This window comes from Molossus molossus, unplaced genomic scaffold (genome assembly GCF_014108415.1).
Source record: "Molossus molossus isolate mMolMol1 unplaced genomic scaffold, mMolMol1.p scaffold_m16_p_5, whole genome shotgun sequence".
Classification (NCBI taxonomy): Eukaryota; Metazoa; Chordata; class Mammalia; order Chiroptera; family Molossidae; genus Molossus; species Molossus molossus.
The window spans coordinates 6,669,109-6,808,522 of NW_023425388.1; the positions used below are offsets into that span (position 1 = coordinate 6,669,109).

General features: G+C 52.6%; 5 protein-coding genes and 1 pseudogene across 11 annotated transcripts in view; 4 read left to right on the top strand and 2 right to left on the bottom strand.

Annotated features, from left to right (window-relative positions):
• Positions 1-14,103: 14,103 nt before the first annotated feature.
• Positions 14,104-29,251, top strand: RSPH1 (radial spoke head component 1). 2 transcript variants are annotated; one of them, XM_036243773.1, is made up of 9 exons: positions 14,104-14,157; positions 15,403-15,516; positions 15,619-15,724; positions 19,651-19,741; positions 20,241-20,376; positions 22,774-22,845; positions 25,856-26,015; positions 27,181-27,324; positions 29,199-29,251. In XM_036243773.1, the coding sequence occupies exons 1-9, from the start codon at positions 14,104-14,106 to the stop codon at positions 29,249-29,251; spliced, it is 930 nt and encodes a 309-aa protein (XP_036099666.1). The 2 variants fall into 2 exon arrangements, with proteins under 2 accessions (XP_036099666.1, XP_036099667.1); XM_036243774.1 differs by lacking the exon at positions 15,403-15,516.
• Positions 29,252-35,358: 6,107 nt separating this feature from the next.
• Positions 35,359-74,752, bottom strand: UBASH3A (ubiquitin associated and SH3 domain containing A). Of its 5 annotated transcripts, none has more exons than XM_036243441.1 (14): positions 74,609-74,752; positions 72,739-72,792; positions 69,900-70,086; positions 67,508-67,706; positions 64,330-64,499; positions 62,632-62,840; positions 54,925-55,051; positions 52,883-52,982; positions 49,835-49,957; positions 47,628-47,720; positions 42,686-42,830; positions 41,940-42,046; positions 37,621-37,727; positions 35,359-36,018 (listed from the first exon to the last, which is right to left on the bottom strand). In XM_036243441.1, the coding sequence occupies exons 1-14, from the start codon at positions 74,719-74,721 to the stop codon at positions 35,821-35,823; spliced, it is 1,932 nt and encodes a 643-aa protein (XP_036099334.1). In that variant the 5' UTR covers positions 74,722-74,752; the 3' UTR covers positions 35,359-35,820. The 5 variants fall into 5 exon arrangements, with proteins under 5 accessions (XP_036099334.1, XP_036099336.1, XP_036099335.1 ...); XM_036243442.1 differs by having other exon boundaries at positions 35,914-36,134; XM_036243443.1 differs by lacking the exon at positions 41,940-42,046.
• On the bottom strand, positions 50,962-52,664 carry LOC118617543 (annotated as a pseudogene).
• Positions 74,753-83,979: 9,227 nt separating the features above from the next.
• Positions 83,980-110,072, top strand: TMPRSS3 (transmembrane serine protease 3). Of its 2 annotated transcripts, XM_036243237.1 has the most exons (13): positions 83,980-84,158; positions 89,893-90,003; positions 90,806-90,922; positions 91,317-91,440; positions 94,982-95,107; positions 96,224-96,267; positions 96,880-97,045; positions 97,621-97,790; positions 100,070-100,165; positions 100,408-100,410; positions 102,755-102,897; positions 106,188-106,340; positions 109,435-110,072. In XM_036243237.1, the coding sequence occupies exons 1-13, from the start codon at positions 84,065-84,067 to the stop codon at positions 109,450-109,452; spliced, it is 1,365 nt and encodes a 454-aa protein (XP_036099130.1). In that variant the 5' UTR covers positions 83,980-84,064; the 3' UTR covers positions 109,453-110,072. The 2 variants fall into 2 exon arrangements, with proteins under 2 accessions (XP_036099130.1, XP_036099129.1); XM_036243236.1 differs by lacking the exon at positions 100,408-100,410.
• A 13,580-nt stretch (positions 110,073-123,652) lies between these two features.
• Positions 123,653-126,217, top strand: TFF1 (trefoil factor 1). Its single transcript, XM_036243776.1, has 3 exons — positions 123,653-123,764; positions 125,516-125,668; positions 126,020-126,217. The coding sequence occupies exons 1-3, from the start codon at positions 123,680-123,682 to the stop codon at positions 126,034-126,036; spliced, it is 255 nt and encodes an 84-aa protein (XP_036099669.1). The 5' UTR covers positions 123,653-123,679; the 3' UTR covers positions 126,037-126,217.
• A 13,040-nt stretch (positions 126,218-139,257) lies between these two features.
• Positions 139,258-139,414, top strand: part of TFF2 (trefoil factor 2) — a 3,169-nt gene continuing 3,012 nt past the window's right edge. Inside the window, exon 1 of the mRNA XM_036243610.1 lies at positions 139,258-139,330. Within this exon, the coding sequence (XP_036099503.1) occupies positions 139,258-139,330 (73 nt within the window). The remainder of the gene's footprint in view (positions 139,331-139,414) is intronic.

Genomic DNA, 139,414 nt, shown 5'->3' on the forward strand with positions numbered 1-139,414 from the left:
AGGAAGGCCGCGTCTGCAGAGTGGGGTGCTGCCCAGAAGTCAGGGTCTGCTGGCTTCACCCAGGAGATCATGCTGCCACTTGCACAAAGGTGGGGTGGGGTGGGTGGCAGACGGCTGTGGGGACTGAGTGGGGAGTGAGGAAGAAGAGACAGCGTGGAGCAGACACACTTTCAGGAAGGGAGGAGGACGAAGGGCGCAGAGCTGGAGCGGGGCTGGGGAAGGAGGAGGGATATTTTGAAACGTATGGACATTTTCAAGCATAAACAGGAGTCGAGAGAACACTGCAGTGAAGCCCAGGCACCGATTCCCCAGCTGCATCAAGTATCAGCACACGGCGGGTTGTGTTTCCTTTCTGTCTCCACTTACGTCCTTCCCCCAGGATTATTTTGCAGCAAATTCCAGCCCTTGTAGCACTTCATTGGTAAAGTTTCAGCATGCTTCTTTGAAAGACTTGGTTTTAAATGTAACCACAATACCATCACCATGGCTCTCCTAACAAGGACAGTTCCCGGAGAGCATCCGATCCCCAGCCCGTGTTCTCACTTCCGTGACTGTCCTGCAAGTGTTCTGGCTCTCAGTTTAGTCTGTCTCCAGTGGGGATCCAAAGAGTCCTCACACATAGAGCTTGGTGTGTCTCCTAGGTCTCCCTCTGCAGACTTGCCCGCACCCCTCCCTCTCTGCCCCACGAATGTGTTGCGGTGGCTGTTCCAAAGGCCAGGACATCTGCTGTTCAGGTTCCTTCACTCTGTGCTGTGCTCTGTCTTCAGGATGCGGTCTAACATGTTCTTCCATCCCCCGTTTTTCCTGAATTGACAGCGATGTCTAGAGGCTTGATCAGATTTGGGCAGATTCGAAGCAAGCACACAGCGTCTGGTCAGCTCTTTCTGAAGTCTTAGGTGTTCCTCATCGAAGTTCCTTAGTTCATTAGAAGTCGGAATTCACAGAAGTGGATTGGGCTAAACTATTTTCAGTCTCTCTTTCTCGTAGCACACTTCTGTAAGGAGGACTTCTCCCCATCAGGGATTTACTTCAGTTAGTTAGCTCTGAGATGCAGTTAATATAGGAAAGGCAGGATGAATGCAGGCTCCCTCTTTTGTCACTTTTCAAAACAACGCTTTGGTTTTCTAGTATTCTTCAAATGTTCTCAATGCGTTTTCTTTTGCGTTTTACTGGACGAACTAGTAGACCGAGTCGCAGTCGGTGTGCTCTGATCCACTGCAGCGACACTTCTGACAGAACGTTGTCTGCTCATCTTTGGCCCGGGGGACCCTCTTCTAACCATCTGGAGTCCTTCTGACATGACCCTGGTATCTTGGACAGTTCCCCTGCTTCCTACCACGACAAGATGTTCTGAACCCATCTCCTACAATTTCTGCCTCAGACTTGGAATCTGCCATTTCTCCTAGGAGGCCGGGTCCTCACGAAGTCGGGAGAGAGGACGGGAGTAGGTACGCACAGGAGAGAAGTCTACGCGCTCAGTGACACATGTCCCTTCAAAGGCAGAAAGAGAAGGACTTCAAAACATGTGCGGAGCAATGAGCCTTAGGATGGAGACGGTACAATCTGCAGACAGAACATTTTGTGGGCGGGGAGACAGAAGTTGAGAGTTCTTACATAGTTTTCCTTTGTTGCAGAAGACAAAGTCAGTTGCTGAAAGTGCAGAGGGAGGAGGTGGTCTGTAGTGTTTGAGGAAAACGGAGAGGATTTAGGGTGACAAGGGGGAAGAACTTAGGGTGACGAGTGACTGGAGGACAGCTGGAGGGCAAGGGGATCGTTTCCACTGGCGCCGATCTGTGTGGCGGGGTGACTGTCAGTGAGCCCAGAGACAACAGGTGGACCCGGAGGGAGAGCTTTTGCCACCCCCAACCTGCAGTGAAGTGTCTCTCCTTTCCCCTGGTCTTCAGAGGGGCAACTCTGACACCTGCTGGAGAGTCTGGTCATTCCAGCGAGAGGCACCAGAATGAGCATTGAAAGCGCAAAGCAAGCCCTGCATGGAGCTGGGTTGCAATGAGAAGCATGATTTTGTAAAAGGACCTTCTGTCCAGGAGCTCGGGCTCTCCAGGAAGGGGGGTCCAGGTGAGGAGCAGATGCTCCCCAGGAAGGCCAAGGTGGCCCGAGGGCAGGCCCTGCCTATCTGGGTGCTGTCTAACTGAAGGGCTTTGAGGATACTAGATTTCACTCAGAGCTCAAGAAAATGCCTCAGTCTTGGAAAGCACAAAAGCATTAGCCATTATTTGAGAGATAAGGAAAGATAAAATCAGAACCGGTTTACTTAAGACAGAGAAGAGAAGCTTCATTTTATCTCCACTGATCAAAAAGCAAGAATTCTAGCAGTGTGGGGGCTACGGGTGAACAGGGAAGATCTCTGTTTAATGACTAATGTTGATGATGAACAGAATGGAGAGCTTCCCACTATGAGGCACAGCCTGTGCTGCAGGTAGACAACAGTCCATGTGCCAAGGAGGGGTGGGAGCCCCATCATGCGCGGAGGAGCAGGCCTGCCCGGAACCAGGAGCCCAGAGAGGAGCAGTCCAGGCCCCTGGCTCCTCGTATGAAAGCTCATCAGCCCCAGAAGTTCCTGTCCTGCATGGGAAGGCCCAGCAGCAGCCCTGAGGTCCCGTCCTGCATAGGAAGGCCCAGCAGCAGCCCTGAGGTCCTGTCCTGCATGGGAAGGCCCAGCAGCAGCTCTGAGGTCCCGTCCTGCATGGGGAGGCCCAGCAGCGGCCCTGAGGTCCTGTCCTGGATGGGGAGGCCCAGCAGCAGCCCTGAGGTCCCGTCCTGCATGGGAAGGCCCAGCAGCAGCCCTGAGGTCCTGTCCTGCATGGGAAGGCCCAGCAGCAGCCCTGAGGTCCTGTCCTGGATGGGAAGGCCCAGCAGCAGCCCTGAGGTCCCGTCCTGCATGGGGAGGCCCAGCAGCGGCCCTGAGGTCCTGTCCTGGATGGGAAGGCCCAGCAGTGGCCCTGAGGTCCTGTCCTGCATGGGAAGGCCCAGCAGCAGCCCTGAGGTCCCGTCCTGCATGGGAAGGCCCAGCAGCAGCCCTGAGGTCCTGTCCTGCATGGGAAGGCCCAGCCTCAGCCCTGAGGTCCTGTCCTGCATGGGAAGATCCAGCCTCAGCCCTGAGGTCCCGTCCTGCATGGGAAGGCCCAGCAGCAGCCCTGAGGTCTGTCCTGCATGGGAAGATCCAGCCTCAGCCCTGAGGTCCCCTCCTGCATGGGAAGGCCCAGCAGCAGCCCTGAGGTCTGTCCTGCATGGGAAGATCCAGCCTCAGCCCTGAGGTCCCGTCCTGCATGGGAAGGCCCAGCAGCAGCCCTGAGGTCCCCTCCTGCATGGGAAGGCCCAGCAGCAGCCCTGAGGTCTGTCCTGCATGGGAAGGCCCAGCAGCAGCCCTGAGGTCCTGTCCTGCATGGGAAGGCCCAGCAGCAGCCCTGAGGTCCCCTCCTGCATGGGGAGGCCCAGCAGCAGCCCTGAGGTCCCGTCCTGCATGGGAAGGCCCAGCAGCAGCCCTGAGGTCCTGTCCTGGATGGGAAGGCCCAGCAGTAGCCCTGAGGTCCCGTCCTGCATGGGGAGGCCCAGCAGCAGCCCTGAGGTCCTGTCCTGGATGGGAAGGCCCAGCAGTAGCCCTGAGGTCCCGTCCTGCATGGGAAGGCCCAGCAGCAGCCCTGAGGTCCCGTCCTGCATGGGAAGGCCCAGCAGCAGCCCTGAGGTCCTGTCCTGGATGGAAGGCCCAGCAGTAGCCCTGAGGTCCTGTCCTGCATGGGAAGGCCCAGCAGCAGCCCTGAAGTCCCGTCCTGCATGGGAAGGCCCAGCAGCAGCCCTGAGGTCCTGTCCTGCATGGGAAGGCCCAGCAGCAGCTCTGAGGTCCTGTCCTGCATGGGAAGGCCCAGCAGCAGCCCTGAGGTCCTGTCCTGGATGGGAAGGCCCAGCAGCAGCCCTGAGGTCCTGTCCTGCATGGGGAGGCCCAGGCAGTAGCCTTGAACAGCAGTGACAGAGTTGCTCTCGGGGGCTGTGTCTGTTGGTCCCACTGGGTCAGGGGGAGTGGGAGGGGATGCCAGAGCTAGATCTAATCTCCAAAACAAGAGGTCCCAACCAGACTGAAAGTCAGGGTACTCGGTCTTGGGAATATGGAGGGTAGCCAGGAGAAAGGCCGAGCGGGAAGCAGTCGCCTCTGGGCTGTAACAGGGGGACCCGAAGGAACGAAGCTGCGCTCTCAGTACCACCGACTTAAACTACAGGTATGCGTTTTCAAGTAAAGTGCAAACGCATGTACAAATGGAAGGCTATGCTTTGCTTAGGCAGTGGCTTGTTAGTGGGAGAATTTAGACCGTGTAACACCTGAGTTGTGGACACATCTTGGGGAGGAGCTTTTGCAAGTGTCATGATATCATCTGGAGGTAACTGTCCATTTACAAGGGTGGCAAACTACCTGTATGGGACAGGGTGAGGGAGTGTCCTTGCTCTGTTCCTGGTAGAGAGCTTTCCTGTGGTTGCATAAGGGCCGGGCGTGGTGGCTGAGCAGGGCCCGAGCGCCCTGGGGAGGAGCTGGCGTCCGAGCTGGCGTCCAACCTCCCGTCCAACCGCAGGGGCTGCCGGAGGGCTGCAGCCCCGAGCTCCCCTCAGGCCCCGAGTGTTGCCAGAGCCTGTCATTTTCAGTTCCCAGCTAGTATCTGCTCAGGAATGTGGAAGTAGGAAGCGGACCCGTCACTAAGGAGGCACTCCCTGGGCTGAGCTGGTGCGGATGCCAGTGGTAAGCAAGTGGGACATGTTTACAGGGTGAGCTGTCCCGAGGCTCACCACCCGCCACCCGGGTGCGGTCCACGTGGCTCGGACCCAGGGCTGTACTCTGAGGCTCCGTCTGGGCTGGCACTGAGGATTTCCGAGGAGAAGGTACTTCTGCTTTATTTATCTATATTTTTTAAACATATATATATATACACACACACATATATATACACACATATATAGAAAGAGAGAGACTTTTTAGAGAGAGAGGAACGGAGGGAGAGATAGAAACATCCATGTGAGAGAGAGACATCGATGGCCGCCTCCTGCACGCCCCCTACTGGAGATCAAGCCCACGACCTGGGCATGTGCCCTGAGCAGGAATCTACCCAGGACCTCTCAGTCCATGGATGGCACTCAGTGCACTGAGCCACACGGCCCGGGCACGTGCTCTGCCTTAAACAATTCGCCAGCTGCCTGGTGGCCGGTGACAGCAGCCGCGCGGTGCTCTTCACCGGACCGCAGCGGTCTTGCTTACCAGGGTGCCCCTCTTCCCAGCCAACAGGGCGTCTGGGGAAGTCCGGCCTTGCAGTTACTGAGTAGTGTAAAATTTTTAATGAATCAAACAATCTTTTGACGGTACTAAGGGAACCAATCTAAAGAATGAACCAGGGAAGCGAGGTGACGTCCGCCTAACCGGTCTGGCTTAGAGAGGCACATTTTCACATTCCCATTCTTGTTCAGTGGGAGCGTTCAGGGTCCCTGCACGAGACCCTGCACCTAGTGCCACAGGTGACTCGGCTGATGAGCACCAGCACTGCCTGGAGGTGGCTGCCAGGGGCTAGCGTGTCCCGAAGTGGGTCCCAGCCTGGCGCTTCTCAGGGCTGCCGGGCCCCAGTGCGCAGAGGGCGAGGATGCCAGTGCCGGGAACCTAGCACCACCGCCTGGCTCAGATCTCCCAGGCTCGTGTCTTTGTAGAGGGGGAGGGGACGACTTATTCCGCTCTCCTGACTGCCGTATTTGGTCCACAACTGCTCAGAGGCTTGTTGCTGGAGCCAGATCCTCTTGGGGACGAGAGAGAGAGAGAAGCAAGCAGGCTTGTTGGAGCCATATGAGAGGAGGCCAAACTCAGCGCTGAGGAGGGCTTTTGATAGTCATTCCTACTCCAGGGTAGGAATGATGAGGTGCCCAGAAAAGACGCCTGAAATGTTTTTTTTTTTTAATCCTCACCTGAGGACATTGTTCGATATTTTGTTCAGATAGAGTGGGAGGGAGAGAGCGAGAGCGAAACATCGACGTGAAAGGGACACATCGAGTGGTGCCACCCACACGACCCAACCAGGGCCAGGGACAAACTGCAACCGAGGTACGTGCCCTTAGCGGGAACTGAACCTGGGTCTCTCCGGACCGCAGGCCAACGCTCTAACCGCTGAGCCAAACCGGCCAGGGCTGAAATGGTATTTTCTTAGTAACATAAAGGAACACAATATCTCTAAGTAACACCCTTACCTCCTTCAAACTTGTATTAAACATTTCTGTTTATTCCTCACCTGAGAATATTTTTCTATCATCAGATAGAGTGGGAGGGAGGGAGGGAGAGAGAGAGAGAGAGAGATAGAGAGAAACATTGATGTGATAGAGCCACATCAACTGGTTGCCTCCTGTGCGACCCCACCAGGGCCAGGGATGAACCACAACAGAGGTATGTGCCCCTGACTGGGATCGAACCCGAGACCCATTGGCCCACGGGCTGACACTTTCACTACTGAGTCAAACCGGCCAGGGCTATTTCTGTTTATTTTATCAAACCTTGACTGAGTCAAGATAATTCTGATATATCCTTAAGGTGAGATTATTTTAGTCTTTTAAAACACTTTTGAAGAAGTTTTGACATCTTCACCACCATAATGGTTCACGATCATGGCCAGTGATAAATGAAATGAAGTACAAATATATATGCAGTTAAAGAGCTTGGAGGAATTCACACCACAAGCCAGGAGTGGCTGTCTCTGGGAGGTGAGCTTATTGGTCAACTTCACTTTCTTCATTGTACTTCACTGTGTTTTCCTGATTTGCCAAAGGCATTTAGTATTTTTAATAATCTGAGCCTAGACTACGTGTCCGGCTCTGTGCCAGACTGGGGGCTCAAGGCCCTGGGGAACCTTGGGGAGCTGGCCTGGAAACCTGTCGCCACTGCGGGGAGTATGGCAGAAGCACAGCAGGCGAGGCTCAGAGGGGCTGGGAGCAGTTAGGAAGGGCATCTCCAAGGAGGTTACATCGGGGCACGGCAGTCAAGTCGAAGAATTGTTTACCAGGTAGTGAAACATGGGAAGCACATTTCAGGAAGAAGGAACAATGTACCCAGATAGATGAGGGTGTCCTGTAGAAAAATGATCCAAATAACGAAAAGAGTTAAGGGAGATGAAGAACAAGCCTTTGGGGGCAAAGGGCTTATCCTCACAAATAACCAAGGAAACACAAAGTAAAGGCACATGAGACGCTGTTCTGCCCATCAAATTAGCAAAGAAAAATTACTTACAGCAGGCGAGGGAGCAGCAGGGATCACTCACTCTGCTGGAGAGGGGGCTGGGCCCGTTCTAGGAGGCAATGTGGTAGAATATATTTAAACGTAACGCTCGTCCCCACTGGCCCAGTAACTCTGCAATCTATGTAACTGAATCCTAGAGTTGGATTTGAGATCTATGCACTCAGATGTTCACAGTGATTCTAGTCATTCATTCACTTCTTTATTTTGAGGAGTGGTTTTCACAGGTGTTCCACTGCATTACTTTGCTACATTTCTAACATAAGTGAGTGCATATTCTTCTGTATGCACCAGATACCATATAATCAATGATTTAAAACCCCAAGTTAAATATACACGTTACAGTTATATGCCATCTGGTGTTTCCGGAGCATTTTCACCCTCATTATCTTATATGATCCTCAGGACCTTCCTGCATGTTGGACAGGGCAGCCTTATTCTGAAAGGACAGTGCACGCCCCTCAGCTGGCAGCCTCGTCCCCTGCCCCTTCCTACGGCCCTGGCAGGTGCAGCCCCTGTACCATGGGGCCTCCTACCACCACCACTGGCCAGAGCAAGGTCATCTGTAGTATCAAAAGTAGAACCAACTTTACATATCTACTAGTAGGGAAGAGTGACATGCACTTTAGAATAAGGGACTAACATGTAGCCATAAGGTATCACAATTTGGCTAACTTTTGTGTGTGTGGTTTTTTGTTTTGTTTTTGGTATGTGCCCCTAGCAGGAACTGAACCTGGGACTCTCTGGTCTGCAGGCCGACACTCCAACTGCTGAGCCAAACCGGCCAGGGCTTGGCTAATTTTTTTTAACAGCATGGATTAATGTGAATTTGCCTCAAACGGGTCTGTAATTCTTTTTCCTCATTTCTTCATAACCTTCCCTAGAATATGACCTAGGGACACAGCACATCAGCTGTAGCTATTGAACTGGTGTATTGTGAGAGCCCCTGGAAAATGGAATCTGATTTAACAAGAATAAAAAAAACAAGATCATAAAAAAAAAATTGATGTACTTTATTATTGTTTTTCTTTCCCAAGTGTTTCAGCAAGTATAGCTCTGTGGCAAAATGGTAACTAACATTCAATTTGATAAGCATATGTTGATTGAGCACTTACTGTATGCTGGGCACTGTGCTATGTGGTGGGGGAGGGAGCAGAGATGAATCACGGTCTCTCCCCTTGACTTGCTGCCCAACACGAAATTCAAGTCTGCCAGATTTCTTGACATCTTATCTCCACCCTGGCTGACTCCACTAACCCGTCTGCCCCACTGGTTCTGGTGCATTACTGAATAATCTGGGTGGAAAAGAATTTGTTTTCCTCTCTTGATGACTTTTTTCAATGGTATTTTTCAATATCCTTCCATTAAACTGCATAATTCATAAGGTGTGTACGTATCGTTATTTCCTCCTTGCTGGTTGCCATTTTTACAAGAGACATAACCTCAAATAGTTAAAATACTTACTAACACTTAAGAATCTACAAGTTGATATATTTCTAGAAACTCCAGTCTTTCCCCACGCACATGTACATTAATGCTAATGCTGAATGTGTATACGTTAAATGTCATCTGTGCATCACAGACTAACTTCTGATGGTCACAGCTACTGGGCTGAAACATCTTCAGCAGTTTGATCCATTTCAGGAAGAAATAATGATTGAAAACGAGTCAAAATTTGTCCAAAGTTCCCCAAAGACCCACTGATACACAAAAGGTGCTTAGCTTACGCTGAGTGACAGCAGTATAATTAACAATGACAATAGCTAACATTTACTAAGTGCTTTACTGTGTGCTAGGCACTGTGCTAAGCTCATTACAAACATTTTAGACTTCACAACGACCCTATGGGGTCAGTTGACTACAATCTCCATTTTACAGATGGGTAAGTTGGTTTCAGAAAGAAGTAAACAGAGCTAGGATTCCAAGCCTGGGTCTGACTCCTCCCCACCAAATGCCAATAAAAACTCTATTAAAAAAAAATAAGTTGCAATTTCTGTCTTTTGGATATCTATCTCTATATAAACCTGTATCTGTATGTGTATGTTTATATATGTGCATATATAATAGTTAAATTTGCAAGAATACAAACATTTTAATAACCTCTCATTTTCATAGTTAAGATGGTATGGCCGGCCTCTGTGGCTCGGTGGTTGAGCGACAACCCATGCACCAAGAGGTTGCTGGTTCAATTCCGGTCAGGGCACATGCTGTGGTTGTGGGCTGATCCCCAGCAGGGGGCCTGGAGGAGGCAGCTGATGGATGTTTCTCTCTCACTGATGTTTCTCTCTCTCTCCCCCTCTCCCTCCCTCTCTCTAGAATCAATAAAAACATATTTAAAACACACACAAAAAGATGGGCGTGAATCCATTTTGTTGAAAGTCTCCTCTTTCTACCTGAGTTAGACACTTAAACGAAAATCAAAGCACCTTGTTTGCATTTCTCTGGTCCCCCTCCGTTCTTAGGGCCTTTTCTCTACGTTGCTCTGGGTGGCCCAGAAGAAAGGCTCAGGGCCTCAGCCAGTCACCATGGCAACTGCCTGGCTGCCTGGCCCTGGGCTCGGAGGAGGGTCACAACGGTGTGGAAGATAGGAGGGGGACCCTCACGAGGGCTTCCAGCACTCTCTCCCCCCGCCCAATCCCACGTGGAAGCAGAAGGCAGCTCAGCACCGCCTCCGTGCCCACGGGCCATGGCCCCCAGCACCCAGTTTTCCTTACTCCTTTTTCCTGCCAGGTGGAGAGAGGTGGGCACGTGTCATGTACAGGTAAGAACGGCGAGAAGACTATTTCTCACTGGGAAACGGAGCCCGAGGAACCTGGGCCCTCTTCCTCTCCTCTCAGCGGAGGTCCAGCTGCCCCACCTGCCCTCCCCCGAGGGGCTGCATCTGCGCGGGAGCCCTGCTGGGCACGATGGGAAATTCCTCCTGGGGGATGACGGGAGAGCCCCCTGCTGGTGGGTTACGGGAAGTGTCTCCTGACAAGGTTTTTAAGAGGTAGAAAAGGTCGTTCTTACCTTTTTGCCTCTCATTCCCCGTTAGGAAGGAGGAAGATGAGTCAAGCAAGTCTTTTGAGGGCCTTCAGAATTGGGAAGAGTTGCTTCTGTGATCACCAAGCACTTCCGAGGCACCCACGGGTTGAGGGACGGCGAGTATGGGGTACCAGGAATCAACTTGGCCTGATCTTCCTAGGACTCCCCAGGTCTCCAGAGGATGAGAGCAGGTGAGGCTCTGTGCCTGCGCGGAGCTGGGGGCCGCCTCTTCCTGGAAGGAGGAGCTTGGGTTTTGTCCAGCTGAGGCTGCTGGGAGCTGTGGGGCAGTCCTGATGCTGACTCCTCTCGCCTTGTTTGGACAACTGCTAAACCTGTGTGCAATGAAATGACTGTATTGAAAGATGTTTGGGGGAGAAATGCTAATTTGCATGCATGGGACATAAATCAAATTGTAAATTTTAGGGTGCTCTAGCGCTATGGCGAGGCACCCAGCTGTGATCTAGAACAGGGTTTGCTTGAGCCACTTTCTGCTTTGTCGGCCTAAGACTTACTGAGCCAGTGCTTCTCTGCTGGGTAGATGGGTTAAGCTCATTCCAGAAAAGCAGAGTTATTCCTTTAAATCAGAGATCTGGGAGGCAGTAGAACGTAGTTATTAACATTAATGGCTTTTGTGTCAGAAGACTTGGTTTGAACCCCACTGGCCGTATGGTCTTTTTTTTGTTGTTGTTAATCCTCACCCGAGGATATTTTCCCCATTGGCTTTTATTTATTTATTTATTTTTTAATCCTCACCCGAGGACATTTTTCCATATTTTGTTCAGATAGAGTGGGAGGGGCAGAGAGAGAGAGAGAGAGAGAGAGCGAGAAACATCGACGTGAAAGGGACACATCGAGTGGTTGCCACCCGCACAACCCAACCAGGGCCGGGGACAAACTGCAACCGAGGTACATGCCCTTAGCGGGAACCGAACCCGGGTCTCTCAGGACCGCAGGCCGACGCTCTAACCACTGAGCAAAACCAGCCAGGGCTCCCCATTAGCTTTTAGAGAGAGTGGAAGGCGGGGAGAGAGAGGACAGGGGAGAGAAAGAGAGAAACATGGATGCCAGAGAGATGCCTCCTGCAGGGCCCCCCACTGGGGTAGGGGATCAGGGATTGAACCTGCAACCCAGGTACCTGCCCATGCCCTTGACCAGGAATCTGGAACATGCAACCCTTCCGTGTGCAGTCAATGCTCTAACCACTGAACCACGCCGGCCAGGGCTGGGCACCCTATTTCTAGTTAGCTTCCTGCTGCTCCCCCACGCCAACAGCCTCCAATCAGGGCACACCAGGCCTCCCCTTTTCTCTGCTGTAAAGTTTCCCACTTCTCTGCCTACTTTTGAGTCTGTTGAATGTGAATGAAAGTGGTTGACTCCCTTGCTGTAGTAAGCTCTGAATAAATACAGGTATCCCCCCCAAATGCATAGAGGGTGTCTGTAGATTCTATTACATTTTGAAAATGGATTTAAAAAAAATCTTCACCTGAGGATATTATCTTCAGATAGAGTGTGAGGGAGAGAGAGAGAAAGACACATTGATTGGTTGCCTCCAACACAACCCCGACCAGGGCTGGGGACCGAACTGCAATGGAGGTACGTGCTTTTGACCGAAATCAAACCCGCAACTCTTTGGTCTGCAGGCCGATGCTCTAACTGCTGAACCAAACCAGCCAAGGCGAAAATGAAATGTATTTTAATAAATACATTTAATAAATACAAACTTAATATTTATTCAGAGTTGTGTATACATTTTTGGGGGGCACCCTATTGTCATTGCTTGTTTTAATTTAAATGGTCTTCATTTATTTCCATACACAAAAAGATTCTTTTAAGTAAAACAGATTTTAAAAAAAGACCCTCAACCATATTTCCATCTCACTATGGATCTAAAGGCCCATATGAACTGGATTTCATTGACTTGGCTGAGCATGTACTGTGTGAAAACACTTTTCTAGGTGCTATGGGTAAACAAAAATAAGGGTGACATGGCTTCTGAGTATCCAGAAATCAGATAACCACCCAGATGACTATTACATGAGGCAGATCTTGTCTTGTGTGTGATAAAGCTGATTCGAGGTACTATGGGAGTTAAGAGAGATAGTAAGCACATTTTTTTTTTTTTTTTATCCTCACTCGAGGATATTTTTCCATTTTTTGTACAGATAGAGTGGGAGGGAGAGAGAGGAAGGGAGATAGAGAGAGAAACATCGACGTGAAGGGACACATCGAGTGGCTGCCACCCACACGACCAACCAGGGCCGGGGACAAACTGCAACCGAAGTACGTGCCCTTAGCGGGAACCGAACCCGGGTCTCTCCGGACCGCAGGCCGACGCTCTAACCGCTGAGCCAAACCGGCCAGGGCGATAGTAAGCACATTTAACTCGAAGGATCTATAGAAGCTGCAGAGAGGTTTCACATATTTAAAATAAAAAAAATAAACATATGGAGAAATATGCTTAATATATACTAACACACTCACCACATAGATTTAAATTTGCATTTTGTCACGCTCAGACCTTTAAAATAGGTAAATGGATGGACGATAGATAGATAGATAGATAGATGATTCACAGAGTTGAAATCCTCCCTCCTTCTTCAAGTCTCATTCTCCTCTTTCTCCCTGAGGGCGCCCTTATGAATTTGGAGCTTTTTTGGAAAGTGACCCCTTCTCTAAAAGCTAGTCTGAAGAATGGCTGTTTTCTGATAGACAGAACCGGGGGAAAGAAGGCATTCCAGGGATAGGGTATGGCACAGGCAAAGCATAGAAGCGGGCAGTGAAGGATGTATCTGGGGGAATTGCCTGGGTTTGGTTTTGTGTGAAGCATGTAACAAGTATAGGAAGGGGATGGTAAGCCATGAGGCTAAGAAGGTGGCTTGGGCCTTGAACATGGAGATACTGAATTCCAGAGAGTGAGACGGGTCTGCATTTGGGTTTCTGGGTTGAGGAGGAGTGTGGGGTGGCTAACAGGGCCAGAGAGACTAAATTAGAGGCGATTGCCACAGTTATTCCAGGGCGAGTAAGAAGGCCTGGATCCCGTGATTGCAGAGGAATTGGGAAAGAGATCATGAGGGCCCCGCAGGCGGAGTGTCAGCTGTCTGGAGGAGACGTCAGATGACAGGAAGAGGAGACCACTGGCCAGGAGAAGTGAGTGTGAATGTGCACGTGTGTCTGTGCGAGCGCACGTGTGTATGCTTGTGGACGCGCATGTGCTAAGAGGTCAGAACTGCCTCCTAGAGTCAGCAGATCTTTACCAACACGAGGAAAGATCCCAGGGGACCCATCTCTGGATTGGCAACACCGCAGGGCCAGAAGAGCCCAGAAAGGTAGGGAGCAGCGCACAAACCCGCAGGGGCCCAGCAACCGAGGGGCGGGGTGGGCAGGGGCAGTACCCAGCACCGGGCAGGGATGAAGCCCTCTGGAGGTGGCCCGACGCGCCTCCTGCGCCCCTCCTCTTTAGACGCCAGATTCAAAGGTGACTCCTCCTTGCTGCATCACGCAGTAGCAGACGAAAGGGATTCCCGGGGTCAGCTACCCCGCGTCCGGTTAGACAGCGCGCGGGTACCAAGTCTGCCCCAGGCCCCGCCTCCTCCGCCGTCCCGGGCGGCGATTGGCCGCTGTGTCCCGTTGCTATGACAGCATTCGAAGGCTGCCAGAGGCCCCTCCACGCGCCTTCCCATCCCTCTGCCAGCTCCGGGAGGGAGGCGGGGCTGGACGCGTCTCTATGGCGACGGCGGACGCGGCGGTGCAGGCTGCTGGTACTTACCGACTAGAGACGCACCGGCTGCGGCGGGGATCGAGGTGGAGGCTAGGCCATGTCGGACTTGGGCTCGGAGGAGTTGGAGGAGGAGGGAGAAAATGATCTTGGGGTGAGAGCTCCGGGTGAGGGAGGCGCTTGCCGGGGTGCGCGGTGGCGGGCGGACCCCAGGAGGCCGGGTTCGCCCAATAAGGAGGTCTGGAGGCCAATTAGTGCCCCGGGGAGTCCCAGCCGGGGGGGCGAAGACCACGCCGGCCACGGCGGGCGTTGCGTCCTGGAAGCTGGTGGTGAAAGGTGAAACGTTATGACGTCTGCTCGCCACAGCCCTCCTGGCTCTGCTCCCCTCCCCACCCCTCCTTCCATTAAAGGCAAAGGTGTCCAAGTCAAAGGCCCGAGCATCCTCCCCCTCGCTGTTACTCTTCATCCGTCGGTTTTCTTGGATGGCTGGGTTCTGCCAAGGTGCCTTACTATTCTTGAGTTTCCGCAGTGGAGCCCGGCTCCTCAGGGTTAGGCGGATGCCCAGGGGTCTCAGGCTCAGCAAAGGTTTCCTGAAGATATTACCATCGGTCTATGACACATGTGCTTTCTCCGCTCTGGGAGCTGACCCGGGTCGTTGGAATTATTCCCTGGTTTAGGAAGCAGAGAGGGGTAAGGGATGCACAACTAGTGAGGTGAGCTGGGCTCTGTGTGAGCATATATGTGCTGTCCGGAGATGAACCTCGCTAAAGCAGAGGATGGCCATTTCCTAGCTCCAGCCTCTGTGTGTGTGCCCAGTATAGGCTGAGACAGCCTGGCATTGACAGAAAAATCTAGCACCTCTGCTGTGGCTACTCAGACCCTTTGACTAGCTCTGTACATCCATCTCCCAGCTTCTTTCTGCCTGCTTTGCTGCTTGAGGAGCACCTCAGTGCATTGGAGCCACCTGGCCAGTAGGGGGAGCCAGAAGTGCCTGGGAGCCGCCCCTGCGCCCCTGCAGCTGGTGCTAACACCCAGGACAAGCTGCAGTGAGGTGCACTCCAGAATCCCCTGTGTGATGAGGCTGAGTCTTGTTCCCCGACCCCTTACTGGTTTTCCGGGGGAACAGTTAAAACAACAAAAAAAGACATTTGCTCAGGGTCTGCTTCTGGGTGAACCTGACCTGCAACACCTGCTCGGTCGGCTTTCTAGTTTCTCTCCTCGAATGGCCTCACTGGGTTTGTACCTTTTCAGTGCCCAGGCATGCTTACCTACCTCACCTGGAAAACTGGGCCCAGGGTTGGGAGGATTTGACGCAATACTATTTATAAAACGCTTAGCACATGGTTGGCACTTACAAAGGGGCAGCTGTCATTATGCTGATTTTTGTCATTGTTGCCAGGAATATGAGGGGGACCGAAACGAGGCAGGCGAAAGGCACGGCCACGGGAGAGCCAGACTGCCCAACGGGGACACGTATGAGGGCAGCTATGAACACGGGAAACGACACGGCCAGGTCAGAATCCATGACTCGAGTGGGTAATTTGCTATATTTAATACTCTATTAGTGAGTATTTAATTCAGGAATGATATGAATTCTATCATCAATATGTTTCAGGGGATCTACAAATTTAAAAATGGTGCTCGATACATTGGAGAATATGTTAACAATAAAAAGCATGGTCAAGGCATTTTTATATACCCAGATGGATCCAAATATGAAGGTAAAATGTTCTCACAAAGCAGTTCTTTGTGTTACAGAGGTCTTCTTTTGAGATTGAACTTGTCTGTGACTCTTGAGATAAATGAAAAAGTTTAAGGTTCTCCAGATTAGTCAGTCATTCAACAAACACAAACTGTGTTTCTGTGTTCACAAGCTGATGCAGAAACTGGAAGTCCTTGTAACTGTGGGACATGTGGCTGTCCCTGTGACCAGCGCATTCTCTCCTGTGAGCCTGTGTACTGGGGAGCAAACGCAAGGGGGGCTGCTGGCAAGCACAAACTGTGGGGCGTGGGATGCACCCGTGACGTTAGATGCTCGGTAGCATTTTTCTCTTTGAAGTTGTTTGTGCTGTTTCCATCTCTGGTGGAGCCCCCTTCTGATGAACACACTTTTTGTTTAGACCTGGTGCTGCCTTCACGGATGGCTTCTTGTCAGAGAGGCATTCTGCCTTGTTAAACTGGTGTTCTCATCTCTGCCACGGTTCTTTACATGCCAATGTCGTGTTTCAGGAAGATTCTCGTTCCCTTATTTCCAAGAACCCCACTGCTGCCCCAGGCACCATTGTCACCCGACGTGCCTACAGTGTTAGTCTAATCCCAACAAGGGATGAAGGAAGTTTTGAACCTGGGAAGAGAGACACGTGGGGAATGAGCGAGAGCCTCCAGAGACTGTGTGCAAAATGCTGTGTTCTGGGCTTGTTTCCTGGGCAGAAGTTATGTCGTTTCACCATTTCCCGAAAGATCTGTGACCCCATCCCTGGAACTGTGGTGACAATAGGTGTGACCTTGTACAGGGGACCTCATTCCTCCCTGCCTCAGTTTCCTCATCTGCAGTGAATTAATACTTGTGGAACACTCAGAATCCTGCCTGCTGGATGGGCAGCACTCAGTAAATGTTGGCGGGGTGACCAGGTGCCTGTGTGATATCATCATCTCTTAATGAAGGTGACATACCCTTAGAGCAAGCTAGGGTTGCCTGTCTTGTGGCCAGATGAAACCAGAAGCCAGGAATTCTAGAAGAGAGGTTGCGGCAGAACCTCGGGCCAAGCTGCAGAGTGCAAAGCTCCTCCCGTCAGAGGTGGGATCTGTTTCGTTTCCCAGATCTTAGAAGGCTTTCTCCAGAGGAAACACCTGCTGCTTTATAAATCAACTTTAAACAATTTCATTTCGGGTTTAATTTAGTTCTTTCCAAATCCTTAGGAACCTAATCTCATGGTTGTCATCTTTTATTTCAGTGTAGGTTTTAAAACAGTTTAAACAACATATAGTATATATTAAAAAAAGATGCTTAGGAAAAGGGATTAAATAATCTTTAATATGACGGTTAGCTAACGTCAGAACATCTTTGGGAACAGTTGTAAAATTGTGTTTCCATGTGGTTCCACAGCGTGCAGTGACTACTCAGTTTCTTCTCTTAGGTCAGAAGCCACAATATTACTTTTATGTCAGTGAGGGGCCCTCCAGTCACAAAGGCTAAAGGAGCAGGTGGCTGAATTCTTCCTAACTGCTTTGGCTGACTGCCATGGGAAGGGCATAGAATGGTTTTCTGCAGTAGCACGCGTGCTCAGACTGCGCCCGAGGACAGGGCATGAGACAGCCTCCCAGTCGCTGAGCCACCTCTCATGAGGGAGCCCAGGAATGAGCAGAGGCTGCAGTGGCGTGAGGGGCATTCCTAGGTGCGTGGGTGACTTGACCAGGGGCAGGGAAGCAAGTGTGCTTCGGGCGCAGGGGATGAGGTTGGAGGGGGGAGAGGGTGTCAGAGTCAGAGGGTCAGTGAGGTTGGGAAAGGAGAGGACGGGAGCGTACTGTCCATGCTGGTCCTGTGGCCTGCCACAGGGAACCAATACAAATGAAGACGTTTAACAATGAAACTTTGCAGAAACAAGCTGGTACGACCGAAGTTGTCTTTTCTGGAAGCTCGCAGATGGCAGGAGTGGGAGGAAGAAATGAGTGCCTGGCTCTTGGGGTGCTGTGGAGAAGAGAACATGACACGGTGGAGCCAAACAAACGCCGATCTCCTTTATAGTTCCACTGTGTGACCTTGGGCCACATGCACGGCCTCGCTGGTTCTCAGAGCTTCATCTGCGAACCGTGTTGTGGCTATTACACACTCCAGATGAGGTGGCGAGTGCAAGACCCTAGCTGGTGGGTCTCCACTAACGCTCTCTCCCTGTCTTCTGTGTTTCCCTGAGCCAGCAGGGTCGGTGGTGGTGGTGGTGGTGGGGAGCAGCAGGGCAAATCAGGGACTACTTGTGTTTCGGATGGGGGAGAGCATCTTGTTCTCCTTTATTTTGTGAGGGCTTTACATTTTAAATGGTCTTTAGTCCCAGAGCACCAGATCCAGAGGGAGCCACGGGGAAGATGGCAGGATGGAGAGGTTTTTAACCGATAGGCACTTTTCCAGAGAATAAAACAGTCCAATCCAGCAACCAACCAACCAACCAACCAACCAACCAACCAACCAACTGTAGAGGTTTCTCCAGAAAAGAAATGTAGTTGAAAAAAAACTTCAGCGGACATGATCAAGAATGATGAGAAAGTAAGGGATTAGGGGAAGAAAGATTTAAAAAATAAAATTAATTTTAAATTTAAAGCAACAGTAATACACTTTTAGCATGGCACTCACTTCCAAGGGGGAACAGCTGTTAAAGACCAGCTCCAGGAGATGCCCTTCCCCTCAGCTACCTTCCTCAGCTCTGCACAGCTCACTGGATACAATCCAGTTCGGAGTATGATAACGATTCTTATCAGTGGGTTGTAGTCTGCTGGGCAGAGTCTCTAGCAAGCTGTTAGGTAAACTGGGACTTTTTAAAAAGTTTGCTCACAGTCCTCCCTGGCTTTAAATTTAGTATCTTTTGCAATTTAATTTTTTTCTTTCATTTTTGAAAAATTTCTGCAAAAGACTGAATATATTTTTCTACCCTGGAGGTCAGTTCTCATGTTCGTTTTAGGGGAGTTGTGTACTTTGGGAACTTCTATTAAGGTTCTTTCATGTGTGAGCTGCAAGGCTTGAGGACATTGTGAGTTTCCAGTGAAAGAATACCTTCAGTGCTTAAAGTTCTTTATTGATTTTAGAGGGGGGTGGGGAGAGAGAGAGACATCAATGTGAGAAGCATCAATTGATTGGTTGCCTCCTGAATGCGTCTCCCACATACGTCTCGCCCAGGGATCAAACCTGCTACCGGGGCACGTGCCCTGACTGGGAATCGAACCCACCACCTTTTGGTGCACAGGACAATACTTTAATCCACCGAGCCACAGTGGCCAGGGCTTTAGTACCTTTCACTTGACGACATTCATCAACTAGTTAGCTGTTGTCCTAATGGCAGGGGTGTGTTATGAATTTTATGATCACTTTGCCAGTTTCAGTATTTCCTGTCAAGTCAGCAAGAAATTAGCAGGACCCTACACGGGGATGAGGAGGCCAGGCCGCTCAGGCGAGGGAGGAGTCCGCACAGAGGCCTGGTTGGCAAAGGCGCGGTGCCCACTGGCACGAGCTGGGTGCAGGCGGGGCTGCCCTGGGCGGCTGGGCTGGAAAGGTACCTCGGAACCGGGTAGTGAGGTGTGGAAGGGAGTGAAGTGCTGGCACGTGGCTGAGTATCAGGCCTTGAATTGGTTGCTAGATCACTAAACACACGAAAGGCAGGGGAGGGTGGTGTTGGAGCCTCTGGCAATAGGGCAAACGCCCTGGTTTGAATCCTCGCGGTGCTGCTGGCCGCCTGCTGGCTGCACACGTGACTGTGGCCCCCATACATACCCCTGCCCAGGCCCGTGCTCAGTGATCCTCTGACTTGGCCTCCCTTAGCCAGCTCCCCACTCCATGCCATCCGGCGAGGCAGGGGGCGGGGAGGGAAGCCAGAGAGGAGAGGCAGTGAGGGGCAGGCTCCCTGCTTCTCCCCAGGGCTTGATTCTGTGTCCTCTCTTCCAGGGGAGTGGGCGGATGACCTCAGGCATGGCCACGGCATCTACTACTACGTCAACAACGACACCTACACCGGAGACTGGTTTGCTCACCAAAGGTTCGGTTCTCTCTTTAGTTCTGTAGATTGATTCATGTAATGAGAATATGATGATGTCTTATTAAGAAAAAGAATCATGTTAAAAGTCCACGAACCAACTCTGCCAGGCAGTTCAAACCCTTCTGACTTTAAGCTGAGGCTGCTGGATGATACATGATGGGGCAGGTGCAGGGTTGCAGAGCAGAGCGTGTGGGTCCTTCACCCGAGAGCCCCGGGGTGTGAGGGCACAGAAGAAGAAACTTCTGGGAACCAAGTCTCAGCTCCCAGGAGTGCTGCCTCTTAGCATGAGAGCCAGCCGACCTGCAGGAAAGTCCCTGCTGTCCTGCAGGTGATGCCTGCCCCATGCTTGGGCACAGTGAGCAGGAGGCTTGCTCCGATGGGGCAGGTGGCTTGTGATCCTGCGTCTACCGAGCCACCCTCAGCTGAAATGCCGTCTTATACACCTGGAAGGTTTTCAGTGCTTTGGAACAAAAGGCTTTGTGCTCCCTGTCTGCACCAGGCACGGGCAGGGCACCTACGTCTACATGGAGACCGGCAGCAAGTACGTGGGGACCTGGGTGAATGGACAGCAGGAGGGCGCGGCCGAGCTCATTCACCTGAACCACAGGTACCAGGGCAAGTTCTTCAACAAAAACGTAAGTCAGCGGCAAGTGATGCTTGTCAGTGAAATACGCAGTTCCCTCCTCCCCAGTCTGTGTATCCGTGGAACGGAAAATTCAAAAATCTCAGAAAAATCCTCCCATTCCTGCGAATATGAGCAATGGGCAGCTGTGCCTCCCTCCAAGTGTCCTGACACCCACAGAGGGCACGTGGATGGGGAGGCGTGGCCATTTCTCTGCATCTCAGTGAATCCCAGTCTCTTCTAGCAGTGGTCTGTCACATTCTTGTAACACAGGGCACGTTGACCGCCTGTCGTGTCGGTCCCAGGGGTGAATCAGACGTGAGATCCTTATTTGTCAGGACGACTGAACACATTCCGATTTGAGCAGGGGGCGGTTTTGACTCTCTTTCCCCTGGGGGGGGGGGCGTGAGGCTGGAGCTGGGGAGGAAGACCACGAGCCCTTCCTCGCCAGCGGGCGGGGGGACCGAGAACCCGAGGACCGCCCTGAATGTGCGGGTCTGAGGCCTCCCACTCACAGCACCCACGCCGGTCACCTCTGTTGGGGGGACTCTGCCTTTCTGTCCGAGCCCTAGTGGGATGCAGAGAAACCCTGACTGACGCGGACCCACCAGCCTGGCATTCACCACGGCTCGGATCAGGGCCAGGCAGACACTTTCCCTGAAGAAAGGGTTTGCTGAGCACATCAAAGGGGACAGAAGTTGACACAGGGACACTTAGCTGGTTGAATGAAGTAGCTTCAGACTCCGTTAAAACTCTGATCTCAGTTACATATAATCCATGCCCTAATTACAGATTCTCCTGCTAGTCTTCGTAAAACAGCACATTCTCCTCAAATCCACACATTGTACGTGTGATTCCCAGCAGAACTCTCCTGGGTGTTTACTAGGGTAGAGATATCAGCGGAGCAGAAAGTCTAGAGACAGAAACAAGTATGGATAATAATTTAGTGTGTGATAAGGAATTCGTTTCGAATTAATAAAGAAATGATGGGAGAAGTCAAGAAATGGTACTGGGACAGCTAGGTAACCATTTAGGAGAAAAATAAAATCAGAGTTTGTCCTCCAGTTTATAGATAAATAGATAAAGATACTTTCTAGAAGAAATCAAGACTTAAATGTAAACAAGAAAATCACAGCGAGAAAAATAGATGAGTATTTATTAACTTTAAAATGAGGACAGCTTTCTAAACAAAAATATAAACAACAAACCGGGAGATTTTGCCTAATAAAAACAGTCCCTTATAGATTAGAAAATGCTATAAAGAAAATTTAAGAGTTATATGATAAGTGGGGTTAGGATATTTGTAACCTTTAATATATAAAGCACTTATGTCAATCAATGTGATTTAAATGGCCACAATGTTGAAAAAAATTCAACCTTACTAATAAAACTTAATATGGCTTGAAGTAATTTTAAAAAATATTTTTATTTATTTATTTTTTTGAGAGAGAGAGGAAGGGGGAGAGAGAGAGAGAGAAACATCTATGTGAGAGAGAAACATCGATCGGCTGCCTCCTGCACGCCCCCTACTGGGGATAGTGCCGGCAACCGGGGCATGTGCCCTGATAGAATTGAACTGGGACCTCTCAGTCCTTGGGACAACACTCAATCCACTGAGCCACACAGGCTGGGCCAAGTGATGTTTTATGTATTAAAAAAATTTAAAGATAGAGCAAACTGTTAAGGTCCAGAAAAAGAACAAGGTTTGAGGACAAAGAAGCTCTTCACGCTGCTGTGGGGACCTCATTCTCGTGTGTACAAACTGTACGTGCTTCCGTCCAGAAATGTGACTTCTGAACATTTACCCTGAGGAAACTCTCAAAAGTGTACACCGCGACTGAACCCAGAATCTGTTTACTGCAGCGGACTTCGTCAAATAAACGCATCAGCAGACCAAGCGGCAGCAGTAGGCACGAGTAGCCGACAGTTCTCAGGTGGGATGCAATAGCAGGTTGGCAGAGGGTGCTGTGGCAGAATCTCCGTCCACGTGGGGAGCCACCCGTGCCGTAGTTCTCGTGAAAACAGAGCAGGAGTCGGTATACGTAATTATGATCAGATTTTTAATAAAACAAACCTCTGTCCTAGAAACAAGGTTACAGAGATCACATCGAAGTATTTTAGCATAGTTTGCCTGTGGCTATTGACTTAGTAACCCTTGTGTAATGAGTACATGACTTTTATAAAGAGATAAAAGGTCGTTACAATTTCAAACCCAAACCAAACAGGCCCCATACTGTGCAATTCCGTTAGCCATTAGTTCTTAAAAGCATCCTTTGACCGATACTGGGCTTCCCTCATCACGTGATGTTGGTAGGTTTCATGGGGGTGACAATTTCTAAAGCATGTTGGACTGTCTTTTGGGTGCTGACTCTCAAGAGTGAGGTACCTGTTGGCTTCTCTCTGCTTGTAGCCCGTCGGCCCTGGGAAGTACGTGTTTGACATTGGGTGTGAGCAGCATGGGGAGTACCGGCTCACAGACGCGGTGAGTGGCGGAGGTCTGTCGTCGTCGGTCCCTACCCCCGTGGGCGGGGGAGCTGCTCAGAGACCCTGGCCCCGTGAGGGAGGGGTGAGAAGTTGTGCCAGCTCGCAGGGGACCTGCATGTGTCCACGCTCCTTCTCCCCGTGCGCGAGTCCGTCTACAACGGAATTGCCAGAGCTAAACGGTATCATCTCACAGTTATCACTGAAATCTAGACTTAGTTTCCCTGCAGAGGAACCAGCTAGTTCTGGGCCAGCCAGAGGGCTCTGGACAGTTAGGTCCCAGAAACGATGACTGACATCTGTCCCCGTGACATCACCAAATTCGTGCAAAAACTCAGCGTTTCAGGTGTGTTCAGATGCTGCGCACCACTTACAGTGTTCGCTTTTTGTTCCTCTCCGACACTCCACATTAATATTAATATTCGAATTGATATTCGGTGGTTCATAGTAAAATTAACCAGCTAATTTGTCATTATTCAGTATCCAAATGTGTGTGTGTGTGTGTTGAGGGAAGGGATGTCCGTGTTTATATTTCTGTTGCTATTGTCTGGCCAAGGCCTGTAGATAACAGGCAACTTAGTAAAACACCTCGGGCATCCCCCGGCACCCCACAGCTCCAGGGCATGCCTAGGGCACCCCCACCACCCAGGCAGGCCCTTGCGCCCCCTTTCCTGGTTCCTCTCCTATGGTGTTCTACTTCCTTTGTATCACCCCGCCACAGCCCCTTCGCTCCCCAAACAGCCCATGGTTCCCCAGGTTCTGCGAGTCAGTGTCCACTTTCTTTGCTGTGACCAGAATCTCGACGACCTGTCCCTTGGCCATTCCCCTTGCTTGGCTCCGCAGCCCCTTTGCTGCAGCTGACGGGAGCCAGGGCCAGGGTCATTTCCCGGTTAACTACACAACCCGAAATGGCCAAAATGCTTGCTTTTGTTGCTAAAACTGAGGCCCCCGACACCCCTGAGCATCCGTCTTCTTGGTTCCCAGGACATCTGGTCTGCGTGTCAGGAGGGTGCCCAGCGGTCTTCAGGGACAGGTCACCCTCTCACATGGTTCTAGTCTGAGCGCGTTTGTCTGTATGTAGCCCGTACGCCAGTCAAGAGCTTAACACACGCTCACCCGGCTTTGTTGTTAGCCCGTGGCAGTGACCGTTCATTGCTTCGCGCTCCCTGGGGTGGGACACCTCTTGCCTGGGCCCTGAAGGAACCTGTCGGCTAAATCCACTGTGCTGCCCCTGGTCACAAATCTAGCCTCTGTAGTCTTACTTGTGACGGAGCAGTTACTTTAACTTGTGAGGTGATAAAAATAAAACACACATTCTTTTTCCGTTTCATGCCCTCCAGGCAGGAGTTAAGTTAGAAGTCGGTGTTTCAGGATGATGAGAAGAAAGTAGGCAGAACATCAGTAACATCTAAGTGGGGAAATACTGATATAAGCCCCCCTCCCCCAGTTCCCATCAGGAATAAGCCCGTGAACTTAGGCGCACGACTCGAGCGGCTTTGTCCACGGCCACCACTGTGCTCTGGTGATGATCAGACTGGGGTAAAAGAGAAAAGCCTGAATTTTTACTTCTGGCCCCCAAAGAGGACCGCATTCCCTTAGAGAAGGGGTGGTGTCCTGCAGCCCATGGCCCTGTGGGCAGCCTGTTTTCATTTTTTCCAGTGTGGTAAAATATGTATATTTGTCCTTCTAACCACATTAAGGGTACAATCCAGCGGCGCTGAGCACATTCCCATTGCTGTGCGACCATCCCCACGGCCCTCCCTAAAACCCATCTCGCCTTCCCACACTCCCCCCCCCCCCAGCCCCCGGTGACTGCTGATTTACTTTCTCTCTACGAATTTGCCTGTTCTAGAGTGTTCACCTAAGTGGAGTCATACAGCATGTGTCCTTCCGTGTCCGGATCATTTCACTTAGTATAATGTTCACAGGGTTTGTCCACGTTGTAACAGGTGTCAGAATTTCCTTCTTTTTATGGCTGAAGAAGAGTCCAGGGACGGACACTTGGGTTGTTTCTACCTCCTGGCTACCCTGAATAATGCTGCGACAGATGTTAGTGTATAAATACCTGTCCGGGCCTCTATTTTCGATCCTTCTGTATACCTATGGGTGACGTGGTGGGTCATACGGTAATTCCGTGGTTAGGTTTATGAGGGACCTCCAACAGCTTTCCGCGGTGGCCGCACCACTGTACAGTCCCCCGAGCAGTGCACTGGGTCCGCACCCTGTTCTGTTTTGTTTATGTGCCATTTGTGGCTGTTTTGAGCTATAGTGGCAGGGTTAGTGGTGGCCACAGACACCAGGTGGCCAGCAGAGCCCAGAATAGTTGATAGAAAAGTTTACTGACTCTCGTCCTAGAACGATGTTTTTCAAAGTACACGTTGCCACCTGTTCCTGAGTCATGATGTCAATTCAGTTGATTGTAACATTCAAAAAAACGGAAATGGAACAAAAGTGGGTGTTGGGAATAGAGACACGCATGCGGACGTCGCTTCAGGTTTATATTCCGTGGTATGGGTCGTGGCATGACGTGGATGGCCTCCTGTGGGCCGAGTGATGGAAAGCAGAAGCTCTGGGATTCTCTTTTCCCTCCGGAATCCGTGAGACCAGAGCTGTAGCGTGTATCCCCTCCGACGGCACTGCACGGTCGTCCGTGGTGTTCGCGTCATTACGCGGAAGGACGCTGGAGGGAGAATGTGGCCGAGCCGCTGCACGGCGCATTCCGCCTTGGTCACGTCTTCCCGCCCCGGCGCCGGGAGCGGGTGCCCGCGGGCTCTCCCGGCGTCGCCAGGGGAGGAGGTACAGGCCCCACTGCACCGCCCTTCTCTTCCTAGTTCCTTCCAGAGCCGCGTTCGACCCTCAGACGGCACCCAGATGGTCGGCAACGGGTCTGATCACTGAATCGTGCCGTACAACCGCTCGAATGCAATCACAAACCTACCCTTTCTCCCCTTCCTTTAAGTAGCTCACACCGAGTTTACACACGCGTTGGCCAATTCACACTTTCGATGCAGGAACGAGTGGAAGAAGAAGAGGAGGAGGAGTCATTGACAACTGTCATTCCCAAATGGAAAGCGACCAAAATCACAGAACTGGCCCTGTGGACACCGACCCTCGTGGAGGAGCAGTCCCCGGTGGATGTACCTGGCCAGGAGGAGGCCCTGGCAGCCGAGGGTACGGCGCCTGCAGGGGTGCGGTGGGCTGAGCGCGGCCTCTGCGCAGGCCAGGCTCCTGGGGGCCCACGCCTGGTCCCTCCTGTGCGCAGGGGGTTCTAGGGAGAGGCTTTGGGACCACAGCGTCAGGGCGTGGGAGGGCTGTCACCAGCAGTATTGATTGGATAGAGTCATGGCCTGGCCCAAGCCCTCAACAACCTTGGTTGATTCCATGGGAAACCCTGGAACTAAAATGTCCCTTGGAACATTTATCCCCTCACCTTGGTCAATGATGGGCTGTGGGCATGACCTCAGGAAGGTCAGCTGACAGCAGCTGGATGACAAGCCCTTCCCTGAAGAAGTGTGGGCCCTACTGTTCCTTGTTCATCACAATGGGCTTCCTGAGAAGTAGTTAGACTGCCTGGGATGCTGAGGAATTGCAAGTGATTAGAAGCCAAGTCAGCCCTGGCCGGCTTGGCTCAGCGGTTAGAGCCTCCACCTGCGGTCCAGAGAGACCCGGGTTCGGTTCCCGCTAAGGGCGCGTACCTCGGTTGCAGTTTGTCCCCGGCCCTGGTTGGGTCGTGCGGGTGGCAACCACTCTGTGTGTCCCTTTCATGTCGATGTTTCTCTCTCTCTCTCTCCCTCCCACTCTATCTGAACAAAAAATGGAAAAATGTCCTCAGGTGAGGATTAAAAAAGAAGCCAAGTCAAAGTGGCCTAAGAGAAATTATAGTAATTTATTGGTTCATACAACTTGAGAGTCAGGGTAGAGCCAGCCTCAGGCATGGCTGGATCAGGCCTCAGCTGTCTGGTCTCTGCTCTCATAGGCATTGGCTCTGCTCTCTTCCCTTTGGAGACTAATCCTCATTGACGTTATCAGATTGCCACCCAATCAGCTCAAGAACCTTGGGGAACAGAGAGTTTCTCTTCTCAATATGGTCATCAAAGCCTGTGGGAACTAGAATCATCATCCCTGAACCGGTCACTGTGACTCAAGGGGACAGGCTGCTTTGTTGGACAGGCCTGGGCTGGAGCTGGGTGACTTCCACTGGGGAGGCATGGTCCCCTGAGGGAAAAGTGGGGTGATGCTCTCAGCAGGAGGGACCGTGGGTACCCCAAAGGGGAGGAAGCGGCCACCCCTGCACAGGCCTGCGCGCTGCTGGACACCGTTTCCCATTTCATCGCAGGTGGGGGGGAGGCTGTGGACGAGACCCAGCCTCTAACAGATGGTTCAGATGGGGAGGTTGATTTCATGAGGCCTGGAGAGGAAGACACTGATGCCTTCAGGGAGGAGAATGGGGAGGACTTCCGCTTTGACACCACAGACCAGGGTGAGTTGGAGATCTGGGGGAGCAGGAGGGAAGTGAGGCCACACACATGCTGGGATGGGCTGCGGGGTTCTCCTCCTCTGACCATGGCGTCCCTGAGCCAGGCCTGAGGGGCTGGGAGAAGATCTCTGGACTCACGTCGGACCCTCCTAGGTACTCCTGCGACCCTCCCACGGCGGCAGGGACAGCGGGCACCTCCTGTGCTCTCTGCTCTTTGCTAATGTCCGTCTCCACCTGGAGAGCAGACCTCAGGCTGCAGAGGGCCGTTAGAAATGTGTAGCATGGCTGGGTGTCATGACACCATGTCCCAGGGCCGAGGCACAGGAGCTGGCAGTGTTGGGAGCCAGGCCTTTTTAAGTGGGTTTGAATGTACTATTAATCTAGAAGCTTCTGCCTCAGCAGATCCTGGGGCAGGAATGACCTTGAGTCTGCTCGGGGCTTCAGGTTCCTGGGATCTTTATAAATCTCTCCCGGAGTGCCGAGGGCATGTCCAGAAAGCGCAGGGAGGGGCCTCTGCTTTCACAACAATCTCCTGTGTCTGATGTAAAGCGGGGGTCCTGGAGGACAGGCCACCGCTGCTCCGGGAACAGCCCGGCACACGCGGTCCCTGGGCCTGGGGTCCCTGCAACTTAGTTAGTCTCTGCTCTAAATTAAGAGCAAATGTATTTCCCTTTCTTTTGAAAATCACATCTGAAATGATTAAGTCACGTAAAGCTGTTTTCTCTCTAAATGCTGTAAACACACAGGTTTGCACTTTGTCGGCAGCAGGTCCCCATGCTGCAGTAGTGCCCCAAAGACCTGTGTGCCTCGTGGCTGAGGCCGGGGCCTGGAAACCTGGCTGCACCAGTTAGTGCTGCGACGGTTTGTCCCAGCCTCCCTGCGTCCCTCGTTTGCCTCATGCAGAGGAGAATGACCCCTCAGAGGCACAGTGCCCCGCGACCTGTGAGGCTGGAGTGGGCTCATGTCCATACAGCGTCTAAATAGCGCAGAGACGGGCGTGTGAGAGGGTCCCGGGCAGGTACCGAGCACCTCCCATGGGAGACGCCGTGCTTGCTCAGCCCCTGTGGGGTGGACCGAAAGCTTGCAGGACAGCAGGGACTTGGCACCTTTACGACCTCAGTGTGACCGCTGTGGGACTGCTGGGTACAGGACAGGTGCATGCCTCACCTGGAGTAGCATTAGGGAGCACTTCTGAGAGAGGGGTGCCTCCAGGTGGGTGGAGAGGGCTGGAGGTGGCGGCAACGATGAAACCGAGAAGAAAATACTGCCCGGGCAGAGACAGCAGAGCCTGGGTGGGGAGAGGGCAGGGTCCCTTTCTCATGGCCTTTCCTTGAGCTTGAGGTGGCATTTACACCTGATCCTGAGCACAGGGGGAGGGAGCCTCTAAGAGGGAGCTCCTCTGAGGAGGTGGGGGGTGGGTGCCAGGCCAGAGGCAGGAGGCAGGGTCCACTGGGAGGAAGGCCTTCCCCACGCAGAAGCCACAGTTGGGGAGCAAAAGGAGGGGCTGCATGAGCAGCACTCAGGACGAGGCGTCTGAGAGCCCGGCTGGGAAAGGTCAGGCCGCGTCCAGGACATCAGGAGTGGCTGGGTCTGAGACCGGGTTCCAGGTGCCTGGACAGAAGGAGCGTCACCTTAGCTCGGGGTTTTGGCCTCCGGGGACACTGGCCATGCTGGAGACTTGGAGGGCCGGGCAGGGTCGGGCAGTGCTACTGGTGTCTTCTGGGGGAGAGGACAGAGATGCTTCTAAATGTTCTCCGACACACAGGACAGCCCCCACGACAGAGTCATCCAGTCCGAAATGCCAACTTAGCAAACAAAGAATCTTAACCCAGAAAAGGTCAATGTCAAACATGCTCACGTTTCCCTTTTCTTTCCAGGAAATGTGAATTTTGAGGAAGACGACACCCGACAGTCCGACCCTCTGGACTAAGACGGCGTCTGGAATGAGGGCTGCGCCGTGCGCGGGCCGGTCTCTCGGGCCCTTAGCACTAACAGTTACGACTCTTTCTTACTTAGTTGTTTGTGCAAATGGGTTACAGTTGCAAATAAAGTTTTCATTCTCCTTTGTTGATGACACCGCCTGTGCTTCGAGGTCTTGAAGCTAAAAGTCACCGGTGATTTCCCCCGGTTTGCAGTGGTGTCTTCTGGGGTAAAGAATGGCCACGCCACTGTTCTCTACGGAAGACGGTGCTGGAGTGGACGCCGGGCAGTCGTTACCCTGGACTTCCTCTCTCAAATGTCCCCAAGAGCTAGGAAAATGCCTGGCTAGTAAGAATGCCTGTGCATGATTCTCATAGAACACAACACCGTAAGCATATTTCAGGCTCAGGTGAGAACACAGAAGCTGCCATTGGAGGGTCTGCTTCTGCCCTTCCCAAGGCTTCAGCATGTCAGCATGGATTTGGGGGCTCCCTGATGGGGATCCCTGCCGATGGCCGAGGGCAGGACAGTCCACAGGCATGGCTTTGGCCTGAGTGCACACTCTCCAGGTCTCCTAGAGGGCAGGAGGCTAACACCCAGGCCACCTCCAGATTTCCTGAGTATTGGCCCCTCCTGGCCCCTCCTTTCTGCCCCAGCCCCAGCTCAGGCCCCAGCCTTGTAGTCACAAACTGGAGGAGCCCCTGCCTCCTATCTCGTCAGCTCCCTGTCACCCATCCTCTGTCCCCAGAGTCCCTCAGAGGGCAAGTGTCTTCTGTGCCCCCTGAATGTCCTTCGCAGTTGGTCTGCCCAACGCCAGGCCGTGCCCTGCATCTGGTCTTTATGTCCCTAAACACAAGGCCTCTTCAAGAACAATACATTATGAACACAGTATCCGGGCCTCTTGAAGAGAAAACCCACAGCATTATGAATATACAATTACATGAAAACAAACATTTACATAGAATAGACAAGTTTCAAAAAAATTACCAACTAAAAAGTTGACGAATTCACAGACAGCCCATGTAGAAAACCATCATGATGGCTGTTCATTCCCTGCCTGATCCAACTCTCTCTCACCTCTTTTCCCACGGTTGTTTCTGCCGGCACACTCTGCCACTGCCTACTCTGCTGACAATAGTTTCGAACTGTTTGCTACAGGGAGATCCGCAAGACCATGACGGTTGTTCCCTTAGTGTGGTTCATGAGCTACTGGGAGATCAGGGCATGAAGCGTGTGGTGCACAGCCCGACGCTCACTGCTCCCCCGTCTGCCACGGGACTGCACCGCCACAGGCGCTACGCCTCACTGCTGGAGACCCCACCAAAAACTGCAGGTGTTACATCCTCAGGTTCCTGGCCCGAGCTGTTCTGTTTGATGGGGCACCAGTGAGTAGCTGCCCCACAACCGTGCACGGCTGAGCACGCAGGCAGTTCCCGCCACAAGCGCCTGGCTCCGTCCCTTTCCAACCCGGTTCTTCTCCACCCCCGCCCAGCGATCACAGGCCCCTGCAGCTGTTGCTGGATCTGCAGGCGAGGGCGGGAGGCGACCCATGGAGGATTCTCCCCCCAACCCCCTCTCTACAAAGTATCAATGGAAAAAATATCCTCAGGGGAGGATTAACAACAGCAAAATGTCTTAGTAGAATGTATCTATCTCTCCTTTGATGTTCGGTCTGTCATGCTTACAAAGAACTTCCCACTCAGATAAGTTTTTGAAATTCTTACATGATGAATACTAGTAGTTTCACAATTTCATTTTTTTTTTATGTAACTCTTTGATTGTGTGTGTGTGTGTGTGTGTGTGTTTAATGAGTGAGCAATGATTCCAACCTTCTTTTCCCCAGTTGGTGGCCCTACTGTCCCAACACCATTGACTTAATCATCTGACTCCCCAAGCCCCCCCATCATCTGATTTACCACGTGTGAACACCCCCACATTTTAGGACCAGTTCCTGGGTGTTTTTATTTAAACCCTTGACCTCTCTCTAAAATCCAGGGCTACTGCCACACTTTTAATTATTGTAGCTCTAGAATATGTTCTAATTCCATTACTATTTTTGGATTTTGTTAGTTATTCCTGGATGATTGTTTTCCCATACGAACTTCTCTCCTCCAAAATATCCTTTTCATGTTCAATGGGCCTGTGATCGCTTTGTGGATTAATTTAGAGAGAGGTCTTCTTGATGACATTTATCCTTCCATGGGGTGACATGGCACACCTTTCTTCGGCCTCCGCGGGGTGGGGAAGTTCCCACGAGTTCCCGTCAGTGTGTTTGCTTTGTTGTCGTAGCCACGCAAATGGGACATGTTCTGTCATCATAGTTTCTAATGGTGTGGCATAAACAAAAGCTATTGATGTCCAACCCTAATCTTTGAGGCGAGCCACCTGGCTGAATCCTCTTGTCACGGTGAAGCTTCAGCTGACTTTCTTGGGTTCCAGGTTTGTGGTGCTGGCATCTGCAAATGTAACAGGCCTTCAGCGTGTGACTGGAGAGATGGAGGTTCTGCACGCGGGTGGGAAGAGGCACCTCTATTCTCCACCCTTACCCTCTGTCGCTCCTTGGGCTGATTTGGGGTCTGAAGAAGTGGGAGGGAAGCAGTTAGGCTGTTTGTGGGACTTTGTGGCCCCTGAGACCAGGCGACAACATGGCTCAGAGTGGAGGTGACCTCCTCCAGCTCCACGCCACATCAGGAGCACTGGGCAGTGACCCCAGCTGGGTGCCTGGCTTCCTCCCAGTGGCAGGTTGGCGAAGCCCCCAGAGGCCTCCGGAGTAAGGGGCTGAGAAGGGCAGCGGGCTCTGGAGGAAGCTCAGAGGCTGTGCGTTCGATGGGCTCCTTCTTGAGCACCCATGAGCTCCCAGGGGCTCCCAGAAGTACGTGGAGGTGGGAGAGAGGAGCTCGCGTTCGGCAGATAACGGCAGCAGACCTGCTTATGCCCAGGGCTGGGGGAAGGGCGTTTGGGCGACTGTGTTCTTGCCTTTACTCCTCCCAAAACTGCTTGCAAGGAGTCACATACTTTTTGTTTTATGTTTAAGGTTGGAAAATAAGTGCAGCCCTGGCCAGTGTGGCTCAGTTGTTTGGGGACCTGAAGGACACCAGATGGATTCCAGTCGGGCACCTGCCGGGGGTGTGTGGGAGGCAGCCGATCAATGTTTCTCTCTCATATCGATGTCTCTCTCTCTCTCTCCCTCCCTTTCCCTTCCTCTCTCTGTAAAAAAAGAAAGTAAGTGCAACGAATGTCAGGGGAGGCAGTGTATGGGTCTGGGTACTTCCAAGGTTCACAAGAGGGCGCCAGTTATCAGATGCCTGTGCTGAGCCGCACCACCGGACCGAGAGTTAGCCCTCCAGGTACACAATGTTTTCCATGTGTTAGTGTCCTGGAGCTGCTGTGATGAAGTACCACAGACCAGGCAGCTGCAATAACAGATGCTGATGTTCTCACCATTCTGGAGGCTGGAAGCCCGGGGTGAAGGTGTCGCAGGGCTGGTTTCGCCAGAGGCTTCTCATTGGCGTGTGGATGACCATCTTCTCCCTGCGTGGTCACGTGGTCGTCCCTCTGTGTGTCTGTGTCCCAATCTCCTCTTCCCATAAGGACACCAGTCAGACAGGATCAGGACCCACCCTCGGGACCTCATTTTACTTTAATTACCTTTTTAAAGGCACATTCTGAGGTTAGGACTTCAACTTATCAATTTGATGGGGGACACACAATTCAGCTCATAACATTCATCAACATGACTCATATCCAAAACACTTAAAATTATTCTAACATAAGACTGAGTTCAGGGGGAATTATGAGGACCCTTCTCAGATGAACATAGGAGAGTGTTAGCCGGTAGCAGTGGCCCCCAGACCTGTCCCTAAGCGCTTCACCACCACAGGCACAGAGTTAGGGTCCTCCATGCCTTGGCTGCCCAGCCCCAGGCCGGCTCCCCTCCCATTTCCACCACCTTCCAGCCTCTGAACGAATGGAGTTCTGGGGTGTGAAGAACCCCATTGTTGTGCTGCAAGGTGTATGAGCATCGTGGACGTCCGCCGAGTGAGGGGGACGCAAGCGAAACCCGGAGGGTTCCTTTCCAGATTGGTGCGCCCCAGCCCTAGGTGAGGAGACCCAGGTGATGACGCCGCGGGCGGGCGGGAGGTGGGAGTCCCTGGTGACAGGACGTCCATTTCCAGATGACGTCAGCAGGGGTCAGGCTTGTAAACACCAAGGACCAGCACAGACAGGGACAGGAACGAAGAAAGAGGAGAGTGGTCAGAAATCTCTTTCTTTCTTTAATGTTTGGTTTCTCGTGAGCTCAGTGAGTTGGAAACTTAATCAAATAGTGATGCACGTCCATAGACACTTCCATCACTGCGACGTCCAGCACTGCCCCCAGGACTCAGTCCTCACGGCGATGTTCGTTCTGGAACCTGACTGACCCAGCTGGGCTTCCCTGTCATTGCCACAGAACGGTGGGGGCGGGGCGCTCTGGCCAGAGCCAGAATTATAAAATATAAACGAAGTGGTGTCTTTTGCACACTTAACCTTGAGATCAAGATTCAGGCACATCTCGGTGTCCCTTGCAAGAGACACGTGCCCCTCTCTTTACCCAGGGGCACGAGACCCAGAAGCCTCGCCCCTGAGAGGGTGAATCCAGACATCTGTGGACCACCCCAAATTCCATTGGCTTGACTTGCAAAGTTTTTCTGTTGGCTTGTTTGTTAATCCTCAGCCATGGACTTTTAGATAGAGCGGAAGAGAGAGAGGGAGAGAGAGAGAAACATCGACGTGAGAGAGACATCCATTGGTTACCTATTGCACCACCCCGACCAGGGCCAGAGATTGAATCTGTAACTGAGGTATGTGCCCTTGACCAGGAGTTGAACCCGAGACCCTTCAGCCCACGGGCCGATGCTCTAACTGCTGAGCCAAACCGGCCAGGTGCAGAGCTCTCCCTCCCACTGTGATTAGTGAGGCCGTGTGGCCCCGGAGAGTGGGCAGAGGAGTGAGGGCAGGCAGTGACCCTGCGGTGACCCTGCGGTGATCCTGCTGTGACCCTGCCGTGACCCTGCCGGCTCTGAGACTTGGACATTTCCTTCTGCTTCAGCAGGGCTGGGGTAAGAGGACACCACGGGGGAGACCCCATCGACCACCTGGACCAGCTTCTCAAGCTCAGAGGCACCACTTTACCCCCACGGGCAGCTTTCGTTGTGCTGGTGGGTCCCTGTCCGGCTTGTCTTACCTGTTAGTCTGGGCAGGACCCACTCCCATTTCCAAAGACCACCTCTCCTCTCTGCTTGATCAAAAGAGACAAAGGAGAAGCTGAAAACGACCTCCACCGGGGGGTGGGGCTCACATCCCCACTCCTGGGCCCCCAAAGTATCAGCTCCGGGTGCTGGGTGAGCTGTGCTCACAAGGGCCCCGGAGACGCCCGCATCCGGACCCCAGACCTGCGGTGTGTCCCTTGCAGTGGTCCTCAAGCTTCCTGATGCCGCGACCCTTTAATACAGCTCCTCGTGCTGTGGTGACCCCAACCATAAAATTATTTTCCTTGTTACTTCATAATTGTAATTTTGCTACTGTTATGTCTTAGGCGACTCCTGTGAAAGGGTCATTCAACCTCCAAAGGGTCTCGACCCACAGGTTGAGAACTGTGCTCAGGAAAAGGGGCCCCCGCAGAGGGGATTACGTCAGATCGTGGATGGGGACATTAGCCCGGACCCAATGTCATCACAAAAGGGGCAGGAGCATCAGAAGCAGGAGGCAAGGAGACGCTGGAGCAAGGGATGAGGAGGAGAGTTGACCATGTGACACCACCGTCTTTGAAGATAGAGGAAGGTTACAGGGCAAGACCGGGCACCTCTAAACGCTGGAAAACGCAATGAAATGAATCCTCCCCCAGGGCCCCCTGAAGGAATGTAACCTGTCAACCTAAGAACGTGGGACCTCCAGAACTGCAACAGAATAATTGTGTGTGGGTTTTATATGTTTTTGCTATTGATTTTTCATTCTTTAGAGAGAGAGATAGAAACATCGATGTAAGAAACATCCATCGCTGCCTCCTGCACGCCCCCTACTGGGAATCAAGCCAGCAGCCCAGGCATGGGCCCTGAGCAGGAATCGAATCAGGACCACTCAGTCCATGGGAGGATGTTCAATCCACTGAGCCACACGGCCGGACTCCTGTGTGGGTTTTAAGACCGTGTTGTCCTTACCACTCTGTGGTGGTGACTTGAGACAGCAGCCACAGGAAGCTACTACCCGTAGGGGTGTGGTCACCAAACAGCAGTTTCTTGGTTTTGTCTGAGAGATAATTTCTCATTTCATTGAACATTCTACCTCTTTCTGCCCGACATAGCCAAAGAGTGATGATAATAGAAAAGGGGAAAACGGTTGGGAAGTTGGCAAATAGGAACATATGAAATAAAGTGGACATCTCCTTGTGGGTGTGGCTGGTGGGTCTTTACTTCCTGGAAACTGCAGTCACAGTTCTCATTTCCCTCCAGGCCACAGGGCAGACACGTTCCCAGGTGGCATCACAAAGCTGCGCCCGTGAGCCGCAGGGTCACAGAGCCGCAGGGTCACAGAGCCGCAGGGTCACAGAGCCACAGGTGGCGGCAAGAAACACGAGCATGGCAGGCTTCCCAGAGCCCGAAAGTGCCTTTTGTGCTGCAGATCACGTTGGGCGAGGCTGAGACCCCCGCGCCACAGCGTCTTGCAGCCTCTGCGCTCCGTGTCCTCGTTGTGAAGCGGTGCACACAGCATGGTGGCTCCTAGCTGTCCAGGATCCAGCTCCTGCAGTGAAAGGCGAAGTTGGAGCCGTGGGTCAGCGTCTTCACGGGAGGGGCCACCAGCTCCCACTTCCCTTCCTCCTTATTTTCTTCGCAGAAGCACATTCCCAGGGACGGGATCTAGAACAGAGTTGGATCACTTCTGAATAGTTTATACCAGCGCCATCGACGCTAAGCTTGTTCCAAAGCCAACAGGCAGGCACGCCTGGGAGGCTGGCACGATGTGCCCAGACAGGCACTGCTGTCGTGGTACCTGACATGGCAGCTCCCAGAACAGTGGGAAAGGCCTGGACACGTTATTTTGGTCACACTGGGGGGGGGGGGATGCTATCCAGTGAGTGGAGGCCAGGGGTGCTGCTAACATACCACAAAGCACAGGACGCCCCCAAACGCAGAGTCAGCCTGCCCCCGTGTCTACAGCGCCGAGCTGAGAACCCTGTCTACTGTTTGAAGACTGGCGTATGTCCCCAAATTTAGCATCAAGGAAAGATCCAGGTGTCATGTTCCAGACCCCAGAGAACAACGACACAGTGGAACTTGAGACAATTCCCTCAGCTGTAAGATGAATGTGATGGAATAGATCTTTGTTTTTAAGGCCTTTCTGGTTACATGTTTGCTTTCCTTTTCCTCCTCTCTCTATTGAATGTCTAGAAACTCCCTGGTCAGAAAGAATTTGCAAAAATTCCACCTCTTGGGGGTGGGGGATCCCAGTGAAGGTGACTGTGGACTCAGGGATGACTCCCTCTGTCTGCTTAGAGAGACTGGGGGAGGGGGTGGAGGATGTTTCCAGCTGCCCCTGTGATGGAACCATGTTGGGGACCCATCTTCTATCATACCTGTTGTCTACACCACTGGACTCCCAGTCTCAAGGCCATTGGTCAATTTGATAAAAACAAAAACAAAAACAAAAAACAAGGGCAGAGGGCACGTCCAGCCCTGAGTAGATTTTGGGGGCAGGGGCAGAGGGTGGGGGTGGGGTGGGTCTCAGTTTCTGAGCCTGCCAGCCTAGATTCAGCTCATTAACTGGATAAAAGCCACCTTTGTTTTGTTGGTGATGTTCCACAAGTCGGTCCAAGCACCTGTTCGATTATTCTGTAATTGTTGATACAGCCCAGCCCAGCCCCGGGCACTTGGGCATCTACAACAAGCTCTTGAGTGTCCCACGGCTGGATGGCTACCAAGGCAAGAGGGGCAGGGCTCCTTCCTGTCTCCCTGGGTCCCCAGACAAGCCAGCCCAGCCAGTGTCCCTTCACTTGGATTCCAAACCGTCCGCTCTTTTGTGGACCATCTGCTCCACGACTGAACTTGCAAGGAGTTATCATGGGAACTGACCTGTGACAAGTCCCGGGTCTTGTTTTCTATGTTACCTTGGCAGCAAATGGCCCAAGTTGCCACACTGATGATCAAGAGGAGGAAGCTCTCCCGCCAGCCCCCTGCCCAAGGCTGCCCTTTGCATAAGCGCAGGGGGGCATATTCTTAGGGCACAGGTGGGTCCCCGCTGCCCTGGGCTGTCAGGACACTTGTTTTCATTCTGAGAAGGGAGTGTGATGACCCTGTGTCCTTGGGCTGCGACTCTGTGGTCCAAGGAGGAGGTGTGGGCACGCACCTTTTTCACCAGCTGGGCGAAGTCTGCGCAGTTGTGGGGCGGCAGCCCGAGGAGAGGGCGCATGCAGGAGCCCAGCGTCGAGCCATGGCCCACGATCAGGATGACGCCTGTTGTAGAATAAAGAACGGCTCAAGGTCCAAGACGGCACAGAGAGCACCTTTTATTAGATCGGGGGTCCCCAAAGTTCTTGGGGTGAAACTGCCTCATGGTGCCCTAAAGCCTTGAGAGACTCCGTGGTTAGTAATTGTTCAGTGGGAAGATTCCAAACGGCGGCGGAGCGAATGGGAGCTACACAGACCGTCTCCCAGGACCAAACTGCAATTACAACTAAAATAACCACAAATCGTTGGGAAAAAGCAACAGAAAAGCAGTTTGTAAGGACCATGTAACCAGGGACACTGAACCGATCCTGGTAGGATTACGGAGGCGCGAGATGGGGTCTGGGAGCCCACAGACAGCAGCGGCCTTAGCTGTGAGCAGCGCCCTCGGGTTACACTCCCAGGCGGCTCCACAGTGCAGAGCTGGGACAGAGGCTAAAATAGCCACAGCCACTCGCCTTGGGCTCTGGCAGAGGGAGGGCAGACTGGACTGGAACTGTGTGGGGACACTCAGAAATTGGAGGGCGCTCAGAGCTTTTGCTGAGTTGTGGCCACACAGGACTGTAGCCATCTTACTCCTTCCCAGGGCTCTGGGGAGAGGCTGTGGCCCCTCCCTCGGAGATTCAACCCCACCTGGGGGCCATTGAAATGTAAATTGAGGCCCATTAACACCCAGCATCTGCCCCATCCTTGGGAAATCCCCTTACACTGAGCACCTGAGGGAGTTTTTCATTCAACTGAGAACCCAACGCTCTTCAAGTAACAGTGACTAATAGCCGGACTAATAGCCTCCAGGCAAAAAGCTAGAGGATAACTGTACCTTTCCTGGCTTGCAACTCTATCCAGGAAAGTAAGACTTGACAGTGGTGTTTAACGTGGGACCGCCCATGCTCATCCAAACCCAGGAGAGGGAGCCACAAACAGCAGAACACTAACATCTACAGGGAAAATTTGGCAGGCTCCAAAGCCCACTGAGATAGCCAAAATGGTGAAACAAAGAAACAAATCCCAAATGAAAGAACAAGAGACCTCTACCGAAGATGAGATAAATGAAATGCAGTTAAGCAAGTTAACAGAGCTAGAATTCAGAGCCATGATCTTAAGGAAGCTCAACAGCATGTGTAAGTACATGAGCACCATGAGTAAAGACATAGAAGCATTGAAAATCAACCAATTGGAAATTAAAAACCACCAAGAAGAAATAAAGAATGACATAGTAGAAATAAAGAACACATTGGAAGGTCTAAACAGCAGAGTAGAGGAAGCTGAGGACCGGATCAGTGAATTAGAAGATAGGGTAGAAAAAATCAACCAATCAGAAAAACAAAAGGAAAAAACAATTAAAAAACAGGAAGACAGCTTAAGAGAACTGTGGGACAACCGGAAACATAATAATATTCGCATCATAGGAGTCCCCGAAGAAGAAGAAAATGAGCAAGGGTTAGAGAATATATTTGAAGAAATAGTGACAGAAAACTTCCCTAATTTGGTGAAGGAAGAAGGCATTCAAGTTCAAGAAGCACAGAGAGCTCCAAGTAAGAAGAACCCAAACAGGCCCATACCAAGACACATAGTAATTAAACTGCCAAAAATTAAAGACAAAGAGAGAATCCTAAAAGCAGCAAGAGATAAGCAACAGGTTACCTACAAAGGAAACCCCATAAGGCTGTCAGCTGACTTCTCAACAGAAACCCTACAGGCCAGAAGGGAATGGCATGGGGTAATCAAGGTCATGAAAAACAATGATCTGAATCCAAGACTACTCTACCCAGCAAGGCTATCATTCAAAATAGAAGGTCAAATAAAGAGCTTCCCAGACAAAAAAAATCTAAGAGAATACATGAGCACCAAACCAGCACTGCAAGAAATGTTAAAAGGACTGCTGTAATTAGCAGGAGAAATAGGACGAAAAATAGAGCCACACTAAAGTGATTGTTCAGTAACGCAGTCCCGCCTCTCATTGCATGCGGTTGGTTCTTCAGGGTGTATCTCATCCCCAGGCAGGGTCTGGGGCGGCAGCTCCTGCCCCTGAGCTTCAGGGACAGGACCTGGCCTTCATCTGAGCCACCAGCTGTGATCTGAGTCTCCACCTCTCAGGGGATGTAGTGGTGGCTGCCGCCCAGGCCTGATCCAATTAGCTTGAGAATTATCAGCCAGTTGATCACAATAAGCCTGCTGATGAGTCACTTTGGATAAGGACATCCAGAGTCCACTGGCTGAGTGAGTCTCCCTCAGGTGACAGGGCAAAGCAGAACTGGGGAGGTTCACCCACTGGGGAGTCGGGGGCGCCTTGGCCGGACTCACCGGCTCCACCTAGAGGAGGAAATCAGACCGAGCGCTTCCTTTTGAAGGCCAGGCTGACACGGAACATCCGTTCACATCCCCTCCTAGTGTGACTACACATTCTCCAATGCTGAAGCTCCCATCCATTTTCCCTGTGACATTTCCTACTCATTTCAAACTCATCTCTTTGGCTTCCACACTGGTGGCTGGTTGTCAGGATGCTGTTCTGGGGGCAGAGACACAGGTTTGACTCCTGGCCTGTGCTCTCCAGCACCCAAACCTCTCGGCCCCTCTGAGCTTCTACGTCACCAGGTACAAATGGAGGTGGTCTCTCAGACCCCACACGAAGGCGAGGGGTTAACGGGTATTGTCTGTGAAGGGCCCACCCCTGCCAGGGCATCGCTAGGTATCAGCGTTTACCCTCTGGCCCAGCTGGACTGTCCCTCCCCGCTCGCCCCCCTGCCTGGCTCATGTGCTCCTCCTCCTCCTAGGGCACGTCTGCCTTCCCCCAATCCTGCTCGTTCTGCTCCCCAGTGCTGCCTGCTCAGAGCCTCGGCCACTTGCCACCGGCTTGGACTGAGGAGCTGTACTCCCCGCGGAGAGCAGCACACGGTGTCCAGCAGACACCGGGGTCACTGGAGAAAGGATCACCCCTGGACATTGACATTCAGCTAGTGGTGGAGGCTTGAAATGAAACAGCCAGAGAGGGGCCAGCTGAGGTGGGGCCCGAAAGCTCAGTGAAAGGCTCTAATGTCACTATCCGTCCTCTGATGTCCCGTGGCAATAACTGTAACCACAGGTGTTTGATAGTTAATCAAGTGTCACTAAGGTGTAGTTTCCAAAAGTGTGTTCCCACATTCAGATCAGTCAAAACAGGCACTAGAACCATCCTCGGGGCCAGATGTGTTGGGGCACTGGGTTCGGCAAGGTTTGGGTCTCTTCCTGTAGGGTTTCTCGGAGCATGTGCCCCAGGTGCACTGGGGACTCTCTGGGAGGGGCCAGGTGCTCAGCTCCTCCCCGTGTTCCTTGTCAGCAGAATTCTTCATCCCTGGAGCATCTCTGGGGTGAGGGTCAGGGACGGAGAGAACACAGGTGGGGAAGAAGACCAGGTGGTCTCTTACCGACTCTGAGACTCTTCTTCATGTTATTAATGTCCCTAATATTCCAGGTGTTTGTGCCCCTTTCCACAACAATATTCCAATTCCATGAGGGTAGAGTGTGACTTCTCCACTCAGACCTCCTCCCTGGGATGTTTTGTTTAATGCCTGACACATCGCTGGTGTTCAGTACACATTTGCTAACTTACATTTTTATAAAACTGACTCCTAAGTTTCACTATGGACATTTCCAATATACACCAAGGAAGGGTCTGATGGAACCGCACATACGGAACCCATCACGGAGCGCCCACATTTAGCCCACTTTGTATCATCTGCTCTCTACCCCCCGGTTTTATCTTAGAGCTTATGGCAAGCACCGCGCCCTCCCCGAGTACGGCTCAGTTTGCACCCCCGAAGGACAAGGGCTTTGCATTTGCACCCAACACAGCCATCCTGCTGTTACCACACCTAACAAGCCTCCTCAGTATTTCCACACTCCAATTCCATAGTCCAACTTCTCCAAAGGTCTCCACGATCTACTTATACTCATGTTCTTCTCACTGTCATTCAAACATGTCTTGACGTTTGGTGGTTCGGTTCCTAGTCTGTGGTTTGTGTTGCCGCTGCTGTCCTGGGTCCCCCGGGCTCTCCGCAATGGAATGGGGGTCCCAGGGCCTGAGTGGCCAAGGAGTGTTTCTCTGTGCTCGGTTAAAGCAGATGTACCACTCTGGCTGGGAGGTTGGGGAATGATCAAGTTCAAGAAACGGTCTGGTTTCCATCCCAGAGGTGAGAGGCCAGCCCCGGGGGCTGCTCACCCGGGCACAGGGCAGGCACTCACCGTCCTGTGGGCAGCTGCTGAGCATCTGCTTCACGCTGGCCACACACCTGTCCACGTACTCGCTGTAGCTCTCAGCCGGCAGGAGGGAGGCGCAGGGGAACGCAGGCCTGAGGGAGGAGAGGGACGGCTGCCACCGGCCTGCGGGAGGACTAGGGCTGCGCCGTGGTCAGCTGGAGAAGGACGCGTTCTCCAGGGCGGCCCTGCCAGAGCAGGGCTCCCGCCAGCCGTGCGGCTCCAGGTTTGCACTCAAAACTGGCAAAGGGCTGACGCTCCGTCCCGGCAGCGTCGCTGAACACCCCCCGGGCTTGGGGGGGCAGTCAGCCACGGGCAGAGAACGACACAGATGCTCTCTGACCGAGCTCTTGTCCTCTCCCCCACAGGCCCGAACTCTGGGCTTTGGTGCTTGTCCGGGTAGAGTCCATTTTAGCAAGAATCCTGCCAAGTCAGTTTAGCAAGAATTCCCCACCCTGGATCTCTGATCCCTCTTCCTGATATCTGAGCACCCCCTCCCTTCTGATATCCTGGTTTGCCTTTAGAAAGAATCCTGCTAGGTCAGTTTAGCAAGAATGACCCTACTCTCTTAAAATGTTTTGCCATCCGCCAACCCCGCACCCTGCTCCTCAGCTACACGCCCCGTGTGTCCTAATCGCGATCAGAGTCCGTCCAGTCTCCCTGCCCCAAACGACCCCACTGCAGCCGTCCCTCCTCACCGGGAGCCCCGCTGCAGGTCCGGGAGGACCGCCTACCTGTACTCAGTGCTGACATTGAAACTCGCCTCCTTCAGCTCGTCCAGCGTCATGAAGGTTGGGGCGGTTTTGCCGGTCTCCCATCTCGTCCACTCAAATATTCCGGGTTCCACTCTCATCTTCAACTTTCTCTCCAGTCTGAGCTCTGCATTCAACAAAATACAACTGTTTATTGTTTCCAGTGTCCATTTTGGCTTTCTGTAAAGAGGTCTCTTCCTAGGTCTCAATAATACTTTTCAAAAATGTGATTTTTTTCCCTTGGCCAACATTGTTTTGTGATCACCGACGGCTGTACTATTTCTGAGACAAAAGCTGTGAGGAAGTCGGAAGGTATCCGAGGAGTGATGACCGTCTGTCCATCAGTAAGGACAGTCTCCCACTGTCCCTGCACTACCAGTAGCAGGCCCAGCCTGGTACTCATCCTGGTTGCCCGGTCAACTCTACAACCAGACCAGTAGTGGGTCTCGCCATGCGTCAAAAATGAGAGCGCACCAATAAGGGCTCAGCAGTCCAATGATCCACGGGAAATAAGCAGTTAATCTTGGAGGGTGTTAGTCACATGAAAGTGACATCCTGACAAACAGACCACACTGAGCAAAAGCTGCCAGGCGGCAGGGAGCTGTCTTCGGGGACACTCACCCTTCCCCAGCACTTCATCCCTTGCCCAAGAGACCCGGACAGTAAGACCACCTCTTTGTGAGTGGAAGAAAAATAGACCTTAATGTTTTTATTTGAAACGGAGAAAACGACATAGACTCAAATGTTGGCAATAAAATCAGCTTCCAAACTGTACCCCGAGTGATGAGAAGGGCTCCCTTGCGTGTTTAGAAAAGAGTGGAACAGGCTGTTGGGGCCCCCAAGCTCTGCCCAGCCCGTGAGGGGCTCGTGTCTCTGCACGGATCACACGCAGGAGCAGCCTGGAGAGTCTGCCAAACGGAGTTGGCCCCGCTCCCGCTCGAAGACCTCTTGTCAGCCACTGCTCTGTGATCGCACTTCGAGAGACGGTCCATCAGCACGTTCAAGGACACAGCACAGAGATCAAGTTCAGCACGTGAGTGTCCCGATGCTAGTCTGAAAAACCTATAAAGAAGGCTCGGTACCTTTGTTTTTCTGAATTAGCAAGGGATGTATCAACTGGTGCTCTTTCTTTTCCTTTATTGATTAGAGAGAGAGAGGAAGGATAAGAGAGAGAGAAACATTGATGAGAGAGAACATCGATTGGCCGCCTCCTGCACGCCCCCCACTGGGGATCGGGCCCACAACCCGGGCACGTGTCCTGACCGGGAATTGAACCGATGACCTCTTGGTGCCTGGGTCGACACTCAGCCACTGAGCCACACCACCTGGGCTCCACTGATGCTCTTTAACAGGCCTACTATTAATAAAGATAATAATAAATAATCTACATGTAGGGTGAAAGTCAATGAGAGGCCACGTTAAAGACATTGACCTTGCCCTTGACAGAAAACACTTTTGAGAACTTTTTATTGTATATGCAAGAGACCTAAATAGTAAAAAAATATTCACAAAAATTGGAACAAATATGTTGATAATGAAGAACCATGAATGATGGCCAAAGAGGGATAAAGTTATGAAAAATGCTTTTGAAGCTCTGTCAGCCTCTTATTAAGGAAACTGGCCAAAAGAGTTCCTATTTTCTTAAAAAAAAATTATTTTTTCTTATTGATTTTTAGAGAGAGATAGAAACATCAATGAGAGAGAACATCGATTGGCCGCCTCCTGCAAGCCCCCCACGGGGGATCTGGCCCACAACCTGGGCACGTGCCCTGAATGGGAAGCAAACCAGCGACCTCTCGGTGCCGGGGCCAACACTCAACCACTGAGCCCCACTGGCCGGGTGAAGATCCTGTCTTCTTATTCCTATGTCGTCACCATGGTGAGAGAGATTGGGTAGGGAAGCAAAGATTAAGATCATTACTAGAAAAGAACCTTAGGACGCAAGAGGAAATCATCATTGCACTGACATTCAAGGGCTGGCCTGGGGGTCTGCACTGCCCCCCCCCCCAGCTCATTGCAGGGCAGCTGGCCAACCATGGAAACGAGTGGCTTTGAAGGTTCGTGGAAAAGTGGCAGCATCTTGGGTGGGTTCAAACAAAGTAAGCTCATTAAATGGCAGGAATAAAGGGGGGAGGGGTACTTTAGGGACCAGTCTGCCACCTTTCACCACGTGTTTGCGTGCCTTTCTTCATTCACATCTGATTACTGTCGCTGTTGGGCTAATTAGAAATACACCGATCCTAAGCAAAACAGAAGGAAAAGTCCTTCATATCTGTTTTGCTTTATTTCATCATATGTATTAAGAGTTATCCTCGAATTGAAAGCTCAGAATAAATACAGCCGAGAAGGGCTTACTGAGCTATGAGGGGAACCCCCCGCCTTCACGTGGCCATTTCCGCTGTCCCCACTGTCCTCTGGCAACGGCAGCACCGAGGGACCACTTCTCATTTCTTCCTCCTTCCTGAACACTTGAGGGGGTGGGGCGATCGGATCTGACACAGAAATAGGGAGTCTGACATCATGGGACCATGTTTCCTGGGTGGGAGGAGGGTCACCGCTCTGAAAAAGTCTTCTTCTCTTAGTCTCTGTCCCCTCAACACTAGTGTATGACTCTGGAGCTGAGTGAAACGTAAGGGGAGTGTGTGCATCAGTGTGTGTGTGTGTGTGTGTGTGTGTGTGAGTGTGTGCTTGTGTAGGCAGAGAGGGGGCAGGTGTGTAAGGAAGCCATGTTAATGGTCAGGGCCAGGCCACATTTTCCAATGTACATTAGAGCCATAGGTTTGGGGATTATTGGGCCCTGCCTGGTTTTCCCAGAGAGCTGACATTGCTGTGTAACCTGCATCAGGGCCAGTCAGCCGCGAGTCCAGGTGCTGAGAGCCATGTCAGGGACGTGCGAGCCTCCCCCAGCGGGCCGGGCGAATCCCGTGCCCCAGACTTAGCGACCTGAAAGGGGTGTTGGGCGTGTGCTGTCATGCTCAGGTGAGAAATGACAAATTAGGGATGGCTGCAAGGCCGAGGACACGTGGATCCTGTCCCTGAGGTGTCAGTGTGGAAGGTGGATGTGGATGCTCCTTGCTGGTAAAATGGGTTCTCCCATCGCAAACTTGCAGACGGGCTGTGACACAGTGAGTTGAGGAGAGCACAGGAGCGGGCGGCGGCGGCCAAGTGCCTGCGCAGGCCCCGCAGAATCAGTCTGATTCCCGGCAGGGACCCTGATCGTGCACAGACTTGGGCAGGTGCTTTGTCAGAACTTCTCCCACGCGGGTACGGGAGGTGGAGAAGACATGGGAGCTGGGGGGCCCCTGTGCTGGGTTTCGACAGCTTCCCCAGCTCCCTGCCCTCTTGGACACGGCTGCAGGTGCAATGCTTGGTGACACTGTTGTCTGCAAGATGACTCACCCAGCCCCTTGGCTCCTTGTCCCCTCCTCCAGTGATGACCCTTCCTCCCTGACCTTGATCTTGTCATTAGCAGCTACTGCAACCATTTTCTAAGCTCCTGGTCAAACTCTGTCTCCAACCAGCCCTCCTTTCTGTGCAGCTTCCTCTCTCTCGTCCTCCAACTCCAGCAGTCTCACCAAAATGTTACTCCACTGAGCTCACCCCTTTTCTCTACCATTCACCTCCTGCAGCCTCTAACTCCCCACCTCCCCCAGCTTCTGATCTACGCTCAGTGCCCCCCCTCTGCGTGCACCCCCAGCTCTGCTCACCTTCTCTTGCTTCGCTGTGCTCACTTCTTTTTTTTTTTTTTATCCTCACCCGAGGACATTTTTCCATTTTTTGTTCAGATAGAGCGGGAGGGAGAGAGAGGGAGAGAGAGAGAGAGAGAAACATCGACGTGAAGGGACACATCGAGTGGCTGCCACCCGCACGACCCAACCAGGGCCGGGGACAAACTGCAACCAAGGTACATGCCCTTAGTGGGAACCGAACCTGGGTCTCTCTGTACCGCAGGCCGACGCTCCAACCGCTGAGCCAAACCGGCCAGGGCTGTGCTCACTTCTTGAACCCACCCGGAGTTAGATGCAGCTCCGCCTGCTGGCCATGTCAGCGCCCCGGGGAAGCCCTATGCCCAGCTAACGGCTCTCGGCATGCAGTCGTGCTCACTGACCTCAGAGGGCTCGCTGTGCTGCCCAGTGGCGCCCTCTGCTGTCCGGGCCATGTCCTGGCCCCTCTCCCTGATAAGCATTTCCTACCTCCAGAGCCCCTGCATCCTGCAGCAGTCCTCCCCTTTCCATGGCAGCTGGGGACCTGACCCGTGTCCTTGAGAAGTAGAGGTGAGCCCCTCCTCACATCTGCCCAACTGCTGCATGTGTGTCCCCATGCTCCCCCTCCCTCTGTCCTGTCACCGTGGAAGGCTGGCCGCACTCCTGCATGGTGAATTACATCACGCCCCTCTTCCTCACACAAGAAGGGTGGGGGGGTCCTGCAGGAGGAGTAGAACTGAGCCCCCAGAACAGGCTGCCCTTCCCTGGCAGGAACTTCCTTCCTCCTGCAGGAGGGAGCTCCAGAAGCTGGGCCAGTGGCTCCCTGATGCACATCAGCCTTCGATGGTGCTGGACAGCTCCCCGCAGCTGCGTCCCTGGGAGTCACGCATTTTGGACTTGGAAGGACCACAGCAGTTCCCAGCTCTTTGGCTTTCTGAATGCCCCTCCCCAGAAGTTTTTCTAAAAAACACATAGCAGAAGCCGCCAAAGGTGGACAGCGTGATGACAGGTCCCAGCACTCGGTGACAAGCCTGGCATCCCGGAAATGTTAAGGGGCTCAGTGCCCGCGAACAGTTCTGGGAGGGCTGGTCCGTAACTGTCTATGACTCGTGTGGCCGTTCATCGCCACGCATCCAGTGCTCACCTCTGCTCACGTCCCTCTTCCCTTGGAGCATAAGCACGAGTCAAGGCAGCCCGAGGAGCTCACTGAGGTCACTCACCTTCCAGGATGTGTTTGGCTGTCTGCACACAGCGGAGGGCTGGAGAGGTGAAGACGGAGGTGATCTGAATGCCGCTGTCCAGCAGCGCTTCTCCTGGAAGAAAGCAGGTGGAAAATGCACCTGTGCAATCATACCCTCCCATGGTGGCAGCTCCGATGGAAGGCGTACCACCTGTAGCTTCAAGATTTTCACCCCCTGCCATGCACACCCTGTGTAACCCCCTGGGGTACGTGGAGCCTGCAAATAGGGTGAGATGGTACTCCTGTGACCATGTGATGTTCTGTGGGAGAAAGGAGATCGCTGCAGGTGGCCCGAGCCATTCAGGTGAGCCCATTCACAGCAGAGATTTTCTCCAGCTGACACAGGAGTCAGAGATTCAAAGGCTCAGGGATTCCCCATGTAAGAAGACTGCTGCCTTCCCCAGGGCGAGAAATGTGGGTGGTCTCTCAGAACTGAGTGTGGCCCTGTGCTGACAGTGGCAAGGGAAGGAGGACTTCAGTCCTACAACCACAAGGAACTGACTTTTCCCACATCCTGATGAGTTTGAAACTGCTTCCAAGTCAGCCCAGCAACACCGTGATTTCAGCAACACCTTGATGCGCCGAGCAGAGAACCCAGCCACGCTGTGTCTGCGTGTCTGATCCACAGAACTGTGAGCCCAGTGGCTTCTGCGTTGAGTTCCTGCTAGTTTGTTCTGAAGCAAAGGAAACCTGAGGCTCCTGGAAGCACACGCCTGTGACCCAGCCTTCCTCGTGCAACCTTCGAGGACCTCATCTTTGGTAAAGAAAGAGATCTCTTCAGTAGAAGAACTGCAGTGCCAAAGTCAGGAGGTCGTAGTGGATGCTGTCCTGGGCTGAACTGTGTCCCTCCCAAATTCATATGTTGGAGTCCTAACCCCTAGCTCCTCAGAATGTGACCTTCTTTGGGGATGGGGTCTTTACAGGTGATCAGGTTAAGAGGAGGTTATGAGGGAGGCTCCAATCTGATCTGATTGCTCTCCTTATAAACAGGGAAAACTGGACACAGACAGACACACAGAAAGGGAGACGACGTGAAGACACAGGGAGAAGGCGGCCGTCGACAAGCCATGGAGAGTGGCCTGGGGCAGATCCTCCCTCACAGCCTCACCCTGACCTCTCCGGCACTGTGAGAAACACGTGTCTGTCGATGTGGCCACCCGAGTTCGTGGAGCTTGGTTACGGCAGTCCCAGGACACAGAGGTTGACAGCTGCCCATTCACCATTCGCAGGTACTCCCAGCACACACATGGCGACAGTGCAAACATCCAGGTGAGGATTTAGGCGTGAAACACAGAGCTGCCAAGACTTTCCCGAAGGGACATGCATACCAGCACACACATACACACACAATACATACATGTACTCACACACCGAAACACACACACACATGCACACATGACACCCCTCCCCCCACAGTGTGCGGCAGGAGAAAGAGCCAGGCATGGCTGTGAAGAGCAGGTCACACTGACCTGTGGGAGTCCCAACCGTGTCATATCCCCTACCTCCACGTCAAGTGGCCTCTCGTCGGTGACACCGACACCACCCTTAGGGTGAGCACACCATTCACCACTGAAGTCAGCAAATGCTGCAGAGCTGTCCCACCTGCCCAGATCGCTGGGGACTAAATGTTTATGTCACACCGGCGAGGAGCCAGGGACGCCAGGTTCCGGGGCGTTCCTTCTCCTCACCGGCTGCCTTCCTGGTTCTCGGTTGGAGTTTTTAATTCATAAAACGAAGGCCAGAGGAACTCAATGGCCTCTTCTTTTCCAGAAAGTCAATCACGTGGAACCAGAACCTCAGACATAAAACAAGAGCCTGAAGTGACAGATTTCGAAATAAAATCAAGGAGGGGATGTATGTTTCATTTTATTTTAATTTTCAATGACATCCTTAGTGCACACAGTGGTCATTCTGTTTTTTTCTATACCTTTCCTTCCCCGTGACCTCCCCAACTATCCATTCCTGTGTCAAATCTCTGCGCTTCCACTTACTAGCTGTGTGACCTCGGCTGACTCACTTAACCTCTCTGTGCCCAGCTTTCTCATCAGCAGAGTGGGCATCATGCTAATACTGACCTCAAAGGGCCTGTAGCAAGGGCTCAATACACACTAGTGGTAACTACTGCCGACACATATTGCTGATAACCATGCTTGTTGTTATTCCTAACAGAGTGACATTCCAACATACCTGCCGTCCTGGACTGGAAACTTCCGCAGGAGGATAAAGGTGGATCGTTTTCGAAGCCTTTGATGCCATTACTCCGTCGGGGCAGGCTGCAAGGGAAGTTCAGGTCTGGCCGGTAGTACTTCCCTAGGGCACAGCACACACCAGGCGGTCAGCTCCCGTGTTTGCCCCACAGCACGCCCAGGGTCAAGACCACAGTAGCAGCACGGTTAGCATTGTCGCCAGTGTGGTCTGTGTTCTGTGGTGTGGACTCAGTCTGAGGAGAAAATGCTGTTTTACTGTGCACATTTCCTCAAATACAGAAAACTTGGGTTTCAGCCCCAGGAATCCCCAGACCCTCGCTGTCTACTCCTGACCCCTCCTGAAGGGTCGCTCACACAGTTCTTGATTGAGAACCAGGTGTCTCCATGACTGGCCGAGCTTAATTTGACAAGAATCTCAAGTTGGCATTAATTACTTAGGTGAATTTGACCCATTCCCAGAGCCCAAGTGTGTCATACTGCCTACGGGGCAGAGTCCACATGGCCGGAGGTGCCCCTGCACTGTGCATCGTTCAATTGCTTGAGGTGGGACTGGAGTTTGGAGGACTCCCTGGGTGCTCCCCCACCCGTGGCTCACCTTGAGTTTGACCCTGAGCTTTAATCTGACTGCTGCGAATCCTGGTACCACCCGTTACTGGCTGGGTGATTGGAAGCAAATTACTTAATCTTTCCTGTCATTAAAGGGGAATGTGATGAGTCATGGAGATAATGCCCAGGACCTGGCCCCAGTGGGAGGTCAGTAAGTGGCAGGTCTCATCTCATGATCAAATTATCGATTACGGTGCAGAGGACACCACTCCACACCAAGACCTCACCTCCTCCCAAGTCACCCCAAACCTCCTGGTACGACAGGTCCTAGAAGCTCAGCTGCCTTTCCTGCCACCTGTGTACCCCACATGCCAGGTGCTGAACACCCCACACCAGCTGCCTCCAGCCTCCCAGCCCTGCACCAACGCAGAGGGAGGCAGCGGCTGGTTTGCGGACCGTGATTTTTAGTTTCCGTGCGTGATTTTTCTGGAAGCTCCCTCCCGGAAATTCCATTGGCAGAGACTTCGTCTAAACCATCAGCTTTGAAGGCCTGTGTGATCACTATCGGCTACTTGGGGGTGATGAAGCGGAGGAGTGGGTGGCCCCTGGGGCGGCTGGGCTTCCCCCGCCTGTAGGTGATGGAGAAGTTGCCCAGGTAGCGGCCAATCGTCTCAGGCTTGATGTCCACCTGGATGAAGGACTCGCCATCCTACACGCCCATCAAGCTGCCCATCACCTCCCGCAGGATGATTATGCCCCTCGGGTGCGTCTTCACCACCTCGGGCTTCTCCGTGGGCGGGGCCTCCTTCTGGGCCTCGGGCAGGTGCGTAGCAGGTGGCGAGTGCGGCTTCCTCTGCCACTGCCACCGGGCGCTGTGCAGCCGCCCCAGCCGCTCACAGGACGCGTCCAGCCGCTGATCAAGATCCACAACGCGGTAGGTGAACTTGCGGAAGGTCCACCTCTTCTTTTCCACGACTGCTGTCTTGTCGATTCTTCAGAAAGGACCACCCACTCCTAGAGGCCTTTATTAAATGCCAACGTTTGAGCTGTGTTTGCTGGGAAAGGGTGTGTGTGTGTGTGTGTGTGTGTGTGTGTGTGTAAGAGAAGGTCCATCATTTCGGTCCTATTCTCAAAGGCATCTGTGATTCAAAAGAGGTCAACCTGCTCCATTTGGATGTGTTGCCTTCAGTGACACGTTGTGGCTCTGTGAGGGGCAGAGGGCAGAGCTCAGACCAGGCTTGGGGCAAGGTCAGGTTCTGAGCGGAGCAGAGTCTACAGAATAGCGGTGCCTGGGCCAGCACCACTGGGAAGTCAGGGGCCATGTGAGGGGTGGGTGCTTGGGCCAGAAGTGAGCAGAAATCAGGAGGAGCTGGAATCAGAGGAGAGGCCAGCAGCACCCCAAGTCCCCAGTTGTAACTGATTAAACAGTGTGTCTGTGAAATGCAGAATTAGGCTGTCAATACTCATCCTATCAAGGGATTCTTTACCCTGTAGAAAGACCCACTGAGAGGTTCCTTTAAGCTGGTAATTTCCGGTGCCATAAAACATTTTCCCTAACAGGTGACTTGATCTCTGGTCTAGATGATCAAATACTGTTCCTCATATCCACTTGCTCCTATTGTTTCTTTCCTGACTCTTTGTGTCTCTACTTGACCTTGTTTCGTAGAGACAAGCATAGCACTACCTCCGTGGGTTATTGGACGTATTTGGTCATGATGTCATCTGCTCAGACTTTTTCTGGTCATCTGCCAGTGGTTTTCCCATTCATTCCCCCCTCTCTTGGCCCGCTGGGCTCCCAAAGGTCTGGATTAGCCCACCTCCTGTGAACGGATTGTATCGTGTTCATTCAATACCTTCATGCATACAATTAGCCTCGGCTTAGACATTGTGGCTGATGTGTAGATGTGGACCCTCAGTACAGAGACTGGCTCGTGGGCATGTTGTGTTTCCAAGCACTGTCCTTAGTTCTTGGCATCCAGAGAGGTAAAGTTGGGGTGAGCAAGAGGCATGTTCAACAATACGTCGTTCAGTTGAGAACGACAGGCAAGCATGGGGGAAGTGAGCACTGTGGGGAAGGTTGGCTGGGAGACAGAGCGATGCCATCACCAGATGGGCTGTGCGCCAGCCGCTGAGGGCTCGGACCCAGGCCAGGGTGACATGCTTGGAAGTGAGTGCCGTACTCACGACCAGATCCCGGCGGAGCTGCTGGAGCAGGCGGACGGGGCACGTGTCACACCAGCAGACTTGCTTTCTGTTGAAACCATCCCTCCATGTTCCACAAACACACTTGACCTGATACTCGTGGACAAACACACTCAACTGCTTCCATGTGATGCCTAGAGGGGACGATGTGGCACGTATCCATCCCACGTGTACAATCTCCACGGCGTCATGCTCAGGGTGGTGCCCTGGGGAATCTGGCTCAGACACTCGGGACGGGTCTGATTTGTTTGTGTGGAGAGACGGCCGGGACTTTGCCTACCGTCAGGACTGGTACACTGCTGCAGCCACGTCTTCCCGAAGACCTGGTCCACTCTCTCCCCGTGGCGCACCACCAGCACGCTCCTCCTCACGATGGCCGCCTACCATCAGGAAGGGAAGAAAAGTTGCGGTGAGTGACAGGCATGTTAAAAAATACGTCCATCAGCTGAGTCGCATAGCCAAACATTGTTAACATGTGCAATCTAACATCGGCATTATTAGACTTCTTCAAAAAAAGCACCTGCCCGTCATCTAGCAGCTAGCCTGGAAGTGGGTCCCTTCCGACCTCATTCCAGACCTACCTCCCGTTTCACCAGTGTCGTGACAGTGGGAGAGGACCAGGGACTGCAGGGGGATCCCTTTAATGTCTTGCAGTGTTTTATCTCCTGGGCATTATGACATTATAGAGGAAGTGAAAAGAAACGGGCATGTCCTTGTCCCTTGTCTCAGTCCATTTCGGATGCTCTAACCGAATGCCACACGCTGGGGGCCTCATGAACAACAGACGTTTGTTCTCCCAGTTCTGGAAGTGCCAGAGGTCAGGGTGCCGGCTTGGTTGGGTGAGGGCCCTCGTCTTAGCTGCAGGCTTCCCGCTGCGTCCCCACATGGCGGAAGGGCGCGGCGGGGTCTCCTTTATGAGGGCACTAGTCCCACTCATGAGGGTTCTACCCTCAGGACAGAAGCATCTCCCAAAGCCCCACCTCTTAATGCCACCAGGCTGGGCACAGGGACAAGGAAAAGCAAGGCTCACGACCGTCTCTTCCTGGAGCGCGCCTCTCTTCGGTTCTGGGTGCAGACTCCCCCTCTCGGGGCAGAACTCCAGGTGGAAGGCTGTCTCCTTGTCTTAGTTTTGAAAGATGATGGCTCAGGGATTGCCTGTGTGGGCACCAGGATGCCGTTCCCCTCCGAGGATGAGTATTAAAACAGGCCGCCCCATCCCCGTGCCCCTGCTTGATCTGCAAGCGGGTTGCAAGGCCCGCGTGCCCCCCACCACCTGTGTGCCAGCCTTCTCAAAGTGCTCGTCATGCCTTGGGCTGAGGTTTCGGATTGGGGGCGTTTCTCCCCGGGAAGAGCCTGGAGCATTTCAACTTGGAAAAGCAGAGTTGGCGACAAGGATAGTGAGACACAGTGAGAGGCCCCGGGAAGGGGCTGCACTGAGCCCTGGGGTCCAGAGAACATCAGGGTTGTGTGACTGTTTAGTCGCGAGGTGCTGTATGTGTCTTCGTGCTCCCCGCAAGCTCCCCAGGCTTCAGGTTTGTAACTGGAGACGGAGTGGCACTAACTAATGCCACCCGTGCTGGTTGGGGGGCGGTTTGGCGGGAACGAAAGCCTGATGTAATGTGTGTGGCACAGAGCGGGCCTGGAGGGGCTGCACACGGGCATTTCCGCTGAAGAGGGAACGGGCCAGGGCCAGGGCCAGGGGCGGCCCGCCCTCCGGTTCCGGGAAAGGCTCCGCCCTCCACTCCGACGGCGGCAGGGCTCTGTGTTACCTGTTTGTTTGCGGGGAGAGGCTACGTGCTCCTTGGGGGCCTGCCTGTAGTCTTCACCCCTGGCTGTGCCCCATGCAGGTAGTGGGCTCAGATGCTCCTGCTGTGTCCCCGACCCTGGTCCTGAAGCGGCTGTCACCCCCTGTTACCAAGCCTGAGCTTCCTCATCTCTCCCAGCCTGACTTGAAAGCTCAGAAGCTCCATCTTTCAGCGCCAAGGGGGAGGGGACCCCATCAGGGTCACCCCGCTTGGTAATGAGAGGATCGGGTGAGAGCTCTGGATCCCGGGTGGGGCTGTGTCCCTGTCCCTTCCCTGCCTGTGTCCCAGCACCGTGCCCGAGTTACAGCCGTGTTCTTGGAGACTGGCAGGCGCCTCTGGAGAGAGGGGCCGGCTCCCAGCTCGGGGGTTCGCCCTGTGCCCAGGTGGACGGGGCAGCCGGTGCCTCCTGCCAACCCGCCAGGTCTGCGCTTCGCTCCGGCGCAGCATCTGTGTCCCCCCAGAGTGAACACGAAGGGTGATGTCAGTGACTCGCTTCACAAAACAGGGGCTCGGTCACCTGCATAGCCTGAGGGCTGCCCGTGCTCCTCGGCCTTGGCAGAGGGTGCGGTTCCCCATTTCGTCTGCTGCTGGTTTCTCCGTCCTTTCTGGAGTTCAGGTCCACGGCCAGACTGAAGGTGTATGTCCTGTGGGAGCAGAGACGAGAGGCTGTGTCCGGGTGACAGTGGGAGGCACACGGTCCTGCCCGAGCTCGAGAGTGTACGTGTCAAGACAAGGTCATCGTGAGGATGAAGGAAACGATGCGTTCAGAGCTCAGTGCTCAGCACAGAGAAAGTCCTGAGTGATGGTGGCTGTTTGTCACCATATCACCACCCAAACTGTGTCCCCCCCCAATCCATGCATTGAAGTCCTGAACCTTTGGGACCTCAGAATGTGTCTGTATTTGGAGATGGGGGTCTTTAAAGAAGTAATTAAGGTAACATGAGGTTATTAGCACGGGCCTTAATCCAGCGTGACTAGTGTCCTTATTAGAAGGAGATTGGGATACAGACCAGCACAGGGGGACGACCACGTGAGCACACAGGGAGGCAGCCCTCGGCAGGCCCCGGGGAGAAGCCTCAGGAAAAACCAGCCCTGGAGGCACCTTGGTCTTGGGCTGCCAGACTCCGGACAGCGAAGGAGTAGATTTCTACTATCACCCACCCAGCCTGTGGCATCTTGTTACACAAACTGAGCAGACTGATACGATAATCTCTCTCTCTCTCTCTCTCTCTCTCTCTCTTTTTTTTATCCTCATTCGAGGACATTTTTCCATTTTTTGTACAGACAGAGTGGGAGGGAGAGAGAGGAAGAGAGAGAGGGAAACATCGATGTGAAAGGGACACATCGAGTGGCTGCCACCCGCACGACCAACCAGGGCCGGGGACAAACTGCAACTGAGGTACATGCCCTTAGCGGGAACCGAACCCGGTCTCTCCGGACCGCAGGCGGATGCTCTAACCACTGAGCCAAACCGGCCAGGCCTCTCTCTCTCTTTTTTTTTTATCCTCACCAAGGACATTTTGCATTCATCTTCAGATAGAGTGGGAGGGAGAGAGGGAGGAAGAGAGAGAGAGAGAAACATCAGTGCGAGAGGGACACATCGACTGGCTGCCACCCACACAACCCCAACCAGGGTGGGGACAAACTGTAACCAAGGTACGTGCCCTTAGTGGGAACCGAACCCGGGACTCGCTGGTCCACAGGCCGATGTTCTAACCACTAAGCCGAACCAGCCAGGGCAATGCAACCATCTCTTAGAGTCACCTGCTGCAGGGGCCACAGCTGTCAAGGTAGACGTGGCTGGGGCGCAGGAAGGAACGAGCAGGGAACATACACATCAGGGGCTGTGGCAGCACACAGGAAAGGGGGGGGTGCTCCGGGGAGGGTGGGTGAAGACAGCTCCCGGATGGCGCAGGCCACGGGCAAGCTGCTACCTGTCCCGCGAGTCGAGAAAGGTGCAGGTGGCGGGATTCAAGGAGCTCTGGGATGACTGAGAGGAATGGTCCCGGCAAACCATCGGATAGGAGGGGGTGCGGGTGGGGGTGCCCTGAGTGAGCGTGTTGGGAAGGAATGGGGAGAGGCCGGAGGGAGAGATTGAAAGAGGAACAAGGAACCTATGGTCAATGGTCGCACGTCCTCCCAGAGCAAGCAAATGACCATGTCCCCCAGGGGAAAACTCATGTTGTAAAAGGAAAGGTCATCTTTATAAACTCAATTGAAAAATGACCTACCGTCAGAGCAGAGAAGTGGGTCAGTAGCTAGAGAGGGAAATGAGAAAAAGCAAATTGTGCTTGATTTTGTTTTTTCAGATAACGGCATGTTTGTTTGCTGGTGGGAATGATCGGGAAGGTCTCAGGTGGCACCCTTGGAGATGCCCTTGGAGAGATGGCTTCCCGGAGGGATGGGATGTAGGCACCCCAGGCCATGCCCTGAGCTAGTAAAGTGCACCGTGCATCACAGTCTGCTGGGGGAGAAGGGCACCTGGTGCAGAGACTGCAGGTGGGTGGCAACAGCGTCTGACTGTTCGCCTGGCATGGGGGGCAGGAATGAAGGATACCGTACATGCCTCCTGGTTAAATGGAAAAGTTAGACACCAATCAACCGAAGGGCTGAGTGTCCATGACGCCTGGGCCACAGAGGGTGCGACTTACAAAGGAAGGGAAGGAGGCAGGTAATCTGGTCATGCAGGTGACTGGTAGGGGGCATCGCCTTGGTTACTATTTTCCTAAAAGCATCGTTCTCATCTGGTTCTTTGGATTGTTATGTTCTTTATGTTTTTAAACACAGAGAAACCTTAAATTTTAAGCATTTAATAACATTATTAAAGACGGAGCTAAGTGTTTCTTTACGATTCCTTCTATTGCTTTTATGCTTTCAAAGCTCTCCCCAGAGAGTCCAGAAATCAGAAATACATTCATTTAAACTGCCTTCTCTTTTCAGAGAATTTCCTTTTTCTGTTTAATTCTTGGCTTTGCCAGGCATTGATTGCGGTGTGTGATGTGAGGTCATGTAAGACGCCATTGATTTTATACCCGTTTCTTCCCTCTTTCTGATGCAGCTTTTAGATGTGAGCTTCCCAGTGTGGCAGGTGCCTGCTCTATTAGCTGTTCCGTCCCACCGATACCATCTTACAGCGTTGTCACACGTTTCTAGCATCTCGTAGGGTTACTCTCTACTTGGATTGTTTTCATTTTCCCAAGTTTCCTCAGCTTATCTCTCCTGTCTCTTCTTCCAGAGGAACTTTTCACTCATTCCAGACAACGATGCCCCTGGGACTTTTCCTGGAATGTTTTTAAACCTGGAGATGACTCCAGGAGGCATCCCTATATTCCTATTTCATTTTTCAGTCATGAATGTGGTGTGTTTCTACTTATTAGCCCATTTGTACATTTTGCATTTCTCGTATAGAGGCCTCAGGACCCCAAATTCTCATTAAACTGATAGCTCCCTGGCCTCCACCCTGAGACCCTCAGGAGGAACAGAGTGGTGAGCACCTCCCGCACCTGTCCTGTACTCAGTCACCTGGAGCCTCGGGTCGCTTGCTTTCGCCACCACCGCCATGGGCCCTATGCCACTCATTGCCCTCACGGTGTTTGGCTTCCGCTAATTCATTTCTTAGATGGTCTGAAACTCGTACTTTCTCTTTCCGTGTTGTTGCCTGTCTGGTCATGAGCTGCAAACTCCTATTGCTAATAACCATGTCAAATAGACTCACTTTGCCCAGATGAAATGTGAGCCTCGGTTGGTCATGGACCCAGAACACTGTTTTCAGTTCGAACCACCGACAGTCCCTCTTCATGTGAACTCGCTCTTGTGGCGAAGTTCTCTGTTCGTTGAGTCTCACGTTGACACAGGAAATGTTGGTTGGTTTCTCCTTCCTGCAGGCGAGGCTGGGACACCCGCCCCTGCTTGTGGCTCACCGGGTACGGCCAAGTCTCGTTGTCTATAAATAACGCCTGTGAAGTGTACAGCTGGAGACAGAATGGACGTTTTGGGCTAGTCTTTCAATCGCAATACAATGAAGATGACGGAATGTTGGCCAGGAGAGGAGAAAGGCAAACCTCACAATTTAATATTTCTGCTTTTCTCTTTAACCTAAAAGAAACACTTGATGGTTAACTTACACCACAGATGTGTTTACATTCTCGCTGGCTTTTTAAAGGGCAGAGCTGCAGTCTGGGGGTCGTATGGATGGCGTCCCCGTGTTAGTTGTTAAAGCCACCGTAACGAGGTACCGCAGATGGGCAGCTAAACATCAGACATGTCTTCTCGCACAGTCTGGAGGCTGAAAGTCCCAGCTCCAGGTGTCAGCAGGGCTGCTTCCTCCCGAGGCCTCTCTCCATCACCAGCTTCTCCCTGTGCCCTCACCGGGTCGTCCCTCTGTGTGTGTCTATGTCCTGATCTCCTCATGAGGACACCAGTCGCATTGGACGAGGGCCCACACTAACAGCCTCGTTTTAACCAAATCTCCTGGGTAAAGACCCCATCTGCAAACACGGCCACATCCTGAGGTGCTGGGAGTCGGGGCTTCGCCATACGGATTTGGGGAGGGCACGAGCCAGCCTAGAACAACACCATTGTTACTTCAGAGCCCTTGCCACCAGCTCATGCAGTGGCTTTGCAAAGTGGCTTGCGTGGCTTCGGTGTTGGAAGCCTCCTCCCCGCTGGAAGATGACAGCGTGTCCTCCACGCCCACCATTCAGGCCGCTCTGGCTCCTCGTGCAGAGCTGAAAACTGCTGATTCAAGACTACGCTTTTCCATCCCCTCTGATGCTTTTCTTCACAGTAACAAACACATTGTGTGAATAGTTGCTGAGGAAATCCAGACTCCTGAACCATCAACATAGAGGCTGAGGTGGTTGTACCAGTGATGGGTGACTGCTGTTTTAGTTGCCAAGCAATGAGCGTTGTAGCTGCAGACTCATACCTAGAAGTGTGTCCCCCGAGGCAGGTAGGGGACTCCTCCTCGTAGACTTGTACCTCTGCTCTCTGGCGCTCACCAGTTCTTGCAGCTGAGACTGCACAAGCCACGGGTAAGCCCTGCAGCTGATGCCGTGGGGGATCCACGTCTGCCCACAGCGCTGGCCTCTGGACAGCGCCCTCTGACCACACGTCCACTATGCAACCGATAAGTGATGTCAAGACGCGCAAGGACCATTTTCTAATTTAAAAAGCTCTCAGCCTTTAATAAAGCACATCTTTGGCAGTTTCGAAAGTCTTAGTCAGCACCCCCGAGTCTGACAGCAGACTGGTTTTCTGCCATTGTGGCCAAGAATCATGTCACAGGCTGTCTCCCTGCTCCCCCAGACACCCCACAGCCTCGCCTGGTACTTACTTTTCTCTCCTTCTGTTGTAGTTTTGTCAACACATATTCATTCCCAAGAGAAACTTGTCTCTGAGAAGAGCAGTCCCAGAATGTCAGGCTGAAAGCCTAGAGCGATCATTTTGGTGGCAGGTGACCAACAGATTAACTGTGAAGCAAAAACGATTCCAGCCACAAACTCTTCTACAGCGTCTTCCCTGCCTAGTTCTAGAGACATCCAGGTCTGCCAGTTGCCTGGTGACGGTGAGGCCCTCCGGCACTGAGCAGGCAGGTCAGTTAGGGTGGAACCAGCACCTCCTCTTCGACGTTCCTTACACGATATCTTGGGTCCAATGAGGATGGAGTTGGTACTAAAAGGAAACAAGCGCTTCCTTCACCGCGTGACATCAGCCAGCCTCTCCACACCCTGGGTCTGAGGGTGTTCAGCCCTCCAGAGGGAGGGAGGCATTTGATTATCTTTGCAGTCCCTGGTGGCACCAACATCCTGTGATTTTCTGGTAGCTCATGGGATTCATGACTTGCAGAAATATGCTTCTTCCGGACAACTGGTCTACCTGCATCTGGGAGGGCTGTGATGGTTTGGTAGAAGCTGCAGCCCTGCTTGCATTGGGTGTGGGAAAGTTTGGAACTGGCCCCTTACAACATGCACCTGGTGTACACACCTCAGCCCTGGATCATCTGACTTCTCTCCCTTTGACCCAATTTCCTTATAATCTTTTCTTGACATTAAAAATTAATTCCCATACTGAATGAGTAATACCTTTATATGGTTCAAAATCTTAAGATATGGACTGGTACTAAAAAGTCTACCTCCCATTTCTGTGCTACTCTCCCAGCTTCAGCCCCAACCCCCACTGGTAACCGCTGTTAGAAGTTCCTGGAGAATCTTTTTCCAGGGAACTTTTAGGCATCGACTTGCATTTAAACACTTATCATGTATATATATGCACAGACACGTCTGTTCAACTTCATCCTTTCTCCACAAACAGTACTATACACACTGTTCTGCAGCTCCCCTAGGATTTTTTCATACCAGTACATAAAAGACTTCCTCATGACCATTTCAAAAAATTGCCAGTATTCTATTGTGTGGATGTACCCAATTTGTTTCACTGGCGTATTTTTAAATGTAGTGATCTCTTTTATAGGCAGATAGCTCTAACTATATTGGTGGTTGAAAGCATACACACACCTTTTCCCAGTTCTCCAATCAAATGCCACCTAGGTGCTGCTGTGAAGAGGTTTTGCAGATATGATTAAAGTCCTTAATCAGCTTACTTTTAAGTTAATCAAAAAGGAGAGTGTCCTGGCTGGGCCTGACTGACTCAGTGGGAAGGTCTTTAAAACAGGCTTACGGTTACCCGAAGCTCAGAGATTCCAAGTAGCAGCTGTAGCTGTAACTGCTCATCCACCTGCCGGTGGGCCTTCCTGGCTGCCACACCTGGGCCATGAGCTTCTGATGCCCATGGTTTCCAGCCTGCTGTGGGCTCCTTCCCTTCCTTCTAGCTGGCCCCTGCTAGCCAGCCCCAACAACTGCACATAGAAATTCCCCGCAATAAACTCATATGAATGTGTAGACACATGGTGTGCAATGTAAGTATGTATTATAATACCAATAACAGCAAAATATAAATTATATTATAAATAATTCTATATTGCATATAGAATAATATAAAATATATTTATGTATACATAATTATAAATACATACACATATATACTATACACACACACACGCACACACAAGGTGAGACAAAAGTAGGTTTACAGTATGGAAAATAATACAATAGTTAATAAAGAATACTCTAAGAATAACCTGTTATGTGAACTACTTTTGCCCCACAGTGTATAATCTAACAATTACTGGCTCCATTTCTCTGGTTAAACCTTTACTGATACTACACTTGGTGTGAAGAGTGGGGTGCTGCTGTAATAAATACCTGAGACTGAGCGGGGTGGAGGCTGGGAGGGTTTTGAGAAGCATGATGAATTCTCAGTGACCTGGGGCAGACTGTTAACAGAGAGATGGTGTTAGAGGTGTTGCTGGGGAAGACTCGGAGGGAGTGAGCCACAGTATAGGGCCTGGGGGAAGGGGAGTCCTTACTCTGCAGTGGGGAAAAGTTTGATGAAACTGTCCGTGGAGAGCAGAACTTGTAAGTGAGGAAGTTTTTCTGTAGCTAAGGACATTGCCATGCAATGTGTTTACAGGGGTGAGGAGAGAGAGAAATTGAGGGAAGAATTGTTAAATAAAAGGAGCCAGTGCTCAGTGGTTTAGAAAATCCTATCTCTGTAGGTGACGCTAAAACTGCTAAAAGTAAGAAATTCCAGCCGAACATGAAGCCACCAGGAACCCGATAGCTTCAAGGAAATGAGTTCTGTCAACAACCATGTGTGCTTGTGGGAGGACCCCCAACCTCAGATAAGCCCCCAGCCTCAGCCTTGGGAGCCCCTGAGCGGAGCCATGCACAGACTCCTGACCCACAGAAATCGTGAGACAATAAATAGATATGGTCTTGGCTGTGAAGAATATCTGCTATACAGTGACAGAAAACTAATACTGTACCACGGGACTCTACAGTTTATACACGAGGTGGAAGGGTAAGCAAAACCAAGCACAGGACCTCTGATTGTAATTTATGTCCATAATCAGGAAGTGGTATTACGCAGTCTTTTGGGATCACGAGATCAGAAGCCATACAGAGTAATTCATATCTTCTGCATGTTATCAGCAGAAAACAATGAATCGGCCAAGATACTTACTGTACCCCTGGACGGAGAAGGCAATTTTTAGCAATGATGAAGCGGTCTAGAAGGATGCAAACACCGTGATCACTATTTTCAGGTGGACACTCTCAAACACGGACTCAGGGCTCTTTGGGCCGCCGCTGGAGGCGACACTCACCTGTGCTTCACCCAGGTGTCACACTCGCTGGCTCGCTCGGTGTAGTTCTCCGGCAGGAAGCCCCGGCAGCCCGTCCGCTGCGAGATCCCAATCACCCAGCCCTCGCTGGCTTCCTCCTGCTGCGTGGGGTCCACGAAGATGAGCTCGCCGGGACTTAGTGTCAGCTCGTCCACGTTCTGGGGTTTGTACTGAAACAGGGCCCGCAGGGTCTGGAAGAGAGGCGAGTGTTTTCATGCCTCCAGCAAGGATTTGACTGGGAAAGACAGCAGAAGGAGGGTTATTGTCTGCTGACCTGCAGGCTGCCTGATGGGCTGTATGTCCCCAAGACACTACCCAAGCCTTTGTCTCATGATAGTGTAGAATATAACAAAATACAGTAGCAAATTCTTTGGATAGATTTCGAAATGAATTTTGGTGTCTATCATCTGTCTATGCATGTATATATCTATCATCAATCTCTCTCTCTGTCATCTCTCCATCATGTCTATCATCTCTCTGACTATGTCTCCATCATCTATCTATCTATCTATCTATCTATCTATCTATCTATCTATCTATCTATCTATCATCTATTTATTATCTATCTATCTATCACCTATTATTCATCTATCTATCTATCATCTATTTATTATCTATCTATCTATCTATCTATCTATCACCTATCATTCATCTATCTATCTATCTATCGTCTATCATTCATCTATTTATCATCTATCTATCTATCTATCTATCTATCTATCTATCTATCTATCATCATTCATCTATCATCTATCATCTATCATTCATCTATCTATCATCTATCATTTATCTATCATCTATCTATCTATCTATCTATCAATCATCTGTACTAATTTCTTATATGAAAGATCTCAGTCTGGCCGGTGAGGCTCAGAGGTTGAGTATTGACCCTGCACCAAGAGGTCATCTGTTGAATTCCCGGTCAGGGCACCTGCCCAGGTTGTGGGCCTGATCCCCAGTGGGGGGCGTGCAGGAGGTGGCCAATTGATGTTCCCTCTCATCGATGTTTCTATCTCTCTCTCCCCCTCACTTCCTCTCTCTTTAAAACAAAATTTAAAAAAAGATCTCAAAGCACAACCAGACTTTGGCTTTTCCCTTCCTTGCGGCGAAGTTTTATAGCTTCTCAGCAGCAGGGAGCGGTGGGTTCACTCCTACGTTTCCTGTGGGTCTGGGAGGAGCCCTGCATAGTTTCTACCTGAACGAATCAATTTAGTGAGAGAAAATCTTGGAAGGAGGCTTCGCCCAAATCATTGTCTAAACAAATGAATAAGCAACACAATACACTGATGAATCTTTGCAGTAGCCCACTTTTTATTACCAGAAATGCTTTCTTTCTTTTTTTCAAATTTGTGTGTCTGTAACTCATACAGGGTGGGGCAAAAGTAGGTTTACAGTTGTTTGTATGGAAAATAATACAACACTTAATAAATAACAATACAAGAATAAACTGCTTTGTGTACTTGCAACTGTAAACCTACATTTGCCCGGCTATGTACATATAAAAGAATGCTAGTTGCAAATTGCACAAAAAAGGAAATAATTTTAGAGGAAGACTAGAAGTTCTTCCTTCTACTAAACACCTCAAGCAGAGGGCGCTGGGGCAGGTGCTTGGCCAGCGGCGGGCCTTCGTGCGTGCGTCCCCGTGGGAGCGTCAGTCCTCCCGCCCGGCCCGGCGCTCACCTGGTAGTGCACGAAGCGCATGTCCCGCGAGTACAGCGCCGCGGTCCACTGGCAGCTGTGGCCCGGGTGCACGGCTCTGGCCAGCTGCTCCAGCGTCCTCTGGTGGTGGGGGTAGAACTTGTGGGCCAGCGTCAGGTGCAGCTGCTTGGTGCAAGGCTTCACTGTGCAGTCTGCAAAACCGAGCAAACACAGGGATGTCCCCCATCAGCACTGCGCGCCCAGGGTGGCTGCACCCCCAGGCTCAGCACCATGAGCCTTTATACATCACCGGAGCCTCCTCGGCCAGGCAAGAACTCCACCCAGACTCTGCCGTCTCGCCGAGTTCACCTTATGTAGCAGCTGGTTGGGCACCTGCAGACTCTATAAGGAGCTATAAAGGAGGGGGATGTAGAGATGTGGATTTTGAGGGTGCCTGGGGCCTATCAATTGGCAAGCTAGTTGCCCACGCAGTTGGTCAACATGTTTGAAGCAGACGCTTTGTTCCCTGGGTGTGTACCTGGTCAGTGGTCTGGGCTGGTGGCCTCCCCCGCCAGGTCCAGGACTTTTGCTAAGCTGCGGTCTCAGGGAGAAACGGCCCGAGCCAACGCACTGTCAAACAGGACAGTCTCCCTGGCATCCGGCTGGCTCGGACCAGCCCTGGTCTTTCTGGGGGTCTCTGCCCTGGTGGCTCCAGCACTCGGGGGCTCACTCCGGGGCTCTCGGGCCCGACAGGGTCCGATTTCCGCTGGGCCACAAAGCACTTCGTGTTCTGGGCAGGTGGGATCGACAGAAACAGTCCAGAGTCTGGTGTCCGGTGGACCCGGCTTTGGGCCCTTCTGCCCCTGTGGGTGGGGCCGCCTTAGCCTGACTCAGTTTCCCCGCGACAGCAGCCTGCTGGGGCCGCCGTGGAAACCAGGCTCTGAACCCAGTCTCTAGGAGTCTTTCGTAAAGATCAGTCCCCGCCTCCTCGCCACGGGCAGCCCACACCAACACACAGGCTCCGTCTCCCCTGGAAATGTCAGGGTGCTGTGAACACAGACTTGGCAGCCCCACCCCGCTTCACCCACCGTCAGTGGCAAACGAGACACTGTGGAGGTGAGAAGCCTGCAGGGAGGGAGTGGGTGTCAGGGAAATTCCTTCTCTTGGGTGTCTCGGCGGTGGGGGCAGGGCAGTCTCGCCACGTGATCCGTGTGGCCGAGAAAGACCCACCGCTCATCCTCGGAGCCATCGGTGAGTCACCCGACTTCTGAATGGGCCCTTGTCTTTTCTTTTGTCTGTGTCCCATGCCCGTGGGGACGTTTCGGTAGGGAGGGACCCAAGAGACACCAGAGTCGTGGCTGGCCCCTCCTGGGCCCTCAGGGTCGGGTGCAGGGCACAGGCAGCGGAAGGGCAGGGTGGCATGTGCTCAGCCAGGTGATGGACATGAGGTCAAAGCCGATCTCTCAGGACCAGGGCTGCTCAGAGTAAACCCAGCTGGTGTGGGGTGAGACAGAGCAGGATTCGAGGTCCAGTTTGCCACCCCTGGGAAGGAAACCAATAGTTTCCTGGGCTGTTGTCACAAATGGCCACAAACTGGGTGGCTTAAAACAGAAACCTGTCCCCTCACCGTTCTGAAGAAAAGAAGTCTGAATCCAGGTGTGGGCAGGGCTTGCTCCCTTGGGCCGCTAGGGGAGGGCTCCAGGTGTTCCTTGGCTGTGGCCACACCCCCAGTCTCTGCCGCCGTCTTCACCTGACCTCCTCCCTGTGCCTCTGTGTCCTTCTCTCTTCTTACAAGGACATCAGTCATTGAATTTAGGGCCCACCCTGCTCCAGTGTGACCTCATTTGAATGATCTCTGCAAAGACCTTATTTCCAAACAGATGCTTTTCTGAGGTTGTGGGTTGACATGAATTTTAGGGGGTAATGACAGTGACCTTGGGCAGACATATTCCCCTTCAGAACCTCAGCCTCCCCATCGATGAAGTGGGCAGTGAGACCCACTTTCTGGGGAGACGTGGAAAGCACCTGAGGCACCGAGCCAGCTCCAAGGCAAGTGGCTGACACACTGCACTAGGACAAGGACCACACTGTCTTTTCAGAGGCAGGAGGTGAAAGAGCCACCCTTTGAACCCGTGTTGACACAGAGATGGGAGCAGGTGCATCATTACCCAGCAATGAGGATCCCCAGATGCAACAAGCCAGCCTCCAGGCAGAAACCTGGGATTCGGGGATCTGGGTTCATTCACAAACAGGACAGCTGCAGAGGGCTGGGGGGAGGGGTCTCCCCACCAGGCTGTGGCCTCTGACTTTCAGTGTTAGCAAATCACAACCATACTGAGCAGCACCAGAACCACAGGGAGTTCCCACCAATCAGGCTGCTTTGTTCGAAGAGCGCTTGCCACTTTGCAGAGAAAGCAAAAGGACTCAGGGAGTCGAGGTGACCTGGTGAAGGCACACCACTAGCCAGACACGCGGAAGGATTTACCTCTGGGGAGGTCAAGTCTGGAATTCTTCCCACTGACGCCAGCCAGAGCCTCAGGCTCAGACCTGGCTGGTGTTTGGAGGAAAGGGAATTTTGTTGATTCTCAAAGTGAGTCTAGGTAATCTTCCCCCAAGAAGCCACGGAGAGAGGACTAAGCACACACCTGAGAATGAAAATAAGTCAGCTGGGACTTGTGTTTCACACACAGCACTGACCTAGTGAGGAGAGCTGCCCAAGGTGGGCACGGGGCTGGGGCAGGCCCCGGCCCCCCGTACATGCACCAGCCTACAGTCCCTGTCATTCCATAGCTATAAAACGTCCCCACCTGGGACAGTTTCCCCAGCAGCTGAATATGGCAAGTGTCCGCAGAGTCACTTTGAACTCAACGCAAGTAAGTCTATTCCCACTTGGAGGCAAGACCACCCTGGTTCTCAGAATCTGGTTGTTTACCTGCAAGGACTCATTAGGGAGGACCCAGTGGAATTGTTCGGCCTTGGGTTAAGGCCGTATTAAAGAAGTTGCTTGGTGAGGGAGAAGTGGGAATGGATATGGCCTGGACCGGGGCAGGTGCACCCCTGAGCCCAGCCCAGCTGGACCAGCTGGCCCTAAGGACCGGCCTGCTTGCTTCCTGCCCCGGGATCTGCCCACTGCGTCCAAGTGGGGAGAGCACAGCCCCCCACACAGGGGTCACTTCCTATTAACCAGGCCGCGTCTGTGTGACTGGCCGGGGCTGCCTACCTGCTAACACGGCTGCTTCTGTGGCGAACGTCATGGCGAATTCCCGGATGACATCGGCGGGGCTGTCATTCACGAAGAAGCCAAGGTAGCTGATGGAAGAATGCAGAGCCAGAGGGACCACCGGGGGGAAGGAGCCCAGCATCCGGTCTCCTGCTCTCTTCAGAGCCTCGTACAGACACTCCACCTTCTGGTCTTCACACTGTGGGGAGAGACAGCTGTCTGCTTTCCCAGCTCGTGTTACGTCGCCACGTGGACCTAACACACAGGCCTCCCACAGTGACAGGCAGCCTCTGCCAGCGATCGAAGAAAAGAATGGCATTTGGGGAGCCGTGACTCAGGCAGAAGCCCAAGTGTTGCTGCGATTTGCAGACAAAGGCCAGGGCTATCGATGAGAAAGGGAAGGGAACAGTCCCGCCCACAGGAGGGAGCCGGTCCTGCTGGTGCAGATACGCTGACACAGCGACGCTGATTCTCCGTGTTTCACGTGTTCAGCCCAGTGGTCATCACATCTGCTTTCTTGTTATCCCTGCAGATGTTCATGGGAGACAGGGCGGCTTGGCCCCAGTCAAAGGTTCTCCTGCCCTGCTCTGACATTCCAAGGCCTGAGGCGTAGGGCGCGCAGGGCAGGGCCTCTGGGACCGCAGCTCCGGCTCCATCTCATTTCATTTATTTATTATTTATTTATCCTCACCCGAGGACATTTTTTTTGCATTCATCTTCAAATAGAGCGGGAGGGAGAGAGGGGGGAAGAGAGAGAGACACACACACCAACTGGTTGCCACTCACACAACCCCAACCAGGGCCAGGGCCAGGGACAAGCCGCAACCGAGGTACGTGCTCTTCGCGGGAACCGAACCCGGCCTCTCCTGTCCGTGGGCCGACACTCTCACCTCTGAGCCAAACCGGCCAGGGCTCCAGCTCCATTTTAAAGGGGCTCGTTTATTATTATTTTTTAACACCGGTGAATGTTATTCATAAACGTTAGGCAGCCTAGCAGGCCGCTTTTCTGCTCGCGACGCTGTTCGTAGTTGAGCTGGTTCATGTGTTTGGGGTCATGGGTTTGTTCTGTACCTGGTCCTCAGTTCTCAGAGGTGTCAGTTGAGAGTCTTTGGGAATGGAGTGTTCTGTCAATGCCCGGGTTGGAAGTCCCTTGTCACTGAACCTGCAGCCCTCCCGCCCCCGCCGTGTTGACTCAGCCTGCGCCCCACATCCTGAGCCAGCACCCTTTCCGTTCCGGCCCAGAGCTGCTCAGCATGGCACCGGCGGCTTCCGGAGGCTTCCGCAGACTCCGAGGCAGCCGCAGGTGCACCGCTCAGAGCCTGCAGCGAGGGCGGAGCCCGTGCCTCCGGGGGCGCCCCGGGGAGGTCTCGGCCCTCAGCTCCCCATCTTTCCGGAGCAGCCAATGCAGGGACGGCTCTGGTGCCCAGTCCCCCTCCCCTCCTCCATGGGTGTCAGACCTACGAGGCCCGCCCTGCCCATCCTTCCGTCTCCTTCACCCCTCAAGGCTTTCTCCCACGGAGATCTCCTGAAGTTCTAATTCTGGGGTCTGCTTCCTGGAGGACCCCGTCTTCCTGCTGTCCCCCGTTCACTGCACTCAGTCTGTCCGAATAATCTGCCTAGGGGCGCCACGCCACACCCCACCCCAAAGCTGCAGGCGCCCCCCTCAGTCACCTGGAGACTCCTGTCTACACTGCCCACCTGCCCGCGGGGTGGAGCCCACAGAGTTTGCTGACGCCAGGGCCGGGCTAGGTGTGCCCTCTCCAGGTTCCTGGTGGGAACCACAGAGGAAGTGGTGTCTGCCCCTCCTCATGCCCACACCTCCCTCTTCTCTTTCCAGGGGCCCGGGTCCTGCTCACCTTCCCGGGAACCCTAGAGAGCTGCCTATTTGACCATTTCCCAAGTCAGGGCTGGTCCCCCAGGCAGGAACAGTCCTGCATTTGTGACCGGCCTGAACCCACCCATTCCTCAGTTGATCCATCACACATTTCTGAAGCACCTCCTCTGTTTCAGGCACTGTGCTAATCTCTGGGGGTGCAAAGATGAGGGGTTAGTCTGCTGAGGGATGCAGAGATGCCCAGACAGTGTCATACAACAGGGAAAGTGGAGCACAAAGGGCAGCAATCCATGCTGCCTGGGAAGCTGGGAAGGACTTAAAAAAAGGAGGGGATAAATGAATTGGGTTCTGAGGGATGAATAGGAGTGGACCAGATAAAGACGAGGAGGAAAGTAAAGGATATCTCCCACAGAGGCCAGCTAACACTAGTTGTGGACCGCCCCATAAAAGTAAATCACGTGGTGGTCCTGAATTTTGTCCCATCACTGCCTAGTTATTGCAGAAAATGACTTAGCTGCTGTGCTAACGAGCATTAAAGGCATGTTGGGGCCGACTCACCGTGAAGAAGTCACAGAGCGTTATGTGAGGGAAGACCTCATGAGCTCTGTTCTTGGTGCACTGACGCCTGCTCTCTCTCCAGAACTCTTGAAGTTTTTCCAGCAGGGACCCCGTGGGACAGAGGAAAAGGGCATACTCCTGGGGGATGGGGTCATCTAGGGAAGGGTCATTGCAGTGACATTGCAACCTGCAACAGAGAATAGGCCACTGTCACCTGGTGTCGTGACAAAGGAGAATCTTTCCCCTTGGAGGACAGATACCACGGCTGTAACTCCGAATAACAGGAACACGGGTTACCCTGCAGCCACCTCCCGGTGACAGGCACCAAGCATGTGGCTTTGTGAGGCCACGGAGTGGTCAGTGTGCATGCAGGTCTCACACCCAGGTTCGTCTGATTCCCAGGTCCCAAGACATTGAGAGAAAGGTGACAGCGAGCCTCAGAGCCTGGTCCCAAATGCCCGCTGTGGTCCCATCTCCTTTGCGTTGAAAAATTTTGTGGAAAAACATTCACATTTTTATTTTCTCTCACACTTCACATTAATTGTCCAAATCAAAACCACAAAGAGCTAGACATTTAGGTGGCTATGATAACTTCTTTCAGCTCAGAAAAAGTTAAGTTAGAACAAGGGAAAAGAATATACCATCCCAAATTCAAGTTCACTCTCACTAATCATAAAAATGAGAATTAAAACGAGCATTTTGCTCATCTGTCAAATGAACGAGATGTTTTTCAAAGGATGAAAGTTATGCTCAACTGGGTCAAAGGCGCGTGGGGACTTAGGGGTGAATTTGTGCATTCTTGACATAAGGCACTTATAATTCTAGAGATTATTGAACGGAATCATCTTCCGGAGACTTAACCAAAGCAAAAGACAAACAGTATAGAAAATCTGCATGTATAAAATATTTATCGTAGGGTTATTTATAATAGGAAAGAAGGAAAAACCTGATAAATAATGTAAATTTACTTGTCTGTTCATTAGAAATTGTGGTTTTGAAGAATTTCTAATGTCTCAGGGACGTTTGGGATCATCTTCAGTGTAGAAAGCAGTATGCGCCGACTGGGAAGACATTACTTACACGCACGTACATATTCCCGAGAGTAATAAAAGCACCCAGAGGCAGCCAGCCCCTCACCCTGGCTCGTCCCCATTCCAGAGGCAGCCCCAGTGGTTACTCTGCTTTGTTTTCTTCTAGCCATTTAAGTCACACATTCATAGGTAGCTCTTGGGTGTGTTTTCTATAAATCATAAGCCATGTTCGAAGTATTCTGCAACTTGCATTTTTTTACTCAACCATGTTTTCTCGATTTCCCCAAGTTGCTACATCAATACCCGATGACGCGGGCAACTTCTCGGGGCTACATGATATCACGTTATGTACATATGTGATCTTCCATCCATCCATTCCATTGGTGTGTGTTTACAATGCCTCTGTTTAATGCTGTAATTACGGTTTTTGTACATATTTTTTAGCCCCTTTGCATTTCTCCAGAGGATGTCCTTAGACTTGGAACTGCTTGTTTGGGCCGCTACACACACTAATTTATCTTATCTTATCTTATCTTATCTTATCTTATCTTATCTTATCTTATCTTATCTTATCTTATCTTATCTTATTGGTTTGCTTATTTTTTATCCTCACCCGAGGACATTTTTGCGTTTATCCTCAGATAGAGCGGGAGGGAAAGAGGAAGGAAGAGAGAGAGAGAAACATCGATGTGAGAGAGACACATCGAGTGGTTGCCACCCACACAAACCCAACCAGGGTTAGGGACAAACTACAACTGAGGTACATGCCCTTAGCGGAAACCGAACTCGGGACTCTCTGGTCCATAGGCTGATGCTCTAACCATTGAGAAACCAGCCAGGGCAGCTACACACACTTTTGGTGCTGATAGACACCCCAGACTGCAACCAAGGAAGTCAGAAACCCCGTCCGTCCCCCTCACCAGCGCTGGAAGGTGCCTGTTACCTTTCATGGTATCTTAGTTTGCACGTCCCTGGTTATTAGTGACGTTGGGCCCACTGTAGGCTGAGACCAGGGATCCTACTGTCTCCCAGTTCCTTGGGAGGACTTCTGTCTCGGTGGCTGAGGGACCAGCCAGAGCCCTGGTGTGTCTCTCTGTCCTGTGGAGGGACATGCTTCGCCCTTGGCCTAGAGTTCCTGGAGGAGGAAGGTCTCCTACTGAGGACATGCTGGACACTGAGGGACCCAGTGTCCGTGTCTGTCTTCTGCTCTGCGGAGGACACCTCCACCTTGCGGGACTGGATTTTTATTGTTTGACTTTCCCTGTGGCTGTTTCGGAGCAGAGCGAGAAGGGACTTCCTGTCTAGGGGCAGAATGGGGGCATCACGGCACGTTCAGGCAGGACGTGGTTCTGGAGAACGGGGTGCCCTCTCTGGATTCCAGGAGCCGACCGCTGAGCCCGTGGCCGGTGTGAGGTCACCTAGCTGGTGGGTGGTGGAGCTGCCTGGCACCAGAGCCTGGCGCCCCTCACGATGCAGTGTGCGTGCTGATGCCTTAGGGGACATCTGGGACCCCAGTAAGTCCTCTTCCAGGCAGAGGCACGAGAGGCAGCCTCTGTGTTGTATCAGCAGAGGGGCTCTCCCCATGCCTTCAACAGACCACGTGAATCTTTTCCTTTGACAGAACATTTGGATTAAACCAGATTTTTAAGTGACGAAAGCCTTGTTTGAAGTTCTCTCTCTTTTGTTTTCTGTTTTACACGTGGGCTCTTTATCCTGTTCCTTCAGTGCCGGGTGGGCTGGCACGGAGGTGGCCCCCCCGCCGCGGCCCCAGCCCGCACACTCACCAACGTGCAGACAGCCCCACTCACCAGTCGGCCGCCTCCTCCGCCGTCTTTCTCCCCGTAGCTGCCAAGGCCTTCAGCCTGCAGGAAGCAGACGAGGGAGCATTCAGAGCCCGGCTTCATTTGTTTGGATGAGAGGCAGGGCAGCCCCGCCACCCGTCGGGCCTTCAGGCGGACACCCCGCCACCCCAGGGGTGACTGCTACCTTCACAGCCGAGCCAAGCACCAGGCCTCTGTCCGAGTGCTCTCACTGTGGTTTGTGGAAATGCACCTGCTCCCATACCCCTGCCCGTGTTCCTTCCAGGACGCCCACCTCCAGTCCTTGGCATGCAGTCCAAGGCTCATGCTGAGGTCCACCCACGCCTGCGGTCTGTCTCCCCACCCCCTCCGGCACCTGCACCGGGGCCAGTCGGACCTACTCTCGTATCCTGCGGTCGGCCAGGAAGGGCCATAGCCCGGCTCACACACGTGTCCCTGCCAGATGTGGCCCTGTGCCTCCATGGTCTTCCAGGCTCTGCGCAAGCGCCACTCCTCCAAGAAGCCCTCCTCAAACCACCACCAGGGTGGACATGCAGCCCCTCTGGGTTCCAACTGTGCACACGGTCACCACCCTTACCACCTCAATGAGCTCCTGTCCCTTTGCCTCCCCTACCGGACCTCGGGTCCCTGAGGCCTAACTGTGTCTCATTCATCATTGTCACCAGGACATACATCCATACACTGAGTGGAATTTAACGGAACCAGAGCAAATTGAGCTGAATGGAATACAGCTAAGGGACTTCGTTCAGGGATTCAGCCCGAAGTATCTGAGGGTGCCAGGAGCCAGGAGGGTGCGGCCCAATGCGCCTCCTGGGGAGGTTCCAACAGAGAGGCCTGGGCGGTGAGCCTGACTTGGGGAGCTCCAGACTAGTGAGAAGTTTAAAGCAGGTTTTCAAGCCTACCATGTGGCTAATGTCTACATTAGACGGCATTTCTGTGCGTCCGTGCTGCAGTGTCAGGAGTGTGGTAAAGGTGCTGTGAAGAGAGGATTCGGGTCCTGCCCTCCCCCCTGGCTAAGTGTCCCCATCCGCACCTGATGGGAGGTGCTAAGGACAGGCCGGCAACGGGCCCCTGCTTTATCGTGAACCTGTGTGTGGACCAAGTCCTGATCTGGGTGGGCGAAGAAAGGGCTGTAGCGTCAACATCATTTCATCCAGTTGGGTTGGGATTGTGTTCTAATGTTTAAGGAATGTTTGCCCCCTCCCAAATCCAGGCTCACCTACGGGGAATTCAGCCACAGTTTCCATGCGGATAAGCATTCGAAAGGATGGGCTCTAAGTAGTCGGTTTCCTGGGGAAGCTGTAACCCAGAGTCTGTGTCATCGCTCATGGCTTTGGGGATTGCGTCCCTCTCTGAAGGGGGTAACTCCTAAGGTTAACGTTTTCTGCGTGTGGACGTTTTCCTTGGACTAGTGGGATCTCGGTAGCTCAGTAGTTTCTTAACCACTTTGTTGGGCACTCAAGAGATTTGTCCTAAGGACGAATGGTTTCCCTGCACCAGGTCCCAGAATTAGAGACTCATTAATTCAAATCAGAGTTTGAAATGTCATCTCAGTCACTGAGCTGCCCACAAAGAAGGTACAGCCAGGCCCCAAGCTCCTCCAAACCCCGAGAAATGGAGGCACCATAGTTACACACAGCTTCCAATTTTCATAAACTCAGGGCCCCCCACCAACCAGCCAGCAGTTTGTCCTGATCATATCATTTACAAACAGCAAAGGCTGCTGTTTAGAGACTGTACCTCGCCCTGCCGGCGCATCCCTTCAACAGGAAGTAGGTGCTCTGAGCGGCCTGCAGTTCTGCAGGGACCTCAGGGGTCCGGCTAGGCATCAGGGGCAGGCGCCCGGGGGAGTACTCACGCGGTGTGTGCTGGGAAGCCCATGCTCAGAAGGGGGTCCAGAAGCGAGGCGGCGCTGCGGCCCTTGAGCTTGTTGTTGACCTTTGCATAGACCTGTGTCTCCCCAGCTGCCATCTCTTCCTGCCTGCAGACTGAAATGAGTAGATACAACCAGAGAGGGAGAGGCAGGAGAGGCTGAGGCTGCAAAGAAAAACCTCAAGCCTCTTTTGATCTTTCTGACAAAAGCTAATATCCTGTTTGCACGAGATTGGTTTTCCGAATTCTCTTTGCAGGGTGCTGGAGCACAGCACCCATCCACACTCTTTCCACAGTGGGGTTCGGCTTCCAGAGGTCCCTGTGTGGAACCAGCCTTTGCTTGGATGTGACGTGCATTGGGAGCAAGTCTGTCTGAGAAAGGGGTAAGGGGGCGGGGCGAGGGAGTGGGAGTGGGAGCCCAGGGGGAGGGTTCTCTCCTGGGCCCATGGCCACAGAGCCCCCCACAACCTGGAATCTTAGCCGCCTATATGTAGATAAGACATTACACTGCACTGTATCTACTTTCCAAGTTCTCTCTAAAGTTGTTGGTTCTTTTAGTTATTCATTGACTTCTTCTTTGGTTTTAAAATCTTTAAAAATGTTTTTATGCTTGCAGCAAAGAGGCTGAATTGTACGTGGGCAGCTCAGTAAATTTTCATAAAGGGAACACACATATCCCCCAGGACCAGCAATAAAACAGGACCAGCTATTCAACCGAGGGAATTCTTCCCCCTTCTCAGGACCCATGGCAATGCCTGGAGACATTTTTGGTAAGCACAACGAGGAGGCCAGGGATGCTGTAGGGAAGATGAGAGCAAAGAAGGGTCCAGCCCAACATACCAGTAGCATCAAGGCTAAGTAGTCCTGCTCTAGAACCTTCTCAGGACCTCAGGAGCTTCTCTGCCCCCAGGCCCGCCCCAACCTCCTAGTTATCTCTCCCTTCCCCAAAATGGTAACCACTCTACTAACTCACACATCAATTTAGCCTATTTTTGAACCTTATACAAATATAACCATCTAGCATGTACTCTCTTGTGTCTGGTTTCTTTTGTCCAAAATTATGTGTGTGAAATTAATCTACTTTCTTGCTTATAGCCCCAGTCAGTGCATTGCGTTGCTGGGTAGTGTTCTATGAGATGAACACACCATCATTTATTTCTCTGTCTGTGTACGTTGTGTGGTTTTTCGGTTGTTTTGCTGTGGACACACTTGTATATGTCTTTTGGTACATGATGTGCATTTCTGTTAGGTGCTTATTCAGGGTGGGATTTCTGGCTCACAGGACGGGTGCACACTGCATTTGAAATTGCCCAGTGGTTTTACAAAGCAGGTGGTCATTTGCTTTCTCGCCAGCAGTGGGTGAGCGTTTCGGCTGCTCTTCATCCATGTCTACACTTTATACTGTCTGTTTAGTTTTAGCCAATCTGGGGTGTGTAGTGGTATCTCACTGTGGTTCTAATTTGTATTTCCCTGCATGGCAATGACACCGAGCACCATGAGACAGGCTATTGGCCACTTATTGGGGAAGATCCTGTTCAAATCTTTGGCCTTTGAAAAATTGGATTGTTTGGTTTTTTCCTTATTAATTGATGGAAATTCTGGAACTAAGTCTTTTGTTGGATGCATTTAATGGTAACAACTTCATCTAGGCTGTGGTTTGCCTTTTTAATCTCTTAATGCTCAGCAGAGGGGTCAATGGAATTTAAGAGAGAAAAGGTTACTGTTTTTAACAAATAGGGAAACTGTATACTAATATGGGAGAAGTGTGAACCCCAACCCTTACTTCACATCATGAGCAAAAATTAACTCAAAAGCTATGGTGGACCTAAATGTACAAGCTGAAACTTCTAAAAGAAAAACTATTTGCTATGTTGGAGTTTGCAAAGCTTTCTTAGAATGTAAAAAGCATAAATTATTAAAAATTTTAACTGGATTTCATCAAAATTGAAAACTGCTCTTTGAAAGACACCCCCCTCCCCAATTAAAATGCTGTCATTTGGGAGAAAATATTATCATATATACACCTGACAAAGAACTTGTATTCAGCATATTCAGAATATAATATAATATAATATAATATAATATAATATAATATAATATAATATAATATACATATGTATTTATTGTATGTACATGTATTCTTATAATCAATAAGAAGAAGATAATCCAGCCTAATAACAGGCAAAAGATCTAAATGAACACGACAAAAGAAGATACACGAATGGCTAATGAGGGTGTGAAAAGATGTTCAACAGTATTAGTCATCCGGAAAATGTCAGTTGAAACCACAGTATGATACCACACACACTTACTAGAAGAGCTAAAATTGAAAAGACTGACAATACTAAGTGTTGACAAGGCCATGGAATAGTTGGAACACACTCATACATTGTTGGTGGGAATTGCAAATTGTCCAATGATTTTAGAAAACTTTTTGACAGCTTCTTAAAAAAAGTTAAACATACATTTTCTATATGACCAGTTCACTCGTAGCTGCCTACTAAGGAGAAATGAAGATGTATGCCCATACAAAGATTTGTATATGAATGTTCGTAGTGGTGTGAGTCACTGTCGAGCCAAACTAGAAAGAATCCAAACGTTCATTAACTGGTGAACAGATCCACAAATTATGGCATTTTCAATTAATGGGTAACATTCATCAATAAAAAGGAACACATTGCTGATTTGTGCAACAGCATGGTGAATTTAAAAGAACATTATGTTGACTGAAAGAAGCCCGACACAAGATTACACATACCGTATAATTTAAAAATTTTTTCATTTTATTTTTTCCATCACCATTTATCCCCTTTGCCCTCTTCCACTTCCACCCTCTGCCCCCACCCCCGCCATCACCATACTGTTATCCATGTCCATGAGTTTTTCTCTCTCTTTTTTCTCTTTTTTGCTCAATCCCTCCACCCCCTTAACCTTCCCCATCCCCCACCAGAGCTGTCTGCCTGCTCTTTATCTATGAGTCTGTCTCTATTCTGCTTGGTAGTTCAGTTACATACTGTATAATTTTATTAAAATAAAATTCTACAAAAGCTAAAAACTGATCTATAGAGACAGAAAGAAGATATTAGTTGTCCAAGGCTAGAATCTGAGAGATTTTTTGGGGGTGAAGGAAATGTTCTATAACCTGCTTTGGTGATGACTGAATGGGTGCATAGATCTTTAACTCTTACTAAACTGAACACTTAAGATGGGTACATTTTATAGTGTGAAAACTAAACCTCAGCAAAATTGATTTTAAAGAAGAAAAGGGAAGGAGTACTAGTAGGACAATAAAAATCACTATGCTAATTTCCACCAAAAAAAGACCTGCTGGGATTATGTTGAATCTATACATCAATTTAACAATATTGAGTCTTCTAATCCATGAATATGGTATATCTTTCTATTTAGTTTTTCTTAAAAATGTATTGCAGTTTTCAGTGTCTTGTACTTCTATCATTAAGTTTATTCCTATGTGTTTATTCCTGTTTTTGATACTATTGTTTAAAATAATTAATATTTTCATTTATTTGTTGTCAGTGTATAGAAATATAATTAATTTTTATATATTGACAGCCATACAATAATCTGGCTCAGATCACTTATTAATTCTAATATTTTATAGATTATTTTGGATTTTCTATGTACACAGGTGTCTAATCTTCAAATAATGACAATTTTCTCTTCCCTCTCTAATATTTATACATTTTATTTTCTCTTCTTGCCCTGTTGTTCTGGCAAAGACTTCCAGTGCAATGTTGAACAAAAGTGTCTTTTTAGTAGGTACCCTTTATTAGAGTCAGAAAATCCCTTTTCACTCCTCGTTTGCTGAGGTGTTTTAAAAAATTTATTAGTGGATATTGAATTTTATCAAATGCTTTTTCTGCACCTATTGAGATGATCATATTGCCTTCCTTCTTTATTCAGTAAATGAGGTAATGTACACCAATTGACTTTTGAATAGTAAATCAACCTTGTTCTAAGATAAAACCTTCTTGATAACAATATGTTCTCCTTGTCATGTAATGCTGGATTTGATTTGCTAATACTTTGTTTGGAGTTTTTTGCATTAGTATTTGTGAATTAGCTTGGCTTGTTGTTTTCCTTGTATGTAATTTCCTCGTTAGGTTTTAGTGCCAGTAGCATGACTGACTCATTCTGATTTTCCTGTGACTTTTCTGGTCTTTGCACCAAAGGTTTCCATCCCAGGAGCCCTCTCAGTCTCAGGTGTAGGAGGAAAGTTGGTCGCCCTAAGTGTCAGAATTATTTTGGCCTCACAAATGAGCTGGGAAGTATTTCTTCTTTCCCAGTTCTCTGAGTTTATGTAAGATTGTTATAACTTCTTTCTTAAATGTTTAAAAAGATTTACCAGCGAAATCATCTGGGTTTAGAATTTTCTTTGCTCAGAAGTTTTAAATTATGCATTTAGTTTATTTAACAGATATAGGGGCATTCTTCTTGTATCTGTTTTATTAAGTTTTTTTTTTTTTTTCCCAATGAATGTGACCATTTTATCTAAGTTGTCAAATTTCTTGGCATTGACTTGCCAGGTCTTTATTTTCTTTCAGTTCTATTACCTACATTTCTGTGCACAGGTCTTGTAGTATTTAGTAGATTATTCTTAGGTGTTGGGTCATTTTTGATGTCGCTATAAATTATATCTTTTTACAATTCCATGTTTGTATTCTTTGTGGCTGGTAAATAAAATACTATTGATTTCACATTGAACTTATATCCCAAAGTTTTGCTTAATATACTTAGCAGTTCTAATCATTTATCTTTAGAATTTTTAAGATAGTCTAAGTCCAAAAATAATTTTGTCATAAATAATGATATTTTTATTTATTTCTTACCAGTACGTATTCTTTTCTTTTAAATTTTCTGCCTTTTTTCCTTCTTTCGTTTCTTCTTTTCCTTTTCTTCTATTTCCTTTTTTCTTCTGCTTTGGTTTCATTACACTGGCTTGGACTCCGATTGGTGACTAGATACGGTGTATATCTACAGTGAATCTCCTTGTATTAGTTTCCATCTCAGAGGAGAAGTTTTCAATATTTCACCTTTACATGTGAGTTAACTACATTTTTAAATAATATCTTTTTTCTTTGAGGAATTTGAAGGTTGAAATAATTTCATGAACAAATGAGTTCTATAGCTTCCATTTGAAAATCTGAAAAGAGACAAAGCTTATTACCCAAAGGGAAAAAAGTAGATTTGTGGTCTGAAATCTAAAGCAGATTTTAGCCTCTATTCAAATATATTTTTTCTGTTCTAAATGATAAACAACTTTTTGAGGAATTGTGCTTATAACATATTAAAATGTAAATTTCTTGCCCTGGCAAGTTTGGCTCAGCAGTTAGAGCGTCGGCCTGCGGTCCAGAGAGACCTGGGTTCGGTTCCCGATGGGGGTGTGTACCTTGGTTGCAGTTTGTCCCCGGCCCTGGTTGGTCATGCGGGTAGCAGCCACTCAATGTGTCCCTTTCGCGTCGATGTTTCTCTCTCTCTCTCTTCCTGTCTCTCCCTCCCACTCTATCTGAACAAAACAAACAAACAAAAAAAATGGAAAAAATGTCCTCGGGTGAGGATTAAAAAAAAAAAAAGTAAATTTCTCTTTTATAAAAAAAGCTTAATTATATAAGCCAGGAAATGGTCATCTAGCCAGGAAAAGGTAATCCCTTTTCTTAGCTTGAAAAATTATCTTCAAGACCAACAGGGAAAATACTAAATTTTCCTGATTGACAATTTCTCCTGACTGACGCCAAAGCCTTCCTTCTGTCATTAAAGTGATCAAGGTGGAGCCCTGGCCAGTTTGGCTCAGCGGTTAGAGCGTCAGCCTGCGGTCCGGAGAGACCCGGGTTCGGTTCCCGCTAAGGGCATGTACCTCAGTTGCAGTTTGTCCCCGGCCCTGGTTGGGTCGTGTGGGTGGCAACCACTCGATGTGTCCCTTTCACGTCGATGTTTCTCTCTCTCTCTCTCCCTCCCACTGTATCTGAACAAAATATCAAAAAATGTCCTCGGATGAGGATATAAAAAAATAAAAAAAAATAAAGGGATCAAGGTGGAGATGGAGACCTGGCCTGGAACTCAAGCTGTGTACAAATGGTCAAGGAAGCTTCCCAGCTCCCAGGGGAGCCCTCAGGGTAGGACACCCCTTCTCAAACCTCCAGGCCAAGACCACTTAAGACACTGGCTTGGTGAACATCAGATGCCAGCCCAAAGCATGCTGCTTTCTGCTTCCTTAAATTTTCATTTTGAGCTTGATGGAATTGATTGTAGGTTAATTGTCTGAGGGCTACTTCATGGTGGTGGAAGTTTAACACCCTCATGGGTCCTCTCCCTGCTATCCTCTGGTTAACTAGATCCACCTTTGACATCCTCTGACACACATCAGTGTGACCCCGTGGTGGCTGTCGGTTTTCTGCACATCTACAGAGTATTGTTAGTCCACCCTGGTTTACGATCAGCTCACGGATGGCCGCGGAGCCCCATGGAGCCATGTGCCCATTGCTGTGCCAGGCACCGTGAGAGTACACGGACTCTGTCCTCCGGGAGTCGTGCTCCAGTCGGGAGCATGACCTACCGCTCAGGTAAAAGCAAGGAAAGTTAAGTTGTGAGTTTCCTGTCACTACCTTTGAGGGCAAAAGTTCATTCGAGAATGGAGGGAGTAGTTAGGAAAGATGTGAAGGAAGGATAACAACCTCGGAGGATAACCTGTGTTTAATCCAGAGACATGGATAGGTGCCCGGGCAGGTGCTAGAGGCAGGCAAACAAGACTGAATTAACCCACGACTGGCTGAATATGTCCCTTTGGCTGTAGTTGCCATCGGTAAACCCGCCAACTCCACCTTCAGAACAATCCCAGCTCCCATCTTCGTCTGTGCCAATAGCACCTTGGTCGAGTCACAGCCCTGGTGACGGAGGCTTTCAGCAGCTCCCCCCCGCGCCCCCCCCCCCCCCCCGCCCGCCTTCCCTGCACTCAGCGCACATGCGCAGACCCGGAATGTGCCCTGCTCCGTCCTCTGTGGGCTTCCGTCACACAAAATCAAACCAGAGTTCTTCCCTCCAATGGCCTGGGCCCTCCAGGATCTGCCCACTGGCCTCTCTAGGCACACAGGTTTTCTTGGGGTTTCTCAAACACCCCCAGCTCACCTTCTCCGGCTCTTTGGCATTGATGGTCCTTGTGCTTAGAACAACCTCCCCTCCGAGCTCACAAGGCCGCTTTATTCCACTGCCGAAGTCTCACACTTCTAGAGGCCTTCCTCCACCACCCGTCCCTCCCTCACTCAGCCCCTCCCAGCCTCATCCCTCCCTGGCGTTTGTCACCACCTGAGACCACAGGTGAATGCTTTGATCCCTCTGCCACCTGCTCCAGTCTAGATGCCTGGCTCCTGACAGATGGCCCATGAATATCTGCTGAATGAGTGAATGCGGGGTTCACATCACCGGCCTTCCAAAGGGGCTCTCAGTCCCAGGCCCAGAGCGCAGGGCTATTTCTCTCCTGATAAAGCACCTTTAGGCTGCATTGTGTGCAGAAACCCTCGGGACAGGGAGGCCCCAAAGAGGAGAGTGCACCTCGTCTCTGGCTGCCAGAACCCGTCAACTTCCCTGACTTCTGTCTTCTGAGAGCTGCAAGTCTACACTGGGGCTCAGTCACATGGGGGGCAGAACCCCCACCAAAGCGTTTTACCTGCCCACCCGATGTGCACTGGGCAGGCCTACCTGCTCTTTCAAATAAAAGGAGTGACTGTGTTCCAAAGACTCTCTTCCGTGGAGTTTCTGCAAAGGTCTGCTTACCTTACTTACTAATTAAAGGGCAGCCACATTTTCCTCTCCCCGGTCCCTGTGGTCATACCACCTCGGCTACCTGACACCACAAGCCGGTCAGGTTACACAGGCGCCCGCCAGCGTGCCATCGCCCTGATGACTGAGTCGACAAGGCTGAGTGACTTGGTGGAACTGTTTCCCGATTGGCCCAAACCGCTGGCAGCCTGCTCACCGTTCCGCTGTTTTTTATAATGAAAAAGGAAATTATTTGTGCTTTTAATGATGGCGGCTCCAGAAATGGTGAGTAAAGGGGGTGGGGGGAGCAGACGCCACTGACTGGGGACGCCTCGACATTTCTCCGTGTCGAAACCTGCCAACGATGGCCTGTTCGGGGAGGGACTTCCTGGCCTGGGTTCCATGTTTCAGGAAGCATGTTATCATTTAGTCTTCCTCTTGTTACAAAGTTAAGCTGCGTCATTTGCTACATGCTGATAGTTAACCAGCCGGTATCAGCAAGAATCAAAGAAATGCTGACGGTGAACTGACCGGTTTTCTAAGATCCTCTTCAAAGCCACTCTGACCATGGGCATGAAATGAATGTTGTTGACGTGCAACTCTTGCTTAGGTTTTCCGGTGACCATGTGAAACAGCATGAAGACACGGTTTGTTTTAAATAGTTTAATAGCTCCCTTTTGAATGTCAAATGTCACAACAGGTGAAGGAAAAGGAACTGAAAAGCGGCTCTAAGTGTGTAGGCTTCGGTGCCCGTTGGAACCTCCGGACTAGTGCGTTGAGGGAGCAGCCTCCCGGAGTAGTCATCCTGCCCCCGGGGACAGCGACTGCACTGCAGTGGGGACGCTTGGCCAGTCCCTTGCTCCCTCCGCCCCTCTGAGAGTTGCTGGAAATGACTTCCAAAGGCCCTGGCCTCTGGGGCCTCGTGATAGGAGGAATTCTCCCGGAGGAAACCCAGCCCGGTGGCATTTTGGTGCCGCCAGCGGCTGCCAGCCACTCCTGTCTTTGCTATGACTGTGGGGCGGGGACCAGGCACCCCAAGGGCCCGGATACTTTCATCCTTAATTAGGTCATGGCTGTGTGAGCCAGGAAAGCTACAAATACTGTGGACGAGTGTCCCCTCCGCGGTGCCATTGACATTTGAGGGGCGCAGACATTATGTGAGTATGAAAACTTCCTATGTTCATGGCAGGTGCATCCCATGCACAGGCCAAGGGTCGAGTGCGGTGAGACGAGCGACAGGGACAAAAAAGAGAAGGAATGTGCTTTGAAAGTGACTTGTCGTCTGTGAAATCATGGGGTGGTAACCTCTGAGTGGCCAAGGGGTGTATCTCCGAAGAGGTGCGCTCAGTTGATTTTAAGATTGGTCGAGCAAACATCGGGAAGGTTGTTATTGTAACAGAATTAAGTTCATTGTTCTCCGCTCAGGCCACCATTCCCTCTGCTATCTGCCGTAGCTCAGAGAGGCCGCGTTCTCACCAAATAGTTTTCGTTGATCAGTACTGAATTTGCTTAATGTGGACTGTCAGATTGCCAAGATTGAACACAGCCAGGACGTGTTTGACGCTAAAACTGTAAATAGGGAAATGTACAAAACCACTTTCTGTTCTTCTCGGCCAAGGAGGTGGAGGTGGGCGTGGAACCGAACCTCAGAGACCCTGAGATAGTCACCATGGGGGAGAACGACCCTCCGGCGGCCGAAGCCCCCTTCTCCTTCAGGTCCCTGTTCGGCCTGGAGGACCTGAAAATAAGTTCTGTCGCACCAGGTAGGTGGAACCCGGACACGGTTTCTGCATGTCCCCCTCTCCATCTAGATGACAAAAGTGGCTGAGGGCTGAGTGTCCCTCTGGGGTAATATCTCACCAGGAGCCCTTACACCTCACTCACCGAACAGATGCGATTTGGTTCACAGGACACTGGAGAGCAGGGGCTTCCCAGGGGGGTGTTTTGTTCACAGGTGTTTGTATTCTCTGGGTGGAGATTTTCAGACATGGAGGCTCCAGTCGCCCCTGGGGGTTAGGGAGTCAGATCCTGGCCGAATCTCTGAGCCCTCCAGAAAGTCCTGAGGACCTGTGCTCATCAGTGGACATCCCTGAAAGTATTAGATGCTTAGATTAAAATTCAATGGCAGGCGACACAGTGGCTCATAGCAACAAAGGGGGGAAAGCTGGTTTTGTAAACAACTCACAAATGTTTGGCGAAACGGTCGATTCCATCATGCCTACCCAGCGGGGATGTTTTTGGTAAGAGTCTACCAGGACTTGTCCAGTGGGCGGTGGCTTGGTCCTGGGCGAGGTCAGATGTACCGGCCTCTGAGGCAAGGGAGAGGGACACCGGGGGGCTCTGGCTGAGGTTCCAGAAGGCATGAGGAAGGGGCTACCCTAATGCTTTCTTTAAACCATCACTGATGTTGGGGTAGTGGAGAGGACGGGAGATGGGAGGAGAGAGTTCAAGTAAAAGAGAAGACACACAACTTAAAAATACTCCTCCAAAATTAACACAAATGTAAATTTTAAAAGGAGCCTACAATCACCTGACCCCCAAATTTTACCTGGTTTTTATATCTGCGTTCATTCTCCTCCTGTCATCGCCCATAAGTACTCGTTCCTTCACGCCGCTGACAGAGGCCAGCGGTTCCCGTGGGCCTTTGGCTTTTATAAACGCCTTTTGTTAAAACATCACAACATTCCATCAAGTAGATGTGTAACTTAGCCATTTCGTCGTCCGTTGACATGTAATTGTTTCTAATATTTTCTAATATAAATAATATAAGCATTATACATATTTCTCCATGCCAATTTTTAATTATTTCTTCGTGATTAATTCCTAGTAGTGGGAAGGAACAGAAACTGTTTGAAATGTCTCTTGTTCAATAAAGCAATGTATTGTTCATTGTAGAAATTTGGAAAATACAGTTAATCAAAAAATTTTTAATTGCCCATAATTTTACCATTCCTCAGAGATAACTCTATTAGCACTTTATGTGGGATTTCTTGCCTTTCTCTCATCAATATATTTATATTTCCCTTTGGAAGTGACAAATACTCTAGTACCATTTTGAAGCTTTTCTTTTTAACTAAACAGTATCTTGTTTATTTTTCCATGGCATTCAGTACTTGGATATTCTTTGGGGTTTGGCAAACTATGGCCCAGGGGCCAAATCTGACTCACTGCCTGTTTTATAAATAAAGGTTTATTGAAACACATCCATTTATTCACCTACTGTCAATGGCTGCTTTTATGCCATGGTAGAGTTGAATAGATGCAACAGAGAGCATATTGCCCATAAGATTTAAAACGTTGCCCTGGCTGGTTTGGCTCAGCGGTTGGAGCGTCGGCCTGTGTACCAGAGAGTCCTGGGTTCGGTTCCTGCTAGGGGCACGTACCAAAAAAAAAAAAAAATTGTTTACTATCTGGTTCATTACAGAAAATATTTGCCAACCTCCTTTCTCTATCATTTAAGTGTCTCTATACTATTTATTTCACCAGTTTCTTCTGTCGATAATTTAGCTGTAATATTATAAATGTCACTCCTCTAAGTATCCTTGTAGGTAGACATTTGTGTATATCTATGATGGCATCTTAGGATAAATTCTTGGACGTGGATTTACTAGATCAAATATTCCATTCATTTTTTTTTAATTGTTGCAAGTATTACAGATGTTCCCCCTTTTCCCCAGTGATCCCTTCCTCCCCACTCCTACCCCTCTCTGCTTTCCCCAAACTGAAGTCTGTGTCCGTGGACTGTGCATATGTGCCTATAAGTTCTTTGGTTTCTCTCTTCCTGCTGCACCTCACCTTCCCTCTGAGGTTCGTAGGTCTGTTCCCTCCTTCCATGTCTTTGAATCTGTTTTGTTTGTTAGCTTATTTTGTCCATTATATTCCACAAGTAAGTGAGGTCATGTGATACTTGTCTTTCTCGGACTGGCTTATTTCACTCAGCATAAAACTCTCCAGGTCTCTTGATGTCGTCTCAAAGGATAAAAGATCTTTCTTACAGCTGCATAGTATTCCATGGTGTATATGTACCACAGCTTTTTTATCCACTCATCTACTGTTGGGCACTTGGGCTGTTTCCAGATCTTAGCAATTGTAAATAGCACTGCTATGGACACAGGGGTGCATATATTCTTTCTGATTGGTGTTTCAGGCTTCTTAGGATATATTCCTAGAAGTGGGATCACTGGGTCAAATGGCAGTTCCACTTTTAATATTTTGAGCAAACACAAAAACTAAAAGTATTTTCCTTGAGAACAGGAACAAGACAGGGATGTCCGCTTTTGCCACTCTAATTCCACATAGTACTAGAAGTCTCAGCCACAGCAATCAGACAAGAAGAAGAAATAAAAGGCATCCAAATTGGAAAGGAGGAAGTGAAACTATCATTATTAACAGATGACATGATATTGTATATAGAAAACCCTAAAGACTCCACCAAAAAGCTACTACGTTTAATAAATGAATTCAGCAAAGTAGCAGGATACACAATTAACATCCAGAAATCGATGGCATTTTTATATACCAATAATGAACACACAGAAAGAGAAACTAAAAAAGATACCATTCATTTTTAAACTTTTGATGCATGTTTCCAATCTGACTGTCAGAAAGTTCACACGGTGCAAGTTGACTATAAGTGGATGTCCATCTCCTTTCACTTTGGACTGTAGTGAGTGTAATAAGAAGAATGTATTGGGAAGTTGATATATAGTTATGTTTAATTTGCATTTTTTCATCTTCAGTTGAGGTGGGTTTTTTTTAATGCTTGTTTATCATTTGCTTTCTTTTCGGAGCGATACTATGCTCATTGCTCTTTGTTTTAAGCACATCCTCAAAGACAGAACAAGGAGGGGCTGGGCCACAGTAGTGCCCACAGGACATGATGGCGGAGTAGTGACGGGGCCAACATGAACGGATACAAAGGTTCTGACCGAATAACGACTTTTGACTCTACAACCTGGATTCATTTCCTAAATCAACTTAGAGAAAAACTGGAATCATATTAGGTCATTCTTGGGGTTCCTGCTGATTTTTACATTGCAAATGTAGAGAAGGCATCTTAGCAGGGGAGACTTATTAACTTGGTGCAGGCTGGGGTGAGGGTGGGAGAGGGCGGACAAGAGGCTTCTGCTCTGTGAACTCAAGACCGCAGACTGTTTTCCTCGAAAAGAATTGATCTCTAACCCCGAGATAAGCAACCTTCATTATCATGATGTCAGTCATCCATCCATCCATCCATCCATCCATCCATCATCCACCCACCCACCCAGTCATTCAGTTTGCTAATATTTATCAAGAACTCCTGGTGCCAGGTGTTGTTCTAAGTGCCAACAACGCAGTGAACACATTGCCTGCTCATCCAGGCCCAAGCTAAGAGCTTACGGTCGTCTCTCCGTCTCTCCTCCTCTCTCTCTGGGTCCCTCGTGGTCACTGAGGGTTGTATGCTGCATGCATTTCGTCATTCCCCTTGGCTTCTTCTGTTTGCCCTCTTACCCTTTTCGTTTGCTTCCTCTTTCCTCCTTTCCTTCTCATTCTACCCCCCCCCCCCATATTGGTATTTAAATTTTCTTATTTTTAAGGCAGTCTTGAGGATATTGACCACTATATAGTCACACTATTGCCAGGAGGTGAAGAAGTTGTGTGTTTCCAACGACAGGCAGGGAGAGGTCTATTTGGCTCTTCCACGGGAGACCTCTCAGCTCAACACCTCTAAGACCAGGAGAGAGGCAGGGGTAGTGTCTGTCCTGAGCCATGGCATGGCCCTTGGAAGGCTTTCTTCCCTTCCTCCATTCCAACCATCCCAATTTAAGGGAAAACAACTCAGGATTGGTGAGGTAATTTGCATGAAATGACCTGTTCTTCGGAGAGTCAAGGGTGCTGATGGGCATTCTCTTGGTTGTGCAAAGAGGCTTCTACTTCTGGGTATCTTAATGCTCTTCGCATCTCCTTTCCACCCAATCTGCCTGGTACTTTGGGCGAGAACTGGGAGGGTCTGGTGCAAGCCGGCAAGTCAGACTACCACAGTTCCATGGATGCTGGCGGAAGACACGAGACTCCTGGGTCAGACGCAGAGGACTTGATTACTCACGGCACAAGTGGCCCCCACGCCCTGTTTGAGTCATTGCTCATGCCGATCGTGTCCCACGGAGACAACATGGAGCAGCCCAGCTGTACGTTGTGCACACAGTGGGTCTGCATCACAGCCGAGGAACCCACAGCTCAGGGGACCAGAATCAGTGTAGCGGACCTGCACACCTGCACACACTTCCCTCAAAGGAAGACGTAATATTGAGTAAGCTGGACAGTAAACAAACCTGCCCCTTGCTCTAGAGAGACAGTATCTTTATCTTCTAAGGCTGTTTGGTCTGGCCAGCACCCTCGGGACGATGTTCGGGAACCAAGGCCATGGTGCTGCTGTGCACAAGGCCCACGAAGAACAGTCTGCGGCATCATCTGGTGGCCCTTTCAGAGGTCCCCACCTGTTTGGATTCTCCATGTCATCCTCCTCCGTGGGAAAATGTCCTTGAACGTTGGTGTTCTACTTCCCCTTCGTTTCGGTTTCCCAGGCCACCGAAACCAAGTGCCACAAATTAGGTGGCTTAAAACAACAGAAATATTGTCTCACCGTTCTGGAGGCGAGCAGTCTGAAACCACGGCATTGCCAGGCCGTGTCCCCCTGAGGCCCGCAGGGGAACCCTTCCTGGCTTCGGGCACCTTACCGGCAATCCTTAGTGCTCCTTGGCTTCTAGGTAAATCACCTCGATTTCTTTTTTTTTTTTATCCTCACCAGAGGACATTTTTCCATTTTTTGTTCAGGTAGAGTAGGAGGGAGAGAGAGGAACAGAGAGAGAGAGAGAAACATCAATGTGAAAGGGACACATCGAGTGGCTGCCACCCGCACAACCGACCAGGGCCGGGGACAAACTGCAACCGAGGTACATGCCCTTAGCGGGAACCGAACCCGGGTCTCTCAGGACCGCAGGCCGACGCTCTAACCGCTGAGCCAAACCGGCCAGGGCAAATCACCTTGATTTCTGCCTTTACTTTCATGTGGCTTCTCCCTTCGTCCCTTCATATCCCCCGTGTGTGTGTGTGTGTGTGTGTGTGTTATCCTATGTGTCCAACTCTCTCCTTTTTGTAAGAACACCAGCCCACACTAATGTCCTCCTTGGGACTTCATTATCCCAGTAAAGACTCTATTTCCAAATAAAATCACATTCTGGGGTACTAGAAATTAGAACCTCAACATATCTTTCTTGAGACAGACAATTCAACCCACAGCACCATCCCTCAACCCAGGATACACGGAACCGGGTCAGCGATGGAGGGCATGGAGCTGGACTTCCAGAGAACGTTGCCCTGGGGTGGCCCTTGCTGTAAATGAAGGTCGCTTCCCTGGAGTTGGAACAGTCTCTGCCTTACAGGGAGGGGAGATGAACAGCTAAGCTCTGTTTGCGTTCACTCAGACGTGTTGCCCTGTGGCTTTCTTTTGATTTTCAGATGCGGACGCAGTGGCCGCACAGATCCTGTCGCTGTTGCCGTTGAAGTTCTTCCCGATCATCGTCATTGGGGTCATCGCGCTGATCTTAGCTCTGGCCATTGGTCTGGGCAGTGAGTGTGATTTATTATTTAGCAGCTCTCAAAGACCCATTCAGGCACTTAAACACTTATGAGCTCCCCCAGCCAGCGTGGTGCACCGCCCAGCCGGAATCACTGGGGCGCCCTCCTTCCAGGCCGCTTGGCCTGCGTGAAGGTGAAGCCCACCTGGGGCCCCGCAGGGGCTGCTGGCCATGCCCGGAGCTTTGCCACCCCAGAACCTGCCCAGTTAGAAGCGTTGCAGGCAGCTGATGAAATAGAAGCCGCCGGCAGGGGGGTGCAGGGCTGGGTGGAGAAGACAAGGAGACCATTCAGACCAGGCGCCTGCTATTTCTAAAAGAAGGTGCATGTAGCTTTTGAGAAAGTGAGTCATTGGGATGGTTTCTATGAGGGAACAATTTCTCACTTTCCGTTTCCAATAACTGGAACGCATTCTCCAGCTGCTCTGCGGTGTGGTCCGCAGTCCTTAGAGATAACAGGAGGTAGACAGCTGGGGGCCGAGAGGCGTCACTCAGGACTCCTTGCTCAGCTGGCTCAACCGGTCAGTCTGCAGCCACGTAGTTTCTCTCTCGACCCTGAGCCCTCCGGGGTCGAAATTCACCTCCAGTTATGGCCCAAGGCCACCCAGTGAAACAGAATGGGGTGCACAGCCCCACCCCCTGGAATTTGGAACAGAAACTTGGCTGCTGACACGGGGGCAGTTTCAATGCAGCTTCATTACTGATGGGCGAGGTCGAGGCCACGGGCAGGTGGACAGGTGCTGGCGGTGCGCACTGCGGGCGCGCTCCGGTGACACTCCGCCTCCTGCTGTCCTCAGTCCACTTCGACTGCTCCGGAAAGTACAGGTGCCGGTCGTCCTTCAAGTGCATTGAACTGAAGGCTCGATGTGACGGCGTCTCAGACTGCAAGGCCGGGGAGGATGAGTACCGATGCGGTAAGGTCGTGCCTCTGCACTGCGGACACAGGAGGGAGTCAGCACTACCCAGCCCCAGCCTTTCCCACCTGTCAAATGGGTCCACGTCGGTGCCAGTGTCAAGTTATGTCCTCTGCTGTGACCCAGCTGGCCCCCAGGAGGTCCTGGGCTGGGTGTGAAGTGAAGGGAATTCCATGCAGCTCAAATGGGGTTGGGGGGACTCCAGGGGCAATAAGAGATCCCCAAGAGCACTCAGGGGGGCCAGGCAGTAGGAGGTCCCTGAGAGGGTGGGGCGCTGTGGGCAAGGGCAGGTTGGATTCAGCAGAGGAGGTCTGAGCTGGCCGCAGAGAAATCTCTGCCCGCCGCCTCCGGGCCCTGCTGCCCACTGACGGACTGCTGTGCCCATGTTGGCCAGTGCGCGTGAGCGGTCAGAACGGCGTGCTCCAGGTGTTCACGGAGGCGGCCTGGAGGACCGTGTGCTCTGACGACTGGAGAGGTCACCACGCTAACGTCGCCTGTGCCCAGCTGGGGTTTCCAAGGTAATTTGAAGAGCACTTCCGGCTGACGGGTAAAACATTAATAGTGATCACGATGAGACAACGACCATTTAGTTGGGCACTTACAGGATGTGGCACCTCTTATCACATGGCACCCTTGTGGCCCCCCCGCAAGGCTCAGCATCATCTTCACTGAGGTGTGCAAACCAGGACCCAACACACCAAGTGAGAAAGATCACACACGATCACACGAGAAATGGCATTTCGGGGACTGTCTCGGGGCCAGGATGGACCAGGTGCAAAGGTGCAATAGAGGAGCTCCGGGGATGAAGACGAACCCCCAGCTCCCCGGTCACAGCCAGAGGCGCCTCCCAACACCACCCGCTGGGTCCCGGGGTCACGTCCTCCTCCCTACACACACTTCCCAAGGAGCCCCGGAGAACCAAGGGCAGAAAGTCAGCAATTTGGTGAAAACACAATTATTCATAACAGCCGTTTAGCAATGTGGGAGAAAGAACTATTGTAGTGAAATACTCACTTTTCAGTGTTTGCTGTTGTCTGTGTGGCTTTTCGCACTAACATGACATGTTTTCTCCTTGCTGCCGGGCCTCGTTCTCTCTCTGCCCCTTCCTTTGACTAGTGACAACTGCCGTCTGCCATGGGGGCCTGTGTGTCACCCTGCGCTCTTGACTCCGAGCTCAGAGCAGGCAGGCCCCTGAGTCACAGTGCCTCACAGAAAGTGAGCGGGGCGACGAGGGTGAACTTGGAGACACATCCCCGCTTGTACCCAGTGAAACTCATGGTGGTCAAAGCCTCACTGACCCTCCAGGACCCTCCCGCTTCAAACCCGATGCGTCACATTCTCAGCTCCTTCTCTGAGGCCAGTGAAACCCCAAAGGCCCTCCAGCCTGCGCCCCTGAGTTCTGCCTTCTGCCCCGGTGACGCGGACATCAGCTGCAGTTCCAGCTCAGTGACGACAGCAAACACCACCGCTCAAGTGCCTGCGAGACTCCCATAGACCTTCTCCTCATAGATGCAAGCCACACACACGCACACAAACATGCATACACACACGCACACACACGTGCACACACCACTAACACACACATGAACACACACATGTGCACACACATGCACACACTATACATACCACTAACACATCACACACATGCACACACACGCACACACACTATGCATACCACTAACACATCACACATGCACACACATGCACACACATGCACACGCGCACACACTATACATACCACTAACACTCCACACACACATGCACACAAATGCACACACACTATACACATCACACACCACAAACACAAACTACACACACATCATACACCACACACACTATACACACCACAAACAAATCACACACCACACGCACTCTACACACACATCATACACCACACACACAGTGTACACACCACAAACACACCACACACACACTATACACACCACACACACTACACACACATGTATGCACACACATGTATACACACCACACACACACTATACACACCACAAACACATCACACACCACACACCACAAACACATCACACCTTACACACTATGCGCAAGTGTGCGAGCACACACATACACACATGTGCATGCTCCATCCCTGCAAATAGGATTTCTGTTCCCTTTGGAGGCCCTTCTTCGAGCTCATCAGGGGGCGTCCTCCCTCCTGTCTCCCCTCCTCTCCCTCCTGGGGCACCACCCTGTCCCCAGTTCCCAGGCCTCTCCTCTGTTCTGCACAGGACTCAGTGACCCCTCTCCACCTGCCCTCCCTGGGCTCCCTCGGTGTCTGTGCAGCCCAGCCCCTGGAGGACAGTCCCTCCTTCCCTGACGGCCCCTCGAGGGGCGGGCTCCCTCAGCACTGCCGACTCCTCCTGTCAACGTGCCCTGTTCTTCCTTGTCTGTTGCTTCAACTCTGGGGTTTGCTTCTGTTCTTTTTTCCTTAATTCTCCTTCTTTTTCCTTCAAAGGCCTCCTTTGATGGTTTGCTCTGCTGTGTCCCCTGTCAGATGTCTGTGATCACAAAGAAGCTAGGCTGTCAGGTCGGGTCCTGGGTTCAAATCCCAGGGCACACTTAGGCGGGTCAAAGAGCTCATCCGGCAAACATAGGGACAATAACAGTACCCTCTCTGAAGGGCCATCTGGGGGTCACCTTGGAGCATGTAGAAGCGAGCCTGGCCACAGAATGCCCTGTGAGGGTCTGTGGCTGTGGTTATTACTTCTCTTGGAGACTTTGATGGTTTACAGGGCTCCAGCTGTAGCGTTTGGGGTCCCTTTGCATTTCATACCCCACATGTAGCCCAGCCCACCGCATGGGGGCGCATTTCGGTAACTGGGCTTGTGCACAGGCCTCCTGCCCCGTCAGCGTGTGAGCAGTGCCTGGGAGCCTGGGCCGGTCATTGCAGCCACCTGGCTACATTTCCTCCGAACTCGGCCCCGACGGACTCGGAGCTCCACGTAGGTGGTGTGTTAGCGGGAAGTGGCCCCCACGTGGATGGTGCGTTAGCGGGAAGTGGCCTCCACGTGGATGGTGCGTTAGCGGGAAGTGGCCCCCACGGAGATGGTGCGTTAGCGGGAAGTGGCCTCCACGTAGATGGTGCGTTAGCGGGAAGTGGCCCCCACGTAGATGGTGCGTTAGCGGGAAGTGGCCCCCACGTGGATGGTGTGTTAGCGGGAAGTGGCCCCCACGTGGATGGTGTGTTAGCGGGAAGTGGCCCCCACGGAGATGGTGTGTTAGCGGGAAGTGGCCCCCACGTGGATGGTGTGTTAGCGGGAAGTGGCCTGTGTCCCGTGTTTTGCTCAGGCCACAAAGCAAGGGGAAGTGGACATCACTCACCACCTCCCTGCTCACAACTCTGGAAACACTTGGTTTTTTAAGTCGGACCTTCTTTACCCTCGTTCCCCGGAAGACCTGCTGCCTGACGCTTCCACTTCTGTTTGCTCCTGGTGTCCCCTGACCTCCTTCCTTGTGTTCCTCCCTCCGGCGGGGACCCATGCTCACCCCGTGCAGACCAGGAAACAATTCCCTCACCGATTGTTCTCGGGGCGCTCAGCATTCCCACTCTCGTGCCCACCTGAAAACACCTGCCTGGTTCTGGGTTCTGTTCCCTTGGGGCTCGTTCAAGCCAAGCAGAGGTCAGTGTAGCTGAATGTGTCGGGGGTCCCACCCGCTGCTTCAGAAAGTGGTCCTCCTGCCTGGCGCCCTCGCCTGTGCTCATGGGTGGAGCCATGGGGAGGAGCCGCAGGGTCCACCCTTCCAGACCCCAGGTTTAGAACGCCTTCATCATTGGCGAGAAGAAACCCCTGATGGTTTGGGGAGACACAGTGACATCCCCTCAGTATACCTGTGACAGTGTGACGGGCACATTGATGAATTAGGGTGGCACAGTGACATCCCAGAGTAGGGTGCCTGTGATGCTGTGACGTGGGCACTCTGACAGTTTGGGGGGATACGACATGCCCTCAGCAGGATACCGTGATGCGGTGACGTGGGCACAGGTGATCTGAAGCACGGCGAACATTTCACGCCGCGTCTGTGTTTCCAATGTGCTTGCAGCTACCTCAGTTCAAACACCCTTCGAGTGGACCTGCTGGAGGAGCAGTTCCAAGAGGACTTTGTCTCCATCAATCACCTCTTGCCAGATGACAAAGTGACGGCTCTGCACCAATCGGTGTACGTGAGGTGAGCGCCAGGTGGGGTGGCTGTCCGCACTGTGTTCCCGTGTCATTGCTGCTGCTCCGCGAGGACACACGGGACAGGAGAGTGTTCCCTCCGAGTGCAAGGTGGCGCTTGGCCGCTGTGGCTAGACGGGGCACGCTGGCTGGTGGCAAGAACCTAACCCAGACGGACACATGTGACCGGCAGAGAAGGGGGGGCGGAGGAGCAGTCGGATGTGCGTGCCCTAAATGTGGTACTGTACCTCACACAGTGGGCACGCCCACGTGTTTGCAAGGAGCAAAGGAGCGAGGGGAAACAATTAGAAAGAAAGAATGAAGAAAGAAACATACCCGTCTTTGCTCACAGAGTCCCTTAATGTGCAGCATTTACATTTCACGTTTTTCCCAACAACTCATGAAGAAGGTACAATGAGGTGTCCTTAAATGACAGGCAGGTATTTGAAGCTTAGAGGGGCCACCTGCCTGTGTCTCCATGGGAACGCAGTCAGGTGCTCTGACCCCAAGCTCCAGACTTCCTGATGCCTTGACCGAACCCCAAGCGGAGTGTGTTCTCTGCTCGGGGAAACAACAGTTTGTCATCCTGTCTGTCCTGTAATTGACAGTCGCCCTGGGACACACATGCCATGCGTAGGGACCGCTCACCTCCTGACAGGTCTGGGCTCTGACAGCAGAAGTTACGAAGGTTCTGGGTGGACCATGAGAAGAGCAGGTGCCGGCTCCCACCCACGCAGGGGATGCCTGTCACCTCTGCCAGTGTGTGTCCCTGGTTGCAAGGACTTCACGCCAGGCGAGCCTGCCTCTGACCAGTGGGCACCCACGTCCCGCAGGGGCCCGTGAAGAGCACTGGGGTGAAACTGACCCGGAAGTGGCCCCCGCCTATGTTGACGTGACAGCGCTGGTTAATCATCAGCGGGCAGAGCTGAGAAACGCTCCCCGCCCCTCACCGCGGGGCGCTGCCGTCAGTGGGTGGTGTTTCAACGAATTGTTACACAGACTCAGTTGTAATCTGTGTTCAAGAGCAGAACAGTGTTTGTTTCTCTTTTACCCCGAGATTGAGTTAAAAAGTGTTCCTTTCACAGGCCTTGTGCATTTATCATTAAGCTCACTTTTTCCACTCTAGGGAGGGATGTGCCTCGGGGCGTGTGGTCACCTTGAAGTGCACAGGTAAGAGTTTCAGAAACAGAGATAAAAGGAAGCAGAGCTGGCTCACAGACTCCTGCCCTCCCCTCCCCCAGCCCCTCCCGCCTAGTGCCTGGTGGGAGACTGTGGCTCCAGCTCAGGGGAGGGTCAGCCGCCTGTGGGGAGGAGGTGGCCCAGAGTGACTTCTCAGCAGCAGACAGGAGCGTGATGTGTGATGTCCAGTCACTGTAGTGGCTCCAGTGGCCTGACTTTCTCCTCCCTCCACCCCCTCGAGGGGAAGTGCCCCAGCCCCAGGCGGGCGCTCCTCATCCTGGCAGCATTCCCAGGGCAGGGCTGGGTCCGGAGAAGTCAGGCAGGTGCCCACCAGCACTGTTAGTGAGCAGGGGCTGTGGGAGTCTCCCCGAGCTCCTGGTCGTCATCCCGGGGCACGCACACCTGGAGGAGGGGTGCTGCCAGCCTTGGGCTCTTTGCTTTGATGGGCTCTTCCCACGGTACCCCCATGATACCCCACTCGTCCCTCGTCTCGGGTAACCTGCCCCCCCACCCCGTGAGTCCCCTCCCAGCCCGTGAGCTCTGTGGGGCGGCAGGGAGAGGAGAGGTCTGTGGGATGGACCCCAACCCTGTTCTCCGCCGCAGCCTGTGGTCTGAGGATGGGCTACAGCGCGCGCATCGTGGGTGGAAACATGTCCTCGCTCGCACAGTGGCCCTGGCAGGCCAGCCTTCAGTTCCAGGGCTACCACCTGTGCGGGGGCTCCGTCATCACCCCGGTGTGGATCGTCACCGCTGCCCACTGTGTGTACGAGTGAGTGCCCCTGACCTCCTGGGTGGGGTCCTCATCTTCCGCACACCGTCCAGTCCGGCGCGGTGGGACGGGGCGGCTCTGGGTGGAGCCGCAGGTCCAGAAGGCAGACGGACCAGATCCTCACAGCTGCTGGGCACACGGAGGCAGCACCGCCCTCCTCGCGGACCACCCCTCGGCTGCGTAGATCTCAGACCCGCAGTTCTCACAGAACAGACAGGAAGTTCTCACGCAGGAGGAAACCCACCTCCCTACAGCCAATCACGGTGGACCGTGCTGTGGCCGAGGGCGAGACAGTGCAGCGCGGGAGGGGGCGTAGTCGCCCCAGAGCAGTCTCTCTCCAGGGAGGTTTTTATTCCCTGTTATTTTTACCTCCCTCAGAGGTGCAGGCTGGAGGCCACTGCAGGAAAGGTGCGGGTGGGTGTCCTTCTGCAGGGCAGGGCGCTCAGGCAGACTGGGACGCAGGCACGCAGGACCGTGTCACCTCTGCGATCCCCTGGAGCTGGGTCTGGGGACACCAGGGCCCAGGGTTAAAGTGACTGGGTGTCTCCTGCTTCACCTCTGTCTTCTCATTGCAGCCTGTACACCCCCAAGTCGTGGACCATCCAGGTGGGCCTCGTTTCCCTGCTGGACAGTCCAGCCCCCTCCCACCTGGTGGACAAAATTATCTACCACAGCAAGTACAAGCCCAAGAGGCTGGGCAATGACATCGCCCTCATGAAGTTGGCGGGGCCGCTCACCTTCAACGGTTCGTCTGCATTTCCTTGTCGTTCTGTTGCGTTTGCTTGTTTCAGGAGAGATTGTGATTGCTTGTGGGGGCATCTTGAGGACAGACTTGGCAGCCCTCGGCGGGAATTCCACATCTCATTCATTTCGGTTTGGCGCCAGGGGGTTCTCTTCTCATGAAAGTGGGGACATCCCAGGTCCTTGGCACGATGAGAAATCCTCAGTCACCTCCTGGACCGTCAGTCTGTGGTGTTAGGAGACTGGACCCTGGGCACACCGTTGGTGTCGGCAGGCAGTCACGGTTCAGGGAGACCGGACCCTGGGCACACCGTCGGTGTCGGCAGGCAGTCACGGTTCAGGGAGACCGGACCCTGGGCACACCGTCAGTGTCGGCAGGCAGTCACGGTTCAGGGAGTCTGGACCCTGGGCACACCGTCGGTGTCGGCAGGCAGTCACGGTTCAGGGAGACTGGACCCTGGGCACACCGTCGGTGTCGGCAGGCAGTCTCGGTTCAGGGAGACCGGACCCTGGGCACACCGTCAGTGTCGGCAGGCAGTCACGGTTCAGGGAGTCTGGACCCTGGGCACACCGTCAGTGTCGGCAGGCAGTCACGGTTCAGGGAGACTGGACCCTGGGCACACCGTCAGTGTCGGCAGGCAGTCAGATTCAGGCTCACTGTGCAGTCTTGGTCCACTTTTGTGGCCACCGCCCTGGTGAGAACTCGATTTCAGAGCCTTTGTGGTTCTACTTTGGTCAGTTTGGTTTGTCCGCCCCCCTGGGTCTCCCACAGGGACCATTTTCTTCCTGTGGGGGCCACCTGGAGATAAAAGGGACTTGTCCAGGCCAGGCCACCTGGTGCCTCTAGCTGGTGGAAGGAGGTCTCTGGCCTGTGGACACAGAGCTCTCTCTGCCGGGTGCCTGTCGTGATGAGGTCCCCACCTGTCGCGTCTCCATCTGGTGGAGAAAGGGAGTGTTTCCCAGGCCGGCCAGCCGGTGGTCGTGTGGTCCTTCCTGCAGCCACTTCTCTACGATCTGGAAGACACTGGGCATCTCCACCTGCCAGAGATTCTCAGGAACATCCTCTCCGTCAGCTGCTGAGTTCAGCAGGCTCCAGGTCTCTGTGGGACACGTCGAGACCTGACTTCTGGAGGTCACCCAAAAGCCACCAAAGATAGAACTTTCTAACTTTTTGCGGCTGCAAACAAAGTATTATGAGCCACTCCCAAATAGAGTCTAGCCCGTCCTCCTCCCCCAGGGTTACAGCAGCGTGGGGAGCAGCGGGGTGATAGACGAGGCCCCGTCTGGGAGCCGGACGCTGGCAGCCGGGCGGCGGGCCTGGCCTGGCAGCCGTCACACCCTGCACGTGGCACACTCTGCCAGGAAACAGCCTGCAGCAGCGGAGAAGTGTTAATGGCCGTGCCCACTGGCTGAGCATGAGTCATGATCTTCGGTTGTAGTTTGATAAAATGTAAATGAACTCTCCCCCAGTCTCTCTCCACCTTCCCACATTGTCGTCCCCAGAAAAGCCTGGCCTGCCTCAGACTGTTCTGTGAAAGCCCCTGAGGCACAGCCCGCAGACAGGCAGCTGTTGCCTCCAGGGGTGTCGGGGGAGGGAGATTCACGGGGGCCTGTTCTGTAAAGCAGGACGCCCACAGTCTGGACCAGGGCTGGGCAAACGGTGGCCCGCGGCCAACGTTGACCCTTTGCCTGTTTTGTAAATAAAGTTTTATTGGAACACAAGCACACGCATCTGTTCACCGCTGCCCGAGGCCGCTTCTACGCTACTGCGGCAGAGCTGAGACCCGTTAGCCTGCGGAGCCTCAGCGCTTTGGCTCGGCCCTTCCAGAACATGCGCTGACCCGTCCAGGCTCGCTGCCGCTGCCCTGATGCGAGAGGGGCTCTGCTCTGAGCTGACAGCTTTCTCTTCCTTGTTTTTTATCCTCACCTGAGGACATTTCTGCATCTATCTTCAGATAGAGCGGGAGGGAGAGAGAGACACTCACATTGACGGGAGAGAGAGACACTGGCTGGTTGCCACCCACCCGCCCACACAGCCTCGGCTGGGGACAAACTACAACCAAGGTACGTGCCCTTAGTGGGAACAGAACCCGGGACTCTCTGGTCCGCGGGCCGACACTCTAACCTCTGAGCAAATCAGCCAGGGCCGGGCTGACAGCTTTGAAATGACAAGGGCTTGACCTTCCTTGTGGAGATCGCTAGTGCCCTGCAGACAGGTAAGCACTGACGAGACGCATTATTTTCCGGGACAAATCTGAGAGCCATTGTCTCCTCTTTAAACAGAGATGATCCAACCAATCTGTCTGCCCAACTCGGAAGAGCATTTTCCTGATGGGAAGCTGTGCTGGACGTCGGGATGGGGGGCCACGGAGGAAGGAGGTCAGTGGTCTGAAATCAAGATTCTGAGTCCAGGGCGCCCAGTACGGGAGGGCCGGGTAGACGGCCACACCGACACGCTCCCATCCCGTGTCCCCACGTCCCGTTCCCACGGGACGCCCACATGTCCCTCTTGGGGGTGTCAGTCAGCTGCCCCGGCAGAATGCAGGCAGCGAGTAGCGGTGGGTCACGGGTCGCGGTGCCCTTTGCCTTGGCCGCGAAGTGGCAGACTCTCGGGACAGAAGCAGGTGTGAAGGAGAGCTGTGGGCACGCTGCCACGGAGCCAGCTTCGCCAACACGCCAGGGGGTTCCCCTTCCTCCTCACCTGTCCTCTCCTCCCACGGGGCTCACGGAGTGCACGGCCCCCCAGTACAGACCCTTCCCGAGATGTATGCAGAAGACAAGCCTGTAATTGGTGAGGAGGATGTGCCGTGTGTGACGTTGGTAGATGTGTTATTTCAGCCTAAAAACAGCAAGTAGAAAAAGCAAACAAATGGGACCTTGTTGCTATGATCATAACATATTAGTAATGGGAACAAAAAATGCATGAGGATCGAAGCTGTACCGTTGCGGCAGTGTGGTCACCGTTCCTAGGTGTCCCATTGGTCGCTTTCCGGGTGAGGAGGAAGAGCACCCGTGTCCTGGGGCGGTTCTAACTTTTCCTGGACGCGTGGCTTCAAACCACAGACATTTGTCCCCTCACGGGTTTGGAGGCCAGAAGTCTGAAGTCAAGGCCAACACCTTGGTTTCTGGTCCCCTCTGGAGTCTTTGAGGGAGAGTCTGATCCCGGCCTCTGCCCGGCCCTGGTGGCTCCAGCCACCTTGGTGTCCGTGAATTTAGAGGCATCCCTTCCATCTCTCCTGGTCTCCACATGACCTCCCCTGGCCCTGTCTCAGATCGCCCCCCTTTCTCCTGTAAGCAGTCTTTGGCGTTAAGGCCCACCCTGCCCCAGGGTGGTTGCTCTTGAGGTTCTTGTCTTGCTTACACCTGCAAAGACTGTTTCAAACATTCTAAGGCTGCAGGTGGGCATGCTCAGGGCCCACAGTTCAACCTGAGACCTGAGGTTCGGTGTGTTCCCTTGAGACTTCTTCGCTGAGTCTGTCCCCTCCTGAATGTCCAAGGCACACGCCTCTTACCCAGATGCGGAGCACAGTCCTCCCCCAGCACAGGGCCTCGTCCCTACGGCTGGCTGCGCCTTCCTGCCCAGAGCGGAAGCTGTGACGCCAACGCTGTGAGCGCGTCGCGCCGTGCACGGTGCTGAGCTGAGCGACGGGCGCTGTCTGCGGTCACAGCAGCCCGAGGGGCATTGCGCTCCTGCTCCCCTGGAGGGGAGGGGACAGGGCTGCTGAGCACCTGCTTGGCTCACGTGACCAGGTGGTGGAAGTCTGAGAGTCTGTGGGTGTGCTGTCTGCCGTGTCCCCGTTCATGCTGTTGTGCATGAACTCGAGTGCCCTAGGAGGACTGCTTCACTGTCTTCAGTAGACCCTGAGTACTGAGGACGGACAGGTGCCATCTCAGCCAAGCCCATGGCCAGGTGGTCTCCACTGCAGGGCACGTGAGCCGTTAAAATGAGGGTTTTGTGGCATGCAGACCCGCCCTGGGGGTACCTGCCATAGGAATGAGAATGGGGGTGTCCTGCTTTAAGCCTATAAAGCATGACGACAGTCCGACTTACAAACAGGTTAAGTCAGGGGGTGTCGATCTCGTGTCGGTGCGGAGGCTGATCGACGGCAGGTGTGTTTGTTTCCTGCCAAAACAAGGACCCCAGGCTCAGTGGCTTAAAACAACACGCTGGCATTTCCTCACAGTCGTGGAGCTCGGAGTCCTGTGCCAGTCTCGGAGGGCTGGGATCAGGATGGCAGGAGGGCTGCAAGGCTTCGAGCTGCTTCGAGCTCTGGGGAGAGCCGGCTCCCTGCCCTCTCCAGATTCTAGGGGCCATATTCCGTGGCTCCTGGCCCCTTCCCCCGTCCCACAGCCAGCTGCACGTCTCCAGTCTCTCTCCCCTCTGACTCTGCATCCATCACCACTGTTCTCCTGGGACCCTGTCAAGGCTCCTTGTGATTATATTCAGGGTCCATCTGGATAGCTCAGGGTCATGTCCCCACCTCAAGTCTACAAAGTCCCTTGTGCCATGTAAGGTGACATGGTCATAGGTCCTGGGGATGGGGACGTGGACATTTTTCTGTAGACCACCCAGGGCTCCTCCAAGAGCTGTGTGTGACATCGTGAGTCTGTTTCCCTTCTGTGACCTGAGTTGCTCTGAGAACCAAACAGTCCGGTGTGGATCAAACGCTTGACCCAGGGCCGGCCCTGGGGAGGTCCACGGCGGTGACAGCTGCCCCCACCTTTTCCCTTGTTGGTCCCCTAGGGGAGTGGGTGGCTCTGACGGAAGCAGCAGGGCCTGTGGGGCCCGTCACTGAGGAGGGAGCCCTACGGCTGGCTGGTGCTGGTGGCAGAGCCCCCGCCGTCCACCTGCAGGCTTGGCTGTCCCTGCCATTGCAGTGTTGGTGGCGTGTCCCTGGCCCTGGCCCCCACCCCGGATGCAAGCCCTTTGAATTCCTCACTGCACGCCCCCCTCTTCCTCTGACACAGGCGACGCCTCCCCAGTCCTCAACCACGCAGCTGTGCCTTTAATCTCCAACAAGATCTGCAACCACAGGGACGTGTACGGCGGCATCGTCTCTCCCTCCATGCTCTGTGCCGGCTACCTGAAGGGCGGCGTGGACAGCTGCCAGGTAGGGGCCCGTGGTGACCCCAGGGGCCACGGCAAGGGGCAAGGCGAGGCCCCGTGACATAGATCCAGCCCGTGGCACAGGCCACTGCCAGCATGTCCCTGCGACTGACTGAAAAGCAAACTTACAGGGCGTGGGAAGAAGTTTGCTCAAGATAGCGTGCCCGTTCCTGGCCAGCCGTGTTTATCCAGGCGCTGGGTGCCGGGTGGGAGGAGGGGCCTCGAGGATGCTTCCCTCGCCACCCCGGCTCCCAGTGTGCAGGGGCACACAAGAGGCAGGAGGCAGGTAGGAACCGGTGAATGTGGGCCTCCAGAGCCACGGTGGGTGGGACCCCCATTCTACCTTGGGCCAAAGGTCAGCTAAAGCTCCCCGGCCAGGCAGCCCTTCCATCTGAGAGCACTGCCTCGGCTGCACGCAGCTGCCTGGACCTTCCTGGGTTCAGCGCATGCAGAATGTGGCAGAGAGACACTGGGGGACCACCCGAGGGACGAAGGGCCCCTGCCAGGAGTGCCCAGCCAGGGGTGCCCAGCCAGAGATGCCCAGCCAGGGATGCCCAGCCAGGAGTGCCCAGCCAGGAGTGCCCAGCCAGGGGTGCTCACCCAGGAGTCCCCAGCCAGCAGTGCCCACCCAGGAGTGCCCAGCCAGGAGTGCCCAGCCAGGGGTGCCCAGCCAGGGGTGCCCAACCAGGAGTGCCCAGCCAGGGATGCCCAGCCAGCAGTGCCCACCCAGGAGTGCCTAGCCAGCAGTGCCCAGCCAGGGATGCCCAGCCAGGAGTGCCCAGCCAGGAGTGCCCAGCCAGGGGTGCCCAGCCAGGAGTCCCCAGCCAGGAGTGCCCACCCAGGAGTGCCCAGCCAGCAGTGCCCAGCCAGGGATGCCCACCCAGGAGTACCCAGCCAGGGATGCCCAGCCAGGAGTGCCCACCCAGGAGTGCCCAGCCAGGAGTGCCCAGCCAGGGGTGCCCAACCAGGAGTGCCCAGCCAGGGATGCCCAGCCAGCAGTGCCCACCCAGGAGTGCCCAGCCAGGAGTGCCCAGCCAGGGGTGCCCAGCCAGGGGTGCCCAACCAGGAGTGCCCAGCCAGGGATGCCCAGCCAGCAGTGCCCACCCAGGAGTGCCCAGCCAGCAGTGCCCAGCCAGGGATGCCCACCCAGGAGTGCCCAGCCAGGGATGCCCAGCCAGGAGTGCCCAGCCAAGGATGCCCAGCCAGGAGTGCCCACCCAGGAGTGCCCAGCCAGGAGTGCCCAGCCAGGGGTGCCCAGCCAGGGGTGCCCAGCCAGGGATGCCCAGCCAGGAGTGCCCAGCCAGGAGTGCCCAGCCAGCAGTGCCCACCCAGGAGTGCCCAGCCAGGGATGCCCAGCCAGGGGTGCCCAGCCAGGAGTGCCCAGCCAGGGGTGCCCAGCCAGGAGTGCCCACCCAGGAGTCCCCAGCCAGCAGTGCCCACCCAGGAGTGCCCAGCCAGGGATGCCCAGCCAGGGGTGCCCAGCCAGGAGTGCCCAGCCAGGGGTGCCCAGCCAGGAGTGCCCAGCCAGGGATGCCCAGCCAGGGATGCCCAGCCAGGAGTGCCCAGCCAGGAGTGCCCAGCCAGCAGTGCCCACCCAGGAGTGCCCAGCCAGGGGTGCCCAGCCAGGGGTGCCCAGCCAGCAGTGCCCACCCAGGAGTGCCCAGCCAGGAGTGCCCAGCCAGGAGTGCCCAGCCAGGGGTGCCCAACCAGGAGTGCCCAGCCAGGGGTGCCCAGCCAGGGGTGCCCAACCAGGAGTGCCCAGCCAGGGGTGCCCAGCCAGGAGTGCCCAGCCAGGAGTGCCCAGCCAGCAGTGCCCAGCCAGGGATGCCCAGCCAGGAGTGCCCAGCCAGGAGTGCCCAGCCAGGAGTCCCCAGCCAGCAGTGCCCACCCAGGAGTGCCCAGCCAGGAGTGCCCAGCCAGGGGTGCCCAGCCAGGAGTCCCCAGCCAGGAGTGCCCACCCAGGAGTGCCCAGCCAGCAGTGCCCAGCCAGGGATGCCCACCCAGGAGTACCCAGCCAGGGATGCCCAGCCAGGAGTGCCCAGCCAGGGATGCCCAGCCAGGAGTGCCCAGCCAGCAGTGCCCAGCCAGGGATGCCCACCCAGGAGTACCCAGCCAGGGATGCCCAGCCAGGAGTGCCCAGCCAAGGATGCCCAGCCAGGAGTGCCCACCCAGGAGTGCCCAGCCAGGAGTGCCCAGCCAGGGATGCCCAGCCAGGAGTGCCCAGCCAGGGATGCCCAGCCAGGAGTGCCCAGCCAGGAGTGCCCAGCCAGAAATGCCCAGCCAGGAGTGCCCAGCCAGGAGTGCCCAGCCAGAAATGCCCAGCCAGGAGTGCCCAGCCAGGGATGCCCAGCCAGGAGTGCCCAGCCAGGAGTGCCCAGCCAGGAGTGCCCAGCCAGGGGTGCCCAGCCAGGAGTGCCCAGCCAGGGGTGCCCAACCAGGAGTGACCAGCCAGAAATGCCCAGCCAGGAGTGCCCAGCCAGGGATGCCCAGCCAGGAGTGCCCAGCCAGGAGTGCCCAGCCAGGAGTGCCCAGCCAGAAATGCCCAGCCAGGAGTGCCCACCCAGGAGTCCCCAGCCAGCAGTGCCCACCCAGGAGTGCCCAGCCAGGGATGCCCAGCCAGGGGTGCCCAGCCAGGAGTGCCCAGCCAGGGGTGCCCAACCAGGAGTGACCAGCCAGGGGTGCCCAACCAGGAGTGACCAGCCAGCAGTGCCCACCCAGGAGTGCCCAGCCAGGAGTGCCCAGCCAGGAGTGCCCAGCCAGGGGTGCCCAACCAGGAGTGACCAGCCAGGGGTGCCCAGCCAGGGGTGCCCAACCAGGAGTGCCCAGCCAGGGGTGCCCACCCAGGAGTGCCCAGCCAGGGGTGCCCAGCCAGGGGTGCCCAGCCAGGAGTGCCCAGCCAGGGGTGCCCAGCCAGGGGTGCCCAACCAGGAGTGCCCAGCCAGGGGTGCCCACCCAGGAGTGCCCAGCCAGGGGTGCCCAGCCAGGGGTGCCCACCCAGGAGTGCCCAGCCAGCAGTGCCCACCCAGGAGTGCCCAGCCAGGAGTGCCCAGCCAGGAGTGCCCAGCCAGGGGTGCCCAACCAGGAGTGACCAGCCAGGGGTGCCCAGCCAGGGGTGCCCACCCAGGAGTGCCCAGCCAGGGGTGCCCACCCAGTCTGGAAGGGCCGCAGAGTGAACACCGAGCCGCCCTCACACTGGATTTTGTGATGCGATGACCGGGGAGTCCTGTGCTAGGACCAGGGACACCCGTGACGGTGCCTGTCCCGTGACCCTTAGCCTCTCTCCTTGCTGTCTAGGGAGACAGCGGGGGACCCCTGGTGTGTCAGGAGAGGAGAGAGTGGAAGCTGGTGGGAGCGACGAGCTTCGGCATCGGCTGCGCGGACGTGAACAAGCCCGGGGTGTACACCCGGATCACCGCCTTCCTGGACTGGATCCACGAGCAGATGGAGGTGGGTGCCCGCCGGTCCACCGGGACCTGTCCGTCCACCTCTTTGGACCCCGTCCTGCCGCAGGGCGCCGGGGAGCCGCCAGCCGCTGCCATTCGCCAAGCAGTGACTCTGTGGCCCCTGGGCGTGGGGCGTGGGCAGGCTCACCCACCGCCAGGCCGTGTGGAAGTGGCCCTGGCAGGGTGGGCACCTGGTGACTGCGGCTCTGCCAGTCGGGAAGGAGGGGAGGCAGCTGGGAGGAGTTCTTGAGGACGGCGATGAGTGAGTGGGCACGGAACAGAGGGTGGTCGAGGGTGAGAGGGGGAGGCAGGACCCCCAGATGCCCACTAGGGGTTTGGACCTTGCCAGGAGCCAGGGACAGGATGCAGAGTCCCTGCTCAGGAAGAGCCTGGCAGCTCTGTGCTTGTGGGGGCTCCCTGGAGGGAGAAGCTGCGGAGGGAGGGAGGTTAGAGAGGCTGGCTGGCAGGGCCAGGAGAGCCGGGGAGTCCTGGGGATGGGGGTGGAGGGGGGACACCCAGGGAGTGGAAGGAGGGCCACAGCGACTCCAGAGGACAGGTGCAGGCGGCGGGGCGGGGGGGGGGGGCAGGCCACACTGGGTCTGGGTGGAGGCGGTCCCCACCTCGCGGGTACTTGGCTAATGTTTGCTGACTTGATCTTGGCCTCTGAGCCTCACATCACACTTGAAACCAGTTTCAAAGACCTTTTCTTAAAAATTCAGCCAAAATTTATGTAACATAAAAGTAGTCGCTTTGAAGTGGGCCGTTCAGCTGCGTTTGGGCCTCGCTGCAGGGCTGGCCCCTCTGCCCAGTTCCGGGACATTTCGTCACCCGGAACGTCCTCCCTCTCCCTCCCTCGGCCTCTGGGTCCCTCCCGTGAGCTGCCTCCTGTCCCTGGGGACCAGAGGCCTTGGAAAGACTCCTTTTAACGTAAAACAATAGGCTGAGAAGGACAGCAGACCCCAGTGTGCCTCGGGCCTTTCTGAGTCTTTCTTGGGACTTTTTGCTTTAAATGAGAGACTACTTGTGGTTCCCTCTGTAGGAGGCTGGGGCCCAGGCCTGGGACTCGGCCGGTGTGACATCCAGCCCTGCAGCTGTGAGCTGTGTGCCCCCTGCAGGTGCCCATAGTTCCTGCCCTGGTGCCCGCCCCAGTGCCCGCTGGCGGCTGGGCAAGCAGCACCTGCTGGAAGTCAGGCGCAGCGGGGGCACCTGCTGGTGCTCATTTAGTTGTTAATCGGCAGACGTCCCAGCACTAAGCTTTTTGGCACAAAATTCAGCCCAAACCCTCGGCCGGAGTATCAGAGAAAGAGCAGCCCTCATTGCCCAGCCTCCACGCCTGGACTGCAGACCCTGTGGGCTGCTGGGTGGCAGGTAGCAGCAAGGTCTGAATTCGCCCGCGACGCCACGGAGCTGCGCCCTCCACGGGGCTGCGTGAGGGGCTTGAGAGCGTGTGGCCAGGCCGCTGCCCAGGAGAGCCGAGCCTTAAACGGGTGCCCTGGACACACTGGCTTACGGAGCATCAGGAACAAAAGAAGCTGACGAACAAAACAGATCCAGAGACATGGACGTAGGGGACAGACTGACAAACTTCAGAGGGAAGGGGGTGGAGGCAGGGAGAGAGAAACCAAAGAACTGATGTGCACATATGCACAGCCAGTGGACGCAGACAACAGTGTGCAGGCGCATTGTGGGGGGAGCCGGAGGGGGTGTCAAAGGGGGGAAAAGGAGGGACATCTGTAATAATTTTAACAATAAGGTAAATTTTACAAAAAGAAAAAGAAAAGAAACCACTCCCAGTCTTCAAGCTGTGGAGGGGGGCTCGGGACAGGGCAAGTTCCCAAAGTCGCCTTGGAGCCTTCCAACAGTAGTGCCGTGTGAGGTCCCAGCCCATTTCCCCTCGGCATCATCCTGGGTGGCAGGTCCCAGGACTGTCCTCGTATCACAGGTGAGGGGACCTGCCTAAGGCCCCAGAGCACAGCCCCAGCACACACTGCATAGCAGAATGGGCCGTTCTCCAGTGTGGGGTGCACAGGACTCTCCCTGTCTGTCTGTAGACCTCGAAGTCCCCGGGGCCCTTCTCCAGGGGGTGTGATGTAGGGTGAGGGCCCTGGTGACCCTGAGGCACGGGGTCTTCAAAGCACACGGTTCCGGGCCGTGTGGCTCCCCGTCCGGCTTAGAAAGGGCTCCGTGGAGCCGGAGGAGCTGTTTGTGACAGATGGACGGATGGTGCCCTCCTGATGCCCCAGAGCCTCTTCGCTGCCTCCGGCCTGCAGGCCAGTGTGAGACGAGCCCTTTTGCAGTCTCTCCAGGTGTCCCCGGGGAAGACCGGAGAGGCTTCCCTCCCCCGGGAGCGTTTCCAGGTCTGCATCTTTATTTTTTTATCCTCACCCAAGGACACTTTCCCATTTTTTTTTTGTTCAGGTAGAGTGGGAGGGAGAGAGAGGAAGAGAGAGAGAGAGAAACATCGATGTGAAAGGGACACATCGAGTGGCTGCCACCCGCACGACCGACCAGGGCCGGGGACAAACTGCAACCGAGGTACATGCCCTTAGCGGGAACCGAACCCGGGTCTCTCAGGACCGCAAGTCGACACTCTAACCGCTGAGCCAAACTGGCCAGGGCAGGTCTGCATCTTTAATGGCTCCTCCGGCACATGGATAGAGGGCCTCCCGACAGCTCACCCGTCTTCAGGGGCTCGCCCATCCCTTCGCTGATGGGACGTCCTGCGGATCATCTTCATTTCGTCCCGTGGTTTCCTGTCTCGTTGGGGATTAAAACAGTTGCTCCGACTCAGGCCAGGACTCAGGAACCCAGTGCTAAGAGCTGGGGGGTGCATGTGACAACTGTGGAAACCATCTGGGGTCGGCGAAGAGAGATGCAGAGGCTGGCGGGTTGGGAGGCCCCTGTGGGGAGGGGAGCCATGTTACACGGGACTGAGGGCGCGTGGGGCTGGCAGCCTCGTCCAGCAGGGGCCAGCTCTGTCCCCCTCATCGTGGACAGCGGTGGCCACTTCACCCGGCACGCTGCAGGTGCCCGCGCGGTCCTGATGTTGAAGGGCTGGCTTAAAGTGCTGACAGATAACCCCTCGTGTTTATTTCTAGAGGGACTTGAAGACATGAAGAGAAAGGGGACAGGCCACCACGCCGAGCTCCTGCCCTGATGGAGCCATCCCCCTCCCCCCGTGGACTCCTGGTGGAAACTGTGGACCGAGCGAAGACTCCAGCGCTCGGCGGGGCCGAGAGGAGCATCCGAACATCTGGGACCACTCGCTTCTAGCACCTCTGATGAGCCACTGGGGCCTTGGACTGAACGACCTTGAAGCGCCTTTCCAACCTTCCCTAAGAACCCAAACAGGAACGTCTCCAAAGTGCTACCCTTTCCCACTTGTCAATGAGGTTTTCTCCACGGCAGTCCTTCAACCCGAGTGACAACGTGAGCAAGTCTCGCGTGCACAGTGCTGGACCCTCTGGCCACGCGGGGAAGAAGGGCTGGCCCAGAACTGCAGGCGCTCGGCCACTGGCCACGCACTTCTATCCCCAGGCACCGGCACCAAACACACGTTTCCTCCGTCCAAGGTTTCCTTCTGCGTGATTAGTGTAAGGTTTATTTCCATTCTGTTTTGTAGCACTTGGTACCTATGTGTATTGTCCCCTGCTCCCACAGGACAGACGCGCCCTCGTCTGTCCGTGGGAGCCTGTCTCATGTGCACTGACCGCTCGTGTAAATTGAAATCACAAGCTTGATCGCAGAGGCTCGATTACTTCGATCTCTTCCACATACACTGTGGGTCTCGAATTCTGTTGGAACAGGTTTCTCAGTAGATCAGAACGATCTCATATTCCATCACCAGGCTCAAAGGCAGAGAGAGAAACAACGTAGTGGAATAAGCCGGGACCACCTCACCCACTCAGCGGGTCCCGGGGCAAACAGCGTAGACAGTCATGTGTCATCAAGAGGCCAAAAGCTTCCCTATGTCTCTGCAGAGTCCCGTTAGTCTACCAGGCCCCGGAGGGTTAGAGAACCCTCCCATCACCCACACACCTGTGGTCCCCATAACACACATAGGTTACTTGGTAAGTAATCATTGTGGGCTTTCTCACAAATGAGTTCACGAGAATGCACATGTGTTCCTTTGCCTGGAAGCAAGAGTGGAGAAGAAGATGGACAAGTTTCCCAGCAGCATGGGTCCAGGTTCTTGGGGAGGGACCAGCTCCAGGGACCCCGCCCCCCCAGGAGGTCTGAGGCGGAGACGGGGATGGGCGAAGTAAGGGAGGGAATACCATTTAGCGATTGTATCTGGATGCACCCACCATATCAGGGTCGCTCCACAGACCTCTGTATGTGTCTGCAAGGGACGAGACCATTTTAATTTTAAGTGGTTTTCCTTGGGTCTCTTTGAAAGTCGTGTTAGCTCATGTATTGAAGATCCAGTGGAAAGATAGAAGATTTTATTTGTGATAACCTCAGCTGAGGTAACCTAACTGTGGGGTCAGCAGACATGCATTTCTAGCCTGTTGTGGTTTCATTCACCTTTGATGGCTGTTGAATTTTGTTAGGAAAGATTTGCTGTCTTACAATCTTCTTTCAAAAGGGTTTGGGTGATGCTGAAGGTAGGTGATTTTAATCAGCACGGCTGTGTGCCATACGGCTGACCCCATTCTATACATTCTTCCTATGTTCACTTATTTTATCGTCAAAAAAACCCTATGGGCCCTGGCTGGTTTGGCTCAGGGGTTGGAGTGTCAGCCTGCGGTCCAGAGAGACCTGGGTTTGGTTCCGGCTAAGGGCACGTACCTTGGTTGCAGTTTGTCCCCGGCCCTGGTTGGGTCAGGCATGCGGGAGGCAGCCACTCAATGTGTTCCTTTCACATCGATGTTTCTCTCTCTCTCTTCCTCTCTCCCTCTCATTCTATCTGAACAAAAAAATTGAAAAATGTGCTCGGGTGAGGATAAAAACAAAACAAAACAAACCCCTGTGGGACGGGGATTTTCATAGTCCCATGCTGTGGAAGAGGACGCCAAGGTATGATAGTGCAGTGACTTTCCCGAGACCACACGTCGGGCTGGTGGGGCTGTCAGGATTCGCACCTAGCTCATCGTGCCAGCAGGAATTCAAGCAGTGAACTAATTGCAAAGCCACAGCCTTTGGTATTTGCGTCACCAGTCTGAACCCACTTGACACGTACTAATTATTCAAAGTCGTGATCAATGTCTCCTTGCTCCAGGAATGTCTGGTTCAAGCTGCGGGTCGCGGCGGAGCTGTTTGCTCCTTTGGCCCGTGGACCAGCTCAGTGCCTACCCCGCCTCACAGCCAGGCCAGGGCGGGGCCAGAGCAGAAGGTCCAGGCTGGAGCCCTCGTGACTGCAGCCAGAGAAACAACCCCAAGCGCATGTCGCAGATGACCTGGGCTGCCTCGCCTGGGGGCTTGGACTCGAAGAGGCAGCTCTGGGGCATCCAGGTCCCAAGTTACTGAGTGAGGGGAGCCCCATCTGCACCCGGATGTCCTGGACAGGATCATGGGACATGTTCTTTATTCCCCCTTCCTCTGCAGCACTTTAATGTTTGATATGACCTTATTTAAACATTTTTAAAAGAATTATAGAAGACTTAATGATATCATAGAGACTTTGGGGGGAAAAAATCTTAAAAGTCGGTCAACAACTTCAATGCCCTGGTTGCCATGAAAACGGTCACTTGTCCCTTCCTCTGAGAGGAGGTCCTCTGGCCAGGATCTGAGACACCTGCCCACGTCTCTCTCTTCCACGTGTCACATGGAGACGCTGCCGGGAGTGTGCAGGAAGGCACTCGGAGATCTGGGTGTACAGGCTTGCCACTTGTCATAGGAACCAGCCCAGGACCCAAGAAGTGCCAGGCGTGGGGGCCACAGTACTTCTCTCGGGCTCCTCTGCGAGAATTCCCAACACGGCAGCTCGGGGTTCATGGGTAAGAACCACGTCCTGTTCACATAGGCAGGAGTGCCTTCCTGATGACCTGCTGCCCACCACTGTGACGTAGAGGCGGAGAGATGACCAAGAGGGAGGAAGCTCCTGCTACGTAATATTACACAGCACTGGCTTCAAGTCAATTCCTTTGGACATCTTTACATATGGGGCTACCTTTCCCGACAGCATGACAAAGAAAACCTCACTGAGCTTGCTGCCATCTTGGTGGCTTGAGACAGCACGTTCTCTGTGTCTGCACAATGGCGGCTGAGCTCAGCATCTGCTCATGGGCGACCCCTGGAGGCGTGCTGCATTCTGGTTCACTCACCTCTTCTGGGGTGGCCGAAGAATCTGATTTTCCTGCAAATCGTGGACACATAGAAAGAAGTCATGCTTTAGGTTTCCTTAGTACTTGATGTGTGTGTGCGTGCATATGGTAGTGTGTGCATGTGTTAGTTTGTGTGTGTGTGTATGTTAGTTTGTGTGTGCATGTTAGTTTGTGTATGTTAGTGTGTTGCATGTTAGTTTGTGTGTGCATGCATATGTTAGTTTTGTGTGCGTGCACATTAGTTTGTGTGTGTGCATGTGTTAAGTTAGTGTGTGCATGTTAATTTGTGTGTGTATATGTTTAGTGTGTTGCATGTTAGTTTGTGTGCATGCATGTTAGTTTGTGTGTGTGTATATGTTTGCATGTGTATGTTAGTTTGTGTGTGTATATATGTTAGTTTGTGTGTGCATGTTAGTTTTTGTGTGTGCATATGTTAGCTTGTGTGTGTGCATGTGTTTGTGTGTGTGTACACCTACATCATGACACTTCGATGGCAATGAAGTCATTTGTTTCTGAGTCTGTTTGTCTTTCTAAGCTGAGAGCTCCCCGAGATTGGGCCTGTACTTGTACTCTGTTCACCTGTGATGCTCAGCACCCAGGGTCGGCACCAGAGCTGCCTGTGAACAGAGGCGGAATGCATGAGAAATGACAATAAGATAAACACGCCACCTAAATGGACTTGGGTCCAAATTCTATTGTTTCATAAACCAGCGCACATTTGGTTTGGAAAGAGGTGAAATCAACCTAAAGGTTTTTAAAAGGCTCCACATTTAAAAGGCTCCGTGAGTGAAAACCGCATCAAGCTGCGCCCCCATTGCCCGGTTTTCCCGGGCTGATCAGTCATGTGAAAACCATGACTCCGAGTCTAGTTCACAGAAAAGTGGCCCAGTCGTATCACTAAGGGGTGAGAACTTGCACAATGCAGGACTTTTTTTTAAAGAAGAAATGAAAAGAAAACAATGGAGACGGTCTTCAAAATGCATTTACTAAGAATTGGTATCACACTTTCTGAGTTGGGGAGATGGACTCTTAAGACACATTTTCCCTAAAATGTTCTTTGACTTTCCCCCCCTTTTCTTTCCTTTTCATCTTCCTGGTGAGGAGGGAGCAGTGGGAGGGTTGTGGGAAGAGCTGGGTTTGCTGTCGCCCTTCACAGCAGCCTGGGTCACTGCTGTAAGGTGCAGCGCCTGCACCTGCCACGTGCCTCTTCTCTGTCCTCAGTCCCCGCAGAGGTGGTCACCTCCGGGCAGCGGCATTGGACAGGAGGTGCCCAAGCTGGTGCATTAGACTTTGTACAACACGAATGGTTCCCAACCTTGAATTAAAATGTCACGCTCATCTCCCGGAAGCCCCTGTTAAACAGACTCTTTCAGGGCCGAAGCTTTTCTGAGAGAAAGGGTTTACCGAGCCACATGCTGGCCAGAGAAGGACCCGGGCCCGGTGTGCAGGCCAGGCCCTCAGCAGCAGGGCCAGGTGGCGAAGACAAGTCAGCCGCCATCCTTGATCGGAGCCGGGCTTTGCTAGAAACGGTTTGAAGAAAAGAAGTGGCAGGGGCTGCAGGTGAAGGGGCTGGTGGAAGGGAAGGGGCAGCTCGGGGGTAGGAGCACCGTCTGGAGGAAGAGCTGGCTCCTTTGGATTGCTGGTCACAGCAGTCTGGAACGTTCCGCGGTGTGTAAGCAGGGGGCTCCTGGGGGCTGGTGGTGCCTGGCTTTTCTGTATAATCACAGAAATAGTCAAAGTTCCGAAACACACTCAGGGGAGCGAGCCGTGTTCTGTCGGTTTGGCTCTGCAGTTGTTAACCGATTGACCTCTGTTGTCTCTTCCTTGCACCTTCCGGTCCCCTGCAATTTAATTGAGGGCATCTCAGGAATCATCTTCTCACACCAGAGGCAAAGGCGACGAAAATGATGGACAGGATCAGGGACGGTCCCTGGGTCCAGAAGCTACTGGTTCATCACACCCACACTCAGAGCCTTTTCAAAAGGAAACCTAACCCGCCGGCGTGGCTCCGTGGTTGTGTCGACCCTGCACCAAGAGGTCGCCGGTTCGATTTCCAGTCAGGGCACAGGCCCAGGTTGTGGGCTCGATCCCCAGTGAGGGGCAAAGAGGAGGCAGCCATTCGATGTTCTCTCTCATCGATGTTTCTGTCTCTCTTCCTCTTTCTTCCTCTCTAAAATCAATAAAGAAAAAAAAACAACAACAAATAAAGGAAACCTAGAAGCTTCCCAGGTCAGGCCAGCAGGTGGGGTTATGGGAGGGCAGCCACTCCCACCCCATCCCCCTGGTCCCCGGAAAGTTCCAGGTGGTTTCCCAGACTGGGGGCAGCTGCCTCCCGGCCTGTGACCTTGGTGCTTCATCCCACCTGCCTCCGGCGCTGCAGCTCCCTGCGGGGAAGAAGACGTGGGAACTGCAGAGGGCTGCTGGCTGCCAGCCACACCTGTGGTGCCCACCCGGTCACGGCCGGCCACAGGAAGTGGGCGAGACTGCCAGGCAGGCACAGGGCCCCAGGGCAAGAGTCCAAAGGTTCCCCCTTCCCGCCCCACACAACAGTCAGAACAGTCTGCAGCCCCGGCTTCCAAGGAGGAGCCCCTGCGGGGGGCCTGTGTGCGTGGGGTGGAGAGGGGTGCTACGTCTCAGTACCAGTGTACGAGGGGTGGCATGGCTGGGGCTAGGTTTAACCACTTCCTGGCACATTATCACTCCCCAGGACAGGAGTCTTCACCAACCACACAGAGTTGTTGAGAAAAAATAACTATGAAAATGACTTTTTAAGGTTATGTTTGGTGCAGGTAGTCACAAAAAGTATGATTTTTGGAACATTCTTATTGGGCTAATACTTTTTTCAATTGAAATTTTATAACCATAGGGTCACATGCAGTCATAAGGAACAATACAGAAAGAAGTCTGAAAAACTTTGTCCGGTTTTCCCTAATGATAACATTATGCGGAACTAGAGTATGTATCACAAGCAGGATATTGACAATGATAAGGTCCACTGACCTACTTAGATTCTCCAGTTTTACTTGTGTGCTTGTGTGTAGTGTCTGTATGCATGTGTCTGAGTGTGTGTGTCTATGTGTGTCTGTGTGTATGTCTGAGTGTGTGTCTGAGTGTACGTGTCTCTGTGTATGTGTCTGAGTGTGTGTGTATGTCTGAGTGTGCATGTTTGTGTTTGTGTATGCTTGAGTGTGTGTCTGTGTGTATGTATGAGTATGTGTGTCTGTGTGTGTGTGGGTATGTCTGAGTGTGTGTGTATGTCTGAGTGTGCATGTTTGTGTTTGTGTATGCTTGAGTGTGTGTCTGTGTGTTTGTGTCTGAGTGTGTGTATGCCTGCATGTGTTAGTGTGTATGTGTATGTCTGAGTGTGTTTGTGTGCATGTCTGAGTGTGTGTGTCTGTGAGTGTGTGTGTTTTGAGGAACAAAAATGAACTGTGTATTTGTTGATGAGAAGGGAAATAGCCACAATTCATAAATCAGAATAGACAAAACATATGAACAGCCATGTACCACGAAGGTATACTGATGACAAATAAACACGTGACAAAAATGCTTCGTGTCTTGCAGTGCAATTAAAACTACTGCTTGCTTATTAAAAGAGTAATTTCAAAAGAGTGACCCTGCCAAGTATGGACAAGGACGTGGAAGAAATGGAGCTCTCGCACACTCCTGGTGGGCATGCAGGCCTGCACAACCGTTTTAGACCAGTTTGGCAATTTTTAGTAAGTTAAATATTCACCTATCGTATGACTAGCCTATGTGTGTCTATGTGTCTGTGTGGTCTGTGTATATGTGTTTGTGTATTTATGTGTGTGTCTGTGTCTGAGTGTGTGTGTGTCTGTGTGGTTTTTGAGAAATTACTTCATTTCTTCTAAGTTGTCAGATTGGTGAGTGTAAATATCTTCATCATATTCTCTTATTATCCTTTTGATGTCTGCAGGGTCTGTAGTATATCTCCTGTTTTATTTTCTAATATTATTAGTGCCTTTTTGCTTTTAATTCTGTCAGTTTGCTACAGACTTATCAATTTTATTGATCTTTCCAGAGAACTAGACTTTTTGTTTCAATTCTTTTTTTCTATTTTCAATTGTATTCATCTCTGCTCTTTATTATATTCTTCCTTCTCAATGCTTTGGGTCCGTTTGGTTCTTACTTTGCTAATTTCTTGAGGCAAAAACTCAAGTTTTTTATTCGAGACCTTTTCTCATTTCTAATGTAAGTTAATGTGATAAAATTTACTCTCCACACTGCATTAGCTGAATCTCATGAATTTTGAGGTAGTGAGTATCCATTTTCATTCGGTTCTATTTTACTTTTTTATTTTTTCATTTACATGTATTTATTTAATTTTTAAAAAATCTTTATTGTTGTGAGTATTCCAGATGTTCTCCCTCTTTCCCCCACTGGTCCGCCCCTCCACACTCCCACCCTTCCTGCCTTCCTCACACAGACTTCCTTTTGACCTGTGGTTCTTTGAGTTTGCCTTGGTTAGAGATTTTCCTGTTGTCTGTTATTGACGTCTCGATCAATCCCATTGTGGTCAGAGAACGCACTCTGTATGCTTCCTGTTCGTTCAGATTTGTTAAGATTGGTTTCATGGCCCGGGGTATGGTCTATGTCGACATGATGGGCACTTACTAGCATGTTCTGCTCTCACTGGGTGGGATGTCCTGTACATGCAGGTAGATTCTGTGGGTTGGAATGTAGCTCCGATCTTCTGTATCCCTGCTGATGTTCTGTCTAGAAGTTCCATCAGTGACCGGGAAGGGGTGTCTGGGTGTCTCCCTTGTAACTGTGGGTTTAACTATTTCTCCTTTCAGCTCTGTCAAGCTGTTCCATGTAATTTGAGGTTTTGTTGTTTGGTGAGGACAAACACTTCTGAAATCTTTAAAACAAAACAATGTCTTTTTTTTTTCTTTATTGATTTTAGAGAGAGAGGAAGGGAGAGGGAGAGAGATAGAAACATTGATGAGAGAGAACATCAATTGGCCGCCTCCTGCATGCCCCCCACTGGGGATCAGGCCCACAACCTGGGCATGTGTCCTGGCCAGAAATTGAACCGGCGAACTCTTGGGGCATGGGTTAATGCTCAACCACTGAGCCACACCGGCCGGACACACAATAATTTCTTGAAAGCTGTGCAATTATGCAAGTGTGGAATCCTTATATGGAAAAGTGAAAAAGATTAAGAGCAGAGCTGCAAAGCAGCAGTTTAAACATGCTATTGGCACACTTAAGAACCATGATGTCCCCTTTCTAAAGCAGAATTTGAAAGAAGAACATCACAGACTCAGCGGTGGATCAGAGACCAGTCCCAGCCACGTGCATGGGGTTAAGATTCACACGGGACCTGGGTCTGTGCGACTCTGAGGACTCTGAGCTTGACGGCTCACAGCTACCGCTTTCTGCCCCGGAAGGAAGCTTGTGGGGATGCACGAGAGAGAAGAGTACAGGGAGAACCTCGATCTCTTCTAGTTTGTTTTAAAAATGAAGTCACTTGCACCCGGCCTGTGTGGCTCAGTGGCTGAGCATCGACCCATGCACCAAGAGGTCCCCGGTTCGATCCCCAGTGGGGGGCATGCAGGAGGTGGCCAACTGATGTTCTCTCTCATCGATGTTTCTATCTCTCCCTCTCCCTTCCTCTCTCTCTCTAAAGTCAATGAAGAAAAAAGTGTTAAATGAAGTCACTTGTTATAAGGGTTCTGGTGGCCCCGGGGAAGGCTGTGAATGGCACAAGCTGGCTCTTATTTTGTGTGGTTACACCTGAGACAGCAGGATGAATGCTGTTGGGAGGTGCCAACGTGGTTTTCACTGTGACGTGAGTGAGGCCGCGCCGCCCTGGAGGTGACGAGCCAGAGCAGGGCAGACGAGGAAGCCTGGGCTCCGGGTCTCACCCCCATCTCTGAGTAGCCACAGGGCTCAGGTATCCTTTGAACCTCACCCCAGCCCTGCCAGAGTCCTCCTTCAGAATGCGCATTGGGTAAATTTTAGGGTGGTTAGGAAGAGAAGGCAGGACCCTTTAGGGAGCTATTGCTGTCGTTTCTCTTTGCGTGAACTTCCAGTAGCAACTCCAGTGATGAAAGTGGGGTGAGCATCTTCGGTGTTGCTCCGGCCCACGTAAGGTTAGCACAGAAACCGGGACACCGACAGAAGCTAACTCGGACAGCTGGCCCATTCCACAACCCCTCTGACCGGGCCAGACCTGTTGTCGGGGCTGCTGTCCTCGGGAAGGCCCTGCACAGCAGGTCACAGAGACCAGAGCAGGACACACCCGAAGAGACAGGGCTTGGCCCGAGAATCATAATCCTTTGTGCGTCACTCCCCAGCTGGGGGATGTGCCATCAGATTTCCCTGAGTTCTAGAGCCCAGCTCTCCACAACCGTACTTAGAAAAAGTAAATTAAAAAGGGAAGACATGAATGAAAGGTACAAGATAGAAATAAAGTTTAGTGAGGATCTTAGAGATGATCGAATTCACAGCCTTTGTTCAGTAAGTGAAAGTCTCCCTGTTGGTCAGCCGGGACTGACCGCCAAACCGGTGGGTACTCTGGCCTCTTCCTCACCGTGCCCCTGTCTCCGGGACACATACATAGGACAGCGCAGGGACTGGAGACCACCGCGCTTGGGAAGTGCCGTTCACGGGTCATTTCCATGTAATTCTTGTCCCTTCTCAGCAGGGTTCTCACCAGAGGTCCAGTCCAGATAGAAATCCTCCTGCCTGAAAGAAATGTGCCCACACGCTTACGTCTGGGGTAGACATGGATGGAAGGCAGAGAACACACCGCAGGGCCCATCTGGGGGCGGGGGAAGGTGGATGCGGGGGCGGGGGGCGAGGGCATGGCAGATCATGGCAGCAGGAGACTTTGGGCTGGACCAAAAGCAGGAGGGAGGAAGGGTCTCTGTCAGCATCACGGGAAGGGGCTCACCGCAGATTAGTGGGGGACGGTACAGTGCCCAAACGTACCGCAGGCTTCCTGGAACCCAGGCCAGCAGGGAGCAGATGAATGCCACACTCCCCTGCTGGAAGGCGGGGCTCTGTTCACCCCGTGGGAGCGAGCTGAGCGCTGCCGGTGTAGCTGCAGGTCGGCAGAATCGAAGGGTTTGGCAGGGATGGAGTGGAAGTGAGGAACTGGGTGTCCGTTCTCCGTCTCTCATGCCTACTTTTACATTCCAGGACCACAGTTAGGACTTAACATTTGTTCTGGGGCCTCGGTCCGTGGCCGTCGGCTGTGCCGTGCTGGGCGAGAGGGCGGGCAGTCGCGCTGGGTGAGCGGGGAGGGGTCCCTGTTTTTACCATTTCTGGACCCGGAGGGGTCCTGCTCCCTGCGGGGCAAGGCTGCATCTCAGGGGCCTGGCCTGAATGGGCACTGGGGTGTGCTGGGTGGGACGAGCTCTCAGTGGGAGGGAACGGGTGGCTCAGGTCTCCGGGCTGCTGGAGTCTAAGCGATAACAGATCATGTCAGCTCACACGGCCCCACTCCCGTGTTTGACTTCAGGGAAGGTATGAGGAAGCAGGTCGTGGGACAAGCATGTCAGCGAGGCGTGGCCCAAGCCAAGCCCCTCCAAGGTCAAACACCCGCTCCATGACTGACTCGTGACTCACCGGCTCGGGGAGCCAAGGGGACTCTCCTTCTCTCGTCTTGGGGACAGCAAAATCATTACATTTTATTTTTTTAAATGCAGTATTTATCATCACAAAAGTAATTGCTCGCTACAGAAACACTGCAATGATTAGGAAAGCAGGGTCCAAGGAGAACGGTGTGACGCCCTTTCGCCCCTCGTGCCACCACCGGGGTAGCATCTTCCTTATTCTGCTTCTACTGAGTTGTTTGTAAAATGTTATCCTGGTTTGTTTTTTTTATTTAACACTGTAGCATGAACATTTTCCAGGCAGTTAAAAATTCCATAGAGCTGCCCGGCCAGTGTGGCTCAGTGGTTGAGCGTCCACCCATGCACCAAGAGGTCACCGGTTCAATTCCCGGTCAGGGCACATGCCCAGGTTGTGGGCCTGATCCCCAGTGGGAGGCATGCAGGAGCCAGCCAATTAATGTTCTCTCTCATCGATGTTTCTCTCTCTCTCCACCTCCCTTCCTTCCTCTCTAAAATCAACAAAGAAAAAAATTGTTTTTTAAATTTTGTACAGCTATGTTGGTAATGGCTGAATGTTTCATCATGCATCATCAAACCAGCATTTGTTACTGACTTTCCATGATTGGTAATTTGGTAAATTGTCTACAATGTTTTATAATTATTGAGATTTCTTTTGATGACCTCTTCATGCAAAATGATTTCTCTGTGTTTAAGATTCTTTCTTTAGGGCACCCCCAAAGTAGATTTACGGGGTCAGAGCGTGTACCCTTTCTAAGACCCTTGTCCCAAAGCACCACACTGACTGTCACAAAGGGGGCCCATGTCCACTATGAAGTGGGTTCTGTCACCCCTGACTCTCAGCAGCACTGGACCTACTGATTAATAAATGGAAATTTTTTTTAAACATTTTTTTTTTTGATATTTTGTTCAGATAGAGTGGGAGAGAGAGAGAGAGAGAGAGAGAGAAACATCGACATGAAAGGGACACATCGAGTGGCTGCCACCCTCACAACCCAACCAGGGCTGGGGAAAAACAGCAACCGAAGTACATGCCCTTAGCGGGAACCGAACCCAGGTCTCTCTGGACCACAGGCCGACGCTCTAACCACTGAGCCAAACAGGCCAGGGCTAAACAGAATTTGACACTTGATTGGCTTACACACTGTTATTATTTAAAATTATTTCTTTGATTCCTAATACTTTCTCTCATCTTTCCTATAATTTTAGGTCCTTGCATGTTGCCTTCTAAGAATCTGATGCTCATGTCCTTTGCCTCTATCTATTGGAGCTTCAGGGAATTAAAATTCAACTTGTGTGAGCTTCTTAGATCTTCAAGTTTTTAAATCTTTCTTCATCGTATATACTATACACAAATACAGGTTAAAAGCATTTCATATCCAAAGCTTACAGTTGTTTGCCTGGTTAAATTTGCTCTCTCCCTACACGTGCTATGCACATTCCGATGGTTTCTGTCATTGTTACAAGGCTCAGAAATACCTAAACATTCCAGACATCAGTTACGTATTTATTGCTATTTTCTTTAATTTACGTAAAACATGGTTGCTATAGCAACTGCTTTGGTGGTCGGTCAAGAGGTCAGAGTTGGGGCCATGGCTGCCTTCCCATTTTATGCCCTATTATATCTGCTTCCATGTCAGCAGGATGCGGTTATTTGCCTGGTGGGGTGATAGTGACCCAAACTTTGACATCTATCGGATCCGAGTCCTTAAGTGGTTTTATGTTGATCGAGTGGCTGCCTCCCACACGACCCAACCAGGGCCGGGGACAAACTGCAACCGAGGTACGTGCCTCAGTTTTCCATCCACAGGGACCCCTGGGTAAGAAGTGCTCACAGAAGTCCCCGTGATCCCCTGGACTACATGCACTGTCCTCCTCATCCTCATTCAGTAGCAGCGATCCAATTTCCCTTGGTACCTCGGACTAGTCCCTCTGCAGTGCTTCTCAACCTTCCTAATGCCGCGACCTCTTAATACAGTTCCTCGCCCTGGTCGATTTGGCTCAGTGGTTAGAGCGTCGGCCTGCGGTCCAGAGAGACCCGGGTTTGGTTCCCGCTAAGGGCACGTACCTCGGTTGCAGTTTGTCCCTGGCCCTGGTTGGGTCGTATGGGAGGCAGCCACTCGATGTGTCTCTTTCACTTCGATGTTTCTCTCTCTCTCTCCTTCCCACTCTATCTGAACAAAAAATGGAAAAATGTCCTTGGGTGAGGACAAAAAATAAATGGTAAGAATACAGTTCCTCAGGTTGTGCTGATCCCCAACCATAAAATTATTTTCATTGCTACTTCATAACTGTAACTTTGCTACTGTTATGTCTTAGGCGACCCTGTGAAAGGGCCGTTTGACCCCCAAGGGGGTCGCGACCCACAGGTTGAGAACCGCTGCCTAGCCGCTGTCCCTTCTCTGACGGCTGGCTCACTGGTATAAAGAGGCCAGAAGGGCCGTCGTCACGGCTGAGTCCCTGGACCCAAGAGCGGGTTTCCATGGGGACGCCAGCCTCTCGGACACCAGCACTCCGCCCGTAAGACCGCGGCCTGGGGATGGGAAGCCCAAGTTCCAGAGGTTCCTTCTTTAATCGTAAGAAAGACGCTCCTACTTGTGTTGTTTGCTTCTGGACACGTGCACTTCGGGTGAGCAGGACCCTGGACGCTCGGGCTCAAGGCGTGTGGGCCGCCGGGCAGACAGGCCGCGTTCCGTCAGGCCGCCGGCCCCTGGTTCTGGGCATGTGCAAGGACCGGTGAGCTGCTTGGACCTTGTGAATTCCTTTGCCCTAAAATGTATTGTGATGTATCCCACGCCTGGACTACACACTCTGCCGATTCACAGCGCGCTGCCAGCAGCTGCGGGTTCAGAGGGAGGGCGTGGACAGACCCAGACCCTCCGTCCCTGCCCCTCTAACCGAACGGCCCTCATGGAGCCAACTCGCCACCTGGTGCAGCTCCCCCTCCCTGGACTTGGGTCCTCAGAGTAGTTGAAATGGCTGTGCACCCACACGAAAGGACGAGGCCGGGCGGGCAGGCCCTCTCTGTTCCTCCTCCTCCCCTTGAATTGGGTGGCAGGGACCCCGTGAGCCATTGTTAACACAACTGGGCCTTTCGGGGGCCGTCTCTCACCATGAATCACTTTCCAGTGAGTGTACTGTTGATATTGGCCAGTACAGTTGGGACCCGGACCGGGTCATGACCGAGGAGACTCCCAGGGATAAGAGCGAGACGTTCTGAACCTCCAATCCCTCAGCAAGATGACCACGGGACGCGGGTTACCTCTATCAGCAAACTCGTCCCTGGGGCTGGCCCATGTTTAGGTAACACCTTTTAATCAGCGGAGATTACTTGGCATGGAGGACTGTGAGACCCTCCTTAGGCAAATGTTATCTAACACTCTCTCGGCAAACAGAGCCTGGGCTTAAAATCAAGGCCTCAGGCAGGCTCTCACCCCCGACGGAGAGTCTCCTGGGAAGCGCAGGAGAACAGCATGGCCGCCATGCAGCCCAAGGTGACCTGTGTCCTGCTCCTGGTCTTCTGGCTGGCACTCAGCACCCTGGCCCAGGGCCAGGACGGTAAGGCGGCCTCGCTTCTTGGTGGGCACCTGGGCGCGGAGAGGTGGCCTTGAGGGGGTCTCTGCTTCACGATGTGTATTTTTGAACCAAGCATGGTTTTAGGCCTTTTGAGAGGTTTTAGGAGGCAAAGCAGGGGGTGATAGCAGCGGGGGCCCAGTGACACCTTTGAGAACTGCTATCCCCCAGGCCTGCAGCTAGAGTACTCTTCCTGAACACCGTAAGTCAAGAGCAAGCTGTGATGCAGGTCTAGGAATAGAGTCCTAAATGTCCCAGCCAACTCTCCCCCGGGGAGTGGACCCACTCAAAGTCCACGCAGATGTCCCCGTGCCTTCTCCATGGGTGGCACCCCGAGGACCTCGTCGGCAGGAGTGTGGGCTCTCCTGGGCCCCATGCTCGGCAGGGCCCGAACCACCTGTCCCTTGGGTTAACGTTCCATCCATTCAGCCCATGGGAGAGGGCACTATTGCTTCCTTTGAGCTTGTTAGTGTCTCAGGGGCTTTATCTTCAGAGTGTGATCAATTGCCTGTCTTAGAGGGGTGTCAAGAAAATTCGGGGTGACGACGTTTGTGGAAAGTGCTTGGCAAACTACAAAATGCTAAACAAACATGACTTGTTAATGCTGGGACGCTCTGCTGGGTTTCACCTCGGTCTTGAAGGGTGTCCCCCATCCGCCTGTCTTTGGAGGGTCTGTCTTGCACAGAGTCAGATGCCCCAGGTCAAGGCCAGCTGTGGCCACCTCTGCCCTGGCTCTGTCCACCTGTCTCTGATTCTCCTCCCTCCTCTGTTCAGGCTCCTTCCCGCTCTGTCCCTTTGCTGCTGATGCTCCCAAGCCCAAGGCAGAGACAGGGAAGGGGTTCCAGGCTCGTCTTCCATTACTGCCCCAGCCCGCCGAGCTCGCCTTCCCAGAGCCTCGGCCCCGAGTGCGGATCCTGCGGATCTTGCCTCCAGACCTTGTGGGAGTTGCCATTTCTTCACTCCTCTGGCGAAAGCTGTTGTTCTCAGACTGAAACCATGTGCCTTACCTTCAGCCTGGCTCGCTCAGACCACCCTCCCCACCTCTGCGTTGTACCTGCGATCGGACTTCCTCTGCCTCAAACACAGCTTGCTCCCTCCCTTCACTGCCCCTGAACCTGCGGCTCCCTCGGCTTGGAACATGCTTGCTTCCTCCTCATGTGGTCAGCCTCCTCCTACAGGAAGTGCTCCTTGCTCTGCCCAGCCCTGTCGTCCCTGGACACACTGGGACGGCCGCACAGTGCCGTTTTCTACATGTACTTGGCTTTCTCCTCCATTTGACTTTTGGTTTCTTAACGAGTGTGTATTTTTAATTTCTGGGTCCCCACCACCTGGCACAGAGCCCGGCATGAACTCGATTTCGGAGGGACCTGGGTTGTCTGTTTTTGCTGTGCCAGCAGCCCCTGTTTCTAGCACACAGATGGTGCTCAACAGATATACATTGATTGAGTAAATACGTTTAATCATCATTAGTTGAAATTAACGAGTGAACGAATAAACTGTCCAGGGAGGTACAAGGTTTACAGATGCCGGGCACCTTGCATTTTCCCCGAGGTCACGTGTTCAGGCCAGGAAAGGAGGACAGGGTCTCCCTCTCAGGACCCGAGCCCTGGGTCTACATCAGCCGCGCCCGTTGGTCGCTGATTTCACTGGAGAATGAAGTGGGACTGGAGTGTGACGAGAACGGTGAGGAGTGCAGTTCATGACCGCCCTTTGCCTCCTGCCCCGTGCGCTTCCAGAGACGTGCACAGTGGCCCCGAGCCAGAGGAAGAACTGCGGTTTTCCGGGCGTCACGCCTTCCCAGTGCGCAGCAAAGGGCTGCTGCTTTGACAGCACCGTCCCCGGGCACCCGTGGTGCTTCTACCCTTCGAAGGTCGATGACCTCCCAGAAGGTACGTCCATGACAGCGCTGTGGGCGCTGGCGGGGTAGTGAGTGAGACAGCCGCCTGGGACCGCGGGGCTCGGATGCGCTTGGCTCGCTGTGTTTTGACCCAGGACGGGGACCACAGGGTGGCCGTGGAGAGGGGGCTTAGCCTGAATCACGCTGAAGGCAGGTCTGGGGGCGGGAAGGCCGCACGGAAATGCTGGCGTGGGGTGGGGGAGAGAAGTGGCCGATCTGAGGACAGCCATGTTTTCTGGACTCTTCCCATGGAACCTTTCACGCCAAGTCCCCCGCAGTTACTTCGCCGCGAGAGAACAGCCGCATTCTCACTAACCCGTGTCTCCCCCACCCCCGCTTCTAGAGGAGTGCTCGTTTTAGCCGCTGTCCCCGGGGAACCGCGTCTGGGCGCGGAGTGGACGCCCGGGCCGCCGCTCGGGGCTTCTGCCTCGGAGCCTCCGCTCACCGCATGGATCGACTGCTTCGATTTGTCGTGCTCAGAAATGACCTAAAAGCAAAAGGGATGAGTGCTACTTTGTGCTTCTAGTGCTTTTAAAAATAAAGATGATTTTTCTTTCTTCCAAGGAGAAGGGCTGTGTTTCCCCTCTGGTTTCTTGTCATGGTTACACAGTAATTCACACTATCTCGGGCGCGATATGAGGGGTGGGTGCGAGGGTGAGTGACAACAGGGTTGTAGAAGTTGACTCAGTAGCCGTCAGCAGCCGGGGTCCATGCACAAGGCCCTTCATTGCAAAGTCTTCAAGAAGCGACTCCAAGCCACACCCTTGTCCAGTCAGATACAGGCACCAGACTCTACTGACGTTCTTGCAAAATTCATTGGGGATGGTCCACTGCCAAGTAACAAAAACCCACACAGAGGCTGACAGCGTTAATAATAACCAATGGCAGAGCGGGACATGAGTTGGCATCTTGAAGAACAACACTGTGGGGCTTAGTAAGAACCCCTCCCCAAGGGAGGAATACGAAGGCCACATGCCACCTTATTACTGACACAGGGAAAATGGAAGGACACGGAGACAAATGCACCTGCCAACTATACCCTGGTATCGAACAGAAGCGCACCCGGGCCAGCGATGCAGACTGAGCAGCCTTGGGTGCCGCAGCCCCACAGCGTTGCCGGGAGACTGAGGAGAGGCCACCAGCTCGGGGCTGTCACCCGCCCCAGGAGCTCAGCTACGAAGTCCTCTGCTCCCCGGATCGGCTCCTCCTCTCAGGTGCCCTGCGTAGGGTTCAACCTGGACAGCTATTGCTGGGGTTCCAGGAGCAGGGGAGCACTCCCGCCCTCCACTGAGCTTGTGTGAGCGGTGTTTCCACATCGGCCGGTCGGATCAATCACTCCCCAAGCCTTGGCCACCAGGACACACATGTACAGAGGCCCCAGGGCCAGGAGGACAGTGCACAGGCAGGGACGTCAGGAACGCCAGCACACGCACAGCAGCACACACGTGTGTGCGGGTGTGCGTGCCATGTTCTGTGTGCTATCGCCAGGCCTCTCCTCATGGCGAATGTGCAGAGAAATGTCCGCTTCTCTGCTGTGTCCGTGGTGTACCTGATCTCTGCTGCGCCTACTAGTTCGAGGCACAGAGAAACTGACTTCGTGAGTCCGACCCTTGTGAGAGGCAGCCTCTTAGTCGCGGCCTCTGGAGGTAACCACCCCTGGGAATATGCCGCTCAGTCCTCAGGCCCACCCCTTCCTGATCCTCTCCATGGCTGGTAGAGGGGGAGGGGCTCAAGTGGCCCGGAGTGGCTGCGGAGGGAGGGAGTCCTCGGGTCTGTGGACATCCCTTGGGTTTTGTGGAGCGGGACTCGAGCATTGTCAGGAGTCCAGCCAGTTTCATACCCTGTGCCTCCCACCCCACCTTCTCCAGCGCCAGAGAGGTCAGCTTTTCCCCACGACAGCTTGTGGTAGAGCTGTTTCCCAGGTCTGGTCATCCATCCCTTCCCTCCTTATTTCTCACCTGACTTCTACTCTGCGAAGAAGGGGGAGGAGCTCACTTTGCCCACCTCTTTCAGTTAGAGGTGGCCATGAGTTTCCATTCTGGGCATGAGGCAGAGGGGCATCTCCTCAGAGGTTCTTGAAGAAGACTTTCCTTCCTGGTAAAAGACGAGCTCCTTTTGGCTGCCCTGGCCGCACTTGCAGCCCGCCTTTGGATGCTGTGTGGCATGAAGGTGTGATGTGGTGCTTCAGGCAGCCATTCTGTGATAACGAGGAAAAGCCAGAGAACTAGGGCCTTGACGTCTCAGAACTGCTGCTTTGACCCATCACCACCCACCTCCAGACTTCATGCTAAGTAAACCCAAGTGTCCTGATGGGTTAAAGTGCTGCCTGTTGAGTTCCTCAATGACACGTGACCAAGATTCAGGTCTGCCCTGTACCATAGAACAGCCGCCCCATGGCCCAGCTGCCACAGGCAGGGGCAAACTCTCCCCCGAAGTAAAAGTGCTCAGGATGCATCCTCCAGCTGGGCCCGTGCAGTTGTTGCCTTGCCGGGGTTCACCCTAGCTCCTCGCTACGCTGCCCGTCCGTCCTGGCCCAGGGCAGGAAGTCTCCGGCCTGGTGTAAGGGGTGAGCTGGCAACGGGAGGTGCTTGGAGACAATCAAAAGGCCTCACTGCATTTTCAAAACCAACTCCATCGCAGATGACACCCCATCCTTATCTTCACCCCCTTTGGTAACGGAGGCCAAGGAGCCCGCAGGTGTTTAATGACCTGCCGGGTGAGCAGGCCCACAGAGCGGAAGGGCTCAGCACGCTGTCAGGTCAGAGATCCACCCAGGGTCGAGGTTTACTAGTAGATTCAAAGACGCAATCGAGAGGAAGCCGAGGGAGGGGTCTGGGACACAAGGACAACACCCCTGTTGTTCCTTCCTGTGGGTCTGCAACAGAGACGAGGACCCCCGTGGGGCTCCCACAGCAGGGCCTTTGGTCATGGGTCATCTCCCTTTTCTCACCCCGGGAGCCATGACACATGGACTGGGAGCTCCTTGGCACTAAGGCCCCCAGTGGCCGGGGACATCCAGCAGCAAAGTGCCTTCCTCCTGGCCAGCGTGTCAGACTGTGGGCCTGGGGGCGAGGTGACGAGGAGACTGAGTCCTTCTGTCTCCCTGGATCCTGGCCCAGGGAAGGACTGAGTGGATACGGGGCTGACGGCATCGCCCCTCCTCCCACCAGGTTACACAGGGAGAACCCAGTCCACCTCCAGGATGTGTGATCGCATGGCTCCCCCACCTGGACGCCAGGCGTCTCGTGGAGGAGAGAGACTGGGACTCCTGCAGGGGTCCCTGCCTCAGCACGAAGTGATGGGGGGCACGTCATTCTGTCCCGTCATGGCCCAGCACCCTGCAGGGGGCCCAGAGGTGGGTGCAAAGAAGGTGTGGCTTGACCTCTGCCACACTGTTTCCAGAAAGTCACAAAAATCCAGAAGAGTCCCAGCAGTGTGTGCAACTGGTATGTGTGGGGGTGGTGGTGGGGGGGCTGGAGGCAGAGCTCAGAGCGGGGACGGGAAGGGCAGCCCGCCCGAGCGTGCCCACCCGCGGCTCTGACGGCCAGCCTGCTCGGAGATGCCAGGGCCAGGCCTCCTTGGGCCGACCACACACGTCCAGTGGACCAAAGCACTCGCTCCAGTTTTGGGGGTGGTGGGAGCTGCAGAGTTCTGGGTGCAGTGACAGCTGGGGTAGCACATGTGGATGTGGGAGCTCGGTCGGGGGGACAGAGGGCACTGGGCGATGTGCCACTTCCTTCTCGTGGTTGGGGGGCGGTTGGGCAGAAAACCCAGAAAGACCCAGCAGAGGGCAATGTTTGTTCCTCACACCCGGGAATCTAGACATCAGAGCCTGCCCGGGGCCAACCTCCTCTCCCGGCAGCCCCTCTCTCACAGTGTGTCCACCCCCTCCATGCCCCTGGCAGTGACCACCTCGGGGGAGGGAACCTGGATGGGGGTGCTTGGTATCGCACACACCCCTACCCGTGCCTTTCTACAGCCATGAGCACTTGGGCGAGGGGGGCAGAGCTGATGTGCTGAGGAAGCAATGCGACTCCTCGGGCACTGCAGTCCTTGATGTGTGGGTGGGGTGCGGGGGGAAGGCGAGCTGTGGTGCTAACGTGCTTAATAAGAACACTCATCCGGCCGGCGTGGCGCAGTCGTTGGACATGGACCCAGGCACCGAAAGGTCGCTGGTTCGATTCCCGGTCAGCGCACAAGCCCAGGTTGTGGGCCTGATCCCCAGTAGGGGGCGTGCAGGAGGCAGCCAGTCGATGTTCTCTCTCATCAATGTTTCTATCTCTCTCTCCCTCTCCCTTCTTCTCTCTCTCAAATCAATAATAAAAAAAAAAGAACAGCTCTGCTGATAAGGCACAGGAGTAGTTAACAGTTTGGGGGATGTAGAACACACGTGCACACGTATGCACACGTGTACATACATACTGCATGCACATATGAGCACACACACACAAGTACACAGCCCTTAAAGCACCCGAGTCGCTCTACCCCTCCCCCCCATCCTTGGAAAGCAAGCCGAGGACACCTGTGTGGAAGGTGATCTGGGGGCCAGCCCTCTCTTGTATCTGAAACCACTGGATTTTGGCCGGGAGAAGAAAGCCACCCTTCTAATGTGCATATTTGAATGTATGGCTTGGTAGTAAAAGTTTTAGTTTTTGTATTTTTGTTTGTAGAAACAGGCTTTCTACTTCAGAACAGCCTCGGTGGAATGACGTGTCAGTTTAGTTTTTTGGTTTCAGCAGACATGATGCTGATCTGTCCTGTTCAGTCCCAGATGCTGGCGAAGCTGTCCCCAACACCCCACAGGCTGCCCTTCCCCTACCAGCTCGGGGAACCTTCCAAAACGGTCTGTGTCCTTGAAGAGCTTCAGACAAAAGTTTGGGAAGTGTCTCATGGGGAAAGTCAGGTTTGTGGGGCGAAGTGAGGGGTTTTCTGGTAAGTACCTGGGTGGACAGAGTGGTGTCTGCATCAGGCCGGGCGGGGGCTCGGACGGTGACGGGAACACAGCGGGGAGCGGGACTGGCCCACGCGCAGGGGGCCCAGGGAAAGGGCGAGCAGGCCTGACCCCTGAGGCTGGTGGTGCTGCTGCCCTGTGGTTCCACCGACACCCCGAACCCATATCGCAGCCCCTGCTTTTCCTCAGGGAGTTGCTGGGTTAGTCAGCGCGGGCGCCACAGGGCAGACTGCGTGGCCGTCCCAGGGCCTGGAAGTCTGAGACCAAGGTGTCTTCCTCAGGAGACCTCGTCCCCTGGTTTGTGGACGGCCGTCCTCCATGTCCTTCGTGCTGGTGCCTCTGCAGACACCTGTGCCCTGACCCACCCCAGAGGCCTCATCTGCACTTACTTACCTTTCTGAAGCCTCGTCTCTACCCAAGGTCACATTCCGAAACAGCGGTGGTCAGGACTTCAGCTGATGAATCAGGGAGACACAATCCGGCCCGAAACAGTGTGTGTCTGTTCCTTCCAACCACAGAGCCCTGGTCCACGCAAATCACCAACGCGCAGGTGTCGCCACGGTCAGCTGCTGTCTGCAACCTGTCGATTCTGCTGCCCGTGGTGAGGGAGCGAGTGGGCATCCGAAACTGGAAATGTGTCCAGCACGGAGAGCGGGAACCAGCCTCTGAGCGTGGTGACAGCAACCTGTAGGATGTGTTACCCGATCAAAGGACGGAATGAGCAGAAATGCCATCATAGATGGGAGAGGACGGAAGGCCATGCCTCAGGAGACAGTGCATGTCCGGGCTGACAGCTCTGTCATCGTCACCCCTGAACCAGGCCCTCAGCGGTGCCCCTCGATATGGCGCAATTTGGGCCCCAAGCGTCAGCCCGGAAACACAGACTACCAGCAGGGCTGCCCTGTGGGTCACCGTGGGCTACAGCTTGGCTGGCAGTGCCAGGCCTGAGGCTCTTCAGTAAAGCCCGAGCACGTGGTGGTCCCAGGCACCGCCCCTGTCCTGGCCCCTTGTTCAAGCCCCGATACATGGTCCTTATTACCAGGGAGAGGACAGAGTAAATGCCTCACCACCAGGACCCAGGTGTGTGGGCATTCAACCGGCTCGCACCCACGGGAAGCGTTAACCTGCCCAGCTCTTCGCCCTGGGTTGTGGATGATTTAATAAACTCTGTGGCTTGAGCACCTTGGTTTGATCTGTGAGCGTATTTGTTCTGCGGCTGGTGGTGTCGCTGGAGATTAGTGTTGCTTCTAGATAAGTTCCCGCACAATAGGGTTCTGTTCAGACAATGTTGAACTAAAGACCAGGCCAGGAACCAATTCTTGAAGCCAAGTTGTGGCTTAAGATTATATTTGTAGAGTCATCGAGAAGGATATTGTTAGCTTAAGAAAACTCCCTCACCTTTCTTTGTGAGAGTGGGAGGGATAGGTTGTGAAAATATTCCGTAAATGTGAGCCTGATAGGACACATCGGTGGCTCTTTGAGAATGATTAGATATTTGATCCAAATATCAATGGCTATTAGAAAACAGTCATCTCTCTGAAGGTCTGAGCAGACAGAGATTACAGTTAGTAACAAGAAGATATATAGTATTACAGTAGTTTAAAGGTATTTCTTTTTTATTTTGACTTTTTATTGAATTTGTTGGGGTGACATTGGTTGATAAAATTACATAGGTTTCAGGTGCACAAGTCTATAATACAGCATCTGTATATTGTATTGTGTGTTCTTAATTGTCCTTTTCAGTTCTTATTGCCCCGAGTGGGACACTTTCGGGGTAGCAAACAGATTAAATGAGGCAGAACTACACGTACCCATGTACATATGCGGTGCAATAAAGTTTAATGGACTTAGGTAGTAGGGAACATCTATTCTAAAGGCAAACAGTGAAAAGATTTTTTTATTTATTTGATCTGTCTAGTTTATCATTATCAAGAGCTTGGAAGAGTTCAGCGTTTACTTTCGTCAAGCTGATAGTTTTGTGGATGTTGACAGAAGACAGGAGAGTCACGGTTCAGAGACAAAGAACTAACTTTATTACTCACAGTGCAGCAAGCAGCATGAGCTAATCATGCTTGTGCCCCCAAGTCCTCCGAGGGGGACACAGAGAGGTTCAGAGGAATGGCGGCAGCACACAGTAGGTTGCATTACAGGAGACGAGCCCTGAGCTGAAGGGACCCACCTTTGAAGGGGCAGTAAGCTTGCCTGCCCGCTGCTCCAGACCGAGGCGCCCTACCTGCCTTCCCAGATTGTTTGCTCCACAAACATCCTTGAAGAGACAGCCTGGAATGAAGGGCTGTTTTTTGTTTTGTTTTTTTATCCTCACCCGAGGATATTTTTCCATTTTTTGTACAGATAGAGTGGGAGGGAGAGAGAGGAAGGGAGAGAGAGAGAGAAACATTGACGTGAAGGGACACATCGAGTGGCTGCCACCCGCACGACCAACCAGGGCCGGGGACAAACTGCAACCAAGGTACGTGCCCTTAGCGGGAACCGAACCTGGGTCTCTCCGGACCGCAGGCCGACGCTCTAACTGCTGAGCCAAACCGGCCAGGGCAATGAAGGGCTGTTTTGATAGCACCCTACTCATCTCCTGGGTGGTGGCTGGGTATTTCCATCCAAGGTCACGGGGATGGCCAACACTGGACAGCTGAGGTCACCCCAGCTTACAAGCCATATATGCTTACAGCCTGGAAGAGGAGGACACCACATGCCACGCAGGGCCCCTGGGGGTGCACTCAGAGTCAACAACTGGGGGCTGCGGGAGGAGGATTTGGGGCATCAAGAGGGTGAGGTGCCTATGGTGCCCATGGAGGATGTCACTGGCTTGTTTGACTAATCCTGTTGGCTGGCAGGGAAATGAGATCCCCTACTCAGGAGCAAGCAGGAACTGTGCCTGGTCCTTTGATAAGGAGGGCTGTTTGGCAGGGGCTTCACCTGTCGGGGCAGGTGGGCAGAGCTTTTGATTAGTCACCAAGGCCTCTCAGTTCCACCAGATGTCAAGGTGCTCTTACCACCGAGCCTTAATTTTAGGTCCCAGGCCATAAGGACAGTTAGTGAGACACGCAAATATGAGTGATGCATGGAGAATTGTCTCCCAATGATTTTTAAATCTTTAAAGTTTATTTTTAGAGAGTGTTAAGATGATAATACAGGGGTAGGCAGGTTTCGTTCTTCTTAAAGGATCATATGGTGAATGTTTTAGGATTTGTGGGCCGTACTAACCATCACAACTAATCAACTCTGCCCTAACAGCCTGAAACTAGCCACAGACAAATGTGTAAATAAATAGGCATGGCTGTGTTTTAATAAAATTTTATTTTAAAAACCAGGCAATGAGTCCATGTGCCATAGTTTGCCATCTCCTACTATAATACATCAGTTACCTTGATGTGTGGTAACTTAAATGATTTAAATATTTTAAAGTTTTAAGATCGACCAGCTGGCCGGTGTGGCTCAATAGCTGAGCATTGACCCATGCACCAAGAGGTCGCTGGCTCGATTCCCAGTCAGGGCACATGCCCAGGTTGTGGGCCAGACCCCCAGTGGGGGGCATGCAGGAGGCGGCCAATCGATGTTCTCTCTCATCGATGTTTCTAGCTCTCTCTCTAAAAATCAATAAAGAAAAAGAAAAAATTAAAAAAAAAAAGATCCACTAGATTGTGGCTTATCTCCGCATAGTGTAAAATAAAACCAAATAAAGCACCCACTCAGATATCCAAGAGACACCAGTAATGTGCATCTTGAATAATGTCTTTCAAAGAGGTAGAAGGAGGAATCACATTGCACAACACACTGAAAAATGTGCTAAGAGTTATCTCTACCCAATTATATTTCCAAGTATAATGCATCAAGAAATCTTGAATTTCATTCTCTCCCAAACTCTGTATCAAAATCCTCATCAGCATTCTTTCATCTGTTTATGTCTTCTCCTAGCTTCTTCTTTTTTTTTTTTAATCCTCACCCGAGGACATTTTTCCATTTTTTGCACAGATAGAGTGGGAGGGAGAGAGAGGAAGAGAGAGAGAAAGAAACATCGACGTGAAAGGGACACATCGAGTGGCTGCCACCCACACGACCAACCAGGGCCGGGGACAAACTGCAACCGAGGTATATGCCCTTAGCGGGAACCGAACCCGGGTTTCTCCGGACCGCAGGCCGACGCTCTAACCGCTGAGCCAAACCGGCCAGGGCTCTCCTAGCTTCTTTATTAAGTAGATAAATTTAGTCCTGGGCTTTCAAAGACTCTATTATTTACCCACTCCTTTGATCAGCACAACCAAACTCCAGAAACCTGGAATGCTGGGGAGGAAATTAAATTATATACTGTTTAACCTCTCTACCCCTATCCTAAGTTAGGGGCACTAGGCATGTAAATGTTAGTAATAAAAATAGTTTTTCCCTGATTGATGATAGTGTAAAAAATGAAATATTATCCTACTCAGGCTTTAGGAAGCATTTGAGACTTTGAAGAACACTGAATAAGCCCTCATCCCTCCTCCCTTTACAAGGGAGAACACTGTAATTCAGAGACGTGGAAAGACTTGCCATACTAATGTGCATATATCTATATCTAGATATTATGTTACCAGTTTAAAAGGTAATTTGGGTAGTGGGCAACACTAGGTGGGAAGTTCCCGTTCCTCAGCTCCTGGGGTGCCCCACTCCCCTCATCAAGGAAGTCCATGGTGTGTACACACTGGGCCGGGTTCTGGGTCTCACCCTGCCCTCGCTGATACCTGAGCGAGCTCTCTTACCTGTGTGGACCACAACATGGGGACACTCGCATTAGCCCTTCCCGTGAGTTACTGCGAGAATCTAACACAATCCAGCAGGTGAACTCCTTCGGCGATCACCTGGCACCCAGGTAGCCTGCAGAACGTGTTAGCTGTTATCTTTGGTACAATTAGTAAAAGAACCAGAAAAGTAAAAATCGACTTAAAATGTGGGTGTGGCTAATGTTTTGAGTCGGGTGAACAGAGGGTGCTTGGGAGAGGGGTGAAGGTACCTGTTTCCTCTCTGAGGGGGTCCAGGAAGTCTTCCTGGAAGAGCGAGGCCTCAGTGACACACAAGCGCAGAAAGGAGTTAGCAAGGTGAGGCGTGAAGGGGGCACCAGGAGAGACGAGGACACACAAGCAGAGACTCAGAGGTCAGGTGTGCACAGGGAGGTGTGGCCTGCCCACATTGTGAGGGAGCCCTAGCAATAGAAGAGGCTGGAGGGGTATGTGGGTCAAGCTCATAAAGGGGTCTCACTTTTCACACTCAGGAAACTCATACCTGGTCTTTACCTTACAGGCTATGAGAAGCAAGGGAGTGACATACAGATTTTCACTTTACAAAGGCAATTGAGGCACTCGACTTCTGTCTGGTTGGGGACAAAACTGTTTGTGACTGAGAGATGAGTTAGAAAGACAGTCATAGCAAACAAAGTGAGAAGTCATGAGCACTAGAGTGGGTTGTAAGGCAAAAGCTTACAGAGGTCAAACAGGTGTCAGAACTGGATAAATCCAGGTGAGTGAGGCCTGGCTGCAGCAACCTGGAGAATGATGCCCTGCACTAAGGGACCACCACAGCTTCAGCCTCAAGAGCTTCCTTCTAAATTCCTTGGAGATCAGGTTTGCAAGTGACAGGTTCGCTCAGCTTTGGTTTGTCTTAAAAAAGTATTGAAATCTCTACTCAATTCTGCTTTGAACCTAGAATTTCTCTAAAAAGTAAAATCTACTTTTTTAAAAAAGGTATTTGCCTTTATTTTCAAAGGATATTTTCACCGAGTATAGAATTCTGACTTGACTGGGTTTTTCTTTCCTTTTAACACTTTAGAATTGCCATTCCATTGCCTTCTGGTTTGCATTGTTTCAGAGGAGAAGTCACTGTAATTCTTATTTTGCTCCTCTGTATGCAGTGTGTCTTTCTTCCAGTTGCTGTAAAAATATTTTTTAATTACTTATTTTCAGCAAGTTGATTATGCTGTGCCTTGATGTAGTTTTATTTACATTTATCTTATTCAGAGTTCATTGAGCTTCTAGAATATATGAGTTTATATTTTTCATTAAGTTTACAAAAATTTTTTGGTCATTATTTCTTCAGTACTTTTTTTTCTCTTCTCCCAATGCTACACTGATTATATGTATGTTAGACTGGTTGACATTATCTCACAGGCCACTGAGGTTATGTTCAACTTTTTATTAGTACTTTTTCTCTGTATACTTTAGTTTGGAGAGTATGTACTGCACTGGCTTCAAGTAAACCAGCCTTTTCTTCTGCAATATCTAATCTAAAGCCCACACAGTGAATTTTTCACTTCAGATATATATTTTTTCAAGTCTAGAATGTCTACTTGGTTCCTTTTCAGTTTCTATTTCTTTATTCAAATTTTAAAATTTGTTATTTCATTATATTTTTATGCTTCTCTTTAATTATTCAAACAGTTAATACAGAATCTGGGTCTGTTTTTATTCACTGCTTTTTCTTATGATGATGGGTCATGCTTCTTCACATCACAAGTAAATTTGGGTTTTGTGTGTCTGGATTTTGTTGTTCTCCTTAACAAATGCTAAGTTTCATTCTGTTAGGCAGTTGATTTACTTGTAGATTAAATTTATTATTTTTTCTCTTAATCCTCACCCAAGGATATTCCTCCATTGACTTTTTTTTTCTTTTCTTTTTAGATAAAGTGGGAGGGAGGGAGGAAGGGCGGGAGGAAGAGAAAGAGAGAAACATCAATGTGAGAGAGATACATCGATTGGTTGCCTTCCATACGGCCCTGATCAGAGCTGGGAATCAAACCTACAAACAAGGTATGTGCCCTGGACTGGAAATCAAATCCACGACTCTTTGGTCCTTAGGCCAGTGCTCTAACTGCTGAGCCAAAATGGCCAGGGCTAAATGTATTCTTCTAAGACTTATTGTAAAAATTTTCTAGAAAGGAGACGGGGTGACGGTCTGCAGATGACAGAGGGCAAGGCACTAAAAGTGGTTCGTAGCCGACATCTCCAAGGAGCTTGGTTTCTGTGTGAGGAAAGAGGTGTTGGGGCTCAAGGTCCAGCCCCCTTCCTGTGACCCTGCAATGGAGCAAGAACAGACAACACAGTTGTCGATGTCGTGCTGTGTGCACAGCCACAGGTTCACAGGGTGCCACCCACACTGCAGCTGTCATGTCTACCTGAGTGACTTCCCCACAGGCGGAGTAACTTGTCTTGAAGAAATGTGCCTTATTCTAATTTGCACAAAAGCACCGTATGGGTGGGCGGTGCCCTGGCGGTGAGGGTGCTGAGCACCTCTGCCTGAAACGGGCGCAAGGGAACATCTTAGGGAAGACACAGGCTTCCTTTAGGGCCAGGGAAGGGTGAGCGACTCGGGGGTTGAGGATGATGAGCTGTGTTTTTGGTATAGACCAGGTGGTTTCAGCTGGAACCCCAGAAGGGCCAATGAGAAGCCAGGTCCAGGGAGAGGAAGCAGAGAGAACAGAGGGGATGAGAAGCCAGGAGAGAACAGATGACGCAGGGTCTTATGTCTTGGTGGTGACAAAGGGTGACAGGGACATGGGGCAGCGAAAGTTGATTTTGCGAGGTTTTCAAAGATGGGGTCCCATTGGTTGCACAGCGGTGGATAGTCAAGTATCTAGTCTGGAGATGTTGTAGCTGGACCCACAGAAGCCCTGGAGCACGAGGCCTCCTGGACCTGCGGACCCAGGGTTTTGGATTCCATGCACCTTTGAGTCCCTGGTTGCTCAACCGACGGTTTGCAAAGGTGACTTCTTGTAATTCCTGTGGTGGTGGGGAATGTAGTGATGCCCCCTTGGCCTCCTCACCACGTTTTTCCTCTATTTCTGTTGGGGTCTCCCCTCTGGCTTCTCTCCTCTCTGCGTCCCATCCACAGGCTCCCGTGCCCAGAGCATCTTACCCCTGGGCATAGCCAGTTTATAGGTGCCATCTTTTTGGAAATGCAGAGCTCCCATAGAAGATAAAATGAGGAATTTTGGAGGGTTGCTTAAATGAACTTATTTTTGCACTCATCCAGGCTTCTCCCTTCCCCTGACCGGAGAGATCCTCGTGGGGAGCGGCCCCACCCCGGGATGGAGAAAGGAGACACTTGCAAAGGGTCACGAGAGCCCTAACTGTGCACCGTGGGGGAGGGGTGTCCTGCTCTCCTTGGAGATCCTCCCATTCCCGAAGGAGCGGGTCTTCTCTCTGCTAACAGCTGGCCTGGTCATTTTCCCCAATGGCCTTGGGCCCAACATTTTTTAAAAATTCCTGTGATAGCCACCTACTTTATCTGGAGAAACATGGCTTATCCCTTCCTGGGTGTGAGCCTGAGCGTGCCCAGCTCCGGCGTGCCTGTGGCCAGCTTTCCACGTCGGCATCCTGGAGTGACTCGGCTCCCAGCCTGGGCAGGGGAGGCCTCGCTGGTGCCCAGAGCGTGACACCTGGCCCGGAAGTCTCGCCTGCGTGGCCCTCTGTCTGGCCGAGCTACCTCAGCCCCTTTTCCTAACAAAGGAGTCGAAGTGCTGGGGCCAGGGGCGAGAGGGAAAGGTTATTTCCGCTTGCTGAGCAAACAGAGGGAAGATGATAAAAGCCGCTGGCAGAGGGAGTCCAGCATTCTGCAGGCGGCCCTGGGCGCAGCTGAGCGTGGACATGGCAGACACCCGGCTCCTGTCAGCGGTCCTCGTCCTGGGTCTGTGTGCCATGGCGGGGGCCGAGAAACCTTGTAAGTGACCCCGGAGGGACCCTCCGTGGTGCAGTGTCTGGGCCCCAAATACACTGGGGTATGTAAGTTCCCCTCGGAGGGTCT

Excerpts from the sequence above, each read along its gene's own strand:
- TFF1 (XM_036243776.1), top strand. The coding sequence starts at position 123,680 with ATGGCCGCCATGCAGCCCAAGGTGACCTGTGTCCTGCTCCTGGTCTTC. Across the intron at positions 123,765-125,515 it reads CCTGGCCCAGGGCCAGGACG|AGACGTGCACAGTGGCCCCG; the intron begins GTAAGGCGGCCT and ends GTGCGCTTCCAG.
- RSPH1 (XM_036243773.1), top strand. The coding sequence starts at position 14,104 with ATGTCGGACTTGGGCTCGGAGGAGTTGGAGGAGGAGGGAGAAAATGAT. Across the intron at positions 14,158-15,402 it reads AGGGAGAAAATGATCTTGGG|GAATATGAGGGGGACCGAAA; the intron begins GTGAGAGCTCCG and ends CATTGTTGCCAG. Across the intron at positions 26,016-27,180 it reads GGAGGCCCTGGCAGCCGAGG|GTGGGGGGGAGGCTGTGGAC; the intron begins GTACGGCGCCTG and ends ATTTCATCGCAG.
- TMPRSS3 (XM_036243237.1), top strand. The coding sequence starts at position 84,065 with ATGGGGGAGAACGACCCTCCGGCGGCCGAAGCCCCCTTCTCCTTCAGG. Across the intron at positions 90,923-91,316 it reads GGAGGATGAGTACCGATGCG|TGCGCGTGAGCGGTCAGAAC; the intron begins GTAAGGTCGTGC and ends CATGTTGGCCAG. Across the intron at positions 97,046-97,620 it reads GCTGCCCACTGTGTGTACGA|CCTGTACACCCCCAAGTCGT; the intron begins GTGAGTGCCCCT and ends TTCTCATTGCAG.
- UBASH3A (XM_036243441.1), bottom strand. The coding sequence starts at position 74,721 with ATGGCAGCTGGGGAGACACAGGTCTATGCAAAGGTCAACAACAAGCTC. Across the intron at positions 64,500-67,507 it reads AGAAGCAGCCGTGTTAGCAG|ACTGCACAGTGAAGCCTTGC; the intron begins GTAGGCAGCCCC and ends TCGGTTTTGCAG. Across the intron at positions 42,047-42,685 it reads AATGTCAGCACTGAGTACAG|GCCTGCGTTCCCCTGCGCCT; the intron begins GTAGGCGGTCCT and ends CTCCTCCCTCAG.